Raw genomic sequence first — 126,387 nt, forward strand, 5'->3', positions numbered from 1 at the left:
CCTTTTGGCTCATCTTCCATTTCCTCCTCTAAACCTTTTGAAATTATATATACTGATGTTTGGGGTCCTGCTCCAATCTTATATTTTGATAAGTTCCGATTTTATGTTACTTTTGTAGATCACTTCTCTAAGTACACATGGATATATCCTCTTTCCCATAAATCTGACGTTTCTCGCATTTTTTTCACTTTCCAGAAGTTGGTTGAAAACTATTTTCAGCCTATCATTAAAATGGTCTACTCTGATGGTGGCAGTGAATATCAAGCCCTGGCATCCCATCTCTCAGCTTGTGGCATTCAACACCTCAAGTCTCTCCTACATACTCCTCAACTAGTTGGTTCTGCCGAACGCAAACATCGACATATAGTAGAAATTGGACTCACACTTCTACATCAGGCTTCCATGCCTTCAACTTTTTGGACAACAGCCTTTCAAACTACTGTCTACCTAATTAATCGAATGCCTATACCAGTTCTACAATACCAGTCCCCCTTTGACACACTATTTCACAAACCCCCTAACTTTCGTAAACTTCGAGTGTTCGGTTGTTTATGTTATCCTTGGTTACGTCCCTATGCCTCTCATAAGTTAACATCCCGATCTACTCCTTGCGTCTTTATTGGTTACTCACTTGAACATAATGCTTTCCGCTGCTATAATCTCCACACTCACAAAATCTTCATATCACGTCACGTTGTCTTTGTTGAGTCTAACTTTCCTTTCCAAACCCTTCCATATCCTGCCATACAGACCACTTCACTATCTCACTAGAGTATACCTTTGGACCAATCGGACGAGCCTCCCATGACTTCGTCTACTTCCTCCCCTCCTGATCCGCACTATATCACTCCAGTTCAACACTTGCTCGTTTCCTCTGTTCCTACTCCACTCCACTCTTCCCCAATTGATGGGGCAATATGTTCCAAAACACAACCATCCTCTTTACCTCCTTCTCGCCCAAGTGCCCCTAACGTGTCTCCACTTGATCCGGCTTGTGCCACAGATCCTCACCCAACATCACCTCCCAATCCTATCATCTCCAATCATCCTATGACCACTCGCTCTAAGCATGGTATTTTTAAACCTCGTCAGGTACTTAACCTACAAGCTATCATGAATTCCTCATCCCCCAACGTTGAACCCACCACCTTCACTCAAGCCCAAAAATCTTCGTATTGCCATGAGTGAGGAATATAATGCCCTCCTCCATAATTCAACGTGGGATCTCATTCCTTTCCATCCTTCACAAAACATCATCGGGTATAAGTGGGTCTTTAGAATTAAGCGGAACCCAAATGGCTCTGCTACCCGATATAAGGCACGCCTGGTCGCCAAAGGGTTTCATCAACGACCTGGAGTTGATTTCACTGAGACGTTTAGTCCTGTTGTTAAACCCACTACAATCCGGCTTATCTTGAGTCTGGCTACCACTAAAGGCTGGCAATTACAACAATTGGATGTTAATAATACATTTCTATAGGGATCTCTAACCGAAGATGTTTTTATGCAACAACCCCCCGATTTTACTCATCCTCAGTATCCACAGCATGTTTGCAAACTTCGGAAAGCCATTTATGGACTTCATCAGGCTCCGAGAGTTTGGTACACTGAACTTAGCTCATTTTTTACTTCTGTCGGCTTTCTTAACTCCAAATCTGACACTTCGTTGTTTCTGCGACATCATCATGGAAACACAATGTATATTCTGGTATATGTGGATGATATTATTGTCATAGGCAACAATCCCATCAGCATCCAAGCGTTCATCAAACAGCTGGCAGCTCGATTCTCGCTTAAGGATCTCGGACCCTTGAGCTACTTTCTGGGCGTCGAAGCTACCTTCACATCTTCCGGTCTCCTTTTATCACAACGCAAGTATATTCAAGATTTGTTATTAAAGACAAACATGCCGGATGCAAATGTAGTTACAACCCCCATCTCTACTAATGGCTCTCTCAAATTATCGGATGGAAGTCCTGCTACGGAACCCACTCAATACCGCCAAGTTGTTGGCTCTTTACAATACTTAGCTCTCACACGTCCAGACATCTCATTTGCTGTCAACAAATTATCACAGTTTATACAGCAACCATCTACTCTACACTTGTCTGCGGTCAAGAGACTTCTGCGATATCTTAAGGGGACCCTAAATCATGGACTCTTTTTTCGTAAACACTCTCCACTTCGTCTTCATGCCTTTGCCGATGCTGATTGGGTAGGTAACCTTGATGATAAAACATCTACATCGGGGTATATTATCTTCCTTGGTGCTCATCCAATCAGTTGGAGTTTTAAAAAGCAAAAGACAGTCGTCCGGTCTACAACTAAAGCTGAATACCGTGCCATTGCCACTACCACTGTAGAACTCAATTGGATCACGAATCTACTCCAGGAACTCAACATCGATTCCACCCCTACAATATATTGTGATAATATTGGAGCTACCTATCTGTGCGCTAATCCGGTATTTCACTCCCGCATGAAACATATTGCTATCAACTTCCACTTTGTACGCGATCAAGTTGTCCGCCGTCAACTTTATGTTTCTCATGTTCATACGGCTGATCAATTGGCCGACTCATTTACGAAGTCTCTAGCTCGTAAACTTTTTGCATTACATCAGTCCAAGATTGACCTCCTTAATAGGAGCACCATCTTGCGGGGGCATGATAGTAGATGAGATTTCCCTAACTATTTGAGGAAATCTCTCTACTCTGTTGAGGGAAATCCTCTAAAGGAAAATTCTCACTTCTAACCTGTATAAAAAGAAGGGGATATGTTAATAACAATCAACTTCTTCTGCAACTTGTTTATCTATTTATTTTCTAACAATTTCAAACTGGTCATATTTCAAACCGGTCCTATCATACCTAACTTCTATTACTATTGATAATATCTACTTAAAGATAATATCAGTATATTTCTACATAATTAACGATCAGCGGCACCCTCACTGAACTGACTTAGACCACTGCGCGCTTCAGAACCCCTACTTCTCTTCATTTAACCTCTGTTCAACTATGCTAATGTAATATCTATTATTGAGATGTCCTATCAATAGTTTCAATGCATTTGAGCTACATAAGATAGTCCTGTCCGTGAAAGTCGTGGTGCAGCACTAAATGAGCTTTCAAGCAAAAAGGAAATAAGCTATTTGAGTTAAGTGAGTCACGAAGCTATTAGGTTCCTCACTCATAGCATATGTAGTCAGCGGCGTTAGCACTCGACCAGAATAGGAACTCTACTTTACTACTTAGCACTGAAGACAGAAAGCCATAATCTTCATAAAGCCAATAACCTTTTTCTATGATGTCAAGCCAAGAAATAGCTGTTGGGACTTGTACTCTCTCACTAATGCGTATGGGAGAGTTTTCGAGGTGCCAACGTAAGCTTTGTTTTGCGTGAATCAACACAGACTATAGTTGTGATAGAATTAGAAAGTCAAGAACTCTCGTTAGGGGTGAGATTGCCAATTAATGTAATTTTCTTAAAAAAGGGCGCAAGCAAGAGAACAAGTCAAAGTGTGTAGTAGAGTTTTGTCACTCGATTGTATAGAATAAGTGCACTTCTCTTTATATTATAGCTAGTAAGGAGTAACACTTGACCTCAGCTAAAGTAGAAGAACACCATGCTTTTGGAACTCACATTCAATACTTAGGTTATTGGGTTGGGAAAGGTCAAAGAACTCCTATATAAGAGTTCTTTAACCTCTATTCAACATAGCTAATGCAACATCTATCATTGAGGTACCTAAAATATGTTGATCTTGATAAGAAGAAGGGATAGAGTTATCAAACAGAGGAAGAGTAGGACAAGTTTCAATCTTCTATATTTCTTTCAAGAAAACTCTTTATAATTTCAGAAACTCTATCTATTTTTTTTTACCGAGATTTATATAGTTCCTAAAGATACATTAATTAATTGTATTCAAGATGAATCATTCTCTTTTAAGAATCAATAATCAATTTGATTTATCTTTCTATAAACTTTTAATCTATTTTTTCTTCTTAATGTAATGAATCTCCCTCTTGATGTAATAAACATTTCTTTCGATGAAATGAATCTTGACACTTAGCCATATATATTAATCCTTACTTGTGAACTCCCAAACCAAAGACTGTTTCAATGCATTTAGCCATATATATTGATCCTTACTTGTGAACTCCCGAACTCAATAGTCTAGAACTCCCTAACAACGTCTTGCACCATATAATCTTTGTACTGTTCTCAGGTGTACTCTTTGAAATTATTTAGAGAACAAGGACAATAATATAGTACTTGAAGGTAAGGGCAATAATATAGGATTGGAGTTTAACGTTTTTAGTAGTGTTGTTACTTTATTCTATATTTTGCAAAATATATCCGATTCTTAAAGTAAACAAGCAAACTTCTTATTGTTTCGAGATGCTAATGCGAGTTGTACTCTCTTTTATTTCTTTCTTTATTACTAATTTCTATTATATGGGATCTAAATTCTATTCAAAGAACTCGCTAACGCCTATAATCTCTATTTATGTAAATATGTGCACTACTATCAAATTAATTGAAGGAAATTTACTTTATTCTCGCTTATGTCATATGTGAACTACTACTATGATTTTCTTAAAATTGCTTGTTGAATAGAATCGAGGCTTTATTTACTTGCTGATTGTGAATCTCGTACACATCTAATAGAATAATTGAAATGCATTAGTCTAATAACAATCGACTATACTCTCTTCTTTCATTAATCAACTTGATACTGCTATTGCATTCCTTTCCTTGTGAACTACTCGAACTTAATGTGAAGTAAAGGAACTCCTCATCTCAGGGTTAGGGACACATTATACAAGAAAGAGGGTAATAATACAGTTTATTGCCTTTTTCATGCAATAAATACTCCATTGGTGATGAGTGACTAGAGACTTTCTACTTGGCTTGATACTACAATCACCAAAGACTTGATACTTGATATCAAGAACACTTAAACAAGTAGCAAATGCAAAAGAATATATAGCCTTATTTACTGGGAACATGAGCTATACATAAAACATCTGTCCTACATTCAATAGGCTCTCATGGGGAACATTAAAGATCACACTATTTTCCCTGCACACCCTCCTAAGGAAAGCATAGATGTAATCAACAACAATCTTGTTCACGATCCCAGAGTTCCTACGTGCCCTCACAATTGTATTCCCAAGTATGTGCACCACCCCGGCTTCCTTACACCTGTTCAAGAACTCCAATTCATCACTCGTCGTGTTGCTAGTTTGCCCTGACGATCTCACTATACTGTTCCCTCGACATGGAGATTGAGCAGGTACGATAAGATGGTGACAATTTCCATTCTCCCTCGCTGCTGTTAAAGCTATGGATTTGTCTGTCACCTGTGTAGCTTGTAGGCTGTTCTCATCCGAATCCGAGGATCCTTCCATCATGCTCTCCAGTCGAACAAAGAGGGACAGACTGTCAAAGAGCATCTTCTCAAAGTCGTCGTCTTTCTTGTGGAGATCCTTGTATCCGTATCTGGTGACGCAACGGAACATGTGGAAGCTCTTTGGCCCTATCCGCTTCACCAAGAACCGCTCTTCGAGTGGCACGGTATAGACCGGGAGGTACTTGATGCAGATGAAGACGACGACGGAGTGGATAGCAGGAAGGTTGGTGATGAAGTGGGAGAAGATGTGGGGGACGCCACTGGCTAGCTCCGTGTACACAAAACCTATCCCGGGAACCCGGACTAAGCCCAGGCTGGGGCCGAGGCCTAACATCCATGCCATGGAGACTCTGCTGTGCACCTCAAGCTCGTATCGCTTGACCGTGCAATAATGCCAAACATACATGACGACGAGGAATGCTGCAGCAATGACGAGAGGTACCCAGCCACCTTGATCTATCTTAAACAGCACGGCGGACAAGTAGGGGAGCTCCACCGACAGGGATAGAGTGGTGAAGATGGAGACAAGGATCCAATGGCTTCGCCAGACCAACAGCATAATTGGGATCATCAGAAACGTAGTCACCACCATAACTATCACCACTGCAGTTCCTGTAATCAAAAGAAAGCAAACAGTCGTTCAGTAACTTTTGGCAGCAATCGGTTCCACATTCCAGGCAGTCATGAGAAATGAACATGCTCAGTGTGCTCGTATTGTGGCACCATTATCATTTGACAACATCCATCTCTGTTCTTTGAGATGCACATATGGCACAGGTTATCAAGATCAATCAAGCTTGCTTACCATATGCGTTTCCAATCTGACTTTGATTTTTGAATCCAACAGTTACTGCTATGCAAAGAATCATAAGGACCCAATTAATATCTGGAATATATATCTGACCAAGAAAATTCTTTGATGTGTGCACAACTTTGACCCTTGGAAAACAACCAAGTGCATGGGCTTGCTTGATTATGGAAAATGTGGCAGATATGGTGGCTTGGCTGGCGACAATTGCTGCTGCTGTCGCAACAATAAACATGGGCCAGTACACACCATCTAGAACAAGAGAAAAGAAATGTCATCACTAGGAAAAGTAATCGAAGAAATGCATACTAGAAGAGTCAGAAAGAACCTGGAATGGATCGATAGAATGCATCAGAGACATGCCCATTGTGATGAATTATGTACGCAGCTTGCCCAGTGTATGCCAAAAGAAGACAAGGGAACACAATCAGAGTGAAAGAAATCTGCTCGAAAAGATAACATTAGTGCAAGAGGAACTTAGATTGATCATGATCATGACATGGTATTACTGTTTACCTGAATAGCTAGGACAGGGAAATGACACAGGTCAGCAAATAATGCTTCTGTCCCTGAAAAACCAAGAACAGAGTGATTCTGTCTATTGTCAGAAAATATACATGATATAAAACCAATGTGTATCATAATTATTTGTCTGAAGATAGCCAACCTGTTATGCTAAGCAAAATTCCTCCAAGTGAAATCCAACTATCACGCTTCCGTCGTCTAAAATATCGGTATATGTAAATCGGATAAAAAGCCTTCAGGACCGAGCTATCATATTTCCATATGTTCAGAGCACCAATAGCTCCGATCAACAGAAACCAGAGGAGCACAATGGGAGCAAAAAGCCATCCAACTTTATCAGTACCACAGTGTTGCAAGCTAAACAAACCAATCAATATGACCACCGCAACGAGCACAACCACATCTGAAACATTGGGAATTAAGGGAGAAAAAAAGGCAATTATTCACAATGATCCAGGCCTTGACATCAACAAGGACAAAGACACTAAATCTAAAAGAACTTGTTAACTATTCATTAGGTCCCAGATAACGGAACATAATGATAACCTGCCATAATCTGTTTAGAATTGAGAGTAAAATGTTTCCTCATATGCATCTATGCAAATAAAAGCGCATAGAAACCAAAAAGAAAAGGACTCCAGTCTCAAGGTCGTAGACATACCATTACTCATCTTTGGATGGTTAACCTTTATGCCGCCTGATGCAGAAAGAACTGTAATGACATAAATTGCATAGGTTAGAAGATCAAATCCCGGATATGTAAGAGACAATCATGCTGGTAGGCCAGATAAGCATTTGCCAGACATATAATTATGCAGAGAAAATTTAAGATATAATAAGCTCTGGAGAACAATAATTTATGCATGAGCAGTGGACACTTTGATGAGATGTAGAGACACCTGATCAAATTGTGTCCCTGTCAATAAACTTCAGGAGAGCTTTTTCTTCCTTTTATATGAATTTAGAAGATGTGGATCTTGCATACTTTCATTAATAGAACAATATAAACCGAGGAAACCGCAACAAAACCTTGTTATCACACCAAAAAAGAAACATTTTATAACAACTAATGAAAAATGTTGTAAAAAAGATGGTAAAGTAATTATGTCTAGAAGTGAGAAAAATGCCACATGAGATGCATGCCTTGATAGGAGATGATGAACCACAAAAGCGATTAGCCACAAAGTTACCAATGGTCATTACTGTAAAGAATGCACATTTAGTGAATAGGAAGAGAAACTATGGAATGAAACATTGTTTGGAAAGAACCAAGATACTGCAGATGATTAGGGAAAAGAAGGAATATAGAAATATAAGAAAAGTTACCTTAACAAATAGAAATATAGAAAAAGAAAAGAGTTCACCTGAGATGACAGGGGTGAGAATACCATCACCAATTGCCATACAAGTGCCAATGAGTACAAGAATAAGAAGAGCATTCTTTTTATAGGCATGCGACTCTAACCATCTCTTGACTGTTGCTGCGAGTGAGCTCTCATCGTATGTATGACGACTATATGTTGTCAGTTGTTCATCAGTTCTATGTTGGTTAGGAATGGTGCTTACTCTTGCATGGCGGCAAAGCAGGGAATACAGAGCAAACGTGCCACCTGCATATAACAATGATGTATGTACTTCAAACTTCATTTTAATTGGAATATGTCAAAGGTCTCTGATGCAACTGTAGAGAGCAAAAACTTAGCTGGACTAAGATTTAATCATGGACACAATCAATTGACAGTACAATGGACACTCAGTAAAGAGAATACCTCGATGAGAACTCTTGCTCATCTATGTATGCAGCATCAATGTTATGTCTGAAATCAAAAACTGTTACCGGACAGTATTAACATGTTTGCTTCAATGTTCATTTACACACAGACTACAACCTGATTGGTATCCACATGAATACTACAAAGAATTTTCAATATTGTGCATGTAGCACTGAATGTAGCCATTTCAAGCATCTACTTTTTCAAGGAAGACCAATCCCATGTGCCTGAATTTTGCTTATTGCATGAAATTTTTCATCTTTTCATAGCTTTCCTTCAAACCAAAATGTCCATACTTTATGTGCATTATTTTTTTTATTAAACACATACTTCTGCTAGGAAGCCTGTTTTCACAGTTTCGAAAATAAAATGATTTTTGATATGCAATATACAGTAACAAGATTTTCCAAAGTAAAAATACATAGTGTGCATATGGTATTAGATCATTCAACTTCATAACTAAAATTTTCAGAATGATGGCTTACCCTGACCATTGTCATTTGCTCTCAGAACAACAAAAACATATTTAAGAAGTGGTATGAGTGTCAGCGAGTATATGATCAAAGAAAGAGCTCCGATTACATCTTCTGCATCTTCAACCCCATGAGGAAATGTATTATAGAACACATACAATGGTGATGTGCCCAAGTCTCCAAAGACAACACCAAGACTCTGAAAAGCAAGTCGCATAACCAAAATGGCTGAGGATTTCTGCAGAAAAGAAAAATCAGCACAATCGTTGATTTGCTTAGATGACTACATTATGAGCACGAACAGAAAGAGAAGTAGAGAGAAAGAATGCCAAAGAGAAGAGTGAGATTAGAAAGAAGAGTAAGAGATTAAAAGAGAGAAGATGGAATTCTTTTTTATTCAAATTCTGAACTGTTCCATCCGTTGACAAACTCCACTATTTATAAGGGTTTAAAAGTCTTTAGTATAATCAACGAAGACAATGATTTCCAGGAGTAACCAACCTCCTAGACTTCCTCCTTTGACTTATATGGAACTTGTATGCCTTTTGAAATCTAAAATATGACCTTTGAGAGACCTAAATAGCCTTAAAAATTTATCATATGAGAAGAAAAAAAGTGCAATTAATACAAAAATAGAGTCCAAAGATTAATACCTAGAAAGACCGAAAGGACTCGTTCATTTTTTCACACAACTCTCAAGAGTTTTTAAGCTAGCTAATTGATGCAATTTTGCTGATTTCTTTGCCTAGAATAAACTTTTCTAAAATCCTTCCTAAACATAGGTGGTTCTCCATCAATTAGCTTAAACAGATGGAGGAAAAGCTTAATCCAAAAGAAGTGCTCACTTTCTGCTGATTCCATGAATGTCAATATTTCTATTTTCTGTTGCATATACTGAAAGAACAAGCAGCTCTAAAATCCAAAGACCAGTTTTTCCCCAAACGAAAATGAAAATGAGAACCTTTTCTCAAAAAGATTGAAAAGGCAAACAGATCAGTAAATCCTCACAATGAAAAGTTGGTAGTTGCCAAATTACCCAGATCAGTTTAAAGTACCTGCGTTTTACTTCACATGAATTCGACATGAAGTATGAAGAAAAGATTAAGACTAAAACCTATCAGTTATTATAAACCTCGATCAAGATGTACTAAAATTTAATGCAAAAAGGTGGAAATGATTTCCTAGAAAATGCACATTATTTCGGAAGTGCAATATTCTACAAGGAAAACCAATGCAAAACGACGATAGATGATCGATATGATTGAAACTTTTATCTTTCTTATCCCGTTACAGAAAGTACAAAAGAAAGAACAACAAAGGAGTATAAAACCTTTGCATAAATCACAATTGAGTCCTCAGAGCAATCGAATCACACCTTTTCTCTATACATACTTCTCAATCTGCCAGCCTCTTCATCCATGGGTTGATCAAGATTCTGGTCCAGTTCCCACATACTTCCCCTGTTCGTCCCCTCATTTACGGGTCCGGACGCCATGAGACACCACCAAGTTCAGCAAACCTGTTCACTTTAACTGTGACCCCAACCAATATCGAGGATCTCAATCTTGGATCTGAGCGAAAAGAAGATGCCACAAACGAACATAAGAATCAAACCTAGATAACGAGACAGCTCAAACTCGAGATGCCCAGCACCCGGACCAACAGAGAGAGCTTCCAGTTGGACACCGAGATTGTAACCCTTGAGATGAAACCTCTAGAGCTCGAGGTCGTTCAACTTGACAGAGACAACGAAACCAGCGGCAGAGACACCTGTTGAGCGATCGACCGAGGGAAAGGCGGCGCCTTGCGGAACTCGACGACCCCAGGCGAGGGTTTGGGATCGGAGGGAGGACACGCAGGAGGGAATTCCCTTGCCGTTTCTCGGCCGTCGGGTTTACAGATTGCAAAGAGAGAGAGAGAGAGGTGCTTTTTGGGTTCCACAACCTCTACATGATGTCGGATTCCTATTCCCTTCGAAGAGATCAAGTCGCATTCTACTTCTTGCCGTTCCTACTCACCTGTGAAATAGTCTCGGTTCGCAAGTGAGACCTACGCGCGCGATTTACGTACACCGGTCCCGACGTACTTCTCTGTTCCACGGCGAATACGCTGGCCGACCAAGAACACGTGCCCGGGTCCCACCAGCTAACCGAAGTCGCAGTGTACGGAAACCACGTGCCGCGTGCGGACTGCAGCGGTTGGGAGTTCGCTGTCGGACAGTCCATACTTGCACTCTTCGCGCGTCTTGGCAATGGGGCAGTGCATCATCTATCATTAAGATCATCATTCGCAGCCGCCGCGTGTCCAAGAATCGTAAACGTGGCCTGCCATGGTCTCCATGACAGCTCACAGCAGTCGTCGAAAAGGACATATCGTTTAGGATACTTATCATCTGCGGGTGAGTCGAAGGATATCGAGATAAATCGCATTCGTCTTCTCTCACCCACCTACGTCATATTTTATTTGGTCATACATTTTGAAGTAAAAATAATAGATCTATTCACTTATCTTCAAAATAGCATACAAAAATTAATGAATTATACGTAGCATGCATGCAACGGGCTTCACAAATTTATTTGTGTGTCTTAATAAATATTCTCGATTGCAATCATTTCATAGGGTTTATTAGGTAGAGTCAATTTTGATGTTAATGTAATCAATAATATATATTCCTTAATATGTAGGAATGTGACGCCAAGCTGCAGCAGATGAGATATGATCTGATAAGACTGTCCAAGGATCACAAATTTCCCACTTTAAAATGGTGTTAGATCCCACCTAAATTCAGGACCACATGATTCAATGTTTTGGGTGAAACTATAACTTGTCTTGGGGAAAATATCACTAACGTCTTTTTCAACATGACGTGGTCATGATCCATATGTGCGGAGTTGTTCAAAGTAAAGATCGTCTTCTCCTAAGTTGTCACTTGCACAAAGATCAAAGTTGGGATAAACTTTCCGAACTGATTCCTTCGATGCTTAAATTGGTACAAAGGTCATTTCCTTTTTCTCTGAGTCCCCTTTATCTAGAGTTGATGGTGTATTTTTATACATGATCCTGAAGAGACGAAATATCCTATAAAAATTATGCAGAGAGGATGATTTATAATCCATCCGAGCTGTCCTGGATTCTCGAAAATATTTTCGTGAATATTCTATATAGGAGACAGTTTGTAACTGTCTTAAGTTTTCCTATGAATTTTCAAAAATATTTCTGTAGATATTCTGTAAATGAGGTAGTTTAGTAACTACTGTCCCCTAAAATTTTAAGGATATTCTTAGGAATATTCTATAAGGGAAATAGTTTGATAATCGTTTCGAGTTGTCCCTACATTCTCAAAAATATTTCTATAAACATTTCATAAAAAAAATAATTCGATAATTGATCCAAGCAATCTCTTCATTTTCAATGTATATTTCCTGTCAACTTGAAAACTATACTGTGACATGATATGCCACCAAAAATTTCTTCCGTTGACCGGGACATGAGATTGATGCCAAAAGTTTGATTGGGAAGGCCGATCCTTGTTGTAGTACCACGTATCTTAATTTGCGACGTACTACGAGGAGGTGGGTCAAAAGATCAAGTGGAAACACATGGATTTGTAATTAGCTTGTGGAGAGCCCCTAATTCTTACTATGTCTCGCTGATGATGATGCGATCCAGCAAAGAGTCCCGAGTACCTGTTTTAATCCCTGTCTCTTTTTCTTTGATTAATAGTTATATGGATGTTCTTAACATTTTATTTTATTCAACAAGTTTTACTTTTTACAGCCATCATTGCATATTCTTCTGCTAACTTTGTTCTGACAGTGAAATTTTTCCTGCCAATTTCTTCCTCAGGTCTTTGTTATTTCTGTTATTTTTTCTTTCTTTTTTTTTTTATTTCCTTTCAGTCTTTTTTTTTTTGTCTCTGAGACTTCGATTCGATAGTAAAAATGACAACGACAGAAAAAAAAAAAAAAAAAAAGATAGATGTTCATATCCTTGAAAAAATTAATTTAAATAGTTAAAATTAAATAAAATAAAAGATAAAAATTTAGATTAAAATAAACAGATGAGATGAGGGTGAGAAGATTTATGAGATATGGTAGATTTTTTTATTACTTTAAAAAACTTATACTCTGTCTTTTGAATAATATAAATAGGTACTTTCGATGAATCCAAAGCATCATAGATGGGAAGTGTCCCTCGTTCCTTTTACTATCTTCTTATCTTCTCTCTAAAGTTATAGGGAAAGTTAACAAATGTGATATTAAAGCCTCAACCCAACAAGAGTACATCGATTAAGATAGAAGAAAAGATTAGTAGATCCAGAAAAAAAAAAACAAATAAAAAGATGACAAACATTGGGGTAAGTGTTTCTGATCAATTTCTTTCTATTTTCAAAGGTGAAAATTAGAGTCGTTAAAATGAGAACTCTATTTATTTCATAAAGATTATGGAACCTAGTAAAAAATAATTTTATTGAATATGATCTACAAGATCATAATATTATTGAAGATAAAAAAGATCAAATAAATAAGAATATGCAGAAAGTTGTAAGTGCCCTCTATATGCAAAATAAGAATATGTAGTAATAGATGAGTCTATATTTTTCTGAATCATGATGGCATTAATATCAATAGAAGCTTGAAAAATATTAAAATATATGTATGGAGGCATAGACAAGGTGAAAATTTTAAAGTTTCAAATTCTTCGATGTGAATTTGAAACTCTTATGATGAAATATTCTGAATCTATCGCTAGTTTTTTTTCTCAAATATCTTTTGTATTGTGAACCAAATGAGATCTTATAGTGAAAATCAAAAAGATCAAATTGTAGTAGAGAAAGCTTTATGGAATTTATCTTCAAAATTTGATATAATTTCTAATGTTATATAAGAAGATAAAGATTCATGTATATTATATGTTAATGAATTAATGGTCTTGTTTTTAGTTCATGAAAAAAAAAATTGAATAGATCTTTAGATAAAACTTTATAATATGCTCATCAAATGAAAATAGATAGTACCAAAAAAAAATTTTAAAAGCCAAATCTCAAGGGAGGGATCAAAATAATAGAGGTCGTGGATAATCTAGTGCTTGAGGCAGATGATAAAGCCAATCAAATGAGGGTCAGAAGAACTCTAATGAAGATAACAAAAAAACCTATCAATATTTTTATTAAAAAAAGATAAATTGAAAAATATTATTGGTACAAAAATAAAAAATATAAATATTCCTCTCTACTCTCATTATAAAAAATATGGTCATCTTAAAAAAGATTGTTGGAATAAAAATAAATATTTTTTTATAAAAAAAATAATAGTAAAAAAAGGATGAAGAAAATATTTTCTTTATAGCATCTAATAAAGAATATTTTAGATCTATTTGGTTTTGGGATAATGGATGCAATAATCATATGACAGAAGATAAAGTTTATTTCAAAAACTTAATGATTTAATTAGATCTATAGTATAGATGAAAAATGATAGTAAGGTTCAAGTGAAAGAAAAAGAAACAGTTGTGAATATCAAATCTAGTAAAAAAATTTATTAATGATGTGATGTTATTCCTAGTTTAAAATAAAATTTCATTAGTATAGGGCAACTAATGAGAAAAGAATATTATATTATTTTTTATAATAAAAAATATTTAATTTATTATAAGAAAATAGAAGAATTGATAGCAACTATCGACAAAAAACAAAGTATTTCTCTTATTATTTTTGGATTTTTCCTTACATGCATTTATTGTTATTATTATTGATGAATTGACATTATGACATAAAAGCTATGATTATTTGATTTTTTATGGATCTATGCAAACTATCTCACATAACGACAATGAGATGAAATATCATGGAATAGGACATGGTAGTTGGGGAATTGTAGCTAATGAGACACATGTATAGAAAAGGGATGAGGCCCTAAACTCCGATGATAACAAGCTTGCAACTTAGAAGTCAGAAAAATAGAAAAAATCAATATTATTTGAAGAGACCAAGGATAATAAGGAAGGTGCAACTAATGATTCAGAAGAAAAGTAAGAGGATAAGGAGATAACTCTAAAAGAATATAAAAGGATTAAGGAAAAAAAAAAGAATGATCTTGCTTGCAATGAAGTCTTGAGAAGAGAAAGGTCAAAATTAACAAGGAGTTGTCGTCTCTGTAGTAACTATCTTTAAAAAAAAAATGACTATTTTTTTAAGTTGAGTTCTGACAAGGATTCAGGAAAAAAAAAAAGGAAAACATTGATCGTGATGAACGAAGCAAAAACTCATTGAGCATCAATGAGTTCCTAAAATCAACTAAAAAGTTCTTAGATACATCAAGGATTATGGCGTTTATTATAAGCGGGTAAAAGATTTTAAATTATATTATTATATTGATAGTGATTAGGCTAGTTGTGTAGATGATAAAAAAGATACTTCAGGATTTGTGCTTGGCTTAGGTATGATTTTATAGACAATAAAAAGACAAGAATATATTGTTCTCTTAAGATCTAAAATGGAGTATGTTGTGATTATAAGTATTACATGTTAAACAATTTGATCTTGAATAATTCTAATATATATTCAAGAAAAATAAGATGAACCAAATAAAATCTACTTGGAAGAATTTATCTTTCATGGGCATACCAAACATATCGAAGTTCTATATCATTTCATTCATGAACTGATTGACAAAGGAGAATTCAAATAGACTACTATAGTTTTGTTGAAAGAAAATTTTTATTTTTTCTAAAGACAATTTTAAGTTACAACTATTTTGAATTAAGAGGACATGATAAGGTTGATTCAAATAGTTAGAATCGGATGAAATAAAAGATAAAAATTAAGATTAAGATAAATAGATGAGAGTGAGAATATTTATTGGGATATGATGGATTTTTTTATTCTTTTAAAAACCTTATATTTTATCCTTTGACTAATATAAATAGTTATTCTTGAATGAATCCAAAACACACCAACACCTTGTTCCTTCTGTTATCTTCTTCCACTTCTTTATAAAGTTCAAGAGAAAGTCAACACTCCTTTCCTACTCAGCTCACCCAAACCACGCCTCTTTCTGCCCCTGTCTTAACTCCAATATGAACAAAAAATTAGAATTCAGCTGAAAACGGTGTTTGATGTTAGCCACCCAAACCATCCTCGCCAAGCTCCGCAAGCTGAAGATGGTGGAGGACGTCGTCTCTGGCAGCTACAAGCATGTGATGCAGAACTATAGGAAGAACATGATTCACTTTCTTGGAACATGAAGCTATCAAAATTTGCACTCTTCACTGGAGCACACACCCAATCACGCAACACATGCAAGAGGAAGAGAGATTCCTGTGTTTTCGGGAAGCCCCGGCCCTTGCGTTTTAAATGTGAGTGCTATTTATGCAGTGTGCATGGAACTGCATGCAGCTGGAAGGAGGAAGAAATGATGGCGTGGTTGTTGAGGTGTTTGGTGGGAGATGGCGAGGGTGGCTGCTGCATGATTCAATGAAATGGCCACCTTCTGGAGTGCAGAGCAGCAGAGGACATAAAACCCTAGGTTTAATTAACACCTTGGATGAAAACCTAACCCTAAGCTCTCTCTTCCACACCAAGGACACTCATCATCACATACATCACGACAAAGAGAATAGGAACTACTTTATGATTATATGAACTTTGTGAAAGTATCCGAACCCTAGAAGATGAGAGATGGTGAACAGACATGGATGAGGATTGGGTTGCTTGAGGATACTGAGACTGATCTGGTGATTACCTAACAAACGAGATAGTTTAAGAACATAACTTATGATGGACACTTACTTTTGTTACGGAACTTTAACATATGGTCTTGTAATTGGATGTAAGCATATCAAATAGACCCAAAGACAACAGGAAAACTCAACTGAGGTCAGTGAAAACACAGCAGAAAATATCTAGGATTAATTCTGCCATTAAAGACAACATCAAGTACCTTCTTTAACATCGATATCTCTCGACGCACATAATTCATGCTTTGGGTCAGTGAAATGGGGCAGTATATATGAGGAAACCTAGTGGGTCACTTGCTACTAAAGAAGGAAGAGTGTTGGAGTGCTGAAGCACCATCGTCCAAGACCGCTCCATGTGCTCATGCTCCTGAGAAACTAAGCCCGCCTACCTGCTTCCATCTCCTCCATTTTCCAATGTAGGCAAATCCTTGGTTTGCTAGCACTTGCAAGAGTTTCCATATACAAGCTGAACAGAAGAGGAAGAATTGCAAGGGGCAGCGCAGGTTGGGGCAGTTAGCTGTCCATATCACCAACCTTCTCTTTCATGCCCCCATTTGGAGGACAAGCGGAGAGGAGTTTGATTTTGATGAGGAATAACTATAAGCTCCGAAAACAATTGAGATGTTAGCATCCCTTCCTTCGATCTTAAGCAATGATCCAAAGTGGCAACTGCCTTGGAGAAAGTTGCATGCTTCATGCGTGTACTGGATAAGGATTTCTGACTCATCCTTTTCTCTCTCTTAAACACATGAATGCACTCACTGTCATCTAGCTGACCGGTTAGCATGCAGAACACTGTCTCAAAGATGTCTTAGTTTCATTACCAAAAGTTACCAAGAATAGGCAGCCATTATTCATGCCAGCATTCTCTCTCTCTCTCTCTCTCTCTCTCTCTCTCTCTCTCTGTCTGTGTCTCTAACTCACTCATGTGCAGATATATATTATAGTATTGTTCTTGTTGTGAGGTGTTAAGGGAAGGAAGAGAAAGTTATTAGGTAGAGCTTAGAGTCTTGTTTTTGTTAATATACAGCAAATTATAGGTTCTTTTGGAGTATTATTTATTGGGTTCTTTGTTAACTGCAAGAGGCTATGCATCATAATGGCCTGACATTGCTCACTCTTTGGCCTCAGACTGCAAGCCAATATTAACAGGTAGAAAAATCAGTCTATTCCTTCATCTCTCTGTCTCTCTCTATACCACCTTGGCTCCAGAAAAAAGAAAGAAGTATCATTTGGATGCCTTTCATTTCTACTTACTGATGACAGTAAGAGTGTCTCCTAATCCCTTAGATAACCTGATCCTGTTTGACGAGCCTATTCAATGCATCCAAGGCATATAAAAGGTCTTTCTAGTTCATTTAGTCACTTAACTCATTCAGACAAAAGCCGGTAGTTTCCCCTTTTCTCGCCAAGGGGAAGAAGAGTGGGAGAGAGAGAGAGAGAGTTCGACAGTACCGGTGGCGATGGGTCGTGGAAAGATAGAGATCAAGAAGATCGAGAACCCGACGAACCGCCAAGTAACCTTCTCCAAGAGGCGGGGAGGGCTGCTCAAGAAGGCCAATGAGCTTGCGGTCCTCTGTGATGCACAGGTGGGGGTCATCATCTTCTCCAGCAGTGGAAAGATGTTTGAGTACTGCAGTCCACATTCGAGGTTTGCCAGTTCATAGCTCCTTTGACTCTTTTAGCAGATTCACAACAATTTCTCGTTGTCATATCATGTTCTTTTGGTGTCCCTCCATCTACATTTCGTAATATAGCTGGTTTAATTCTGCTTTCATGCGGATTAGGTTTTGTTCTTCTTCTTTTTCGTTTCTTTTTTCCCTGCTAATGGATAATCTTATGAGCTTCCATTCTGCTCACCAAAATAAATGATCTATTCGATTATACAATGAATGTCCATTCCCTTCATAAGAAATTTGCAATGATCATTTATGGCATGGCAGATCTGATGAATACTATTCTGCCTTTGTTATTAGTTGTTGCCAGCTATACCACTGTGGTGAATTCTTCATGTTTGACTTGTCTTATTGCATTAAGATACACCTATGCATATGAATATGATCAGCAACCATGTGATGCGAGGTGCATTCTCTGTGGCTTATGATCATGAACCCTAATTTAAGATAAACCTATATGTGAGTAGAAGCTTAAGAGATTGATGTCGGGCGAAATAATCTACAAATTTATCCTGTAAATATTCACTTTTAACTCCAACACATCATATCTACTATCCATATTTACATCGGAGAACAACATCAGAAGAACTCTTTCTACAATTCATCAAAATGACCGTCTCCGCAAGGAGCTAAAGAGATCTAGCAGCTTAATATTTTCGCGGCTCAAGTTCTTTGAAGAACAGATTCTTTTTACTATCAGTTAATTTGTGCTGCAGTATGAGGCAAATCATGGATAGCTACCAGAGAGTCACAAACACTCACTTTGAGGAGATTAATACTCATCAGGTACATATGACATTTAATTAACACTTCACAGCCGTTCATAAATAAGTTGCGGCTAATCTGAAATTTTTGTACTGTGCTTTCCACTTCAGCAAATATTTTACGAGATAGCGAGGATAAAGGATGAGAAGGATAAGCTGCAGGAAAGCATGAAGCAGTATGTCGGCGAGAACTTGACTTGTTTAACTTTGAATGAGCTGAATCAACTCGAAGAACAGCTCGAATCCTCCGTAAACAAGGTCAGAGTAAGGAAGGTAATGAGACATGCTCGAATCATCAACGCCATTATAACTACATCTATTTTGAAGCTGCCTACTGATATAATAGAAATTGATGAAGCTGAAAAATAAAAAAAACGAAAACTCCTAACGAAGCTTACAGAATTAGAACTTAGCTGATGACAACTTTTCTACTCCAATTAGCTCCATGAACTGCCCGATTGATACTCATCACATTACTTTAAGATTCAACACTGATGACCAACTACAAATTTTTGATCCATATCATCTTCAGCACCAGCTGCTGCACCAGCAACTGGACAATCTACGTCGCAAGGTAACATGCAGCACCAGAAGGCTCGATCGTTCATATACGTGATGCATACATATAACGCTTGCTTGTGATATTGATCAGGAGCACATCTTAGAGGATCAGAACAGCTACCTATGCCGCATCGTAAGTTACCATATATACCACATCTTAGTCTCATGGCTTCATTTTTGCTTGGAGTTTATGCATGCCGTGGTTTTGTAGCTGTCGGAGCACCAGGCAGAGCTGGAACACACGCAGGCTGCCATGGAGCACAAGGTGGGTGATGTGCCGATGCTGGAACACTTGGAAAACTACTACTCCGGGGAGCCATCAGAGAGCTTGCTGCAGCTTTCACCTCAAACGCATGCTTTCCGGCTGCAGCCAACACAGCCCAACCTGCAGGAGGACAGCCTCCAGGGCCATAACCTGCAGCTCTGGTAAGACCACATCTCCTCTATCTCAACCCTAAGTTGATGGAGTTCCAGAACAAGCTCCAGTTGGCCGTAAATTGACCAACAGGATCGAATGTGAACCAAATAATATTGGTTTTCATGTCATAAACTGAGTAGTTGTCGGACCTTCGTGTTGCTTTCTACATCATCTTTTCTTTCCAGCTCTTTTTTGATGTAATTCTACTGATAGTTATAGCAATACAATCTTAACAATCATCAAAATCACTTAGGCATGTATGATGATGCTCTGGTGATCGAGTCTTTTGCCACATCAATCTATGTAAAGATTGGTTCCTGTGCAGTCAAGTTATGCGCTAATTTCTTATCTTTATAGGTCTTGACTTTCTACATGGACTTCAACAGATTCCAAACTCCAAGAGAAGAAACAAGCAGCAGGAAAAGAGAAAGGATACCGAGTCATCACACTACTGAAAACAACTCATTTTTAGATTAATATACTTCTTCTTTTCTATATATCTGTAGGAAATGATGTTTGCAAGCATGCTTCCATGGACAGTTTAGGCATCTTTGATGTTGTTGTGTCTGTGTGGCTATCTATCCATATATGTGAGATATCATCCAGTTAAATACAGTTGGGTCATATACGTGATGCCATCAAATATGATGGCATGTTGTATGGCGTTTAGTAGGCTAAATAGAGTTGTGCGTGCTAATCCAACTATTTTAATGGAACACCAGACCACCTGGCGTAGACTATGATTCAGATGATTCTGAGTTCTTGATATGATCTTCGGCAAATCATGTTCTTTGTTTTGTTCCTTTCTGCCTGACCTCTGTCGACCAGAGAAAACTTCCGCTGTGCCCTCTATGGGGTCTCCTCTCTATCTCTCTTCCATGCGATCGATCTGAGGGAGTCGTCCTCTCAATCATGGTGAGGCGCCATGGTTGGCAGCTTTTTCCACATGCCTTGCGGGCCTTCTTCTGAAGATTTCCTGTACACGCCTTATGTTTGCCTCCATATCTACACCGAGAAATGGCTTTCTTTCCAAAGGCCTTCTTGCTTTTGCTATTATCTGTTTTCGATACTAATGGATTTCTTGGATCTTGCAGTTTGTGTGACCATATAAGGCACATTTGACCTCATTTTTGTTGAGAGAAAGGGAAGTTTTTGATCGGGTAAGTGGTGCCACTCTGATTCCCGAAGCCTGGAGAAGCTCATTTGCTTTGACCACACAAGCTCACACCATAGAATTCTTTCCTAAGTTGCTTGACCCATTGATTGTAGGAACAATTAAGTCTTTCAAACAATGCCAAGCTTACTTGTATGATATTACTGAGTGCTCTGAAGGAAATCTGAAGTCCCATGATGTACAAGTGATTTCAAAGAAATGATAACGCAATGATGGGATAAAAATATAATTTTATATATGAATAAATATAAGTAAGTCGTAACATACAACGAAATTAAACGAAAATCATAATCAAATATGATACTAAGATTTACGTGAAAAATCCTTCCAATGTGAAGGATAAAAATAACAGGGAAACCTAGAGAAAATCCATTATAAAAATAATGAATATAGAAATCTCAGAATCTCTTGCCCAATACTCAAGCAAGAATTACAAGAGAATAACCGGAATACAATAATTACATCGTTGTGCATAATATCCAAAATCTCCCCAAGTAATTACAGCAAGAATCTATTATAAATCTGATCTAACTTTAGGTGATAACACTGCCTAGATGATTGAAAACGGTCTCTATTATTTTTGTCTTCTTATCTTTCCTTCTTCACTTGTTTTTAAGTTATTTTCTTCTTTTTTTCTGAACCACATTGCAGTAATTTTTCAGCCAAGTTCGCAACCATCACTGTCCACATTTTTCTTTCTTAGCCACCATACCTATGAGTTAGGGTTTAGGTTAGAGAAAAGTGGACTATAGGTTACTAAAGCTCACTATAAACTAAACTAATGAGCTGTCTGTCCAACATGCAGGAAGTAACAATGAACTTAAAGTACCATAAGAGGAAGAGGACTTGATTCTAGTATTTCGAACTCATTAGCTGCATCAGAGTAATTTTGATATGGTCGACACAACAAAATTGTTCTAAATAAGTTTGAGACTGAGAGATAATGATGTCAACTCATTCTATCAACAAAATATGTTGATAGCTATGTAAAAATATAGAAGACTACAATCAATAACGACTGAAAACTGATGTCAACTCATTCTATCGTTGATGTTTCAGGTCCAGCGTTCTTAAGTTCTCACGTATGAAGGAGTTCTTTGCGAGTCTCACCTATTAAAAGATACAAGCTTTAAGATACAGGCACTCCATCAACCTATGAGAATCATGGAAGCACAGGAGATCAGTCAATTGACTGGTAGAAACGACTAAAGGTTCCAAATTGAAGATCAACCATCAACAAGAACCAGAACGGATCACAAGAATGGACAGATGTAAGGGGTAGGGAATCACCAAATGGCTCGTGAGGATGATCCTGGCGCCGTGCTCGGTCAAGTACTTGATCGTCTGTACTGCAGCACGGATTCGAGAGTCGTCTGTGATCTTCTGGTCGTCGTCCGAGGGAACAACGAGACCTGCTCTTACGAACATCCTCTTGCCCTTGACATCGGCTTCCTTCGGACCGCCAACGCTCCTCTTCGTCGCCATTCTTCCACCCGATCGACAGAAGAAGCAGCAGATCGGTGAAGGCTTAAAAGCAGGACAAGGAAGAGTGATCGAGTCGAGCGACCGGCAAAGGCGGAGAGCGCGTCTGTTGACCGGATGACGCTAACGTTGGCTGGATTTGGACGGCTCAGATGATCTAAATGGAGGATCGGACGGTCATCATGCCATCGTTCGTGTTGGCCGCCGCGAAGCCTCGATGGAGGACGGGTGACTCATAGGCACGTGATGTACACGTGATCTTCATCGAGACCTTTTCCTGCTCTCTGACGAGATAGTTCCCCGTCGCTCCCTCCAAACCACGAAAGAATGGAAAGAGAGCGAGAGAGAGAGAGAGATCGACTGCGAGGAACCAATCACGAGAAAGGAATCCGTCATCGATCATTCGATTAGCCCAAGGCAAGCCTCTCTCTCTCCCCCCCTCTTATTGGATCCAGTTCCAGTGCTTAGTTTTTTGGGATTCACCATATACTCTGTGGTTCTTCGATCTTTTTGATCGTGATGACTAGTCGCGGTACCTCGATTCGGCCTCTCGTGGGCTCTTCTTTTATACTCTAAGATCTTTGTGAGGGATCCAATCGATAGTCAAATCGATCTTTCAGGCACAAGTTTTGGTTTTTATTGGATGAATGATTGTAAAGATCGGACCTTTCTTCTGGTTTTCCGTTTCTTCAAAGCGTTTCTTTTCGGATCTGTCACTGAAGTGATCTCTTTTAGTTCTTGATGCCAACTAGAATGCTTTGAGTGAGCAGGCGCACGCTTCTGATTGATGAAGCCTTTGCAATCGCAGGTGAGTTTGTTCGTGCGAATGTCGGATAGCTGTGTTCGGTTTAGTCTCCTTCCTCGTTACGATTGATCACCGAGAACCCTAATTTCGTTCTGTGGCCAGCGCATTGGAATGTCAGATTGACTGGTTCCAGTGGATGGTAGGCATAGTCTGGCTGACAATTTGTCTCGGCTGCTTAACCCGATAGTGAAAGTGGCAGAAACATCACTCACTGTCAATCTTGAATCAAAAAAATTCAGAAACAAATATCAGCTTTTGAATTTGAAGGAAAAGATCAAAGAAGTAGAGCTTCAACCTTGAACTGTCTTTGGAAATCCTGAAAGCTCAGAAGCTGAACAAACCTTGCTAAAAATCGAGTTTGTTCTACGAGTCAGAGAAGATGAACAAGCATTGAAGTCGACGAAAACCAGATCTTAGAAGCATTAAAAGCAAAGGGCATGAAGCATGAGGAGGTTACCGACGCAAGGGAGTCTCTTTACCGAGCTGGGGAGCTTGAAGAAAAGAGCAAAGGCACCTGAAGCAACCATCAAGCAGTCATACCCAGTGAGTTGGATTCTGTTTTCAGCTGGTTGAACTTCCATCATTTCATCCAAGCATCACAGAGATCTGATTTCATATTAATATTTCATGATTTCTATTCACTTCATACTTCAGCATGTTGCTTAGACTTGCAGGATACACCTGAAAGAAGAAGGATGTGGAACTCGATGAACTGAGACCGAGTCAAACCGTTGAAATGGAGAAGAAGAATTGCAGGACTCGAGAACGCAGCATTGCTTGTGGATCGTGCAAGAGTTTGTGGGGACGATGAAGACCAAGACAAGCAGGTATTAAGCGTATTGCTTAATACGCTTTATATAAACTTAATGCCAAAAGCTTTATATAAACTTTAATATTTCCTCTCACATGCAAATTAGTTTAGGCGACGTATAAACAGAATCAAAATTCATGATATTGATTAACACATCCTAAAAGCTGACGTTGACTTAATGTATTTATGATCCTTAAATAGAGTCCATAAGAATTATGGACAATAATTAGACACGTGACGAAATGGAGAGGAATGCTATCTATCCATGGGTGATGCTGAGTCAACATATCTCATCAGACATCACAATAAAATTACCTGAAGGTGCCTTCCGATCCGAGAGAGAGAGGATAAGAGGATCACCGGGACGGAGATTTAAGACGTAAAATATTACACTAGGCAAAGTAGCAGCCTACATAAGCTGTTGGCCAATGTCCACAATGCATGTGATCCATGGTTCAAGGTCCTAGGAACATGCATCGATGGTGGCCGTGCAATCTAAGGTACTCGCATTCCAACATCTCATGATTCACTCTCACATATTCTGAGCCAACAATTTCCACCTAATTTATTTTCTTCAATTACTTTGTCTTTATTTCAATTACTGATTTGTTTATACTATTATTATTATTATTATTATTATTATTATTCTTATTATTATTATTGCTAACCGTGGTGGTCTCCTCTTCTGCCTTCTTTCCCCCACCCCCGGAAACAAAGGTGTGGTGTTTTGGCCCATTACTGCTCTCTTTATAAGCCTCTGCGGGTGTGGGGTTAGGAGTCTCCCACCGTCTCCTCTCCGATTCCTCTCCTCTGCCACCGCCCCTGCAACCAGGGGGGGCCCTCTGCCGCGCGAAATGCACCAACGATGACGCCGCCCGCCTCCAATTCGGTGGGAAGCTATCCCCCGCAGTCACGGTCCCCGAAACCCCCTCCATTGCGCTGGATCCTAAGGTGAGTCCTCCCCCTTCTGTTTCTTCTGTGAAACCCTCTAGATGTTCCGCGTGAGGGAAAGAAATCATCTAGATATCGCTCGAGGCTTCCGCGGAAAAGATTTGGTTTTGGGGGGGGACTACCTGATACTTTTGTGTCCAGTATTATGCGCGATAGGGAGGGGAAAGGTTGGACTTGAGTTTGATCGCTTCTTCTGCTGTCCTCGGGGTGTTGTGAGAGAGGAATCCATTTAAAGATGCTTTCTTTTGGGCTTGGAATACTTTTATTCCGGGATTGTTGATCTAGGTTCCTTTGGTTTCTCTTTTGCCATCATGTACAAGGTTCCATTCTCTGAAGAAAAGGTCTCTCTTTCTCTCACACACTCTCTACTTTTAATTATTGTGTTTTTGTAGAGTTCCAACTGTAGATTCTAACTATTCAATTCCATTGATGTGTATCGGGGATTTTTCTACCATTTTCTAACCTGTTACTAGACACGATCTATAAATTATACAACTCCTTTTAGCTTAAAGTCAATGCTGTTTAGGCGAATTGTAGTCTGTCGATGTGCTTTTAGTGTGACTGTTGAGCAATGTTGTTGTAGTTCCTTTTCTGTCCACAGACTGTTTTCAGTTCTAATTTGAGTTCTTTCATCCAAGTGCAGATTAAGGAACTTACACTATGGAAACCAAGAAACATATTCTCTTTTTTCTCTTGCACTTTCTACATGAGGTTAAATTTTGCATATGTGCAGATTTTCTATTGTATGTTGCGTTTTGCTCCATTATTCTAAATTACTCACGTTTTGTTCCTTAGGGATGTCCATTTTCTTACCTGGTACTTAATTTCACGTTTTCATTTTATAATTCTGCTGAAGATAGAATGTCCTTGTCAGACATGTTTTTCTTCACTTAAATTTATTTGCCATGTCAAAATTTCATTCACCTGCTCAGTCCATAGTGTACTTGTTGTTTCTTCTAGACAAGAGATAAAGAGGGAATAGCAATTAGGAACCCATGGTGTCATATTTGTATTTTCATTAATGTTTTTGATGTCCAATATGATACTTATGAATCTATCATTCCTTATGCTTTAATCCATCAATTCCTTGCTGTTGTCGTTGGAACAAGGAGATTTTTATGTGACCTACATGCTTTCTTAGCTCACAATTGCGTTTTTAGTGCCCAACCTGTTTCTCATGTGTCCATATTAGATTTCACAATTTGATTTTTTGTAGACAAAAGCTTTTTTATATCTGATCCTTCTTATTTGTAAAATTCTTCTCTTAGCTCTGTTGATTCCCCATTCAGGATAATTTTTCTTTTTTTTAATCATTTATTACAACCGTGCCACTTTTTTTGAATTGGGCATTTTTAAAGGTTACAATGTGTTGTTTGAACATCCTGTCCAGAGATTACAATAATGGGGCCTTATTTTCCGGTTGTCAGGATTTGCTCTTTGCGACCATTAGCCTATTCATTCTCAATGGTTCAGAGATCAGTTTGATGTGGGCCTAGCAAACAGCTTTCCAAGAAACCATTTTGTGTGATGAGGCTTTCAGACAATCAGGGCAATCGCTTGGGATCAACACAATCAGAGGAGTCAGCCTTGGACACACACAGAAATTTATGCAGTCATTTGCCTTATAATCGATCTCCTCTCCAACTAATTGCATCAGCTGGTCAGCACCCTGAAAATAGTGCCGCATACTTTTTGTGGCCTACCTCTACCCTAATGCATGGTGCTTCTGAAGGACGATCTAAGTACTTCGAGAACCTTCAGAAAGGAGTACTGCCAGGACATCTTGGCCATCTGCCAACTGGACAGCAAGCAAAAACACTTCTTGATCTGATGACTATAAGAGCATTCCACAGCAAGATCCTGCGTCGTTTCAGTCTTGGTACAGCTATAGGCCATCGAATCAGAAGGGGAACATTGACTAACATTCCAGCAATTCTAGTTTTTGTTGCACGAAAAGTTCACAGGAAATGGCTTGGCCACAACCAGTGTCTCCCATCCGCCCTTGAGGTAAATAATGGTTTCTTTTCTAGCAGCTTGGTTTTATAATATCAAGGATATAGATTGTTACATGCAAGTTGGGCCCTGCAATGCTGCACTCTTAGGCTTAAATAATTTTGTCAAAAATATTAGTAAGCGTAAATTAGGTCCTAGAGAAAGAAGCTAAACCATAAGGTTGACAATCTTGGTTACTGCCTTTAAAAAAGATGCAATGGACTTGTCTAATTCACAATAAGATGTAATCAATAGGTCCAAGCTCTCTGAAAAGAAGAAGATTAGTTACAAGAGTATGGCTTATGCATAGTGCTGCATAAGCTCTATTGAATTAGAGAGATCTAAGCGATAAAAGATCTATGCCATCAAACTATTAGTCGTTAGCTTGCATGAGGCTTAGCTGTGAAATCAATCAATAAGAGCTTGACTCAAAAGGAAGCGAAAAGATAAAAGGTTGGCTCCTGAATTCGAAGCCAAACAATAAAAATTGCATCATGAATGAAAAGGCAGGCTATTTTTAGTAGAATGGGAGGTCAAACCATGAGTGGTTGGCTCATGAATAAGAAGTCAAGCCACTGAGCTGAGGCATGAAACTAGACCATGAGATTGAATTATGCATAAAAGCCAAGCAATATGAGGTTGCCTTATGAACTGTGCTTGTTCATCAAGCCAAATCCACAAGTGGGTGGCTTAAGCTAAGTCATAAGACGTTGGCATAAATAAAGCCATCAAACCAAGACCCAAGTGGTAGGCTTATGCATAAAAAAGCTATCAAACCAAGCCATGAGAATTTAGCTTATGAACATTACCCTCATGTTTCTCTATTAGTATTATGCAATTATTTAATTATTCTTCCAGACTATACTATGGTCATCTTTGAGGTTACTATGACACATTTGCTTAGCGCCTTAACGGTTTCGGAGGTATCCTTGTTTTAAAATGAGCAGGGACCAGGGGGCGTATGGTGTGATGTGGATGTGGTGGAATTCTCTTATTATGGTGCACCAGCACCGACTCCAAAGGAACAATTGTACAGTGAGCTTGCGGATGGGTTACGAGGAAGTGATCCATGCATAGGTTCAGGCTCTCAGGTACTTCTAACAGAAATAAGAATTTTTTTGTCTTTTTATGTACCAGAATGACGGTTGGCTAGTTGTTAGTTAATTGCATTCCTAGAGAGTTTTAAGCATTAAAACATATGCTTACCAATTTTCCATGTTCATGATATAATAACTTATCGATGTTGAATTAACCATGCAAATGTTAGAGGAGATGCACTCACAGAAGGTTTTTTGCTTCCGTAGAGAGTTACAAGCATTAAAGCAGATGCTTACCATAGTTTCATATGCATTGTATAACTTTGGGGTTGGATTTACGATGCAAATGATAGAAAGGATGCACTTATAGAAGTCTTGCAATGAGGAAATAACCTTCGCTGAGATACAGTGAAACTGTGATTGATTGAGGGGACACCAATTTAACTAGCTACATTGCTGAAGATCATGCAGTCGAAGATGGAGCAGCAATTTAGTTTGCCAAATCCAAATTGTCAATTTGCTGTTATCCTCTTTCTCTAGAACAGCATCCAGCCATCATGGCCTTGATAATCAGGGTCATTTAATCAAGTGACCATGACCCCATTCAAGAATGTGCTGCATAACCCAATCATACTTGGAGCAAAACAGACAAATTCTAGAATGAATCAAGTATAGTTGTATATCACTATGTTGCTGCCATCTTGTTCAAACATAACCCTTGAAATGAAGGGTTAGCCCCATTATATACCCAAATCTAGATTGTACCTTGCTTTACAACTACATACCTCTTTGTTCAACTTTAATTACTGGAATTGATGTTATTGCCACCCTATTACTTTTTCTTCTGTTTCCAAACATTACATCCACCCAGGATTTCTCCATAGCTGCAGTTTTCTGCCCCATGTCAGCATCAACATTCCAATTTATTTGCGAGATATCCTCTGGTATCCTCCCTACATCCCTACATTTTCAGAATTCAATCTTGTACCATGTTTTGGATACAGCTACTCAGAATTGTCAGAAAGAAATCCTCATGACATCATATCAAGAAGGATTGTCTTCCTCTCCTGGACACCATCAGAATCCCCTTGATGTGAATGCAAATCAAGTCTACAATCTTTCCATCAATTCTAGCAAACTGAACAGAGTGTTTTGAGAAATGGTATGATCAATCATTAGATCTGTGGTATCTTTTCCTCCTTGTGCCAAAACCTTTCTCTCCAAGATTTGAGTTTTCACAAAACTCCTTGTGCCAACACAGATGAATTATTCTATGCATGTGGAGATTTGCTTGTGCTTTCTATTGGTGTTAGATGAGCCTTTTTTTTTTCTTTTTTTCTTGAAATTCTTTGCTCTTACTACAGGTCGCGAGCCAAGGGACATACGGGACTTTAAGTGCCATTGTGAAAAGTCGAACAGGCAACAAACAGGTTGGTTTCCTGACAAACCGTCATGTTGCAGTTGATCTGGATTATCCTAACCAGAAGATGTTTCATCCATTGCCACCCAATCTTGGACCTGGTGTGTACCTGGGGGCTGTTGAGAGGGCAACATCATTCATCACTGATGATGTTTGGTATGGAATATATGCAGGAACAAACCCAGGTAATAAAGTTCAAGACCGTGCTGCTGTTATATTGAGGTAGCATGCATGTCATCATATGGGTACCAGAGCCATGTTGCTTAGTTCTGAAAAGCTACCTATTACTGAGAGATGCTTCCTATTCTTCCTCATTTATATCTAATCCTACTGACATAGGCATAATTGTGCGATAAAAATTTCTAAAAGCACAAAACTCATGTACTGACGTAGGATTAATTGGGAGTTACATTTTTGGTTATTTACTTTATTTTCCTTCTTTCAGGATTTAAATGTGTTCATTGTTTCTTATACCTGTTGCGATGTTCTGATTCCCAAAAGTACCTCTTATGATGCACCTGCAGAAACTTTTGTGCGAGCTGATGGTGCATTTATACCCTTTGCCAATGACTTTGATATGTCCTGCATTACCACTGCAGTGAAAGGACTGGGTGAGATTGGAGATGTTAAGGTTATAGACATGCAATCACCAATCAACAGCCTTATCGGGAGACAAGTGGTGAAGGTCGGAAGGAGCTCTGGTTTGACAACTGGAACTGTAATGGCTTATGCACTAGAGTACAATGATGAGAAAGGAATATGCTTCTTGACAGATTTTCTTGTTGTGGGTGAGGACCAACAAACCTTTGATCTGGAAGGTGATAGTGGGAGCCTGATTATTCTAACAGGACAAGATAGTGAGAAACCTAAACCTATAGGTATCATCTGGGGTGGGATTGCTAATAGAGGAAGGCTGAAGCTTAAAAATGTCCATGAACCAGAAAATTGGACTAGTGGAGTTGATCTGGGTCGCCTTCTCGATCTCTTGGAACTTGATCTTATAACAACAAGTGAAGGACTAAAAGGTTTGCTATCTCACTTTTTTTAGAGGCTGTAGAAGATTTCATATTGCAGTGCAATAATGTTTCCACTATCTTTCTCTCATTTATCTTTCGTCTTTCATTGTGGTTAAAGATGCACTACAGGAGCAAAGATTTGCCTTAACAGCTACTATCAATTCTGCAGTTGGTGAATCATCTCCAATAGTAGGGAGCCTTCCACCTAATGAGATATTTGAACCTCTAGGCATTAACCTTCAACAGTTCCCTCCTGAAGGTGGTTCTGGTTCAGGAGAGAATGTACCTTTCACAGATATGGCGTTTCATGTGGATACAGCTGAGGTTGCAAACAGTGTGGAAGAGCATCAGTTCATTCCGAATCTAATTAGCATGTTGCCAATGCATCGCAGAGAAGACAACCTAGAAAGGAAGAATCTATCTGCACCAACTAACCTATCTGACGAAGATCCTTGTGTTTCACTGCAACTGGGGGACCGAGAACCGAAGAGGCCGCGTTCTGGTCAAAATGAAGATTAGTTTCTACCAAAGTGAAGCAGCTATTCATCATGTCGGAGCTACTTCTCTAGTTACAGCTTCATGCAAGATATCCATGTGACATGGATATGACAAAAAAGGCTCGGGTAGTTTTGCATTTTCTGAAGAGAATTTTTGAAGGCTTTGAAAGGGAAGCCTCAGTCTTCTTTGAACCGAAGAATAGCCTCCGCTTGGAGAATCTTCTCTTTTTAGAAGTTATGATCTGGAACTACGCATAGTTGAAAGGTCGGACAGTCAAATTTTGATTGCTAGGACTTTTTACAAACAGATGTAGAAGAAAGACCATTTATTGGAAAGATTTCAGTCAATTTGCCCAGCTTAAGCTCATTCCGGGGTATTTAAATTTGAGAAAGCACTTTGGGGTTATTCAAGTTTTATCCCCACATCATGAAAATGTCAAACACAAATGTACTTTTGAAATGTGAAATTATCCCAATTGACTTTGGTAGTTTGAAGATTACAAAACAGTTTATCAACTATGTCAATTGATGGTGCATATACCATGAGGTGTTTTGTTGTAATTTCTTCTAGCTCAATGGTGTTCTTTGTTCATGAACAGACTTTGCACACCAAAAGCCAACCACATGTTACTCCCATACAGGAAAGGCTTGCGTAAGGTTATTTTATTTGGTAATGGATTTCCCAAGATAAGATGAATCATGTGAGAAGGAAAGGAACAGAATTTAATTGCAATGATATCACAGAATATGACTAATCTCATAGACGAATAAATCAATATGTCTCGTGCTAATATCTTAGCACACAATCAACATGAATACTGTCTCGTGAACACACGAGAGCCAACATTTTATGTAGAAGCTAAAAGAACAGAACACAGAAGAACGACAAGGCGATGGTGATAAGACGTCTCTCCATCTCCCTTTCCAGCTTCAGAAGCACATGTCCAGAACGCAGCAGCAACACAAGGCAGCACAGCTGCAAGACACAAAGAAGCAGAGCAGCACAAACAAACCATATAAGCACCAGCTGATCGAAAGAAGCTGCTAAAATCACGAGGAAAAAGGCTGCAGGCTCACCATCCCTTCCAAAAGCCATCACCGCGACTCTTCGTCTCCACGGGAACTTGTTGTGAATTCACAGCACCACCATCCCCGGTGGGATAGCCTGCAGGAGGAGGCGCGACGTAAGCTGGTGGGTAGGCCTGCCCGGGTGGAGGATAAGCTGAATCTGAACCAAGGCGAAGTCGATCATGAAGAACGTAAAATGCTAAAGGGGATAAACCTATAAGGAGAAGATAAAGAACATTACATTACCTTGAGAAGGAGCCTGCTGCTGAGCGTAGTAACTCATCTTGAAACCAAACCAAACGGACGAGAGCACCAAAGGAGGCAGAAGACGATCGATGTGGAGGTGAGAGGAAGACAGCCTGAGAAGCAGTACTTATAGTGACGGGATTGCTTCGGGCAAGGGGTTTTCTTGGATCGACGCGTTGTGATCAGAGAGGTCAAAAGAGACGTGTCCTTCGAAGATGCCAAATTAGAAGCCGCCAAACTCCGCTTGAGCGTTGCGACTGATGACGCGACAGGCGGCGAGGAAACGCGGTTTCTGGTTGAGCTAATGCCGCGTTGTTTTTATTTATTTGTTTATTTATTTATTTATTCGGCTGTGCCGCGTTGTCGGGCGTTGGAATGGGTGGAGAAGGAGCTGTCCGGTGCGAACACATGGCATCACGACAAGAGTTGGACGGCCAATCATGAGACGAGAGGAGAACGAGTCAACGCATTTGCCCAAAAAGGTCTGCATGCATACATACCTCTTTAAAGATGACACAGGGCAATTAATGCTGACTGGATAAGGATAAGGTGGGTAATTTATTTAAAAGAAAACTGCTAGCAATAAGTTTGTAATCAGATGATGCCAAAAGTATTTTTTTAATTCTAATAATATTCATGAATCGGATTTCTTTACACTTAGGTCACAATCCAATTATATTATTTATTCATGATACCTAATAAAAATATATTAATTTTTATATAAATTTATTTTAAATGCATGTGCATAAAAAGATCTACATACATACATCAGAGAATTAATTGTTGAATAGACCAGAGAAGATAAGGAAGGTGGGTAATTTATTAAATAAATAAAAGACTCCTAGTAATAAGTTTTAATTTTTATTAAAGATATTTAATTATATCTTTGAATCGGACAGTCTCAAGAAGCCCAATCGACCATGAATTGATTCGGTTCATATCTCTTTATTCAAGCTATAGTCATGTTACAATCGAATTACACTCGGCACATAATAAAAACATAATAATTTTTATGTAAATTTATTCTAAATTTATCATAAAATAAAAATTAGTATAATTTTTGTTAGAATCATATTCTAGTAAAATTCTTAAAGTATTGATATTAATTATCCTAAAAATATCTTAAAATAAAAATTATTAATTTTAAAATAGGTTAGGTAATTGATTTTAACTTATTTTAATTTAGAGTGCAACTAAGTCTATATAAGAAATAGGAAATATAAAATAAAAATTATAAATAGTTTTATGATGAATTTAAGATAATTTTATATAAAAAAATTAATATATTTTTTAGGATAACTTGAGTTTTTTAGTTTTATGAAGAATTTAGGATAATTTATATTAAAACTAATATATTTTAATATATTATGTGATTGAGTGTAACTCGAGCATAATAATTTTTTAGGTCATTTAGGATAATTTTATATAAAAATACTATATATTTTTAATATATTCTGTGAATAAATATAATTCATGTGTGCTATTTTTCTAGGTAAATTGTGAATAGAAGAAGGCGGAGGAGGGGAGGGAGAGGGCAGTGGAGGAGAAATCGAAGGGAAAAAAAAAAGGAAGCTAAAAGGGAGGGGTAAAAGGCGATGATGAAAGTGGAGTGGGAGGAGGAGGTGGAGTATGGCGAGAACACAGAAAGGCAGAGGAGGAAGCCAAGGGTGAGGGTGAAGAGAAGGAATTAATCGGGGAGGGAAAGGAGGTAAAAGAGTGGGAGCGAAGTGAAGGCGGAGGTGAGAGATAATTTGAAAAAATGAAGAGGTAATCTAGGGCTTAATTAAATTAAATTAAATAGTTAGGATTTAGTTGAATCAACCTAGTTTGATTTATCTCAAAAAAATCAATTCAATCCTAAAAAATCAAGTCAAACTTAGTTAGAGGATAATCATCATCTTTGTTATTAGTTTATTGAGAGTATTTTGATCAAGGCATAAGAAGAAAATTCCAAATAGGAGCTTACTCTTTTAGAGCCAACTTTTTTATTATTCATAATATTTTAAACACTAATAAAATAGTATTTTACTATTTATAGTCTCTATAATTCTGTTTTTATCTTCTCTTTTTTTTCCTTTCCTACGACCGTTGCTTACGTACCTCGACTATCCTGTCATTGTTACTAATCACTCTTAGCCTACCCCTCTATCACACCACCCAAAATATTACATTCAAGAAGTGTGACCTTGTCTTAAATAAATAATATTAAAATTTCATCAATAATTCAATCCAGGATCCAAACTAATATTTGAAGACACTAAAAAATATTCAAGTATCATTCACAGCCATAAAACCTGTACAATTTATAATCATACACCACATCACTTGATAATTTATATTTATAAAAAACTAAGCCAACTTAACAAAATATTAACAACACTTATAAATCTATAAGCATAAGAATTTATAAAATCAGAATTCTAAACATTTACTATAAGTTCATATCATCATAAACTAAACTTAACAATCTAAACTTTCAAACGTCAAAAGACTTTTAAAACTTTTACATGATATATTAATTTAAATCTATCGATAACATTTCATTACATGTAAAATATGCTTATACAACAATCATAATATATCAATCGATAAGACTTGCCTAAAATCTGAATAGCTTTCCATTACCTCAGCCTAATTCTAACATTTTAATGAGTAACAAGCTAACCTGAAAATTTTATATAACAACGGAGTAAGCTACAAAGCTCAGCAAGTAACAAACATATCAATAGCAAGAGAGAATAGTTTCATATAAACCTGGTATCAAAATGCAAGATAGGAATACAAGAGTTTATAGATATCATCTTATTAGATACAGAATCACAAATGTCATTTCAATTGAAATATATTTGGTTCGTAATGAATAGAGTAAAGAGTAATTAGAGCATATCAATGATATAAGGAGCATTTCAAAGCATATCAATGATATATAGAATATTTCAAAGTGTATTAATAGTGTATAAATATTTTAAAGGCATAAGAAGTATTTTGGAATATATCAATGATATATAAAATATTTCGGAGTATATCAAAAGAACAACTACAAAATAGAAGCTCAAATGTTATATTTGACGTTGCATTCATTTCATTATTATCTAAAACGTATATAGAAACACATAACCAAAGCTCTAGATATCATATTAAATATATAGAATGCGAAGTGGTATCTCAAAAATAATCTCTCACGTTTGGGAGCATCATCCATCCACGTTTGGATGAAGCCAAAGGGGGTTGGCAGAGCATCGTGGGCTCTAAGCATGCATCCTTTACCATTTCTAGCAAAGGTCTAAATAATTTTTTTATCATTTCTAATAAAGGTTTAAATAATTTTATAAACACCAGAGTATAAAAGGATATTGTAAATAATAAAATTAGTATATTTTGGAAGTATATGTGAAACAATAAAACGTACATGTACCTTTATGAGTCAATACGATACAAATATAATCTTTCATAAATATATTCAAATTTGAAAGGAATTAAGAGTAAGAGTATACCAGCATTCTAAGCAATCATATATAACTCAATTAAAGAAAGAATACTAGATGAATTCAATATCCAACGAGATGAAATTAGAATATGTACATTTGACAAAAGTTTTGTTCTGGCATATTATGTGAGGAGCATTATACAAATAATTCGAATCATCAATTATACTCCAATTTACTCAAGAAATATATTATTGGAAATATATTTTAATCTACATTTAGATAAAATATGTTTAATATAAATGAAACTTTTCATCAAAGAGTTACAAATAATTTAGTAACCAAAGGTCATAGAATAAAATATCTAGTTTGTAGGATCCGTATTGTTAATTGAAACAGAAGTCTAAATAGGAATTTAAACTTCAAATCTTTCAATCTAGGTATCAAAAGAAAGATCTATGAGTATAGTTTCTAATAGAGTAATTTTGTATAAATCAAAATTTTCAACAAAGAGTTATAAATAGGTAAATATCAAAAGATCAGAAATTTCACTCCCTTGTTTTGTAGAGTCGATAGGGTGAAGTCTAAGTGAATAATTAAAATCTAAATTTGTTAATCTTAATATCAAAAAGCTATGAGTCTATTTTTGAATGAATTTATTTTTACCCAAATCATTGGTGTAAAAAATTATGGCTAAAACAAAATAAAAAGGTTAAAATCTGAAAAATTTTTCAGATTCAAATCATTACATCTAAACAAGAGATATATCATATGCAAAAACTCTTCAAATTTTTTTATAATCAAGGCAAAAGTAGAGATAGAATTATTGTAGAAAAATATCAGAATACTTATCTTTCAAATATTTTGATCCAAAGAAATTGTAAGCCAAAATCTTTCTTCTACTCATCCTTGTCCTCTTCTCCCTATTTTTTTTTTTTTTCTTCTCCCATCTTTTTGTATAGTTGCAACTCATGCAAAATGTAGAGGGGCATAGTCACCTACTCTGCTCTCTCTCTCTCTCCCCCTCTTATTATGCTCCTTCTCTCTCTCATAGCTGCAGTCGCAGCCCCCTTCCTCTTCTTCCTTCCTTCCTCCCCTTCTCTTCTTTCTTCCTCTTCTTCTTCTCCCAACCACAGCCTCTTCTTCCCCCCCTGCTCTTTTTCCTCTCTTTCTTCTCTCTCAGCCATAGCTTTAGTCGCAGGCCCCTTCCACTTCTTCCTTCCTTTCTCTCCTTCTCCTTTTTTTTTTTCCCAACTGTAGCCACAGCTGCAGCCTCTTTTTCTTTACCTTCTCTTCTTCCTTCCTTTTCTTCTTTCCCAGCCACAGTTGCCACAACCGCAGCCCCTCCTTTCTCTTCTCTTCTTCCTCTCCTTCTCTTCTTTCTTCCTCTTCTTCTTTCCCAACCGCAACTGTCACAGCCACTGCCCCTTCTTTACCTTCTCTTCTTCCTCTCCTTCTCTTCTTCCTTCCTCTTCTTCTTTCCTAGTCGCAGCTAACACAGCTATAGCCCCTTCTTCTTTCCCTTCCCTTCTTCCTCTCCTTCTTCTCTCCTAGCCGCAACCTTCTTTCTCTCTTCTCTTCTTCCCTCTCTTCTCCATCTTCTTCTTCTTCTCTTCCCCGACACACCACACCTCCTTTGTTTCATCATGTGAGAAACAGTGGTGTGTGGGAGGCACCGCAACCTCCTTTGTTTCCTAGTGTGGGAAACAGAAGAAGCGCATGGGAGGCGATGAGATAAAAATCACTAATTTTTATATCGTTGCCCCTACCCACTTTTGCTCGTCGTCCCGAGCCCATGCTCCCTACCATCGATACGCCCCCCTCTATCATCACTAATTCTAATGGCTATGGATATCGTTGTCACTTGCCTCATCCCGACACAAAGGAGAAAAAAAGAAAGAAAAATAGATTGTCGGTAAGGAGTAAATTTTTTTTATTATAATTAAGTTATAAATTGAAGACATATATATTTATTTACAAATGGATAACTTAGGGATATTTAAAGTTTTTTAAAAAATTATTATTTTAAATAATAATCTCCAATTAAATATGAGAGTAACATCTATTAAAAACCTATTATCAAAGGATATTTCAAGTAAATTTCTCAGAAAAGATCTAAATTCATATGATTTTTCAATATTTTCCCAAAGTGCTAAAAAAATATACCAAGTAACGACAGATACATTCACATAAATGACTCCCATGGCATGCCAATCGTCTTCTCGAAATAGGAACTCAGTGTGAGAGCATCTTCATCGCTTCTTTTCAGGCCAATTATTATTCCAACATCGACTCCAGTTTTAATCAATCAACAACTATCAACGAAGTTTAGCAGTATATTAGAAGAAACAAGTCAAAGAGTGGGAGAATGTTAGTGACTAAACTTATCTCCTTTACCGAATATTATGCGAAAAATATACCTAAGAAATGAGAAATCAAATTTAAGTTTGGATCTCAAGAGAAGAAAAATTAACGAGTAAGAAAATAACTCAAATTAATTTAATATACTAGGTGGTGTCCAACATATTTCTAGGACATAAATGTATGTTACGTATATATGTTATGTGTTGCATACAGGAATAGGTAGGCAGACTGATCTGATCTGAGGCTTAACATGTCAGATGAAGATGACACTGATGACACTCAACATGGCGCCCACCAGCAGCGCGCCAACGAGACCAAAGATGATCTTTATGTTCAATCTTCCCCTGCCCACAGGCCTCAGCACCGCCATTAGCATCTGGCTCTGAATGCATAGGAAAGCCGAAACACATAGAAACATGAAGCTTTTAATGGCGAATGCTTCGCTGCCCAGATGCAGTAGGCGGACCACCATCAACAGCAAAAAGGCAAAGGTCCCTATGTTCTTCCATATATCCTCCAGCTGAACCTCCTCATCTTCTTGCGTGCCTGTTTCTCGCCTCCGTAGATGGTTGTACAGAACTCCACCGACGGCAAAGAGCATAGTGGACAAGACGTGGGGGAGAGCAAGCGACTCGGACGCGACCATCAGCGTCAACAGCGTTGACAGGACAAATGAAGCGTAGGTGGAGAAGCTTGCAATTGTGATCAGGCCTTCACGGCGGTCGGCGGAGTAACTAAGCATCAAAGTGAATAGCAAAAGCAGCATGGCGAAGAAGCCTATTATGTTGTTGATGAAGAGCAAAACCACGGATGATTCGAGGCGGAAGTGATAAGCTGACGAGGTGAAGTTCTTCATGTAAGCGATGACCGTGCTTATGATGCCCCCAGAAGTGATGGCGGTGACATAAGATGACAAGTTCAGTAGCTTCGATTCCTGTGCTTGGGAAAGTGCGTGGTCGTCGCCATGGACTTCATGTCGTAGAGTTCCTCCGCGAAGGAGCACGACGAGGGTGATCCCCAGAAGAAGGAGAAGAGGAACCATGGCCAGCATGTAGGGCTTTTTGAGGATGAGCATGAACAGGTAGTTTGTCAGCACCAGCAGGCCGACGGAGGAGATGAATATACTTGTGCCAACACGAAGCTGGAAGCGTGTGATCATGCGGCGTTGAGTGTAGCTGATGATGAAAGAGAAGAACATCAAGATGATGGAGGAAATTATGGTGAACATGTTGAAGAGGATACAGATCTTGAGGATGGCTGTATTTGCATGTGCTGCCAAATCCTTATCCCCGGGTAAGATCTGTAGCAATGATCCCGAAGAAACGGCGAAGGTGCAAAAGGAGAACCAGAGGGTACGTTTGAAGTAGGCAACAAAGCCGGATTCCGCATCTTCTCCTCGTCCACCTTCTGGCACCTGCTCACGAGTACATGTGTCGAGATATCATCATCCCAAGGTTGCAGACAGATGCAGAATTAAAAGCAAGCAAATCAAGGCACAGAGTTCAGATCAGCGAAATCCATAAGCTGCCCTCTTTTCCTAAGCTTCGATGCTCAGAGAACAGAAGCGATCGGAGTCTTTTGTTCTCATCTCTCAAAGCAGAACTGAGTACAAGCTCATAAGGGCCAACTGAATAGATAAGGCCTCAAGATAATTAGAACATCAAAATCGATGGAGAGAGAGAGAGATCTTGGGAATTATGAGCTGTGTCTGAGTTCTCTTTTTTTTCGTGAATTTTCTCCGGAATTAAATTCATAGAGATCGATCATCCATGCATGTGACAAAGATAACATGAAATAAAAAGGCCTAAGATGAGTTTAGCTTGTACCATGATGATCGTCGACGAGCTGAGACGCCGTATTAGATGAACGACCTCCTCCGGTGGGTGTGATCTCCCACAAGGAACGGTGAGCAACGCAGCAGTTGATCATAGCCTAATGTTCTTCGCATGGAAGACGTTGACTTTTCCAAGTAAACGGGGCGGTCATTGGAACAACCGTCGGCAGTTTTTGGCTTTGTTTCTGTTTTGGAGTGCGGATTAGTGTTCGGAGGAGAATAGCTGAGGATGGATTTCATTTATACGTACGTATAGCAATTGGATGAGTGAAGATTAAAACAAAACGTATCACTTAGTCACTACAAATATAAGTGATGAAGACGAAATATTTGGTTTTATTTTATAGGTTCGTTGGTAAGAGAAATTCCAATTATAAGTCTTCCAACCGTGTGTGTCGATGTATTAATGGATGTAGTAGATATGTTTGTCGTGGCCAACTCGAGCAAAATAATTGAGATGGTACTTTTCTTTTTTTGTTTTAATTATTTGGGGTAGGCGAGACTTGACTAATTCTGTCACCTTCTTATATTATAATCTACGAAGACTTGACTCTGTGTGCAATTGGGCGCCTAAATCTACAGCAGCCGAGGAAGATTCCTGGTTGCTTTCTAGTCTGCTACTTGATCTTTATCTTTAAGGCATCGCTATCAACTTGGATTTCTGGAATTAAAAAGAAGTTTTTTTTTTTTTTGGAGATTTAAAGAGGGAAAAGAAGGAAGAAAGGGAGGAGATGGCCATCCCAAGTGTAAAATATCATTCTCTAGATTTTATATAACGAGACTCGGAAGGCTCAATATAAAGTTTCAATTTTCTTTACCTTATATTGTCGGGTTATCAAGGGTTTAAATCCAATCCACATCCAGCATCATAGCCTATCGTAAATCTGAATTTGATCGATGAACTTTGAAGACCTTATCAAGGATGTACCTAATGAAAAGCTCTCCGATAGTTAAATTAGTGATGTGAGAGGATTCGAGATATGGGCATGTAGACTAGTCTTCTTATGACGTACCTAATTATTATTTTTTTATGATTAACCACCAAGATAATGTGAAATATTAATTTATGTATAAAATAATTGATCATTATTTAATGTTACGGTGCTCATAAAATAGATTAATGAGTTAGCATTCATGTTGGGGTCGAGTCCACATCGTTAAATAATTTATCATTATTTAACGCAACTTGACGTGTCATCAGCTTCTCGGCTTATCAATCTCCTTTCCCATTTATTCTCATGCATAAACAATACATTCTTTATAGTCTATCATTATTGTTGGGTCCAGCTTTCGACTAGATGATTTAAACAGTAAGCCCAGATCTACGTGAAACCAACAAAGAGTGAAAAGGAGAAAAGATTAAGGTTTTTGAGATTTTTACTAGATTATCGAGTAGCTAAATTTTATTAGTTTTGACTTATGTGAAGAATCCTTATAATATACTCTATAATCTTAACTGTAATTTATCCTCCTAAGATGCTTTCCTATGATACTCAATTTGTGAAAGTTAAAATTTTCTTTTCATGAAATTCATCCGATTGATATATTAATGTTGAGCCAAGATATCGTTGTTGATGTTATTGTGATCCTTTGATCAGAAAAGACTTATTGTAAATTTGTTATCAGTGATAGTAGAAGTTTAAAGTGGACTATGATCCCATAGTTTTTTTCACATTGAATTTTTCACGTAAAAATTCGATGTTTCACTGAATAATTTATTGTTCTGTTGTTTATACTGCTCTTTTGATAAGGAATTCATTTTGATATATATATATAAAAAATTATTTCGTTATAACAATTTTTTCCAACAATTATCAATCTCCTTTGCCATTTATTCTCATGCATAAGCAATACATTCTTTATGGTCTGTCTATCATTCACGTACCCAACCACAGATTTAGAATGAAGAGGCTTTCTATCTAACAGGTCACCTGTTTGTCCAATTCGGTACATTATTCTGCATGATAAGGTAAGGTGCCTAAACTTTGACTACGTTAATCTCACGACTCTATCGCACTGCGCTCCACATTAGGCCGACTGTTCTCTGTAAATACTTGAGTTAGTGTGTGGTGATGCAATCTGAAATCCGTTGTTCGATTAATTAATTATCTGAGACAAGTTTTTTTTTTTTTTTATCGAGGAGAAAGTTAATCGAGTCAACCTTTGGATTCGATCCAAAGAATGGCATCCGAAAAGACCAAACGGTTTTAGGTTGATGGCTTTGGAAGTTCGGTTCCGTAGATGTTTGAATTCTTCTACTGGCGATGCATAAATCTCTCCCACAGCTGCACCTCAAATACAACACGATTCATCTCGGTGGTTTCTCTTCTCTATGTACGTCGATTATGGAACAGAGATCCTCTGTTGAGAACAAGCCATCTTTATGCGATTGATCTCCTGGTGATAGTAACTCTAATTTTCTGGATGATTTCATTCTGCAATTTTTAGAATTTGGTTCTCTTTCAGTCTCTTCTCTTCTTTCGATTAAGCACTTCGCTTCCATCAGAAAAATAATCGTTTTGTTGGCGTACTCTACGAATCATTCGTGTTAGATTTATAGTCTTCTCCATCTCCACAGAGCACAGAGATATAACGCTCGAGGATGGAGACGATGTTCCTCAGCGATATCAAGAAGAAAGCCTCCTCTTATATTCAAGAGAAGTACAAAACAGCTCTTCTGGCTCTCACTGATATAACGGCAGCAGAACTGTAAGTGTTGCGCTGAAATATATGGCATTGCAGGTCACTTACTCATGTCTACGGTGTATCACTGTTTTAGATTGGCCGAAGAGGCTACGAACAATGACTCGACGGGTCCTGACGCCAAGACGATGACTCGGTTGTCGGAGGCAGCCCACGACGTGGATGACTACCGCAGAATAGTTGATGTCCTGCACAAGAGGTACGAGATCAAATGGTACTCTGCCATGGACGGCCCTGCTTCATCTGCAAGTTTCTTGTAGGTTCTGCACGATCGATTTCAAGGAATGGAGGCCATCGTACAAGGCATTAGCGCTCCTGGAATTCCTGTTAACGCATGGCCCCGAAGGCATGTCGGAAGAGTTCCACTGCGACGTCAACGTCATTCATCAGTTGGGCGACTTCCGCTACACCGACGACAAAGGGTAATCACGTCGACCGACCGACCGATCGATCGGAGCGGCTAAACGTGTAGAGTTCTTGATCCGTTACGTCTCCTTGATTTCTGGCAGCTTCGACTGGGGCGCATGCATGCGGAGCAAATCCAAGAGGATACTGCGGCTGCTAGGGGACGAAGAGCAACTCAAAGACGCGCGCGCGGAAGCCCTCCGGATATCGAGAGAGATCCAAGGCTTCGGGAACCTGGTCATGTCTCCCTCCGCCTCTTCCTCGCCGTCGTCGTCGTCCTCGTCGAGGGCATCGAGAACTTGGTCCTTCGGCTCTTCCTACTCCTGGGATTGTCCGAGCTGGAACGGACCGGATGAGCCAAACAAGCGAGACGAGGCTCATCATGTATCAGGTGATTCAGTCGATCTCAAGGAGGCGGAGATGCATCTCTTGGACGCGCCTGTGCAGGAGAGCAGCTGCCTGCTGATATCGAAGAAGGAAGGCCGAGAAGGAAGCCCGGATGGTTGGTCCTCTAGATTACGTCTGCGGCTTTTTGGGAAAGATGACAAGCGACTAGCATTTCGAAGCCTCTCCGACGTGGAGAAGGAGCCGAAGAAGAAGTTCGAGCGGCAGTCTTCGCTAGGGTTTTGATCGGCCACCACCGATCCATACTCACGATATGTTTCTGTAACAAAGAACATATTGTGGCGCCGTCATGCCTTTCCACATTCAATTTTTATTATCGACTCCAACACTTGCTTTCTTTAACGTTCATTATCAAATTTTGTTGCGACATGAGGATTCTGTGCTGCTTGTAATTTTTCTTGCATTCGTTTTGATCTCATTTGCCATCTTGCTTTGTCATTGTTCCTCGATGATGAAAGAAATATACGGAGAAGAAGTATTTTTTACTAAATTATTAAATGAATATTTATTTGCTCTCAAACTCTGCAAGATTTGGAGATCTAATTGATGTTTTAATGCAGTTCCAAGCAACACTACTTTGTTCCTTAATTAGGTTTATTTTGCAGCCACTTTTATGTCGGATAAAAGTAAACAGAGAAATCAACAAGCAGCTGTTGGTCAGTGATGAAGAACTACTCGAGAACTATGTTCTTCTTAGAATCGTTCATGGTGTTACATGTTCCTACATTTGACAGATACTGGAAAGCATATGGACACAAGAAATTATATGTAAGACATCTTCTATCTTTATCAGGACAACATCAAAATATCGCAACTGATAGCATCTCAATTTCAAAACTTATTAAAGTATATGAAGCTGGAGAGTGTATGTGTATGCGTCTACAAACATATATGCTTTATTCTGCTACTGCTGCTGCTGCAACTACTGCTGAAAGGAAGTAATAGAACAAGCGGAGTCATCTGCAGGGAGCTTTTGCTAATTTGTGACACCAACCCTCATGAGGCCCAGATAAGCAGCAAGCCTGTACAAGACGAGCATCAGCAGCAAGGCAAACACGGCCAAAGCTTTGTGGTCGAAACCCACTAGCTTGATGGAGGGGAAATCTGCAATCTGGCATCTCATACTGGGAGTGCACTGGTACGTGTCATTGGGAGAGTACTGTGAAGCTATCTGGAGCTTGAAGGTGTAGTAGCTGAGGGAGATGTACTTGATCCACTCAATAAAAGGTGGGATGTTCTGGACGTAGAATCCGCCGGCGAGCATGAAGGATAACATGAGAATGGAGCCGAGCGTGGTGGCAGTCTTGAGGTCCATGACGAGCGCCCCCAGTGCAAGTCCCATGCCCTGCGCCACCAGCACGCACAGGAGCAAGACGGCAAGGTTCATGAAGAAGTTTACAGCAACAGGTTTTAGGCCACCCATCCAGTACGTGATGGTGATGAAGATGATAGGAAGGATGAGTTCCATGGGCAGGTCGCCCACCAATCTAGCGGCGAAGTACGATGACAGCCTATACATTCCAGAGGATCTCTCCTTTGTCAGCATCGTGCGCTCTTGCGGGAAGGTAAATATGGCTTCGAACACTGGGTAGAATGACCAGAATGAAGCGACGAAGAAAAGAAGGCCGACCTGCATGAATTAAAGATCATGGAAACTACTAAATGGAGATTGGAGACGTATCGAGAGAGAGAGAGAGAGAGAGAGAGAACCTGATCCTGGACGTAGCCGCCTGAGTGAAGCCACAGGAACCCTGCAAGAAGAGCTACTACGAGCACTTGCGAGATCTTTAGCCCAGAGAAGGACTCATGCTTTCTTTCCTTGAGATCCCTCTGCAGCAGCACAGTGAACTGTTCCCACCAACTGGTGCACCACTGAGTTTCAATATTGTCGGGCTCACACTCCTTGAATTGTTTGCTCAAAGCTAAAACCTCCTCTGACACCTTATCATGTAAATGTAATCTATAAGCAGACACTAGAGCTTCTTTGGTGGATGCTCTATCTTCTGATGTTTCATCCGAAGATACACCTGCACTTTCACAACCAGCCCACCCTCAACTAGTGTCAAACAGAGATCTATCAGATATAAACACCTCATCATGCTTTTAAGCTTTTCCAAGAATGAGAATTATAGTCCATTGTTAGAAATATTCTTTGCACTGTAAAAGAAAGATTTGCAACCATTACACCACATCTTATATTGCGTTGGCATCTAAGATAGATAGATGTCTTGCGAGCCATTAATCTAAAGCTAAAACATGAGATGCTCTATTGTCCTTCAGGAGAAAATCTTCGGTGCCAGAATCAAGGATAGGAATAAAGAACAATTTATGTACAGGAAAGCAAAACAGAGAGCACAGAAGCATAAGATGTAAAATCTCTCTGAGGTCATTTGAGCTTGGAAATGATAGATACAGTTGCTATCAGAAATCTAGCATATAGAATTAGCTTCCTGTTCTTCATGTGGTGGGCTTGAATATTCTCAAGCATCAGATCCAAATCTCAAGTAGTTGGCCATGTCGCATTCTCAACCATCGCAGTGTAATCCGGACACCATGTTTAGGAATCAAGTAGAGAGAATACCAAGCGTAAAGGGCGCGTACCGTTGGCGAGGTCGAGCAGGAAGTCAGCAGGATTCATGGGCACAGTCGGAGCGTAGCCGACGCTGGCGAAGTAGTCCATGGCATCGGAGCCTTTGCCGAAGTAAATTGAGTTACCATCCGATAGGAGCAGGACCTTGTGGAACATATAGAAAAGACGACTCGAGGGCTGGTGGATGGTCATGATCACCGTCTTGCCTCCCTTGGTGAGATCCCACAGGGTGGACACAATTCGTCCGGCGATGGTGGAGTCGAGTCCGGAGGTTGGTTCGTCGAGGAACAGCAGGCTCGGGTCGATGAGCATCTCCTGGCCGATGCTGACTCGCTTGCGCTCCCCGCCGGACACCCCGCGCACGAGAGGGCCGCCAATGATGCTGCTGCGGCACGCGGTGAGGCCGAGCTGCGCCATGACGGCTTCCGCCTGCGCGACCTTCTCCTGCCGAGAGAGGGTGCTGGGAAGGCGGAGGAGCGCGGTGTAGACGAGGGTCTCCGTGACGGTGAGGTGCGGGTAGAGGACGTCGTCCTGCGTGACGAAGCCCGTTCTGCGCTTGAGCGAGTTGGTGAAGGGCTTTCCGTTGTAGGTGATGCTACCTGTGAGGAGGCGGGTGCGGCCAATGCGGCCGCCGAGCACGGTCAGCAAGGTCGTCTTCCCACTTCCCGAGGGGCCGAGCATGGCCAGCATCTCCCCCGGCGACACTGCACCCGAGACTCCCTTCAGGATCACCCTCTCGCCCTCCTTTGCTTTCCCCTTCCCCTTGGTCTTGATCTTGTACACCACATCTTCGAACTGCGTCCGACGCGACAAAGATTGGTTCGACATATCAAAGGGATGAAAGATCGCGGCAAAGATGTTGTGTACCTTGAGAGTAACAGGACGTCGGACTCTGCCAAGGGTTGAACCACGGCCATCGCCGGTTCCATGGTTTGGTTGCGCTTCTATCTCCGTCTCCATCCTCCTACCTTAAAGATCTTCACGCATGCGCGAGTATGGACTTAAAATCCTTCCCCTGATCCAATCTACACCAGAGACATCCTTTCCTCAATGGAGAAGGAATCGATGAAGCAGGAAGGAATTACAGGAGACGAGGGGACGGACGCCACCACACGCCTCCACAATAAAAGAGCGGTACATTCCACCCTTCCTCAACAGCGAAGGAGCCAATAAAGGCTAGGTTGTGATCGCGTCTGTCACCCTTTTTGCCTCCACATTTAATGCTGATCTGGTGCTGGAATGATATGTGGCAGTGGCTCAAACCATCCCTCTCTGCCGGTGGAGGAATCAATCGAAGATTGAATCGGCTCTTCCTACGCCCCTTTTGAATCGGAGTTCGATACGTTCTTGCTACCTGATCCCGACTCGGAACGGACTCGGAGTCGCCCCTGCGAACAACTCGGATTCCAAATATAGGGTTCGTTTGCAGGATTCGGAAGAAACTCTTGTCGTCATTCAATGCGTCAAACATACACTATGTGATTGATCCTCGAGATTGCATTATCTCAACAACAAAAATGAAGTATTCTTCTGATAAGAAACCAAAGAATAGTGTTAAATGCTTATGTGATTAATGATAAGACCATTTAGTTTTATATTGGTCGAGGGGTATTGGAACCAAGGGTTCATAAATCCGTCAGATCTCTCTTACTCTCGGAGGCGTCTTTTGGAACTCACATGCTCCGAAAGAATAAAATCGTACAGGTATACCTAGAAGAAGGGTTCGATGCCTACATCTCGATCGAGCAAACTAGTCGTGCACCTCAGCTATGAGCCTTTGATTCTCACACTCCCTCTTTCTTATCCTTCGAGACTTTTTAGAACTCACATGCTCTGAAAGAATCGACTAAATGATCCCTTATCAAATGATACAATATGAGACAAGATTTAAACCATAAGTTACGGTCTGAAATTGAAGTATAAAGTGATGCAATCTCGATTACTTACTTAGGTCAAGTATAGTAAACGCTCTAAAATACATTTGGTTGTGTGCCACCAATTAGGAGCAATAATCTTTTAAATTGGGTAATTAATCATGTTTATTTGACACAATAATATAGACCCTTTTGTGTTCTTCATTTGAACTTGCATCATACATTTAGGTCTATTTCATATCTCAAGACTTCGTGAGAGGGGATTTTGAATCTAATATTCATTGCATCATTTCCTAACGAGTTAAGGATTATTAGAAATTAAACCCAAAATCGTGATGACGAGCAAATCATGAATCCGAATAAAATATTTATGCAATACCCTTCTTTATTTGAGTTTGTATCTCGTTCATACGGTAAAATTATTCTAAACCAACTTACACATGAGAGCATGTTAAAATTTATAAATATATTAGGACATTTCATGACAACTTAAGTTTTTATGATTTGTATTAACAAAATCAAATTATTTATCAAATGAACGAATATTTAGATAGAATTTTTAAAGATTATGTAATTCATATTACAATCCCTAATTTTTTTTTTTTGCTTTTCATAGACTTGCGATAAAAATGTCACATTAGGTTTACTCAACTGTATAAATCATTATCAAACCATCCATTTCAACTAAAATTTGGTGTGAATTCTACTCATGTAATTAAATCTCCCAATTTAAGGATAATTTTTTTTCTTGCTAATAAAATTTAGGAAATAAATATTCAACATTACAAATTAAGTAATATTAATTTTATCAATAAATTAAATGAATATATAAATATAAAAAATTACCTTAGGTGTAGGACTCATAAGGGATTCCTCTCCTTTGTTCTTCACAAGCTCAAGTGGGAGGAACGAGGAGTTATGATGAGAGATTTTATTTTTCCTTTCTTAAAAAATAAATATTTTCTTCTATTCTTTCAAGTGTCTATAATTTTATTTTTAGATTGAAACATGTTATAATTATTCATGAGTTTTTAAGATTTTTTTCTATTCTTTCAAGTATTTAAAATTTTAATTTTGTTTTAATATATATTGTAATTATTCTTGTTATATGTAGTTTCTAAAATTTTTATCCTACATGTATAATTCTAGTTATAATACTTGATTTCTATTAAACTTATATAATAGTTTATTAAAAAATTATTTGTTCTCTTATGTAATTTTTTCTTTTAATCTATTTATTATGTTTTAATGACTCTCTATTAATGATTAGATATTTTGATTATAATTCTATGCTATAATTCAAAATTGAGGAAATTGAATAGGATTTCAATTGAAATTAATTAATAGGTCAGGCCAGACTCGTTGGCTAGGCCACAGCTCGTAAATTAGGCCTAGCAAGTATGTTAAGCTCTAACCTGTAGGTTAACTTGACTCAAGCAGTCATGTGTAGTGCATATAATAAGTCTATGAGCTATAGGTTGTCCCGACCTAATATGGTGCATGCATATGCAGTGCACATCACTAGTATATGAATTGTCCAACTTAGCTCGATGCTATATAGTCTAGATTATTGCCCTTATTTTATTTGATTAGTTCTAGAATGATTAAATAAGGACTAGAGATCGATTCAAAAAAGTTTTAATTAAATCGAGTTCAATTGAACTGAATGAGCTCAGGTTAAGTCAATTTAGTACTAATTGATATTATTTAATATTGATGACATGTGAAAGATGAATTGAGATATTTTAATATATTATTTCATTCTAATTTGAACATAATCAGTATGAAATGATTTTGTTTTGTTACTGACGAATGGTATGATAGTTTTCTTTAGAGATTAATGGGCCATTAGACATGTTGGTTGGACGATTCCTTCGTCTGCTATTAGGAGGAATATATTTTCGGTTTAGTGGATGAGGGACACTACTCTAAATACTATTGGGAGTGCAATATGGTTTTGTTTTCATCCACTGTTAGGAAAACATAAACTCATCCCATAGAAAAAAGTCTCTCCATCCGCTATTGAGATGTGCTCCTTTATGCATTTGATATATGTTAGTGGGATGATTAGCTTTTGAATATATATTTATTTTTAAAATAACTTATAAGGGTTCCTACTCAATGTTGTTGAATTTTTTTTATTTTATTTTTTGATTTGTAAAGTAGCTTTCAAACAACACCGATTGGATTTCAATCGAGAGCATATCTTTATATATCGTTACATAGAGCCAATTGAATTTTATTTTTTACTTGGCATTACTATATTTTTTTACTTCTTTTGACTTATATTTTGATGAATAAATAAATTATAATAAATATTTTTAATATTATTAATAAAGTGATGTTTATTTATTTTGCTCTTGATGTACCTATGAAAAGATATTATAATCCTATGAAAAAAATCTAGGATGTAACCTCTTTGTATAGTTTTAGAGCATGATTCAAGGCATGTATGTCGTATAATTAATTTTGATCGATAGTTGTCTTTTGACCTGTTATAGAAGTAATAAAGCCAATTCAAGAGCAGTAATTCTACCACTCGAGGTGCTCATGATCGTAATGTTACTAGTCTACCCACATGTTCGAGCAAATCCTAGTTTGGAAGTTTCATGCATTATAGAGCAAATATAGTCCTCACATCTATAGAATACACCTCATACCCCAACACATGTCAACACTCTATATGATATATATGGAATCCTTAATAATATTAGAGGCTTCTTTGAGCTTCAGGAGGAGCGACATAGAGCTCAGTAGAGTAAAAACAACACTTTGGATCATTTTAAGAAATTAACGAAGAAAACGTTTGAAACTATTAAATATAGAGAAAATTAAAAAATGTCATTTCTCTTCTTTTATTTTGAAATGAAAGATAAATACTTGGTGGACCTAAAAAAGAAGGATATTAGAGGTAGAAGATTATATGGTAACTTGGGATCAATTTAAAAATATATTATATGAGTAATTTTTTCTTGATTTAATTCATTTTGAGAAGTAATAAGAGTTCCTTTCCATTGGAGTAATTATTATTTCACTGAGCTAGTTTTAGTTCTCTCCACATTTTACCTTCAATAAATATCAAAAAGCTTATCACTATATATTCTGATAAATAAATAAATTATAATAAATATTTATAATTTATACATTAATAAAATAATATTTATTTATTTAACCATTAATGTACTTGTGAAAAAAATGTTATGATCATGTGAGAAATAATTCAATATATGATAACCCAAATCTTATCTAGTATCATAGACAAATTATCTTGAATTCCAAGATGTTACCTAATGATGTCGAGAAAGCATTGTATAAAAGGTAAAAATGTTGAAGTCTATTAAAGCCTAAGTGTATGCTTGGAACAAAAGTCTTTATGCTACAACTATGAAAGGAGATGAGGTGATGCTTATGCTACAACTATGAGGAGAATATACCATATCTTTATTTCTCATTTTTATTTAAATTATTTAAGTCATTTTGGTACTTATAAATGTGAATGGATATGAAATAGATATTTAAACTATATTTTGCATGAATCCCAAGATTTAGGTAGCTAATTGGATTTAGATTTACTATAGAATGATGCTAGATAAGTAAATTATTATATCAAAATTAGTTATTCAAAATGGATGCTTACATGGAGTCAACTCAACTGAAGCCTTATTTCGTGCAAGTCTGTTATCAATATTAAGAACAATTGAAGCCATAATTAGGGTATGACTGACAATGTTCCTTTGATACCTAAATTAATTTAAGAGTTGAGGTGTCCGTAATATATCAAGTGTGGCAAGACTGAAAGTACTATTTGACTAAAAAAAGATTATATAAGAATACACATGAGTAGAGTTTTTATAGTATAGCTTTAGAACCGTAACACTCATAATTATATGCATTGAAATTAGAATGATTTCATATATCTTTAGACTTTGATGAAGTGCAACAAATCTGTCGTACATACAATAGGCATAACATGATGATAACGTTGAGGTATTGATCATATAGGATCACATGAGATCGGGTTGCTGATCACATAACATTAATGTATTGATCATATAGGATCATAGCGTCAATCATATCATTATTCTTTTATTAAAAATAAAAATATAAAAAAATAATCCTTACACTATAACTTTGAAAAAAAAAAAGTTCATAATTTAAAAAGAAACGAGAAGAGAAAAATTGATGTGTAAGCTGAAATTATAAAAGGATCACACCACATGAAAATGGGAGAAGGGGGTAGTGCTCAAGCTATGCATGTAAAGTGAACCGACCATCTTGATTTAGTCCTACGTGCTAAGTGGGTTGAGGAGTCGATTAAGTTATAAGGATACGATGAATACAATAAATATTTTGAATAAGTAATTTTAATTTAATAAATTAATGGATGAATTATATCCAACATTATAATATCAATTAATGTTGTCGTCTTCCACCAGCCCACCCAGGCCCAAGTTTTTCCTCTAGTCGCAGGCCTACGTCCCTTGTGATCCGCCACACCGTATACTGTGACATCATTGTCCAACTCTTTCGTTTCCTTCCCGTCTTCAACCGCCCTCGCTTTCCTCTTCCTCAATCTCCAGATCTGAAAAATGGCGTCACACGAATCCACCAACGACGTCGACAGGAGAGAGGAGAAACGCGACTCCGACGGTGGATCCGTGGCGACCAACGTGGTGCCGTGGCCGATTCCGGGGGAGCGGCGCAAGGTGGCCCTGATCACCGGCATCACGGGGCAGGACGGATCGTACCTGACGGAGTTCCTGTTGGGGAACGGATACGAGGTGCACGGCCTCATCCGGCGCTCCTCCAATTTCAACACCGCCCGCCTCGACCACCTCTACGTCGACCCCCATAACGCTGCCAAGGCCCGCATGAAGCTCCACTACGCTGACCTCTCCGACGCCTCTTCCCTTCGCCGCTGGGTCGACGCCCTCCTTCCCGACGAGGTCTACAACCTCGCCGCCCAATCCCACGTCGCCGTCTCCTTCGAGATCCCGGACTACACCGCCGACGTCGTCGCCACCGGCGCTCTCCGCCTCCTCGAGGCCGTCCGCTGCGCCACCAAACCCGCCCGCTACTACCAGGCCGGCTCCTCCGAGATGTTCGGCTCCACGCCGCCGCCCCAGTCGGAGGCGTCCCCGTTCCATCCCCGCTCTCCATACGCTGCCGCCAAGGTCGCCGCGCACTGGTACACCGTCAACTACCGTGAGGCCTACGGCCTGTTCGCCTGCAACGGCATCCTGTTCAACCACGAGAGCCCCCGCCGTGGCGAGAACTTCGTCACCCGCAAGATCACCCGCGCCGTCGGCCGCATCCGCCTCGGCCTTCAAACCAAGGTCTTCCTGGGCAACCTGTCCGCCGCCCGCGACTGGGGCTTCGCCGGGGACTACGTCGAGGCCATGTGGATGATGCTGCACCAGGAGGAGCCCGGAGACTACGTGGTCGCCACCGAGGAGTCCCACACGGTGGAGGAGTTCCTCCAGGCCGCATTCAGCTATGTCGGACTAAACTGGAAGGACCATGTGGTCATCGACCCACGGTACTTCCGCCCCGCCGAGGTGGACAGCCTCAAGGGCGACTCCACCAAGGCGAGAAAGGCGCTTGGATGGAAGCCTAAGGTGGGATTCCAGGATCTGGTGAAGATGATGGTAGATCATGACATCGAGATCGCCAAGAGGGAGAAGGTGCTCGTGGATGCCGGATACATCGACGCCCAGCAGCAGCCGTAGAATAGAATTCTTCTTCTTCTCTTCTTCTATCTTCACACGCTATTCATATACCCAAAATTTTCCCACTACATGTCATCTTCTTCTACTTTTCCTCCTCTGTTGGTAATATATTACTGATTAAGTAATGTGCTACACTTTATTCTGCAACTTCATTTGTGTGCTACTGACTATGTGATTGTAGTATAATGTTATTATTAGTTTGCTTCATCTTATGTGTTATCACTCAGCCTGCTCAATCATTCTGGCTCTTATACAAACAAGAACCCAACTTTGTTGTTCTTCTTAACACATATAAGAAGTTGATGTACTGTGATGTTATTGAAAGGTTTCATATTGGATACAGTTTAATATAATACATATAAAACAAATTAAATTTGATGATTTCTTTGTTAGGTGTGACATTATAAAAATTGTAATTTTAGGATTATAAGTGTGTGCACTAATGCATCAGTTTGGAGGCATTAGTGGTACCCAAATAATAGAAGGTTAATAGCTTACCATTTAATATATCAAATTATATCATTCCATTGATAGATATAACAACTTAGTAACAGAATAGGAGTTTTGAAAAATTACATTGGACCCAAGTCCGAACAAGACACGACCTAACCTAAACGTGAAGGCCTCATGTCACCGGGTTCGCATGCATCACACCCCTTCCCGACCAGATGCAACCCCATCACCGCCTCAAATTCTTCCTCCTCCTCCTCCTCCAGGGGAGAACTTCCTAATCTTCGGGGCCGCCGCCGCCTCCTCGGATACCGCGCTACGGCTGTGGCCCGACGATTTGCCTCTCTACTGGTAAAAGTGGCCTTAAGCGTACCACCGTTTACCGCGCTTCTCCTGCTCGCTTCGCTTCGTTCGATATCTTCCTTACCTCTCCTGTTCAGCAGGAACAGGATGCTGAAGTTTCTGTCGAAGGTGCGGGTGGAGTACAACGCTCTGGACCCGCGGAAGGCGGCGTGCGTCGAGATCTTGGCGCAGTGCAATGCCCGTAAGGCTAAGGAATCCAACCCCTCCTGCCAGGTTGAGCTGCAGCGCCGCACCGACGACAGCCCCCCGCGGATCGCTGTGACCTACGTCAATGGCGTCGAGGAGATCATAGATGCCGCCGGTGTCCCCGCACAGGCCATCCGCCAGCGCATCTTCGACCGCGGTCAGCTCCTCGAGACCGAACAGATGTTCCGCGAAGCTGGCGAGCCGTGGCCCGTACTCATCCCCGAGGAGGAGATCCACCAATCCTTCCCCGGTACTAAGGTGCGTGTTTGCTTCGTTCTTTCTCTACTTTCTCGGCGAGGCATTTCTTCATGCAGATCCCGTGCGACTTATTGATGTTTCTGTTGTTTGTGCTGGTATGTTTCCCTTCTTGGATGCCGATCTCAGTATTAGTTTCCTTTTCTTTCAACTGATCAGGCGTCGGTATTATACATTTAGTACTGATAATTCCATGAGTAACAAAAGCTGGAGAATCCTTTCAGATTTGAAGTCCAGTATACAGACAATGTTCCCTTTATTAGAGGACTTCTTTCTAGAGAGTTTGACTTCTAACGGAGCCAAGTAATTTACATATCCAACTTTATTTGAGTTATTCATACCAGCATGCTCTGTCTAGTTAGCTGAAATAGCTTTAGTTATATTTAGATTCTTACAATTAAATTGCAGATCGTAGGTCCTGATCTATATGGAGATGTAGAATAATTCTATGACGATGGCCATTCACATCCTGTAAGTCCTTGTAGAATTGATAATTGCTTGTCAAAATCCCATGGTCTATCATTCTGAATGAATTATCAACCCCTTTATCAAGGAATTGGAAGACAAACAGATTTTTGGGTGCCTCCCTTATCTCTAACCATTTAAAAGGTTGTCAATCCTTCTCATGTTGTTTATTGTTGTTGTCATGTTGTACCTTCATCTTCAACATACCAATCAAATAAAGTACAATCTTATTTTTCAAGAACTCCTCATCTTCACCTGAGAGATTTACCACTTTGATTACTTCAGATGCTGGAAATCACCAAGTTTCATCATCTGTTGAGGGTGGAAAAGAACCCGTTGCCTATCATGATTTTTGTGTGGGTAGAGAATGATATAATATTTTTTTAAACATCATCTAGAATTGGGATAGGGACAGGGGTGAGTTGTATCGATCCCACCTCGCCTGACCTCGATGCCATTGTTAGTCAGGATTCTATGTTCTCAAATATTAAAAAAAGCGTTATAAAAATAGATTCTTGTAGTAACTCTAAAAGATTAACAAATTGCAATTAATTGACTCCCGGTTAGGCACATATTGTCCCTAGAAGACCCAAGTTATGTAAGAATTCTTTGCTCAATTGCATCCACTCAGACACAGTGTAGCCCGTTCTATTTGTCAGTTGAATCAAACTAAAGATGTAAACTTCAAATCAGTCTAAGTCATGGCTCAATGGACACTGTAACTCAAACAGACTTAAACGTCAGATTAATTTATTTCATTGGCTGAATCGAGCTGTATGAACTTGCTTCCTATCTGGTAAACTATGACTTGGTGATGATTAGTCGTCTTGTACTTAATCCCTTTATCTTATTCATGAGGATCTATAATTACAGGCATTTGAATAGTTAGGATGCTTGTAATGACTTTTACTAATGTAACTCGTTATGTATACATAATATATAGGGCACTTATTCCACTTATGCACTTCTGCTAAACATATTGAATATTGTGCAATATGTATATTGAATCATGTGAAATATGTCTGTATTTTTGTACTTCTCACTTACTGTGATATGAATAATCTCTTTAATGTTTTGCATGTGTTTGAAGTATATTTGTGAATGCTATTTAAAGTGAGATATCAATGATCATAGGTTATGTAAATCTTAGATGTCTTTAAGAGACAAAGTTTTATCAATATATAGGACATGTATACTTACTGATTTCAGTGTTCTCGCCATGTTGTCCTACTTCACAAAGATTTACTGTGTCACTATGTTGTTGTAGTTTGTGTCAATCCAAAGATTGCAATTTTGATTCTAGCTTATGTGAATGTATTGCAAATAGTAGATCAGTAATCCATTTTTGTTAGTGATGGTACATGGATAGAGGATTATGTGATACAAAGTAAAGGCAGACGAAATAGAAAGAGCTTAATGCAAACTAAAGATGAACACGATAGAAAGGGATCTTGGACCCATATGAGGTCTGGTTTGAGCATTTAATTGCTTTACCAAAAGGCCTCAGAGTTGGGATTGATTGATTTCTAAATATTGTAAATTAGGTTCATTGCTTTGAGTTAATTTCTATGAGTTATATAGATCCAGCTTGGATCAGTTTGCGAGTCATTTTTAGGTGATTTGAGTTCAGATTTAATCCAGTTTTGGAAGTCATCATACATTAATAGTCTAGATTAGCATGGCAACTTCCAGCCAATTAGTAGCTGATGTATGGTGAGAAAACACTTTACTGCATGCTTAAGAAGGCATTCTATAGATGTTTTTCCAATGTTCCAGGTCCCGTATCTGTTAGTTTAAGAAAGCATGGAAAGGTATGTTGCTCTGGATTTGAAAGGGGGCCCTACATGGCCTAAGATACCAGCCAAGAACATAATTAAATGGACTAAAGGCTGGTAGGTGGATTTCATAGAATGAAAATTATGATATTCTTCCAAAAAGCATTATTAACAGGACTTTTGTAATAAATAAAAGCAGTCCTTGAGAAGGAAACATAGTGCTTTTAATCAATTATGTTTATGAAGCGTAATCAGGTTTCAGTCTTACATTAGTGATAATGATGAGAAATCAGGTTTCTTCTCGCTAGTAGGTCCTACCAAGGTAGCAGTTCATCATCTCCATTCGTCTTGCATCAGATGTTATATGGTGTAACTGTGGTTTTGTTTCTGGCATTCGCTTACTTAGTAGGCCTAATTGTTACATACACTAGTCTTGTGAAGCTTTTTAATATTTTCTCTATTTAATGCTTTTATGCATTAATTTATAATGATACGGTACCTCAACACGTGCTGCAAACTTCTTTAAGATTGGACAACACATGGTGTTAGGAGGCATGTAACATAGAACCATTTGTATACATATAAACTATCGATTAAATTGGATACATGTTTATCTAATGAGTTATGTTATGAATTTATTTATTCAAATATTTCGAGTGAAGATTCGTTTTTGTTGCCCCAATTGCGGAGGAGTCATGTAAAAGATGGTTGCCTCGCACTTGGATGGTTGGTAGCATTCCTTTTGTCCTTCTTCAACTTTCAGTTATCTAATTCTTTGCAAAAGTTTAGATCGTGTACTCAAGATTCAGTCGAATATGATGTTTCTCTTGAGATTCAAAATTGTTTGTGTTATTCCATTAATATAACTGTGCTTGATTGGATGTTATCTGATACTGGAATTTAATTGAAGTTTTTATTCGTATGTTCTCTGATTATCCTGAGAATCAGTGTAAGATGTGCATTTACTTTTACAGCCAAAGAAAGCTGAAGAACAGAAGCAGTGACAAGGACACTGGATCCAGCTTTTTCTAGAGATCTTCATTTTCTTTAGATCTTTCATGTCAGACTAGACGTTTTATGTCTGTTTGAGTTTCTGACTTGATAGCATTTGTACGTGTGTGTGGTCCTAACTGGTGATTTCGACATTTGGGCTCAGTTTTTATGTGGTGTCCTTTATGTATGGTAAGACAGATGACTGGTCTGTGAATCTACTAAATAATCCACATAGGTGATAATTTCTTGGGCCAATTTTTTGGCTAATTATCAATAAACATGTCCATGGTTGTGAGTTTATAGTATTATGCTATATCATCTTCGTCCATATCATCTTTAATTCTAAGCTTCATTCATGTGATTCATTGGTCTAGTATAAGGATTTTGTTTACTCCATCTTATTTGATGTCAAATCATGTTTAAATTTAAGGTAGAAATCAATAGAAAGGGTATTCTATTCTAGCGAATACTCTTAGCCATCTGTGTACTAAAGTGAATTAGAATTTTTATTGTCGTTTTGTGAAAGCGTGGCTATCATCTGTAACATATATATATATATATATATATATATATATATATATATATATATATATATATATATATATATATATATATATATATATATATATATATATATATATATATATATATATATATATATATATATATAGTGTTCTTGGGAATGAAAGCAAAATGGTGTGACACCCTCGCCGTTGCTTGAAACTAATAGCTTAACCTGATCTTATAATTTGTTTCTTCTCCATTGTATATGTTCATCATTTCTGTTGTTGTGCATTTTAAAATGGTTATAATAGCTGCTATAGTGGGAATAGTATATATATGTGGAGCTATCAGTCGAACGAGAACTAAATCGTTACATATACTAGTCTTCCGCCAGAAATATGTGCAGAAAAGGTGGAACGTTTCCAGCCTTGGATCAAGTCCTGCTGCAGGCTCAGTTAAGAGTGATCGGATGAACACGGTATAGGATAAGCCACAGGCATTGAGATTACACTGCATGTAGGAAACGGATAGTGTTGGGTCTGGCAATCGAACATCTGAATGCAGAGGGAGAGAAACCAAGGGAAGGTGGCAAACTAAGAGTTTTGTATAATGTTTGCGGAATTATTAGAACAGAAAGATCCGGAATACATTATAGGGCAACAAATATCATCGAGAGACAGACAACAAAACTCTGGAGATTTTAGGCATTTCATCAAACACTCCATCTGGGTGAGTTAAACCAAGCAGAGAGGAGAGGGAACATTTTAGGATTCCCAGCGACCAAGCTCTATTCGATTCTATTTTATGGCTGCTGCTGGGCATCGATGTATCCGGCATCCACGAGCACTTTCTCCCTCTTGGCAGTCTCGATGTCATGATCCACCATCATCTTCACCAGATCCTGGAACCCCACCTTAGGCTTCCATCCGAGCGCCCTTCTCGCCTTCGTGGAGTCTCCCTTGAGGCTGTCGACCTCAGCGGGCCGGAAGTACCGGGGATCGATGACCACATGGTCCTTCCAGTCTAGTCCGACGTAGCTGAATGCGGCCTGGAGGAACTCCTCCACCGTGTGGGACTCCTCGGTGGCGACCACGTAGTCTCCGGGCTCCTCCTGCTGCAGCATCATCCACATGGCCTCGACGTAGTCCCCGGCGAAGCCCCAGTCGCGGGCGGCGGACAGGTTGCCCAGGAAGACCTTGGTTTGAAGGCCGAGGCGGATGCGGCCGACGGCGCGGGTGATCTTGCGGGTGACGAAGTTCTCGCCACGGCGGGGGCTCTCGTGGTTGAACAGGATGCCGTTGCAGGCGAACAGGCCGTAGGCCTCACGGTAGTTGACGGTGTACCAGTGCGCGGCGACCTTGGCGGCAGCGTATGGAGAGCGGGGATGGAACGGGGACGCCTCCGACTGGGGCGGCGGCGTGGAGCCGAACATCTCGGAGGAGCCGGCCTGGTAGTAGCGGGCGGGTTTGGTGGCGCAGCGGACGGCCTCGAGGAGGCGGAGAGCGCCGGTGGCGACGACGTCGGCGGTGTAGTCGGGGATCTCGAAGGAGACGGCGACGTGGGATTGGGCGGCGAGGTTGTAGACCTCATCGGGGAGGAGAGCGTCGACCCAGCGGCGGAGGGAGGATGCATCGGAGAGGTCGGCATAGTGGAGCTTCATGCGGGCCTTGACGGCGTTGTGGGGGTCGACGTAGAGGTGGTCTAGGCGGGCGGTGTTGAAATTGGAGGAGCGCCGGATGAGGCCGTGCACCTCGTAACCCTTCTCCAGCAGTAACTCCGTCAGGTACGATCCATCCTGCCCCGTGATGCCCGCGATCAGGGCCACCTTGCGCCGCTCCCCCGGCATCGGCCGCGGCACCTCCCCGCCACCGCTCCCCATCTGGATCTGGGACGACGCCGGCTGCGCCTCCCCGTCACCGGCTAAGGATCCGGCGGTGTCGACTTTGGCCTCGATCTTGCCGATGCCGTTGTTGGATTCATGAGTCGCCATCTTCAGATCTGGCAATGAAGCGGCAGAAGAGGGGAGGAAATAAAGCATTTGGTTTGGCCCCGTGATGGAGTCTAAAACTTGGACCCGTAACGGAATCGTGGTTTCGTGGGATGGGTGGAAGATTACTGATTACTTGTCTGAACCAAAACGGAATGATAGTGGTAAGATAAAAATAAATAGAAAAAAAACGAAGAGGTGTTCGAAACTTGAGCTCAGCTTAAGTACTAATAATTTGGGTCCGAAATATCTTACACGGTCAGTCCGGATAGCCAAACTTCTAAATATGATGTTTATTGTAATGCTTATGTATACCCGTGTCTTTTGATATGTTCATTCTTTGCCTAGTATGTAGAGGGACAGCCGAATGCTTAATAGTTTCATTTTAGTTGGGTTTGGTGGTCGCTTTAGCCTTGTAAATAAAGGTTGTGTCATGTGGACACTTGTGAGAGATTTTCGGTCTATAATGGACCATTTTACCTTTTATTGTGCAACTGTTCAGAGCTCGTAAAGTCTGTTTGTAATATGCATTATCTATGAAGTGTTTTCGGAAATGTTTGCTTGTGGATCCTGAATAAGGCGTTTTCTCTAACTCGTTCTCTTTTTTGTGGATCCTAAGGGACATGGGAGGCTTCGGGGAGGCTGACCTTTATGGACGGACACGCAAGGGTGCCGCACGACTTAGGCAAAACCAGCTAAGTCCGTGACAGATAGTATCAGAGTGGGACAAGCACTCATAGAAACACTTAGCATGCAAACGTGGGGGACCTAACGGGACTGCGTTGAGGGCAGTCAGCACACGCGCTTTGGGGGAAAACGGGCATGGAGATGTAGGGAAAAGGAGTCGCTCAGAGGAGTGAGCATATGAGATTGGCATTCAGAGGAATGGCCAACCCTTCGCGCAAGAGGCACTATGAGAACAAGCAAGCTTGGAAGAATGTGTAGCGCACAAAGGGTGGGATGACTGAGTTTGAGCTACGGCTCAACGTTGACAACTATACTTGATGGTGCTCAAGGCAAGCGAGGTGCTTGGTAAAGGATGAGACCATGCAAGGTGGAATGAGTTGCTCAGCGACCGAAAGAGTTGTGCAAAGCTCACAGAGGTGAGGGGAATTGCTAACTCAAAGAATTTGGTACTCATACATAGGCTTGTATGCGGACGATGGAATGTTCGCGGCCATCCCAAGGCGACCGAAACTCGGTGCCATGAAGCATTGAAACTTTCTCTTCGGCATGTGAAGGATACGTCCGTAGGAGGCTGAAGTGTGTAACAAGTTCAGTATGTTGCTAGGCCTTGAATGGTGCAGCGGGGCTGTATTGACGTGGAGTCACAATCTAGCAAGTGCGTTTGCAGGAGGCAAAACAATGCACAGTTTGTTTAGCAAATCGGAGTAGTCCAAGGGGATGGTGGTCTCTGAAACGAAGAGAGATGTTGCTCCAACGGGACAGTTATCCAGGAGGGATAAGTCCCGGCTCTCCAGAGGGAGAATCATGTGGGACAGGTCGCACATGTTGAGGAGGAGTACCTCAACAAACAACAACCCCACGAAGCTTAATGGACCGAGCAAACGGCGAGGAGTCATCGCATGATCTCGCTTGAGAGAATGCATTGGTGGATGCATTGCGAGATCAAGTGGGGGAGCGACCCAAAGCAACACAAATGAAGGCACACTTGGAGTCGATACGGAGATCAGACTCAAGGGAGGGCTGACCCGTGGAATGGTAGGCGTGAGGGCCACCATCAACTCAATGTAAAAACAAGAAGCAGAGTAACTTGGGTGTAACTTGGTGAAGTACCTAAGCCGCATGAAGGGAGACAGCATAGAAGATGAAACATGGAGCGGAGGCACATTGCTTTCCTTGGACAGAGGTCAAGGACATGAACTCTTACAAAGGCAAGAGCAGGATCATGTTGTTCCATGGGTCATTCATTCTGACGGAGCGGACTCATCTTGCATGGTGCCAAAGACGAAGGGAGCTTCTGGGCACATGCACTTTATCTCGGAGAAGCATTTGATGGAGGAACTAAGGCGACTCAATTTGCAGAGGCGAAGTTGGGTTCAGAAGGCCTTAGCACGGGGCAAGAGGACATAGAGGCGGGTTCAGAAGGCCTTGCCACAGTGTTGTCATTCAAGTTGCCACGAAGGAAACGGTGCGCAGCGAAAATTATGCTGGTAGGGGCAGAGGCCCAGGATCCATACAATGGTGCACTAATTGCAGCGAAGTCGGGGGACTCCGGGAGTTACTAGGCAACGGACTGTCCTAGAGCGGTGCTTCATCTAGGTGTGACCCAAGAGTGGGTGGATGAAGGTCGATTGCCAAAGAAGCGAACAAAATCGAAGGTGGAAGAGACCCTGTGATGTATTGGCAGAGGCCACACATGAAGGGTTCACAATTCAAGTTCATCCCACATGGATCAGAATGCAATAGAGATGTCACCAGGAGGCGACATGGTGCAGCAGATCGTGGTGGAACAGTTCATGGCAATGCGACACACACAACATTGTCCCGTGAGGGACTAGATCATACAGAGGTAAGATCGGGAGCTACTGGAAGCTCCACTTCGGTGAACAACACGATGGCAAGAAGGGCTATGGATTCAAGGAGTGAAGGCCATGGTACCGTAGAGGCGGGTCTTCCGTGCGTGCATCGAATTTTGCATCGGATGAAAGCCTTGGTCATCAGCATATGAGGGTTGTGTTCCACCAAGGGAAAAGTTTGAATTCAAGTACCAGTGAGTCCCATGGGAGGGACTTGATCATGCAGAGGTATGATCGAAGCAGCTGGAGAGTTGGACTGCTCTATAGCTCATATTCGCTTAAGGGAGCCCGGCAAGTCAGAGGACAAGGTCGAGTAAGCGAATGTTGCTACCAAGGAAGCTAAGGAGAACAGAATCGGTACAAACCCTATAATGTGATGGTAGAGGCCATGCATGGGAGTTGCAATCTGTCTTTCCATCGACCAAAGGGAGCTGTTTGGAGAACACAGAGGTGTTGAAGCAGGGGGTCGAAAGGGGCGAGGAAGCGTCGACGAGTCCAGAGGAACTTAGCTACCCAAAATCAAGCATCAGTTAGAATGGAGGTGGACTCAGAGGAGTGCCATGAAGACATATCTACTGATCATGAAGAAAAGGGATGCAGATGCGAGACGACGGATAGTAGGGCCATGGGCATGGCAGCGTCATGGTACCGCAGATGCGGGACTTCCGTGAAAGTCATTGATCCCTTGCTCTCATGGAGGGAGAGCGCTTGGTCATGAAAGGGGCCGAGGAGGTGGAGCATGCAGAGGCAAACTCTAAGTACTAAGACAAGGCTAAAGGGCAGATGCTAAGGAACTTCGTAAGACCGGTGTCAACGAGCTTCTCATCAAGATAACCGAAAGTGAAGGACTTCGGGTCATGCAAGAGTGCATGACCAAGGAACGAAGCAGGCTGTATGTGGTGCTGTACCTTTGCTACTCAGGGGAGTAGGTGGCAAGGTTGATGGAGAAGACGGTACAATCCCAGAGGTGACCAAACCTATTAGAGAATTACTCCAAGTTGGGGTGAAAACTTCCTACATTCCAGAAGTTCGATGGCATTGAAAAGGTGAATCATAGTAACTAACTCAACGCAAGGAGTACAAACACTTCAAGTGCTTTAAAAGTGTGAGCAAAGAGCAGGCGAAGGCCAGTAACTAGCTCGATGCATGAAGTACAACCTTGAGGAGGTGGGCGAAGTCAAGTAACCTTTGCCTTCTCAACCCTTAAGAGAATGGGCGAAACCGAGTACCCCAATTCTCTTCTTATCTATCCAGCAGAGGAGCTCTGCATAAGTTCAAAGACTCTTCGAAGATAATGGAAGATAATAGTTATCAAATCCTCACCAACGGTGATCAGTGCTACTAAGAGTAGATTGTCCGCTTCATTTCCCAACGAAATGCCAATCGAAAGCGGAAGTGATGCGAATCTACTTGGAAGTGACAACTAAGTGAAAGAAGAGTCAATGAGCAAATTTTGTGGAGGAAGGACCCAAAACTTCAGAAGTTTATGAGACGATGCTCGTTAAAGCTCCAACAAGCATCCATCCAATTCAAGCAGCCTGAGCATTTGAGAGACTGATGCATAGTAAGAATGGTCTTTTCCTTCATTTGGAGGATCCACAGGAATCAACAAGGATCAACACAACTCAGCCAACCCCACACCAAAGTCAAAGTCATTGGTGAGTTAAAGTAGCATGGCGGATCAAAGGTTCGACTACTCAAAAACAACAGCGGAGAGCAGTTGGGAGCCAGGAGGCTCATTGCAGATGGAGTAGAAGATTGAAGACTCAGCAAAGCAAGGAGTTGCAGTGTCGGCAAAGACTTCAACGAGGACATCGAAGGAATAAGTGGGGGAGAATGTCATGGACAAACTTCTAAACAAGATGTTTGATGTAATGCTTATGTATGTCCGTGTCTTTTGGTATGTTCATTCTTTGGCTAGTATGTAGAGGGACAGCCGAAGGCTTAATAGTCTCATTTTAGTTGTGTTTGGTGGCCACTTTAGCCTTGTAAATAAAGGTTGTGTCATGTGGACACTTGTAAGAGATTTTCGGTCTATAATGGACCATTTTACCTTTTGTTGTGCAACTGTTCAGAGCTTGTAAAGTCTGTTTGTAATTTGCATTGTCTATAAAGAGTTTTCGGAAATGTTTGCTTGTGGATCCCGAATGAGGCGTTTTCTTTAACCCGTTCTCTCTTTTGTGGGTCCTAAGGGACATGGGAGGCTTCGGGGAGGTTGACCTTTGTGGACGGACACGCAAGGGTGCCGCACGACTTAGGCAAAACCAGCTAAGTCCGTGAGAATACGTCAAGTCAGAATCCGTACCAAAATGCTGTTCGACCCACGTACCACCACGCCAACCCAAGAATCATCAAAGGGAACACCCCAACACATGAATCCATACCGAGTCATGCTGACTCACCAGCCACGACACATTTGTTCACCAACAGTTCCCTCCTGAGCTTGATAGTTTGTCTCCAAATTCAAGAACTAGAACCACCTCCAAGTGGGGATTAGAAAATATGAAGGGTTTGCAGAGTTCGCTGATAAATATGTTCTGACGCTTAAATTAAAAAAGTTTTTTTTTTTGTGATGGGAGAGTGAATTTTCCGAGTTTGATATATATATATATATATATATATATATATATATATATATATATATATATATATATATATATATATATATATATATATATATATATATATATATATATATATATATTCTTAGTGAAATACGAGGGAGAGGTTTTTCCATCTTCATCTCTTGCGAGTTTCTCTTTTGGTAGATAAAACTTTTAGCATATTTAGTTTCGATTTTCTTTCCTTGAGAAATGAGTATGAATTTTAAATACAACGATAAATATTATTAAAAAAAGAAGAATATATGATATAAAAAAAGAATGACTAACCTATTTTTGGCGTTAAGGATTAGCCAAAATGAGTGTGGTCTTGTTGTTGCTCTAAACATGAGTCAGGTGGATTAGGGGGTCACTTGCAAAGTCATAATGTTGGCTCTATCAAAATGACAGTGCGTATTATGCTTTGTGTGTGAGCACAGCGTCAAACCAGTGGGCATTCTCTCAGTTGTTGGCAGCCCGTTTAAAAGTTCAACGTTGAAAGGGACTTGACGTACTAGAAGAACTTTTGGTTGGATACATTGGCATATACCAATCTCTTCACATCAAGATTTAATGGGAGATGTTACCTAATATGAAATCGCCGGGAAGGCTGAGACAAGTGAGCACGTGCCTGTGTTGGACCAAAAAGATGGTTCGGTATGCGCGTGCCACTACGCCTTCCGTTCATCCTCCATCGTTGCCATCTTCTAGAACGCATTCGTTCCTGTGCACGCAGCGAACCTCTGCGGACTACTGCTAACGGAAGGACAGGAAAGCGATGGTGGTAGCTGACACGAGTGGTAGCTGGGAGCTGCCATTCATCCCCTCTCCCCCTCGTTAAAAGCACATGGAGATGCCTCACCATCCCAATCCAGCTTAAAGTGCAGGCAGCACCAGAGATCGAAGATGGCTCCCGGCACCGCAGTCCTTCCCACCAACGAGCAGACCTTGAGGGCGAGCTTCGTCCGGGACGAGGACGAGCGTCCCAAGGTGGCTTACAACCAGTTCAGCCTTGAGATCCCCGTGATCTCGCTCTCCGGGATTGATGACGACGCCGCGGGCGGGAAGAGGGCGGAGATCCGCCGTAAGGTCGTGGAGGCCTGCGAGGACTGGGGTATATTCCAGGTGGTGGACCACGGGGTGGACGCCGGCCTTATCTCCGACATGACTAGGCTGGCCAAAGAGTTCTTCGCGCTGTCCCCGGAGGAGAAGCTCTTGTTCGACATGTCCGGTGGGAAGAAGGGAGGGTTCATCGTCTCCAGCCACCTCCAGGTATACCAGTCACCGCTCTCGGATACTCGATCGCATGCATATGAATGAGGCCGTTTACTTGATGTGTTGCTCAGGGCGAGGCAGTTCAGGACTGGAGAGAGATCGTGACGTACTTCTCATACCCAATTCGGGCTCGGGACTACTCGCGATGGCCGGACAAGCCGGAAGGGTGGAGATCCGTGGTGGAGTCGTACAGCGAGAAGCTTATGGGCTTGGCGTGCAAGCTCTTGGAGGTGTTGTCTGAGGCTATGGGGCTCGACAAGGAGGCCCTCACCGAGGCCTGCATCGACATGGATCAGAAGGTGGTCGTCAACTACTACCCCAAGTGCCCCCAGCCGGACCTCACTCTTGGCCTCAAACGACACACCGATCCCGGCACCATCACCCTCCTCCTCCAAGACCAAGTCGGCGGCCTCCAAGCCACCAAGGATGGCGGCAAGACATGGATCACGGTTCAGCCTGTGGAGGGAGCTTTTGTGGTCAACCTCGGGGACCATGGCCATGTGAGTGCAGCTCCTCATCAAGTCAGCTGACTGTCTCTCTTTATGATCTCTTCAAAGAAGAGCCAGAATCTAAATCCCCTTTTTCTGAGGCAGTTTCTGAGCAATGGGAGGTTCAAGAATGCTGACCACCAGGCTGTGGTGAACTCAAACTACAGCAGGCTCTCCATCGCCACGTTTCAGAACCCCGCGCCGGAGGCAATCGTGTATCCGCTGGCAGTAAGGGAGGGAGAGAAGCCGATTCTGGAGGAGCCCATCACGTTTGCCGAGATGTACCGCAGGAAGATGAGCCGAGACCTCGAGCTCGCCAAGCTCAAGAAACTGGCCAAGACGGAGCAGAAGCAGCAGCCGGAGCTACCGGAGAAGACTAAGGACATCAACTTGGCCAAGGCTAAAGGCCTCGATGAGATACTGGCTTAATACATATGTGTAGGTCTTTGTCATCTTCCATGTCTGTCCTACTTTAGCTTCCTTGTCTGGTTTGTTGGTCGAAGCTGTCATAAGTTTTCCCGTGATATGGACTATGAATCTATCATCCTTTGTTATTTCACTTTGTTTGATAAGATCTGCTGTGCCTTTCTACATCTTCGTATATAAAGAACCTTCAAGGAAAACTGAAGGAATTCTTTCTGAATCAAGGATAGAAATCTATGGAATTCGAGCATATATCCTCCATGTGAGAAGGTGTTTCAATCTTTTAAGCAAACATTTTTTTGATGTCTTTACTATGTAATGATTTAGAAATCAAGTGAACAGAAAATAGATATTGAATTTTGATTCCTTTCAATGATGAAGCTCATCATGCTCTGTTTTTTAAGGCTTTTGCTAGTTATATTTATTATTATCATATTAATATAGCCTGTACCTGTCCTACTCAGGACTGCATCATGTTTGAAGTTTCTCAAGAGATCAATCATCTTATAATTAAATTGGGGAAAATCCCATCTGTTGGGTGGCATAAGGTCAATTGTAATATGTGTGATGGAGGTGTCACTATTCAGAATGATGGTGGTAGTTGTGCCTTGTAATTGCCACCATTAACAAAGGTTTAAGAGCTGCACTGAGGGAATAATTAAAGATACATGTGGAATTAGATTCAAAGTCCTATCTCCTTGGAATGTTATAAATATGCCTTGGAGGATATTTCTTCTTTCTTTTGTTTTGTTTTTTTTTTTTCTTTTGGAAGTTAGAATATCTAATATGTTTAGAAAATATAATAGGGTTTCTAATTGACTCAGTGAGATATAGTAAGAGTGATCCTTCCAGCTTTTGTGTTGTTATCCTATCATGTAAAAAAAGAGGATTTTGTAAGTGCTTATCAAGTAATATATTATTAAAAATAAAAAAAAATAAAAATTTAGACCAACCAATTTGAGAAGTTATTTTTTTATATTTCAGAAAATTGGTATTGACAATTATGGGGTTAAAAATCTAAAGGACATAAGTTTTATCAAATATATTTATGAAGCTTGATTTTTTTACTATGTTGCCCTTTGGCCTCTTATTATATGATTATGTATTTTTAGAGTTTAAAGTAAAATAAAAAATTATCTGATTTCCCACACACAACCAAGTTTTTTTTTTTTTACCAACCTTTTTTTTTGTATGGATAAAATAAAGGATAATAAAGTTGAGATCAACTTAGGACTTCATGAGTCCTATTTCCACATCAAACCATCTAATCATACAATTTTGGAGCATAAGATAAATTAATACAACTATTTATTATTTAATTAATTTAGTAATGACTAGATCATCGTATCGAACGAAATTTATTCTGATGGAAGAACCTCCTCTTAATACATTCTCATCGTTGTTGCATGATGAAAAACCTAGAGGTTATTCAAACATAATATTCTAACTTATATAAGAGTTTTACGAAGGTTGCTTAAATATTATTTGAATTTATAATATGATTACTATGAAGAGTACAAATATAACGTATCTTCACAAGTGGATTGCTAGTCATAGTTGTCCTGCAAGTCAATCACGTGAGTGATGACACGTGTGACTTGACATACAATTTATTTATTTATTATTATTATTTGATATTTTATCATTTTATATTACTTATTACTTGAATATATTGTAATATCCATTGATTTCTACAATGAGAATCGGATCGTGATGAAATCATGATAATAAGACTGATTCACTTTTAAACATAGACCCTAAATAATCTCGGTCATAGGTTACTCGAGAGGGACATCGAGATAACCGTATATACTAGTGTACTGTATACCCGTCCATATGATGGATGCATCTGGTCTCATGGCTGCTCATGTGGGGACACTAAGGATACAGCACAAGTGCTCATTGGAGAATGAGTTCACTGATTGATCCGCTTACGGAATGCTGGATGGTTGATGATGTCTTATTGTCAAACAACGATTCCGTAATCCTAGTAGTGTATCTGGTTTTGACTTGAGACACCAATGATGTCATATATGAGTACTCCACTCTTTGATACTAGACTTATAGATTTGGATATTCTAGATCTAGCATAACCAATCAACGGGAGTGGTAGCCAACCTTACGAGGACTATTGAGTGTCGATAGAGGATCATCCGCTCTCGGTGTTATAAGAGAAATATCTCATGTATTCTTGCTTAAACAAATCTCTAGTCAGGGTCATTCGAATTAAGAGAGAATGAGTTCTCAAGAAGAATCCGATTAGAGCGGGACTTGAGTAGAAATCGTATGGGTCTGATAGCACCATGCTCGGTATATGGTCTCTGGGATATTAGATGGATGAGGGGCTATAGGAATACGATAACTGAGGAGAGACAGGTCCAATGGATTGGATTCTTTTGTATCATATGGGGACTACGGCGTAGTGGCCTAGTACGTCTGTAATTGATAAGTCGAGTGAATTATTATGAAGATAATAATTTACTAAGCCAGAAAGAGTTCTTACAGGTACGACTCATTACCAATTCGATATTGGGCCTAGAGGGTCATACACTTATGGTAAGCGTTGCGATGAGTAGAGGTTTGAATATGAGATATCCGTCGGAGCCCTTATCTTATTGGATATCCAATAAGCTCCTGAATTATTGGATCATATAGATGAAATTCAATAAAAGCCAATGAGTGATTATTGGATAAAGATCCATTAATCTAAGAGGCTTAGGTAGTTGGATGGAGATCCAATACCCAATATGGTAGGATCCATTAGGGTTAAGTTGACATGAGATCTCTATAAATAGGAGGGAATCAATGGTTCATAGGCTAGAGTCTCTCTGGGTTGTCATCTTATATTCTCCTCCTCAGATAGCAAACTTGAAGTTTTGAGGAGCATCGCCATAGTCTTGTTGTGTGGATCACCACTAGAGAGGAGGAGGATATTTGAACTCCTTCACCATCTCCTATAAATCTACAATGATTCAGGGATATATGATCTCCTTAGGAAACATAATTTTTAGTTTTAAGTTTTACGGATTTTGTGCACCAATCTTCGCACGACGACGAACACATCGATGGAAAAATTTATGATTTTATTTTTTATGTTCTTCCGCTACGCATGTGATGTCGCACCTTAGATTTTCCAACATAGATTAATAAAACTAGGATGATATTAAGAGTCTATTGAGAGCAATTTTTCGTGTTAATAGAGTACCATCTAGTTGTTAGAGAAGATTTATTAGATTCAAAATATTCAACATCTTAATTAAAATAGATTAAATTATTTTAATTTAATGATTATATAGTCAAAATAAAGTAAATTATTTATTTTGATGGTGTTTATTAGGCTAATGTGGAATCCATCATGAATTAAAGATTAGGTTAGTTCAAGTTTGATCTTATTGAGGTACCTGTGTCTAAGCCAAGTTGGCTTGTCAATCTGTGTTCTATCGTTTTGAGTTATATCGATTTATCTAAGATATACTGGAATTCAAATAGAAGAGGATGGTGTTATCCATATGTCAACATTTATTTTCTAAGAATGAACGAGTAAAAATGTAAAAAATATACTTGATCGTTAATTTTTCTCACAAATATGTAAAATTAAATTTTTTTTCTATCTTAGACATTAGTTTAGGGTGCTTTTTTATTATAGTAAAATATTATTAAAATATATTACAAAACCCAATTTTATTTGGATATATTGTGATTAGGTTGAAGTGAGTTTAGATAGGGAAATTTGGAAGTGAGTTTTGATAGGGAAATAGTTGGATTAGAATAGCTCTGCAGCTTTCCAATTTGAGTTGGAAGCGGCCGTTAACCCCAACTTCAACGGCAAGTATGGATCGATCCTATTAGAAGCCCTCTTCTTAATCGCGTTCGACTCGATTAAAGTCGGTTGTTAGAGTCGGTTGAGTGAGAAGGAAAGGTAGGAGGGGGAAGAGAGGGCGTCGTGATGAGGCAGCGGAGGGCGATCCTGGTGGGCTTCGCCGTCGCCCTCTTTCTTGGTGTCGCCGTGTACTTCCGGCTGTGGGCCATCGACCGCCAAGACGACTCCACCGCCACGGCCGATGACCGCGAAGCCCTTCGGTTCGCAATCGTGTCCCTGGCTTTTCCTCTTTTTCTTGTGGCATATGCTCTCCATCTCGATGCATCGATCTACTGACATCATCTTGATGATTTAGTTCCTCGATCTGTTAGTTTTTATGTGATTGCTCCCAATCTGATGGCTCGATGTATGTTGTTGTTGTTTCGTGTCGATCTGTTCTCAACTATGCAGTTCTAGTAGGTTAATGAGTTGTGGAGTTATAGACATTATGAAGTCTACTGCATCCGGAGCACATTTGAGCCGCACCATACCTGCTTATAGAGGGCTAGTTGGTGGTGGTGATTGGCATCAGATCTGGATTCAGATAGACTTGATCATTAGCCTTGATCCGGTTGTTTGCTGCTATTTCTCAACTCAACTTGGAAAAGAGTGTTAATATCATTTGCCTCTGCCTCACTATAGGGGATGTTGGTGAAGATCTCTTCTCGCTTCAGTTCCACTTTCACTAGCCTTCCCATTGCTCTCCCACTTCAATCTTATAGGAATGTGTATGAAGTTTTGCTTCTTATCCGCATCACTTCACTTGTTATGCTGCATTTTGGTGTCATGTAATTGTGCATATATTATATTTGTTTTTAAAGATTTTAAAGATACTGGATGAGTTGGAATGATATTGCAGTTGGGAGACAAATCAAGTTTTGTTTTCGATACATGTGCTCTGGATGTACGCAGTTGCATGCTTCGTTGAATATTTGCTGCATTCACATATCAAATGTTTTTTACCAATAGGATCGTGTTATACTTTCCTTCGGAAGTTGTTGGGAACAAGAAATTTTGAAGGTTGTTAATTGCCTTATCTTCTGCACTTGTTAACCAATCTTACTTTAAAGTGGAATGGCAATAGATTTTCCCTGGTATGTGCTTTTTGTTAACACCTTTATTTTACAATACTATTACACGGGAATTCCTTCATCGAGTTCGCTGCTTGGGATTTTATTAACTAGAATTCTTCATCAGGTCGGAGTTGATTGGCGTTGTAAAGAAGACCAATGCTTCATTTACTAGTAAAGCTGAAACATTTTTCATATTTGGAAATTAATTAATTCATCTTCTTTACGATATTGTTATTACTGTCTGATTTTATGATGTAATGGATCTTTTCTGATTCCTTAAAGTTCCAAGAATGTTTATTAACTTGTATCTTTAGTACTCGTACATCATTTTTTTTGTTCACCACAGGAGACAATTTGAACGCGCCAATATGGAAGCAATGGATGAATCTGCTGAATGGAGGATGAAATATGATGGGGAGGTGGAGAGGAATAAACAGGTGCATGATGAGCTCCAAAAGGTGCATCCCTTGTTTGTTTTAACTCTTGTTACTTTGCTGCATTTACTCTTGATTGTCAACTCTGACATTTGAACTATTGCAGCATAATTTTGAGAATGCCCAATGAGTCATCATTAACAAACACTAAATGATATTGGATGAAAATATAGTCTTGAGATAGATGTATAAATTTATTTTGTTATTGAAATATGAACTAGTTTAATTATCATTTTGTTGGTTAAATACTCTATAAACAACTAGATGCATGTAGTTTGATGTTTCGGTAGTAATAATTTTGCACATGTAATTATATAATACTCATGTACTGATTGAATTTAAAATACTTATCTGGGTAATAATTTTGCATATGTAATTATATAATACTCATGTACTGATTGAACTTAAAATACTTATCTGGGTAATAATTTTGCATATGTAATTATATAATACTCATGTATTGATTGAACTTCAAATACTTATCTTCAATCTTAAATTTTTATATTTTTTCTAAGGTAAACATATGCCTTTGCTCGGATGAGACCTTGGCTCCTTATAGCGCCTAAAACTTTTGACAATATTGTGTGATATGACTTTTTGTGATTGAATTTCAATATCTTCTACTGTTGATAAGACTTTTCCATCATGAGTCTCCACTCCAATGATAAGGATCACAGATCATGCTATTTTTCTTAAAACTGGAAATATTGTATACAACATCCAAGTTTTGATGGGTATTTTGGAAAGAACCCACCTTCATGATTCCCTTAATTGCTCCAAAATCTTATTTCTGTCAGGAACGATAATGTTTTAAGCGATTATTAAATGCCCATGGGCCTTTTAGAGATGTTGTTCTTTGTTAACTCAAACAAAAGTTGAGACATACTTTATGCGTTCAACACCAGGAAATCTTCCTATATTAACTGCAAGAAGGATACTTCATCTGGATTTCAGTTTGTGCTATATTGTATGGTCTCTAATTAATAGGTTCAGATGTTGCTGGCATATTAAGACATTTTAAGTTTGATAGTCTTGCTTGTTACCATATACGGTCTTTGTACTTGAAGGTTAAGGATGTTATTTGGAAAGACAATGTGAGCTTGGATATATTTGAACTTTAAGAACTAATAAAGATTGCATTGATGATGCTTTGGTTGATGCATGGATATATTAAATTCACCCAAACAAGAATCAGAACTTGAAGATGAGATGTGAGATATGTTCTCCAATTTTCAATGTAATCTTGATGGATTGGCTTGCTCATGTATCTTTATACATTTGTTGGTTATGTACTCTACTGCACATCTGTTGCAGGCCAAGGCATCATTATCAAGTGCCACTAAGAGGTTTGACATACTGCAAAAGGTATCAACTTCAACATGCACCCTTGTCTTCTTTCTCCACCACTTTGTGCATTTTGCTTAAATTTATGTCTCTTTTCCAGGAAACTATGAATCTGCAGAAGCAGATTGAGTCATTGAAACAACAAATCGAAGAGAGGAGACAGCACTGCAATTGCAGTCAATCATCAAGCCAGCTATGATAAAGATGCATGCTGTTCGCCCAATCCTACATGCTGGATATCATACCATAACCTCTGGTGACTAATTTACACCATCCTTCTATGAAATCATCATTTTCATGTCTTTCTTCGATCCTCTTTTGGTTTTTGACAGTGAAGATTTCATTACCCACAAGTTGTTGTCTATAGGGAGGAATCTCCTTTTATGCGTGGGAGAAGAACTCAAACTGATATCTTTTATCTGAAATCCTTGCACATCTCAAACCAGCATCATTATAAGATACAAATTACAGCAACGGGAAATCAACCATCAACAACAAGAAAAGAAAAAGAACTTCGAGGCCACACCCAAATAGACAGTAATGAGTAGCCATTTCTTCTCATCTTTCACCTGCATGCCAATGACCACAAATTCAGGAGAAAAGATGGAGAGACTGCAAACCAACCGATGAAGGCCATCGCTGCAGCAGTCTCAAAGCTTGTACAGTGGTTCTCTGAGCATAAGTTGAGATCATTACTAATCAGTACCGTAATGCCAGCAGATGCACAAGCAGAAGCAAACGTCAATGTGGCTGTGATCTGCATGACAAGTCATATTATAATTTGTCGGAGGTAAAAAAAAAACAAAAAACAAAATAGAACAAATACTTTAAATTCTAAATCAAATAAACTGATTAACTTAATTTGACATGTCTTACGGCAAATAAATGGAAATTTCGAACTTGTCAATGCCATGCATGATGTAGTAGACGATAGATTCTCAGGATATAAGTTCACTCGGTGTGTGAATTTTATGGCCATATATGTCATTGCGTCCAAGTGGTTATTTCCATACTAAAAGCCACAAACTTATTTGAAATCGAAACATGACAGTGATGTGTTCTTAATTCGTTTGATCAGTTATTTACCCCATCCCCAATAGTAAACCAACAAAGAGCTCGGCGATTCCGCAAGCAGCGCCTCACTAGTAGAGCGTATACATCCAGAAAAGCTAATGAGATACTCCACAAGCTCTGTAAGATGGCTGCTGCAACCAGAGAGCTGCATGATACACAATAAATTAGTTAGAATGTTCAGAATTGCTGTGTTACGAAGTTACGGTTTCTCATTGCTTTGCGGATGGAAAAAAGCATTCATAACCTTCGAGAACGGCAGAGTTAGAATTACAAGAAGCGCCATCACACTATCTACAGAAGCATCAACAAGTCCAGTGGTGTAACAATCTTGTCTTCTCAAGGATGTAAGTATCAAAGCCAAAGGAACTCAAATCCATCAGGTTATTAAATTGAAAATGACTACTTTATATATATATATATATATATATATATATATATATATAAATCCCTCATTGCGCTTATGATCATTTTATAAAGCATATTCGCGTACATGTCATGAGGCAATTGTAATAAAATACTGGGATTTCAAATTATCATCAAGAGAAAACTTTCAAGTTATTAAAACTGATTTAGGTAATTTAACGAAGAACAGCCCCCTTTTGTTCATTGTGTACAAAGTGCACTTCAAAGCTTCATATCCATCAGACAATGGTTAGTTAGTAGTAACACTGATTATTGTTAGAGGTACTGATGAAGAGACATATCGAACCAAAACAATTTTTCTATTATCCGCAATTATGCATTCTGAGCATTGATGACATAAATCGAAGTGTTTCAGAAAAGCAAACCACTAACCATGAATTGAAGTTTCAAAATCATGGCGTCAGCACCACATGATAACACTGTAACGGCGACGAGGAGGATATGACACAAGTATTTAAACGAGTGCTGATATATATGATAACATGCTGAATATTGCCAATGTCCCCATAAATCATTTTATTGCTAATGCAGATACCCTGAAAGATTTATCTCTGTGAGGCCATAAAGCTACTACTAATGACTGATGAAGGGTTAAATGATTGATGCGTTTAATCACCTAGTTCGGCAAATGACAAGTTCTATAACAACAACAACAACAAAAAAGGCCAAAAGAAAACGACAGGACTGATGAAAACTTATCTAAGATCCTAAACTGAATAAAAATTAGATGTTTGACCAAAGAGAGAATCGAGTTAGTAGGACCTAGCACATAAAAAGAATACCAACTTCAATATTCCTTAGCAGTCTAACATTACAAAATTACCATCTAGATTTTGGTAGCCACCACCAAAAAAAAAAACACACACACACACAAATTGGTAAGTTGATTAAGATACTAGTGTAGGTATATGGTAATATGAAAACACACAAATCAACCTTATAATTTTGTAATATGAAAAACTTTAATATTAAAATCTAAACTTAAATAAAAATAAATCTAAATTTATGATACATATCTTTCAATGTCATTCATAAAGCTTTTATCTGATCTATGGGTATATCGTCATCGAATCCGAATGTTGTAGCAATGTCGATCTGTAAGAAGAACTAGACTCTTATTCTTTTCTCTTCCTATCTTTCACAAGAACGCTATGAGTGATATATTAGGAATAAAAAGGAGATGAAAGAAGACCTATAATCTCTTACTGAGTAATTCATGTGACTAAGGAGAAATAAGAGAAAATTTATAATCTCTCAATAATGTTACATATCCACACATCCGCACATTATATGTTTAGTTTCTAGGAGGTTCTATCTATTTATAAGCGAGAGAAAAAAGTCTACGATAAGTAATTAAGAGAGTCATTTCTATTAAGATCATTTTATTGGACTTCTTTTTTATTGATCGATAACCGTAATCAGAATCTAATCATATCAATAATATATCTTACCTAATTATACATCGTTATATAATCTAACATTCTTCCACTTGGTATATTAATTGGTAATATATAAAAATTTTAAATCAAAATAAATAAAATAAAAATTTATTTAAGAATAATTTTATTTAGTTAGATTCTAAAACTTTGAAAAAATATTTTACACATGCGTACAAATTTTATAAAATAACTAATAAGTCCAATAAATATAATACTATATTAAGTTTGACTATCAATACAAGTTATAGAGATTGTATGTCATCAATGTCATACTTCCTACCACAACACTATTAGTCATTCCTAATATCATAAACATAATATCATATTAAGTTTGATTATCAATATAAGTCATAGCGGTTAAGTTTGACTATCAATACAAGTTATAGCGACTGTATGTCATCAATGTCATACTTCCTACCACAACACTATTAGTCATTCCTAATATTATAAGCATAATATCATATTTAAGTTTGATTATCAATATAAGTCATAGCGGTTGTATGTCATCAATGTCATACTTCCTACCACAACACTATTAGTCATTCATAATATTATAAACATAATATCATATTAAGTTTGATTATCAATATAAGTCATAGCGGTTATATATCATCAATGGTATATTTTCTTTTATATACCACAACACTATTAGCCCTTCATAATATAATCCAAAATGATCTCCGTAATATATTTATTAGCCCTTCCTAATGTAATCCAAAATGATATTTGTAATTTATTTTGTCAAAACAATCATGCTAGCACATTCAACCATAATATGTACACATATAAATGTAAACAATGTAGCAGAAATAAATAACTTTAATTACATAAAATAAGAATATTAATTATAATGTATACTCAAATATATATTATCATACCGTTTATAAGTTGCTCACAAATCCAACTATAAGAATATGTTCTTTCAAACACTTTAGACTATAAGTCCTAAGTGAATGGATCAATAATCAATATAATATAACTTAAGTTTTTAACTAATATTAATTATTTTTTAACTTTTTTTCTCTAACCATCAAGTATTTTATAACATAATGCATAGAGCTACAATAGTATTTCTTATTCTTAGATAAGAAAACTATTATAATATGTCATAAAGTATCTTCAATGACTTGACAATTGAGGCTAACCACACCAAATCTCGAGATAAAAATTTGTAGTCATAAAACTTAATTAGTAGCCTCAAAGCATGTCACAATATTAGCTCATATTGTTAATAATATAATAATATATTACTTTATATTTTTTTCTATAAATTATCCCTCTAATTGATATAGATATAAACTATAAAGTAGACTTTAAGGAAATTTACAGAATCAACACTTGAAAAATAATATCATTTCAGATTTAATTTCATATATGTGAGCATGTAATCCTTCGTTTATTTTAGATATCTTATTATTTTCTTTGCAGTATTTTAGTATCTTTATTTCTAGGTAACTCTAATATTTACTCAGTATTTTAATTGTAAAACTTATATCTGATTTAGCATAAACTTAAGCATATAATAGACTTCCAACTATGCATACATAAAGAATTTTTTTTATCTAATTCTTTTTCAAGTCATTTTAAAAATACATATTTTGATTACAGTTTTTTTACTTTTATTATTTGTTGAATAAAGTTGTATGCTAAATCTCTATGAGTCTTAATCAATATATCTTTTTTAAGATAGTTCGAAGAATCCTTGAGTTCTATTCCTGAATATTTTAATACTAATAATATAAAATATCTTATTCATATCAATCATCTTAAAATTTTTAGTGAAAAATTTCTTGATTCAGTACAAAAAAACCAAGAATACTATTGGCAAGCAAAATATTATTCATATATAACATCGATATAATAAACTTACTCCCATTGATCTTCTGATATAAATAATAATCAACAGTATTTTTCTTAAATTTGAAGGAAATAATGATATTAAGAAATTTTATATACTATTATCTTATTTAAAGTCATAAATAGATTTTTTTAAATTTGCATATTAAATTTTGTATTTCTTTCATTTTTTATGCGAATCATTTAGGTTAACCCATATAAAACTAGATTCTCATTCAAAAAACTTATTTTTATATCCATATGATATAACTCAAAATCATAATAAGTTATTAATATTAAAATAATTCTTAATGAGTTCATTTAAAAAATTAAAAAAATATCTCATTATAGTTGATGCATTCTTTATGAGTAAAATCTTTAATCATTTTTATATCGTTCGATATTGCCCTTTCAGTCATGTTTATGTACTATACTGTTTTATAATTATTGGATAATTCAACTAGTTCTCAAACACCATTTTAATCATTAATCTCAACTCTTCTTTTATTGCATCAAAACATATTTTCGAATCGTTACGTTTCATAACTTATAAAAATAATAAAAGATTCTTTTGATTCCTATATTGTAATCTAATTCTTATATATATAATATATAATAATTAGAAATGACATGTTTTCTCTATCTAAGATATTCTTATAATTATCGAGTATGATTATTCTACAAGTTCATCAGTAGTAATATCAATATTATGTGAGGGTTCACTAATAATATTTCATTGTTTGCCTCTATTAAATCATTTAATGATTTGATGAACAATAATCTCTCGAATATAAAATAATAATAATATATATTTTCTAAATATCAAAATTAAATTTTAAGATCTTTTTTACCCTCATTGATTTACTATTTTTTTAGAATCTTACATTAGCATATTCAAGTATCTTCATACTATGATTAGAGCAATAAAATTTATATCCCTTTGAATTTTTCTTGGATAACTAATAAAATATCCAAAATAGTCTTTAAACCCAATTTTGTTTCTTATGATTTGAAGATTTTTATCTCTATAGGATAATCTCAAATATATAAATGTCTCAAGTTGGGTTTCTTGTTAATCCATAACTCAAAAGAGTTGATATCATCTATGTACTAAGAATCATGTTCAAGATATACATAACTATCCTTAAAGCTTATCTTCACATTGATTGGGACACGGAATACTCTACTTTTTTTATGAATTTAACAAAAGAAATATAATTATGATCGGTTCATCATAACTACCATAAAATTTATCACCATTGTCTGATATGATATTTTTTAATTTTTTTATCTAATTATCTCTTGTCTTTATTTATGTACACTTAAAGGTGTCAACAGCCAAAGACCTTAGATAGTCATATCTCAATATATAATCTATAAAATTGATAGAAATATATCTCTCCATAAAATAGAGAATATGAAATGGTCTATAGATATAAGCATATATAATCTCAAGGAGTTTATGAAAGTATATTTCATTCTATTATTTAATTATAAGATCATTGTAAACTAAATATTCATATTAATTCTATAAAGATTATCATACAAAATTCAAAAGTTAACTTTTATTGAATCGTAAATATATTGAGTTTACAACCATAAAAAAAATCCTAATAATTATATATAATAAACCCAAATTTCTATAATTATAAGAATATAATATGCATATGCATCATCAAGTTCTATCAAATAAATTGTCTCTAGGTGCAGGTGATAAGTACCGACTACTATTACTTTCATTTAAGATGATTCCTTGTAACGTTGAATATTTTATTCTCTTTTAGTTTTTATGATAGGTTAAATCTCTATTATTAGTAACATATATTAAAGTATTAGAATCAATCCACCAAGCATTAGAAAATGATATTTATAATATTTGATTTGAAACATACAAATGTCAAACTTATATCTTTCCCTTTCGAACCAAGCTTTATAGTCCTTTCTTCACATGACCTTTCTTGTCATAAAAGTAGCATTCTACTATAAAGATTTTCCTTTTATTAGTTTATATAGTATTGATAAACTCATATGATTTACGCTTTAACTTTCTTTTATTGTTACTCACTCCTTACGCAGTACTTAAAATATTATGAGTCTTTCTTACTTTAACTTTAATTATTTCCAAACACATATAATAGTTAGCTCATTTAAGTTTTACTTATCCTTAATCTTATTATAATATATTTTAAATGAGTCAAATTAAGAAAAAATAGTATTAAAAATAAATTATATGAGAAAGGACTCAACTATATTTATGTTCAATATTCTTTACCTTATAACCTTATCAATTATATTGAAAATATAATCTTGAATTTCTCAAATACTATCATACTGAATTTCAATTAATTCTTTTATTAATATGTTAGCTAATGACTTATCAATAAATTTAAATTAATCTTTAAATATTCTAGTGCGCTAGTTACTTATTGTAATGAGATCTAAATATTATTAATAATAATCATAAAATCGAGTCTTTTAAATCTTTTTCGATCATTTATCTCAATTATTATGATATAGAACTTTTATTAATTAAGTGTATGATCATTTTAACTAGTCTAATTAAAGTCTTAATACACCTAATGTAAATTACATGTGGTCAAGTCATTTATAATAATTTAATCTAAAAAATATAAAGATATTTATCAGAATTCAATCAAGTACCACTATAATAAAAATAAAATACTATTAATATCTTAAACTTTTTTTAATAAATGTTGATCTATTAATATCATCTCTATTTGATATATTTAGTGTTTATAAAAAAATATTTATGGAGAATCGATACTATCCTTATGAAATAGTATTGTTACCTTTGGGTATACAATCCTAAATTATAAAGATATCTAAAATATCATCATCCTATTCTATTATATAATTATTATAAGTATATTCTCCTGTGTAATTATCTAAATTTTCTAATTATATATGTCATTATAAATATTATTTTTTAATATCATTTATGATTAATTTCTTAATTTAATTTTATAAGTTATTGTTCTAAGCTATTTTAGTGACTACAAGACCAATATAATAATATAAAATATAATTTAAAATATCCTAAAATTTAAAGCATCTTATAAGCTTATTATTTTAAGCTACTTTGGTAGCTACTAATTAGATAAAACTTAAAGATATGAGTTACAAATAATATTTATAAAATTTATTCAATCTAATTTATGTCGAAATAGTTTAATAATAATAATCATCATAATAATTATCGAATATTAATTAGCATAAAGAAAAACTCATATGATAACTATAATCATGGTGAAACATAAATCATACCTCTATGTGAAAAATAAATATTATTTTTATAATTTTAAATATATGTATGTAAATAATCAAATAAATATCCAAGAATAATAATTAGATTTTCATTTATCGCATACAAAATTTTATCAATATGTCATACCAGAAAGATATAAAAAAAATCATAATTCATAATTTTTTTAATTCTGCATAGAACTCTTATACCAATCAATTCTATTTAATTTGGTAGACCTAGAATTGAGCTCATAAATTTGGGTCGACTATTCGTTAGCCCATTAAAATTCAACTTAATCGTAATAAAAAAGATCAAAATTTAACATTTTCTAAAATTCGATCGAGACTTGATTGATAAATATAGGCCCAGTAAGAGTTAAAATATAGATATAGTTAAGTTTGATTAAAATATTTAATCTGCGACCCAGAATTGGGCTATCCAAATTGGACTCAAAAATTTGGGTCGATTATTTACCCAATTAAGCTCGTTAAGATTAAAATTATTTACCCAATTAAACTATAATTTTATCTTAGGATATATAATAGAAATATTTAATTTATGAAAAGCATAATCGTTAAAGTTGAATTTAAGAACATTTCACAATCACCATCACGCCCATGCATGCGAGTCGACGGTGCAGCAACCGTCCATCGCTTGTGTCGCTACCGCCCGTCGCCTGCGATGGGACAACTAACCTCATATAGTTGACCGACAACCTCATCGATCGTTGTGCCCTACTGTCACATTCCTCGCAGGTGGAACGCCCTTGATGTTAGCCGACGACCTCCACGGTTGCCATATTGTGCAACTATGCCCGCATGTCCTACTGTGTAGCCACTAGGAACCGTGGCCTTAAACATCTAGTTGACCTTGATGGTGACCAACAAGTGCTGCCACTGTAACGATACTATCAAAGCTGCCATTGGTAGTGGTGCGACCATAGCTGCTGCATGTAGCGATGCCGCCATAGGTAGTGTCACTATGTAGTCACCACGGGCAATGGCGTTGTTACAACCGCTGCACGCAATGACGTTGTGCAGTTGTCGCAACCCACAGTGCTTGCACTAGGTTTGTAACAACTGCTTGTAACTAGACCGTCGCCCTTAATAATACTATCACCGACAATAAGCTGTCGACAATGGTCCATCAATCAAATACGAGGAATTTTACATCGCTTATAAGAAGGTGACAGGATGGACTAGATAGAAAGCCAAATTAGCAATATAGACGAATCATCCATGCATCATAAATAAAAATCAAATAACATCTTTTTGCGAGCAAAAGCTAGCAAATATATTTAAAGTATTTGATTTCACAAATATGACTCTGATGCTAATTGTAAACATAAAATACCATCCTTTTACTTATGTTATGTAAAATACTTTAATACCAAAATTTGAAATCAAATAATAATATATCTAAATTTATGATGCATACCTTTTGATACCATTCAGAAAGTTTTTATTTGATCTGTGAGTGCACCATCATCGGATCCAAAAGTTATAGCAACGTCGATCTACAAGGAGAACTAAACTCGCCTTTTCCTCTCTTCTTATTATTCATATGATTGTTATAAGCGATGGATTAAGGACAAAGAGGAGATAAGAGAAGATCTGTAATATCTCAATAACTAATTCATCTAACTAAGGGAAAATGAGAGAATATCTGTAGTCTCTTAATAATGTTACATATTCAGATATCCGTGTTTAGTCCCTATGAGATCATATCTAATTATAGGTAAGAGTAAGGGTTCTAGAATAAATAATTAAGAGAGACCCTTTCATCAAGACTATCTCCTGAAAAATCTATCGTAATTAGATTTTCTTTCTATTCCTAATAATCATAATCAGAATCTAATCATATTCATAATCTAACAACTAAGACATATTTATTAAATAAAATAAGTTGAAGCTGCTAATCTAACAAATCCCTGGACTAGTATATACGCAAAATATTTATTTTATAGAACTCTTCCAAAAAATAAAAAACATTGATAACGTCAAGGTGAATGATTTATTTAAATACAGACACATGATGAATCTTTGAAAAGTAGGACAAACCAATGTGAAACATTCGGTCACAGTCACAGATAAAACTTCAGTCAAGCACAAGATTTATCTCCTTCCTAATCATATTTAGCTTGGTTTCTTCAACTCCCTAGACAAATCTAAGCAATGTAAAACACAAAATGTTTCATGTGGCAACAACCTATGATACTTGCAAAAACTCCCCCTAAACTAATAAAATTTATTTTAAAAAATGGATCAAATGCTCTTGCTATTGTTTTTATCCCTTGACTAATATTGACAACTAAATAAGCCACATTTCCTTCATGGTAACTTCAGGAGCAAAATGCAAACACCTCTTCATATTTCTCCTCTCAGTGACCAATGTAATGAGTTTAATCAGCTAAACATCACACGGCCATATAACCTGCTCCGCTCTGTAGACACACCTATCATATCCACCACTTCGCTACCAGTAAGTAGCATCTTCTATTGAAATGAAATGTTGGCAATCTATAATGCAGCTTGTTTTCTTCATTTCCCTAAATGGTTACCAGTTATTTCAATTTATTTATTTATTTATTTTTATATAGAGGATAAGGGGTGAAGAGGGGATTGAGCTCAGGATAAGCTGTCAAAAAGTCATTATCAAGCATAACTTTACTGATGCAAATAAAAATTTTACTTTCTATCAATCTTTTGTCATTGGAGTATCTGTAATCCTTTCTCAGAGTAAGAAGCAATGCCATAGCCAGCAAACATAAGAGAGGAACTTCCAAGCCAAGTGATATATAACAAGTGGTGCAGTAGTAAGTAGGCAAGAATGGAGGTATCAAAAGTTCCCATAAAAATCATTCCGAAATCGGACCAAGCATAAATAAACAATCCATTTGCCTACTTTAAACAAGTCATGGCTTCATAAATGTTCAACGCAATAAAAGAAGAAAGCAATGGAAGGGAAGAAACGAAATGGCAAGAGCGAGTTACCAGAAGGCGGTGACGGAGGGGAAATCGCTGGTGGAGGTCATGACGCCGAGCGCGCCGACGGCAAATGCGAACTGGACGAGGCGCAGGGCAAGGCCGCCGGGCGTCCCCGGCATGCCCTGTACGTCCTTCATCCTCACACCGAGCGGGTTCTCGGCCGCATCCGCGAGGGGCGGAGCCTCCACGGGGTGTACCGCCGGCCGGCTCGCGAACATCTCCCTCGCAGCTTTTACTCGTCGATCATAAGCAGCTAGCTAAGCACTCTCCTCCGAAGCCTCAAGGACAAGACCCACCAAAACCACCGTCCCTCCCCATCATCAAGCGGCCGCCGAGCTGTCGAGCTTAGGAAAGGGATCTGATATTTCTGGCGAAGAGAACCCGATCGAAACAAGAATCCTAGTCCGGCCGCATCGTATATACACTCCCGCATCGCACCTCCTCTCAGCCAGGGTACGCGCGATCCGTGACCGCAGAGCAGGGTGGGGCCCGCTTGCAGGTTCATCTTCCCCAATCAGGTAGGGGCGTAGGTAACGCCGGAATATAATTTCTCGTGACCAAGAGGTGGGTTCGTGAGGCACATACGTAATGAAGCGTATCTTCGCCAGCGGCGGTTGTCTGCTGATCCACTGAGAACCTGCTGCTATCTCTGACGAAGATAGATCGCTTGGGCTAGGAGGAGCGGCGTTTTAGGTGGGACCCGATAAGCTCTTCCTGTCAACGTAGAGGTAAAAGATTGGTGAAAACGGGCGGACGCGTATAAGAAGCGCTGCCCGTGTCGTTTCTACTTGTCCGCCACTGACGGACAGCGAATCCAATGAGAAGGTCGGTCGCGTGTTCCGCTTCCTGCGGTTGGATTTTGGTAGCGAACAGATTTATGGGGATACTTTTTCTGGACCAGAAAATTACGTCAGTACCTACCAACGGTCATTAGTTGAACTGACAGGTTAAATCTTTTGCTCCACAATATATATATATATATATATATATATATATATATATATATATATATATATATATATATATATAAAGGCTTTAGATTGTAGTCGAAATTTATTTTAATTTCAGATTATTTAATATAAAATTTAATGTATTTATATCATATTTTAATAAAAAAATTATTATTAGAAAACCACTTGCACCATTTACAAGCCTTTTAAAGTGAGCATATTTATTTTGAGGTCGTAAAAGATAATTATCCTAGTTTCCAAAAATAGTGTAATGTGAAGCATCTTATGTTTGATCCGAATGTGATGGGAAAAATCTCTAACTTGTGATGCATTTTAGTAACATTTTGGCACTTGTCAAGTCTATATTTGGGATGAGTATGACATCTAACAAAGTTCACGTTCTAAGTCCTAAAAGTCACTGTAGATGTAGGAAAATAGAGCTAAGTGCCATTATAGAGGCATTTACAAATGACAACACACACACACAAGAAAAAAAAAATCAATCACAATTCATTCAGAGTGTATGGAATTTAGACGGAAGATATTTGGAAAAAATCTCTTGCTTTGATATATTTTGATATTATTCAATCTTGAACAATAGGGTTGAGTATCGAGATTTTTAATAATAAGTACGAAAGTGGTTCACATGAGCTGAAATTTCAAGAATAATCGTTACATGTCATCTAATATAAATTCAACCGACTCAGGTCCCAAAGGTTATTATGGGACCATCACATGAAAAAATCTCAGTTATAATACAAGAAACTTAATGAAAAATCAAAACAAGTAAGATTGTTTCAAAATAAATTTACAATCCAAAGACGAATTGCAATAAAAAATATAATAATCAAAACGGTAGTGTATTATGCCACTACTACCAAAGACGAATTGCAATTCTTTATGGTTGATGAATATTTTTAAGAGTCCAAATTATATTTAAATTTATTGATAAAGTTGTAATTAAATTAAAATTTCTTAGTAAATTAAGATTTATTCCTATAATTATATATTGAGTCTTAAGGTTTCGATAAAAAAAGAAGAGGTAAAGATATTTTGGATACTCCACCGTTTGTAAAGAGAGTTGATAAAGAAGTTTTTAAGATTTACATGAGATGTGCGTAAGGAAAACTCATGAGTCTTATAATTGATTATGTATATTAAAGAATTTAGTTTTTTCTGTGGATAACGATAAGATTTATCGAACCATATTAAATCTTTTATCAGTTTTTTTATTTTTTTTATAACTTGTTGATATGTATGTATTCTTTTGGTTTCAAAAATTTTCTCACCTTCAACAAATGGTATTAGAGCCCAAAAGATTCGATGATCAGAGATTCAATAAAGATATCATCAACTGTTTTCATTGGCTTTACTATAGAGAAATTTAATGAGAAAAAATGATGAAAGATCTTATTGTCCATCAAAGCTTAGTAAAAATATTGGAGGGATAAGTAGATAAACCAAAAAAGATGAGCGACAAAAATCAGGAGGCGCTTGAGGTGAGTACTATCTGTCTTTGTATCACTGATAATATTATCAATAATGTTATTGATAATGACTTCGTTGTGATTATTTATGATAAGCTAGAAAAATTTATCTAACAAAAATATTAACTAATTGAGTTGTATCTAAAGTGGAAGTTATATATGATGATGATGACAAAAAGGTTGAGATTTGGTAGAACATTTGAATATATTCAAAGAAATATTAGATAAACTAATGAAAGATGACATGAAGATTTATTAGGTAGAAAGGGTAGTTTTGCTTCTTGCATTGTTTGCCAACTTCCATGATAATTTTGTGGTGACAATTTTATGGAGATGATATAATGCGAAAAGAATATAATAATTTTGAAACAAGTTGAAAAAAATTTAGTATCTCATGCTACAAAGAAAAATGATAAATATGATAATATGAATGGTGAGGCGTTAGCTGCTTAGGGTAGAGGTCAACAAAGATGATTTTTATGATAAGGGTAAATCTTAGTGTGGTGGGTGGAGATCAAAGTGTCTAAGTCTTTAGATAATGTTTGTTATAGTTGCAAAGAGTATGAACATATCAAATGAAATTGTATAAGAAAAAAGAAATAAAAAGAAGATATTGATGAGTGCTCTCTTATCACGGATAGTAATGAAGATATCCTCTTAATCTCCAAGTATAATAATATATTTTTTCAAAAAAGATAGTTTTTATATTCTACTTATGTTAGAATGTTTGTTTTAGAAAGATTATTTTGATTCACTAAATGACTAAAAATATCATAAGTGTTATTATAATTAATACATGTTAATTATAAATTATTTATTGTGAGCATACATGTGTCATACAATACATATTCTTATTAATCTTTTAATATTCTTTGTTGATGTTCTATACATGCATATGATAGACACATGTATTTATTAATATAAGATCAATATTTTGTTGGACGTTTTTTTTCAACTTTACCTTATTATTTATTGGGCATTTATGTTTAAAAAAATATATTATTGAAGATAGTATGGTGTTAGAGGAGAGAGCAAACGATGTTCCAAGGCGAAGATGAATTTAATAATTATAGATATATTAATTTTTTTAAAAAAATATTATTTTGTAAAAAAAGATTTTGTTCATGCAGGAATCAATCTTTTGAAGAACACCCAATGCTTGTTTTGCAAGTTTACATTAAAAGAAATGGATGTTCTTCTTATTTTGAATCTAAAGGTAAAAGAAAATTCATGATATATATTGTATATGCAAATCCTAGATGTAAAAATAGGTATAATTCATCCTTTAAAGGTCCAATGGATAGATATAGAAGGTAGATAATCATTAGGTTTATATAAATTCCTCATGAGAAATAACACCTTTTTTTTTTTTTTTTTTTTGAGTTTTCTTGCCAACATGTATTCAGGTTTGAGTAGATTCTTTCCATGGTGTTGGATCAACGGATACCATAACATGTTTTGGCGCCTCACGAAGATTTCTCTCCTACATGGAAGATTATTTATTACTTTCTATGCCTAACGCATTTGAAAAAGAATCTATATTAAATTTACTTATTAAGATGTGTTTAAAAAGTTAATAAATTTTACTAAGTTAAATAAGAGGGCTAACTACATGTTATCACTGTATTTAGCTGTATTTAGTATTCTAATCCCTACATTTTAAAAATTTATATTAACATCCCCACATATATATATATATATATATATATATATATATATAAGTGAAACATCTAAGTTTATTTATCATAACATCATCAGTTTTATCAATCAAAATATAAAAATAAAAGGTAAAAAATAATTTTAATATTTCAATTGGTAAAGGAGGACAATGGAGCTGCTAGGAGTCGTAGGAGGGTGTTATACATTAAGAGAGTAACGGAGAGATGTGAGGGCTAATTTGTATCTACGTTATTGTTGACGTAATTGTTAAGCAACAAAAGGATTGTCGATACAAATGCCAATTATCATCGTTTGACAATTACGCCGACGCCGACATAAACACAAAGTGCTTTCACCTCTCATCGTCGTTCTTTTTATCCACAACACACACTATGGTCCTTAGCGATGTCGTCCTCCGTCATTAATATTTTCGTTGATATCGTCTACTATCACCAATTGAAATGTTAAAATTATTTTATTATTTTATATTTTCGTTGATAAAATCGATGATATTATGGTAAATAAATTTAGATGTTTCATTTTCGTAATTAAAGGGATGCCAATGTAATTTTTTAAATAGATATTTCATTTTCGTAATTAAAGGGATGCCAATATAATTTTTTAAAGGGTAAGAATCGAAATGCCAGAGATAACTAATTGAGATTTATGATTTTTCGAAGATAATAATTTTCAATGAATTATTTTATCTGATTGGCTCTAATTTTAGAGACGATGATTGTACTCATAATAAAAAGACATGTTTAAAAGAAAGAGAGATTTATTATCCATTTTGAAGGAACGTCCAAACCTAGCAACAATCGTAAATATACCTTATTATTATTCCACTCGAAATGTCACTACAACAGAAAAGCTTACTAATACAGAAATGCCATGATAACAGAAAACCGAACTAACTTTTTCGCTGTGACGGAGAGCTGACGTGGAAAGACAGGATTGGAGACATGGATATCTTGCGACACCCCAAAAGAACGAACGCGTCTCCTTCTCCTCAATCAGTTGCTTTGGTTGATTGGATTCGTAGTGGACGAGCCCGTTAGCAAAGCTCAATCCATCACGAAACTTTCATGCAAAGGGTTGCTTTCCACCCCTTTCTTTTCCACTCCGCCACACCTACCTGTCATGACAACGGAGGAGCCTAAAGATAGCACGGCCGCACCACAAGCCCAAAGCCATTTGAGTGGATTACGTATTATTAGAATTATATTTTGCTCCTTAATTTTTGTGAAACACTTGCGTGTTGGGATTTAATATCTTTTCCTGAACGGTTCGAGTTATCCGATCAACGTTTAGCCTGCTGCAGCAGGTAGTTCAAAGAGAGACTCTTACCGGCCTCACTTACCGTGCGTTGATTGGGAACGATAACAGGGCCCCAGACGTAGACCAATGCTGTTCCTCGGGGAAAGAGAGGAGACGAACCATGCCTGCGGGGAGAGTTATTTTTGTTTCTGATGCGGAGTGGATCCTGTGTCTCAGCTCAGGGATCACGCATAGAAGGACGTGGGGCCCTCACCTCTTTGCCAACGAGAGCGGGGAATTCTGTGTTTTGTCTTTCGGCTGAGACACATGACCTGTACCACCCAAATTCAAGAGATCCAAATATGGACCGCCTCGCGATCCGTTCGATGCTACCTCAATTCATTATAGTTCCTCCTCTTCAAAAGAGAGGTCTCCCTCTTTCTTTTTCTCCTCCCTTCCCCCAAATCTAGGGTTTCCTCTTCTCCGTCCCTGTCTTTCCTCCCGCCGTAGCCGCCGCTGCTCCTGGTGCCCTCCGTCCGACGCCCGGGGGCTTCGGTTCCTGGCGTTTGGTTGAGGAATCCCTACTCTGCCGTCGGATCGGTGGGCCTTTGGGCCGCTTGTAGCTATCATAGTAGCTAAATCCAAGAACCGAGTCGGAGATGTTCTGGCGGATACCCAATCTCCTCGGAGATTCTCCTGTGAGCAGCGACTTATTGCGCAATTTCTTTTCTCTGCTGCTTTGAGATGTCATTTTTTGTTTCCTTTGCGTGGTTCATTTCTGTCGCTTTGACTTTAAATCTGATGGCTTAAGCATTATTTCCTGTGCGGTTTGTTTAATTATCTGTCGTGCTACCTTGAACCATGTTCGTCTTCTTTGTTGAATCTCTTTTTTCTCTGGATTAATAATCTGATACTCGGTCTACTTCTGTCAACTTACCATTGTCTTGTGCAACATGTTCTAGTCACCTAAAGTGTTTTTTTCAAAGTGGTATTCGTATCGATTATATTTCTATGTGGATGCCATACTCTTTTATGTTTTTTTTCTTAAAAGGAAAAGTAAGCAAAGATTTCTCCTTTTTTTATTTCCTATCTTTGAACGGAACGTGAAATTGCATCCTCCTCTCCTGATATTGATTTGTGTGTTTCCATTATTTAGCATGGTAATAACTGCGAATTCAGCTTGTGTTTTCGTTTTTGAAATTTCACAAAACGATGATTGGTGGCATGCACACGGGAGGGTATTTGCAATGCTGCTGCTCATTGAGAGTAGATTGTACATTGATAATCCTTAAAAAACTTGGGCAACTCTTGAGAACTTGAGCTACTGGCATCGCTAAAGGGCAGTCTGCACGTTTGGTGTCTGTCATACCAACTTACTGGTTAAGATTTATTTTGTATTAATAGCTGTGTCAGAGACTTTTGCTCTCTAGCGATTTGAACATCCTTTTGTTAGTTGTACTTTTGAATGACTAATTATCATTTGAGATCTTTTCCAAGTCAGCTTGTGGACTTACTTTTATTTTTTGGCTTGTGGTCTTATTTTTAATTGTATAACCTTCTCTGCAGGTGGAGTTTATCTTGGATAAGGAAAGCTTCACCTTGGAAGAGCTTCTTGATGAAGAGGAAATAATTCAAGAATGCAAAGCTTTAAACACACGCCTTATAAATTTGTAATTTTTATCTTTGCATTCATTTGGATATTCTAGTGCTCTGTAGTTTAGGAAATGATTACAAAAGAACCGTCTTGTGTAATTAAGCTCATAAAACTAGTTAGATTGTCTATATTAACTTTATAAATTAGAAGGTTGGTAACTTAACTTGGAAGCTTCTCCTTCCATGTGGTATCTGATTGGAGATCTTAATTGCTTCTGAAATTTAATAAAATGCACTTGATCTAAGAGCTTAGAGGCATTCTAGACAATATCTGTTCTTACTTGTCTTGGGGAATACGTGTTCTTAGCAAAAGTTTTTTTTATTTGTTCATTTAGGAGAATGAAAATAGCTGCCATTAGGTGACTTCTTGTGATGATAACTCTCAGGATTTATTCACATAATGTTTCTTTCTCCAGAGAATGAAACCACAATTTGCTTCTACTAGAGTTTTGTGAATCTTACAATTAGAGTCCTCTTAACATCTAAATTTATTGCCTTATAATGTGCTATAATTTGTTTTCAGCCTTAGAGATCATGCTCAGTTAGAACAGTTACTCCAGTATATTATCGAAGATGCTCCTCAAGATGCTGACAGCAAACGGGCCTTCAAGTATGTTTTGTCATTAACAAAAATTGACTTTTGTTTTTAATTGTAACTCTGGAATCATTTTTAGTTCTTTTCCTTTTTTTTTTTGCTTATCTTTTGGAGCTATTTTATGGTTGAGGTTTCCCTTCGTGAATGTTGTAGGTTCCCTTTCATTGCCTGTGAGATACTTACTTGTGAAGTTGATGTCATACTGAAAAGCTTGGTGGAGGATGAAGATGTAGGTTATGGCACCAAAACCAGATCCATTCATTTTACTTGACATATGCAACTTTTGTTTGTTTATTCAGAGATCTGGATTTTCTTACATTTTTGGCCATTGCAGCTGATGAACAAGCTCTTCTCCTTCCTTGAACCAGATCGTGTACATAATTCAACACTAGCTGGTTACTTCAGCAAGGTTTATGACCATTACTACCAAGTTTTTATACTTTAGTTGGCCAATCATGGCCCAAAACATCTTGTATTTGGTTAAATTAAATAGCTGATTGAAGTTTCTTGCATTATTTATAAGGTTGTAGTGTGCCTGATGTTAAGGAAGACCACTTCACTTATGACCTATGTTCAAGTAAGTCTTTCTTTCACTGCTTTCTATGGAAATATCACTTGGGAAAAAATTGTGTTGATTTATGGTTACTGGGTGCATTGTGGATCTGTCAGGCATGCACTTGCAAACAAAAAGAATGTTTCTTGGAGGTTATTTTTGTGTCGGGATTTTCCAAGAACATGAATTGGTCTCAGTTATTCCTCCCATCTGATTTCTGAGTTTCTTTTTATCATGTTGTTTTTGGATTATGTTTCAAAAGTAGCCACCATTTTCTTTACAGCTTGTAAAAGACTGAAAGTAACAACAAACTTTCAAGGAATGATAAACATTGTTACATGAGATCTTTGTTTTTGGTATATTCCCATTCTAAATTATCTATAATGGATTAAGAGCTTAACTTCAATATATGGGGGACTAGTCAACTAGAATTTTATTGGATGCATCCGGATAAGTTTTACATCACATGTTTTGTTTCCATGCAGTATTAAATGTGACAGTTAGAATTTCCATGTATTTAAACTGTTACTGGTATATTTGAGGTCTTTAGGTTCGGATTAACACATTACAGTCATTACAAATTCTACAATTATGGTTGAAACTCCAACCTCTGCTGTCCAAAATTTGAACTCGAATAATATTACTATTTGAAAGGCATTCTGCATTATAATTACACTAGTTTTATACTTCATCTGGTTAAACCTTTTGCCATCTTTATTCTGTTTGCATTGACTTATGATTTGGATTATGTTTTTTGGATCAGACTCATGATGTCATTTTTCACCACTTGGTTGATTTGATAGGCGTAACATCGATCATGGAGGTTAGTTCTTAATTCTAAACATAACTTCCTTTGTTTTTTAATATTGATTTTCAACATGTGATATATATCTGTGCATTGAATTACTAAAGCTCATGCTTTTATCGTGAGATAACTATTGTTTTTTTTCTGCTCTATCACAAAATACATCTTTGTCTTTATTTATAAGTTGTTACCTGTATATCTTGACATCTTGTATATGCTAACGAGTGAATTACCTCCAATTTGATGCTTTTTTACTGTACCATCTTAGTCTTAACAAAATCCAATCTTGTTATTTGTTGACCTTTTGTTTTTGCATGTGTTTTTTGTATTTTGTTTTTGGTTTTATGGGGGGTGAAGTAGTTAATCCATTTTGTGCCTTGTTTGCTTTGGTCAGATCCTGCTTCGACTTGTTGGTGCTGATGATCATACATATCCAAACCATATGGATATCATGCAGTGGTTGGCAGATACTAAACTGCTTGAGATAATTGTGGATAAATTGAGTCCTGCTGTAAGTGCTATACTGTGTGTTCTTTTTCCTTCATAATTGAAGCATCTTTATAGTTAAATAGGTTCCTCAAGGCACATGTTTTTCGGCAATTTGTTCGGTTTACAACATCATCTAGATCATCAGCTATGTTAGTATGGGCACAGTATTATGAAGTGCCCGAACCTTTCAAGTTTCAACATTTTCCCTTTAGGCCCCATTTGGTTTTGTCAGCCTGTAACTGATAGACTTTGTTACCGAGTGATAATTTATTTACTAGATTCTTCATCTTCTGTTTTATTGGTATATTGTTTAGCATAATATATATTTAATTTAGTTATAGTTGAAAAGTTACATATTAAGTTTGTATTATGAAGTTAGCTATGCTATCATGAACTTGAGTGACTGTGCACTTTCTTCACCTTCATTCTTAACAATGGTTAGCTTATGTTATTGCGCATCGTCTGTTCAATGGCGATTCCTTTGACTGATTCTTGCAATCATGCTCAACAATGGGTTTTGGAATCCACTTTGTATTTGTGTATATTTCTTAGGTTTGTTATACATTTTAGACTCTAACCTTGAGTTAGATGGGCATGTTTCGACAGCCATACCACTCATCAGAATTCATTCTATTTACACCTTGGCGGCCCATTTTGAATCACTATATCTTTTCATCAATATTACTCATATATTTCAGTTAATTGACTGTTCCATATTTGAAAAGTTTTTTGTTTATGATCTAATGAGTTATTATTTATGAATTCACATCTTGCAAATTGAGCAGCATTCTGCTGAAGTTAATGCTAATGCGGCTGAGGTTCTAATGGCCATTATTCGAAATACTTCATCAGCTTTAGCAGCTAAGCTTTCTAGCCAAAGGTACTTGTCTTGTTATTCATGTTATAAAGATATGGTTGCTTTAATGGTGTTGTAGATAGTATTTTGGCAACTCTGACATTACATCTGTTGTTACTTTATGTTTTTGTGCAGCTTTGTTGCGAGGATATTTGGGCATGCACTGGAAAATTCTTCGTCTAAATCTGCCCTTGTTCACTCTCTATCTGTGTGTATTGCCTTGTTGGATCCTAAAAGATCTGCTTCACCTGCTTCAGTCCATTACGTTAGAAGTCAGCATCTGTATGAGTCATTCAGTCATGTGGATCCAGAGACTTTACATGCTATGTTGACACATTTGGGTATGTAGTTAAAGTATGCTTGTTTATATTTCTATCCTTGATGCTTGTGACCTTTCGTTTCTTAAGGTTAAAATGTTCTTTTGCTTGATGAAATTGAATATTGCAAGAATATCATCTAGCAAGCCTGGTATAGGATTTGTCAGGGCATGTATCTTGGGAAGGATCTATAAGAGCTATGATTGTCAAGGGATCATAATTTGGAGTGGGAATTTCTTGGATTTCCTGTTTAAGATCAATTTTCAAAATGAAGTATGCTCTATAGATTTATTCAAAAGCTATCTCTACAAATTGTTACCAAATTGTTCGAGTCTTTGAGAATGAAATCATGATCAAAAGAGAGCTTAATATAGAATTTTAGGCTTAAAGTAGTCTGTGAAGAGTCAAGCTGGCTGCTGAAAATTTCTGCAAAAACATTGCATTGCATTGGTAGCTTGTTGTACCTGTTTTTAAAGCAGTACTGTGACAATTGATTTTCTGTCAACTTAATAATAGAGGCTTTGTTCACCAACATATGAAGGAATTATTGGTTGCCAACTTCATGGATTTATTTAATTTGGCATGATCTGTAAAGAATTATTCATTCAGTGCTTTTTGGGGCAAACATTTCATTGTAGTGATCCAATCATACCTGTTGTTTTATTGAGTACTCCTATCTAACTTGAGGACCCAATGGAGATTCTAATCATATCTGTTGCTTTATACAAGTTTCCTATCTAATTTGTCGACTCATGTGGGGCTATGTATTTCTTTTGTGTATAGATAAAATCTTACTTTGATAAGATCCTATTCAGATGCTCTGTTACCTTTATACTTCTGAACATCCAGATATTTTGCACTGCATTCCTTTTTCATGCTTTGAATATTAGTCTTTATTACTTATGTTACACTATCATTGTGATTTTTGTAACAAAAATTATTTTCAGTAATAATGTATGACTGAAATGAAATTTTAAGAACTGGATCAGGATTTCCATTTGCTGGAATTATCAGGAGATTGGGCTTTCAACAATAACAATTAAAAATAGAAAAAAAATCAGAAAATAAAATAGAGAATATATAGAAATTAAGAAAAACATTCTGAACCTTTCTAATTAGGATGGAGTGTGGTGATTTTAAAACTTTATTAAAATTACCGATCATGGGAGTGTAGAAATGCATTTGATGATATTTTCTGTCTCACTCAATGTCTTATTTCATGATTTTGTTAATTCATTATGAGCTTGTCTTGCATTTATTCTCTTTTGTGAGAACATTTAACATTGTCTTGCTCGAACTTGTAATATGTCCTTTAATATACTCATGGTGGTTTTATGGGTCATTATAATACATTTCTGGAGTACCAATTCTGTATTGGCATAGAACTAAAAAAATTTAGTCTGCAGAAGAACTACTTGTAATCAGCTGTTTCTTCCCCTTGCATTAGAGATGTGAAAGTATTATCTGGGATTTTTGTTTTATTCCATGGCCTTGCTATAGTGACAGTATCAACTTATTATGAACTTGTTCAAGTTGTTATTAGTACTCAATAATCTTTTTGACTATTTTGTTTTGCAGATGACTTGCTTAAACTGTTGAATGTGTCATCTGATGCCAATACTCTTCCTACCACTTATGGTGAACTACATCCTCCATTTGGGAAGCATCGACTTAAGGTATGTACATTTTGGAGCAGATTTTTTGATAATTTAAAAAAAGGGGTAAAACTCGGAGGATCTAATTATTGAATGACCTGTATAAAATGGTTGGGATATGATGTCAGGGCTTGTCTTTCCCTCAACATCGAATAAGATGTTCTAAGTTATACTGTATTTGACTGAAGTGAATTTCATGTAGCGTAATGGGGAATATACTTTTTCTTTTTGTATGTTTCAATTACGATACGGATACTTGTAATTTTTTTTTTTGAAAATTCAGAAACTTTTGAACTTCTCTGGTTCCGTTAGCATTTAAAACTCTATGTTTGATTTTCAGGTAGTGGAGTTCATTGTAGTATTTCTAGAAGCTGGTGATGAAGTTGCTGAGAAGGAATTGATTCGATCTGGTGCCATCCGTATAATCCTAGACCACTTCTTTAAGTAAGCTTCATCTTTTGCTTTTTTGTCTATATTCTGCATATTGTTCATTCATTAATAATGTGGTTCATGCAGGTATCCCTTCAACAACTCACTACATCATCTTGTAGAGAAGTTGGTGATGTCATGCCTTGCAAGCAAGAATATTGCAATTGTTGATCATTTATTTTGTGACTGCGGTATAATTTCTAAGTTTCTGCAAGCAGATAGAAATCCTTTCCTCTCCCGTGATTCAAATGTGGTAAGAATCATGTTTGATGGGATTCATGATACTATATTTTGTTGTAAACAGATTAATTTATCTATTAACTTTTCCACTATAGGAAAGTGTCCCAGCCATTGGAAGACAGCCATTCCGGGCTGGAAACATTGGGCATATTACAAGAATTAGTAACAAACTTGTGCAACTTGCGAGCAGTAATGACCATATTCAGTCTTACCTACAGGTTGGTTGCTTATTGATTGATGTATTGGTGTATAAATGAACCTTTACATTTAAGCCTGATTATTAGTCCTGTAGGCTTGTAACTATATATGTGCATATTAGTGGTTATTGACTTCTGCAATGTGTTAAATTTATGGGCAAGAATCAAGGTATGCAATATCATACCGTACCGAAGTTTCGACGTTCGCTCGGTACGGTACGATATTGTATACCGAGCGGTATACCGCTCGGTATATATATGTATATATGTATATATATAATTTGGCGACGTCGCCTCTCTCTTCTCTCGGGCGGGGCAACGTTGCCTCGTATATATATATATATATATATATATATATATATATATATATATATATATATATATAAATATAAATTAATAAATATATATTTATTTATAAAAAGATTATATATATATATTTTAAAAGGCGACATTGCATCGTCTCGGCGACGTTGCCTAGTTTATATATATATATATATATATATATATTCTTATAAAAGGCAACGTTGCGTCGCCTTGGCGACATTGCCTTTTATAAATATATATATATATATATATATATATATATATATATATATATATATATATATATATATATATATATATATATATATATATATATATATATATTTTCGTTCCGTCCGGTAATGGGCGGTCCGTATACCGGTCAGCTGACGGACCGGTACGTACCGGGCGGTATTATTCGAAATTACATACCTTGGCAATAATAGCTTCTCTATCAAGAATCATAAGTCTGTATATTGGACTAAATTTTAATCAGAATGACTATATTTGAATCTCTCTTTTTCGTTTAAAAATTTTCGTACAGTTTTACATAGCTTCATATAATTTTTGGTTGTCACAATAAAGATGTTGAACATGTGATTTGGTTCCTTGAATTCACGTGATAAATTTCTTGGTTGGGTTTTCTGTATTGAATATTAAGTTCTGAATGAAATGACTAGAAACCTAACCATGGGATGAGGACCGTGGAACATTTTTTTAATCTATAAAAATGAATCAATTTCATATGTTACATCATAGTAATGACAATTATAACATCTATATGAGGCAAATCACTTGCGTTTCTATCTCATGCATTTTGTTTTAGCAAGAGGTCTAGACTTTGGAATCTTGTTAGTTACCAAATCCTTATCTATGGTGTTCTTAAGCTTTGAATCATCTCTAGGTTCTTGATAGTTAGTATTCCCTTTCAAAATGAAATGAAAGAACTTAGGCATCATTAGTTATCCATATTTTTATCTAGGTCAATATGCCTGCAAGTCTTGCATCTGTCACTGAATGATTCTTGTTTTTTCTTTATGACTCTAAAAATCACAATTCACATTGTTCACACTAATCAATTCAAGTGATCTGCTAGTAGAAGATACTTCCAATGCTTGTGATGACCTTGTCCTACATCTATCACTGAAAGAAAATACTTCCAATGCTTGTGAAGATTCTTCCATCTATCACTGAAAGAAAATACTTCCAATGCTCATGATGACCTTGTCCTACATAACACATTGGAAGTATTTTCTTTTATTTAGGAATAGAAGGGAATGAGAGAGAGGAAGGGAAATATAATAATAGTGAAAGATAATGGAAAAAAATGGATAATATCAAACTTACTTTTGGCTTATGGAGAAATTTCCAAGGATGGTTTCACACATCTGCACTTCTCCTTACGTGGATGATGAGATTATATACTATTGGGATAAAAATGTGGCCTCACACTGCTAATGCATAATGTGGGAAAAGAGGCTCAGTTCTATTCCATCATTTTGTTGTCTTTACTTATTAATCCCATTTTGCTCTTTTTATAAATATCAAGGTTAAGAAATAAAAGGTAATTTTATAATTAAATCAAAGTAAATGAAGCATCTGCTTTTTCCTACTTCTAAGAAACAGATTTCCAAATTTGATTTGGAGAATAATGTTATATTAATGGTATAACTAGTCAGTAGACTATTTTGCAGGATGATGAATCTTCCTTATACAGAATAATTATTAATCAAGATCTGTGATATTCAATCAAATTAAACTTTTATTTTATTTTATTTATCTTTTTTCTTCTCTTTTGATAATTTAGGAAACTAAAATAGAAACATGGAAGATGTTGTCATGTGACAATTTATGATTTTTACAAAGTAACATTTAAACTAATAAATTTTACTGAAATATGAAATAGGTTAAAATGGTTTTGCATCATTTCGCTAGATCTATTGCCTTCAGTAATAATATATTTATACAATTAATTTGGGGTTAGGCTTGATCCATGGGTGGATGAGATTGACTGGACACAGAGCAGTTTCAAACTTTCAATCTAATATTTCAGAACCTGCAATTTCCAGTGCACACAATTATGTAAAGGAGTAAGTTTTTGGTTATAACAAATAATTAATTTTGTTAATTTATTTGAATGATATGATCAATAAATATTTTATAATGAACATTATAGTAATTTCTAATGAATTAATCTCCATTATTTTGTTCATTATCTTTCATAAATTTTTTCGTCATATTCAAAATTTCGTATAATTCTTTAGAGTTTATAATACATCAAGGTAAAAGAATATTTCAACACAATATATTTATTTCATGACTTTTATAATTTTAAAAATATTTCATCCTTGTTATTTTTAATTATTTTCTGATTTGTCCAATTCAACCAATACTCTCTGTCACAGTTGTATTTTTCCTTGCCAACCCAAGTCTCGTTACAGATCTTATGAACCATGGTTGCAACTTCATATGAGAAAAGACATGGAGTAAGTGTGAAAAGTGTATGGAGGCTTTTGCGAGGAGAGAGTTAAAATTACACCTAATCTAGAATTTGCTTAGTGATGGCCTATGATCGGAGGAAGGATCATGAACAGTGATCTTAGGAGGAATCATAAGATCAAATCTTGGGGCTATGTGAACTGTACTTGGATAGTTTAGCCTCGGTTTATCAATTACCCTTTTTTAATTAAATCTAACTAGCTAAGTTACCATTATGACATATGCACCATTTTCTTTACTGTTATATGGTAGAAGAATCGTTGGTCATGTATCTGTTTCAGGACTTGTATTAAATCTGTATGTATTTTTTTGCTATTGTAGGAATCGGAGGAATGGATTGATTGGCAAACAAATGTTTTGCGTGAACGTAATGCAGTGGAAAATGTTTTTCACTGGGCCTGTGGGTAAGCATCATGCTGCAATGAACAAAGCTTTTCTGATGGTCAATGAAGTGAAAAATGGATAATAACTGTAAAGACAATATATCAGAAGAGGAACTTTTATCCTCGACATTTATGGCTGAAGCTGAACCATCCTTGCAGTTCATTATGTGATTTTAGCATTTTTACTAACTATTTGTTCATGAAAATCACAATTTTTAGACATCTCTTAACTGCTAAGTCATGGTTTAAGTTATTGCTGGACTTTTTATGCTTTTCTTCTTAAACATGTTTTTGTCTATGCAGTCGCCCAACAACATTACAGGAAAGGACAAGAGATAGTGATGAAGACGAGCTTCATGATAGAGATTATGATATTAGAGCCTTAGTGAACAATACAAACCATGCATTTCGGTACCATGTTTATGAGAATGATAATGTAGATGAGGTAATTAGTAGATCAGAACCAGTAACTATCATTAATATCTTAGGCAGCAATTTTTTTATTTCACTTGTGCAAATGATAAAAGACAGTTATTCTTTCAGGCCCATGTTTCTCTTGACCAAGATGATGAGGTAAATATCATGCTTATTTGTTCAGGATACAATTATTTTTAAATGTCTTTTAACTCTTTTACTCCACAAACGAGAAAAAGGAATGAGGGGGGCCTTCATTGCGGTAGTGGTTTCTTATGCTTTGAAAGTCCATAAGCATCTATTGTTTTATTTGCCTATTAAAGGCATTTAAAACATTCTTGACTTTGTCCTCATTAAGAAGCAGGTTTTATCTGAAGAAGGGTCTTCCGGTAATTGCAATGCAGATGGGCTATCTAAATATGCATTTTCAGATTAGCCCATCTGATAATGTTTTTGGTGCACACCACATGCTGATGTCAACTTTATCTCTTAGAAGGACCGGTCCCTATATCTTTTCAAAGCCAAATTACAAAATCATACTCTTTTACTTTCTTGGGGTTGCCAAAATTTATCATACTTGATTTAATAATGTTAAGAAACAGAACCCATTTTTTCAAAATTCCCAACTAATGTTCATATCTGAAGTCTCTCTTGGTTCTCTTTTCTTTTCGTATAAGATATTTATTGTTGTAAACTATTGTATTTGAAAAGTCGTACTTCAGTTTTGTGCCTTTCAAGTTTCTGTATTGATACTTGATCTAATGCTAAATAGAAGATTGTTGTAATTCCTATACCGTGTAATTTGTTTTTTTGAAGAAATTGTAGCTATGTTTGTACAATCGTGCAATGCAGTAAGTTATTAATGGGACATTGATTGTTATAATTATCTTGACTTGCTGGAAAAATTGCAGGATGTATACATCGATCAAGGATCATCTGGACTTGTGATTTCTACTTTGAAGCATGGTGTCGATAACCAGAGGTACATGTTTCATTTAAGCTCTGGGTGCAATAACCAGAGGCACAAGTTTCATTAGTTCTTTGTAGCATGATTCTCATTGGAACTTTTTCTCTCTGTATGCTGCAGTCTTTTCACAAATTGCGACTGGTTTGCTTTCGAAGATGAAAGTGCCTTGGAAACCCTGGATAGGATGGATGACATCAATCTAAATGAGACGTCCAGTGGTGGTAACAGCAGTGATGATGAGGTAGTGGTTGGAGTAGAGGAGCCTACCAAAATTGTGCTGCCTGAAGACAAGTGTACTGTTTCTGACTCAGATTTCAATGCCGACAATACAAGCACAGCTGATGAATCCCTCAATGAGCTATCAACAGACGTAATGAAACTAAATGTTGCAGATGTGAATCCTTTCGAGTTTGAAATTGCTGAGAATGTGGACCTTTTTAATGATCAACAGCAGCCTGAATGGGTGGGCTGGCGTGAAGCTTCCGATATTCAGGTGGATGAACCTACTGATTTTTCAACCCAGTTGAATTCCGGGGAAACTGCTGCAAGCACATCGGTTAGTACGATTGGTGTGCTTGCAGGTAGCAGTGCTTCTACTGTATCAGAATCTGGTGAGTTGGCAAAAGTAGACGAGACCACCCATTGTTCATTTGAAGAGGACGCAGAGTTTGTTGGTGCAGATATTGAAGTAGGCAGAGCCATGGAAGATGAGGTTACTGCACCCAAGAGAAACTTCCTTCTCAAGGATGAAACTGCGATTTTGGAGTTCAACAAGAGTCATTGGCGTATCGAACCTGAGGTAGGTGTAGTTCAGGAATAGAGAATTAAATGTAAGTAGTACAGTTCTTACAGCAGTGGGACGTGTACAGTGGCATTTATTCAGAAGTGCATCTGGCGACAGATGTACGTGTACTGTCCTATTATAATTTTGTCCGCTGAGATTTGCCATGTAGCTTTGCTTCTGTAATTTGTCTTTTCAATAAACACTTGAACAGTACTATGCTTGTGTGTCAAATTGGCTATTTGTCAAGGGAAATTAATTTGCTTATCATTCAGTTTAATGTGTTCAATGATCACCGAGGAGCCGCTGCCTTGAGTCGGGCAGTTGCTGGTCTACCATTCTGCTCACTATATATAACCGATCAGTTGCTTTATTCGGCATTACTAGACAACTAGTGACTTGCTGACATGCTAACCTTTAGCTATATTCATTTGCTGCAACCGTTACGGAGCGAAATCATTGAACATGTCATGCTGCAGTTATTGCTTGAGCATATATGGGCGTTACAAGGAATTCCCTTATCGTGCATTCACGTAGGGAAGCTTTGTGTGTCAGACTTGCAGCTGGATTCCGGTGGATTGCCCTGGCATTTAAACTTGGGGAAGATAGTGTTGCAAGGCTACTCGACCGGGCCGGGCCGAATGTGGAACCACATAACAATGGCAGTAATATAACGGTGTGGTGGTGGTTCGGTGGCCGAGGGACGGAGAGATCGGAAGAATGGCCTTAACATCTCTGGGCCTGTCTCACTCCTCTCCGTCCCCTTCTCTTCCCTCCTCCGCCCCTTCCTCTCCTATGAGCCACAAGACGCTTTCTCTGTTGCTTCCTAGGGTTTTGGTTTCTCCCTCCGGCAGCAGCAGCAGCCGCAGCGGTGGGGGTGAACAGCTCCTCCGTGGATCTCCCCATTTCGGAGCGTACACGACCGCAACAGGTATCTCGCTTACTGATCGCCCTTCTCCATAAGGAAAAGGATCAGAATTCTGTTTTTCTATTAGGAAAAAGATGGGCTTTCTCCTCGGATCGTGTTCTAGATGCCAAGATTATATGTAGCAATTGAGCAGTTGTTCCCTTTTTCTTTTCCTCCTCTAAATCGACTACTTTCTCATAAAGTTTCATAAATCTCGGTTCTATATCTTTCTCAAACAGACGCATTGACCTTGAAGCAATTATAACACGATAACTTGGGATGTTTATCCAACTAATTGATTTAATTATATGAAACTGGGTCTGGCTCTGGTGTTTACCTAACTCGGTGATAGCAGTCAAAGCTGTTCTGTTCCTTATGTTCCCTCTTTTGGTTCCTTTCTCAGTTAATTTTTACTTAAGGTGATTATTAATTTTATTTCTGTTTGTTAATAAGAACTCATGCTTGTATGTGCTTAAATTTGATTAATTAATCTTGTTAGCTATGAATTTCGTGCTTCATTGCAAATCATGTTTGTAAGAGGGATTTGTATGACTGGTTGTGGTTATTGCATTTTGAAACCCTTAAATAACGCTAGCTTAATTTGCCTGTAACTAGGGTTAGCTTAATTTGGTCTTTTTGCGTTTTGTATATCATTTGTCAACTTCGATGAATAAATACTCTACGATGGCCATTATTTACTGGATTATTTTTGTCCAAGGAAACTTTCCGGTGAGTATGACTTAATTCTTGAAGTGGATGACACAGGATAGAATTCTTTGGGGTCAAATTAGAAAAAGAACAGAATATGTTCAATTGGAAAAGTGTTTCTTGTCTCCCTTGCCAATGCCACTTTTAAAATATGGAGATTCTGTGTTATAATTAGTGGATTTAGCTGATGCCAATGTGATACAGCGGTTTTGAGGAAGGTGTATCTTTGTATGGAGTTAATATCATTTAGAGGCAATTCAATCTTGGCTTGGCTTTGTTGTTAGAATTTGGATTGGATTGGTATGAATCAATCAAACTCAATTGGAGCTGACTGATCTTGGCAATTTCTAGCCAAATTAACAACTATAGAAAGAATAAAGAGTGGAGCAGAAGTAGAAGAAGAGAAATTTGAGATGGATGAAAGCCCATAAAGAAACATGTCTCTGTGATTAAGAAATCGAAGAGAAGACACTGTCAATATTGTGTTTGTAATATATTGCGACCAACATACTTTCATTGTATGATACGACTTCTATCTATTTTTAATAAATATTTTGTTATTATTTTCTAATGGATTAATTTACAATATTTTCATTGTTAGTTTTTATGAATTTTTATTTTTTTACATTTTATATGTTAATTTCACTTTTTTGAAAGCTTGATATTTTATAATACGAAGGTAAAACAATTATGTTATAATATTTTTATTTTCACATGATTTTTATATATTTTATTTATTTTGAAATTTTGGTTTTTATTAGTGAGTCCGAACCGATAAATCTGGCCCAACTGAACTTGTCAATTCTACTTGTATTATCTTTAATGAATTCCAATCTTGAAACCAATATTTAATCATATGATACTTGTATTGGATATATGTTGCATATGATACTTGTTAGATATTGCTAACATACATGTCAAATACTTCCTTGAAATATTGATTTTTATCAATTATTAAAAACAACATATACTGTTAGGATGGCTAGTGAATGTTTCATCAATATATGGATGAATTTTGTCTTCCTTGAGTATTGATTTGACAAGGTGGATTTTCTATTAATACGTTTATTGGTTGTTTGTATCAAACAGTATATTGTAATTAATGAAATTATTTTTAAAAATTAATCTTTTTAAATGATGAATAGTATAATTGCTTGATCTTATTTGTGGTTGTATGCAACCATAAATTCTATTGCTATAAAAAATGTTAAGCTTTGACGTACTTAATACTGATATTTCTAACAAAAAATTACTGCTGTATATGTGTGTCATGTCAGCATTTATTGTATCCATGCTTCATTGGCTGCCACTTCTAGATGTGGCAATGGATGTGATTGCATATTAGTTGATGAGGCAACTTGGATAGGTTTTATTTATCTGATGTGAACTCCAATTCATTTTAGAAGTCCAATACGGATAATATCTGTCTAATTATTGTGTATGCTGAATAATAACCACACATCAACAATAATTAATTATTAGATAATATTGTTCTAATCATATACTTGTGTGCATGTGTATGTGTGTACACAGATTCATACCATATGTCGACCGAAGACATGTTTGCCACCCCTTATCTGCACATATTAATTTTTGTTGTTATGTGGCACAGGCTGTGTGTTGATACCTTCCTAGCAAAGTATAATTTCATGTCAGTCAGTTTGCCGTTGTGTTGCATGTGACAGGACTAAATCTTGGTTAGTCATATGTTGACATTCCTAGCATGGATCAGCATATGGCTTGAATTAACATTTCTAACATCACATGTTTAGCGATGCTAATTTCGTTGACAATCTTTGCCACATATAATCTTTATACCCTTGGGTGTAACTCTTTTTTCATTTGCTTTTTTTGAACTCATGGACCCCTTAATGAACCACTAATTTGGTCATTGGCCCTTCTTGCATGCAAACAAGCCCCTCTTTTGTGCAATAAGCCCATAATGATCTGATGGACTAACTTATACCAGTGAGTACATCTGTCTTCTAATACCAGTTTGCTTCATGCTTTTTCTTCAGATTAAAATTACATGTGATGTTTATTGACTGTACAAGCTTGCGAGGGAGCAAAAATATGGAATTAATCGTATCCAATAACAAATTTTGTTGCAGATCAATAAGTTCTGCTGTTCAGAAATAAGTTGAGCTGTCACCTAGTATCTCTTATTTCACACATGTTGCCATCTTGGTTCTAAACATGAAAGAAACTTCATCAGTTATCAAATTAGTGTCTTTAGTACGATAGGATTTTTTTTCTTTCGTTGCCCACTATGTTTCTTTTTGTAATTCCATGTGTACACTGTGTAGGTACTTGCAGGGCTAGTCAAGCTGTTGATTTGTTCCCATCTGTGTGGCCCGAAGTTACTGTTCGAGATGCACGGCTGGAGGACTGTTGGGAAGTGGCAGATACTCACTGTAGTTGCTTCTTTCCAGATTATACATTCCCAGTCGATCTTGTTTTGAGGATTGACCGGTTTGTAGGATTGCTCTCTGGGTTCTCAGTTCCTCCAGGTTGCATGAGGACATGTCTCGTTGCTGTCACCGATAGTCCATTCAATGATAAATTATATATTGGATGTGAGGATTTTAAACTCGGAGGTTTTGAAGGAAAATTCAGCATCAACAGAGGATCTGTAGCTGGAATTCTTACTGTTGACACAGTAGCTGATTTCCTTCCTAGGAAAGGTCTGCTTCGACAAAGAAGGTAATTTATAGTTCCCATGGTTAGTTGGGTTGCCAATCATCCAGCAGAAAAATCACCTTGTACCTTTTGCATCAGAGTTCCATCTAATCAAAATCTATTGTATGACAGTTTTGTCTATTCTTAGCTGCAAGAATATTGACATGGTTCTAGAATTTTCTGAGCTGCAAAAATAGTGACATGCTTCTTTTTTTGTCCATATAGAACTGGGATTGCATATATCTCAAATGTTGCAGTTCGGGAGGCAGACAGACGAAAGGGGATTGCCAAGATGCTTGTCGCCAAGGCAGAGGCCCGAGCCCGGAGTTGGGGATGCCGATCAATGGCATTGCACTGTGATGTAAACAACTTAGCTGCCATGAGATTATACAAAGGCCAGGGCTTCAAATGCATCAAAGTGCCAGAGAATGCAAAATGGCCAGAACCTAAGACCTCGCCGGGCATCCAATTCAACTTCATGATGAAACTCCTGGTCCCTTATGCAACTCCTTGATCAAAGTTTGTGATGGGTCATACACCTGTTCAGATTCTCCAAGGTTATTGGTGGGTGGTGTATATTGTGTGTGTAGAACAACAAAACAACACTCAAAACTGCTGTGGACATTGTATTTTCCTGGTGTCAACTGTAAAGCTACTGGGAGACTTGAGGTAATCATTGTACCATTAAGGATAATGCTAAAATGAAATGTTCTATGATTACTATATTATTCTTAGTCCGAAGCTGCTGCGAGGGAGAGAACAGTAGAGTCGAATATCGGTCATGGCTCCCATGTAATAATACAGTGCAAGTAATTAATGTGCAACAAATGTTTTATGTTCCATTTGATGTGACAGATTAAAATTCTCTTACTAAAATTATTTTTGGTTTTCGCCTTATTGTGTTCTGGATGGAATGTGACGGGATCACTGGTTTTAAGAGTTAGCATATGATATTGGGGCAACATAGCTGGATGAATTTGTGTCCAAGAATGTCATGGCCATCTTCATCTTGGATCACATAGCCTAGCAATCCATCCATGTTAACTTTGATCCATCTCGCAAGTTGTCTTTGTCATTTGTCTTAAAATTGGATTTGTATTGTTTCCTCCCTTTATGTTCAACATTTCTAGCATAAGAAGTAGTGACAACTGAGTCTTGGGCCCAAACACCCTTAAAACTAGAATTTCGCTAATAAAAAACCATTACCTTCATAGATTTCCAAAAAATCATAGTTAGTTGGCTTTTAATAGCTCTGAGGATCATCTCATTGTCTCCTTCCTTGATTCAATCATCATTCTCCTAGGTTAGTAATGCCAAGTGCCTACCGACGGGAAGGTTGGAATGCCATTTGGGCTTAACATTACCGCACCACAAAGCTACCTTTTTGTGATCTCATCTTGGAATCTATTGAGCACTTCTTTTACAACGTCAAATCTCTGTTTCTGTTTGGTCCTTCGCTTCTAACAACTTGGGTTTCCATTTTCGATTCTTCAATGATTAGTTGACTCGGTTTTGGATCAAAGAAAACAAAGTTTAGTCCACCGTGAGCTTCTTCATGCCTTGATTAACTACTCAATTTTGGGGACTTTGGGTTGCTCGAAATGACAAGATCTTTCAACATAGGGTGCCAAGGCCTATTGGAATGGAGGAAAGCTGTGGTTAATGCTAGCTCCCATCCTAAAAGACTACATTCTGATGGGACAAACCTACACAATGTCACCTTATTCATGCGAACTCTACCTCCCCAAGGCTGCCTTGAGATCAATACTGATGTGTCTACCTCTTTGCAGGAGGGATGAAGTGGGGCATTGTAGATTTGTTGTGCACAAGCCTACTCTACATCTTTCGCAATGGCTGCCAAGGAGAGCCATCTCCGTACTTGGCATGAGGGATTCTTAGTAGCGACTTAATGATTCTCAAGAACTGGATTGAAGGCAATACTACTGCTTCTTTAGATATCAGAAATCTGTTTGTTGAAATTCACTATATTACATCTCTAAACTTAAATCTTTTGTTATATGTACACTACTGCTATCGAGAGTGTAACAAAGCAGCTCATTGGGTTGCAACTAAAACGAGATGTTACCACTCACTATTATTATTATTATTATTATTATTATTATTATTATTATTATTATTATTTGAACAAAAAATAATCGTAAACCCCTTCTAAATCTAATCTTCCATCACAAGAGTACCATGCAATATCCATATTTTGTAGATACCAATAACTGAGGTAATGAGGTCTCATGATCCATCTTAACAAGAAATTCCTATCATCGCTGCATAAAATAGAATCATATATATATTTTTTATAAAATTAAATGATGAAGACGAGATACAAACTTATGATAAACTATCAAGACTTTTATTAACTAATTTTGCTGACACCACATCTAAGTTGATATATAGCAATAATAAATAATTCATTAAATTTCAGCTGATGTTCTTTATGTCCAATGTGCATGTGGTACTCATACCACGCAAAGGAACAGTGTAAGCACAGAGTTTATTAGGATTAGGTTTGTGATAGGTTATTAATTACTTTGCCATGCAAAATGCTTACCCTAAAAAAAATCTAAAAAATAAATCTGTCACGGAAGTTCATCAATCACGCAAAAATCAAACTGATAAATCTACCATAGAAGCTTCATCAAGCACGTTTCGATCCGTCGTAGATCGAGTTTTCTTTCCGCGATCTATGGCTTTCTTAAGTCTTCTTTAATGAATATTTGCGTCGTTAACGAACAAAGCTTGGGGTCAACGCATCCACATGACAGTCAACATCATGCAATTAGACCGGTCGGTCGTTCGTTAGATTCGAAATCACGATTCGTTCATGACCAGATTAAGTTGATGGGACTCGGATAGCGTGTGTGATGGTCGTCCACTGGTGGATCGAATTAGGCACGCATCACGGCGCAGTTTTCTCCATCATGGATAGCATGAGAAAGCACGATATAATTTCTAGAAACATGCATGATCTGCTTAATTGGCTCATGACGATGAGTTAGGCCTGCGCTAATTTCCAAAGAAATTAGGCGTATGCTCGTCTAATTTTGACCCAAGTTTCAGGCTGGTGTGGCGTCGATCGATTACGTGCTCATTCTTCTGATTACACTTGTCTATCAATCGTCATCGGGTTGAGTCTGCCAATCGTCTGGTTTTGACCTCTGTTTCCAATGGCAGTGGCAAAGCCGGTCGTATACGCAAGTATCCGTGGAGGCTACAGGAAGGCGCTTTGTCCTCCATCCGCAGTAGATGTTCCTATCGAATTCATGTGGCCGAAGAAATCCTAAGCTCAGCTTCTTTAATTTGTAGGGATTCAATAACAGATCTGTATCATGCTTCATAAATTAAATTATGATTTTAATAAATAGTAGTCCAAACCAATTCTTAAGATCATTAGAGGAACCTTAATTTTTATTTTTATTACATATATGAATCAATATACAAGAGATGAAGTATATTTAAACATATAGAATGCCAAATAATTGATGAGGAAAGAAAGTCTGATGATAATAATTGATAATGTCTTTTTTAAATGATATATTCAAATGATATATATAAATATATAAAAAAGAGCTATGATGTCTTGATAATATTGAGTATGTATCTCTTTGGTCAATATTAGGTGTAACAATAAAATCTAACCAACACGACTCATGAAACCAAGAATTTTAGTCCTCTAGCATAATGATGTTGTTGGGAATCTTGGCAAATTTTGTTGCTCAATTCTCTTAAGTACTTACGAAAGAGACCTCTAGTGTAAAAAAAAAATTGATTTGAGCTTGGCTCATTTATTCGTAGATTTTTTCGAACGAAGGACATCACCAACGAGAAAGAAGGGAAAATAAGTAAACGTTGACTTGTACTCTAATTGGGAATTCATATTTCTTCTTCTAACTTTATGTCATGCAGCTCCTCCTTCTCGACGCGATGTTCGACGTTTTGTATAGCGTGCTTCCAAGACGGAGCAACATGTCAGGTGGCCGTATACACACTTGCAACAAAGTTCGGCATACACCAAACTAAAAACGTGGGGGGATTAAGATTCTCCCCCTCTCTCCGTTTGTAACGTCGGAGGCAGTGGTGACGGGTGGCCCATCTCACCACATTCTCACATGCCCAATCATACACCGACACAGCTCCGCACCGACGCCTTCCTCCCGGACGCCGCTCTCGCGTGTGCTGGCGGAGCGACCCAACACGAGAACGACGTCTTTTATTGGTTGTCTCCTGTGGATCCCACGAGAAACAACTCAGTCGCCCACTAGTCACAGCTTGTTCTCTCGTGTTCGGTCGCTCACCAAGACATAGGATCCGTTCTCTGTTTCCGCGGTTGCTAATGACTCCTCCGTCCTCCCCTTGTCATCTTGTGCCACCGGCTGCCGTCGGTCACCGCTGTCGGCACTGCCCCAGTCGGCGACCGACGCTGCCCATGTATATAGAGCGTTTATTAATCTCCAAAGACGGATGCATGGGTAGATCGAGATAAATGTTGAGACGTCCGCAACGTCGAGTTACCTTCGGTTGCTTGCAGGGCTACGTTTCTCACAGTCACGTTAAGAATGGTGGGGCAAAGTGGACAACCAAACAAGTGTTTGCTCTGAGAGGAGGAACATAAAAGCTGGTGGATGGTGACAATTGTGAGACAGTGGTGCGTCTCCATCACTGTCGTTTTGATCACCGTCGCCGTCACCGAACCAGGGGGCGGCAATTATTTGTGGACTCTCGGAAGGAGGAGCGCTGCCGCCGGATTATATACATTCGAGTATAAAACAGACGCAGGTACGTAATAGTGTCAGAATTGATCATCCATCCATTTCACATAATCGAATGGGTTATCAAATGTTGAGAAAGAGTCACTCGAAATCAATTCAGCAAAAGATTCTCGACGTGAGAATAGAAAAATGTTTGATACGTGACAAGAGAATATATTCCTGAAATAAATAAATAAATATATATTTTGAGAAATACCCTAATCCCCAACTCATGTTGGCATGACAAATTTGGCTGACCTAATTCTTTATGTCATGTTTCGATTAATCCAAAATATTAATCGTGTCGATAGCCAACCGAGCCTTCTAATTTTCTTTTGTCATTTTGAGGTATGTGTGCATACAACAAAAGTATGACTTGCATGTTTGTAACGTGGTTTGACTTGCTGCGTTGAAATGCACGATTTCAACGAGTATGGGCGACTACTTTGTGAAGGAACTTCATTTATCAATTTGGCATTCACATTGGCATTTATCGTGGACACGTAGTAAATGATCATTCGGGGATATGGTTTGCATCATTGCATTATTTAGTCGGTCAAACAAAGGGTGAAACAGTCGCTTAAGAATTTGGTTAATGATGATCACAATACCGCCTGCAACCATCTCAGAACCAACGTAACACCTTCGAATTGACATAACACACGTATCTAAAAACAATGCAATCGATCGCATCTCGAAATGACATAATAGACTCAGGAAACAATAGTATCCACGTTGCTCAGGACCATACAAAGCAGCACCCAAAATCGAGCAAGACGCGACGTGGAATCGGAACAATTGGCTCATGCCATCTAGAGCGGACGAACTGACCGCTTGAAATGTCGGTGGTTGTTAACATCATGCGTACAACTAACCTTCGACGAGAGCCGAAACTACTAAACAAGAAAAGTCTAAAGCAAACAATTAGGTTTTCTAATGGTGCATCTGATTTCAAAGCCCAGACCCTTATTTATAGTTACAATAGGAGATAACAAGCTTAATTTTCTCGATGTGGGACTATGTAGAACTTGCCAAACTAACAAATCTCCACCTTGGCATGTTGACAATTAACAAAACTTGCTCCACCTTCTTCACAAAAGCCCCAATGGGCAATCACCAATAATGAACACCAAGTATCTGACTATAGCCCTTTGCAACCAATCGTGCTTTGTACCTTGCATCTTCAACCCCTGGAATACCTTCCTTCCTTTTGAAGACTCATTTGCATCCAACAATTTTCTTTTCCGAAGACGGCTTCACAAGATCCCAAGTTCTATTCTGATGGAGAGATTCAATTTCTTCATTCATCGCAATCAACCACTTAGCGGAATTATCACAAGAAACTGCATCTGAGTAGGTAGTAGTTTCACCAACTTCACTTGTTTCTTCGGCAACTGACAAAGCATATGCAACTAAATTTGCATATTTTTTTGGTGGTCGAATAACTCTCCGTGGTTATCCTTGGTATGGAATATTGCTTTTCCTCTGGATCATCCGCATCAGTAGACTCGGGACCATCTACTGGCATTCTTCGAGTAGAAGAGTTTGATTGAAAAGAATCATAATTACCAATCTCAAGCTTCACATGCTTCTGCGCACTATCATTTGTACAACTAGTAAATTCCTCTTTGGGAATAACATAGATAATTCATCAAAAGAAACTGATTACAAATTTTGGGGATTTGGGATTAGAACACCATAATCTGTATCCTTTCACTCTAGAAGTATACTTAAGAAAAATATACTTTTTAGCTCGAGGCTCTAATTTTTCTTCATTTACATGCATGTATACTGGACACCCAAAAATTTTTAAATCAGAGTAATCAGCAAGAGTACCTGACCAAACTTCCTCCGGAGTTTTAAAATCAAGTACTGTAGAAGGAGCGCGGTTGACAACGTAACATGCCATATTAATTGCCTCTGCCCAAAAGTCCTTTGTCAACCCTACATTTGAAATCATGCACCTTGCTCTCTCCAAGAGTATTTTGTTCATACGTTCGGCCACACTATTTTGTTGAGGCGTCATCCTAACAGTGCGATATCGAACAATTCATTCATTTTAGCAGAATTCATCAAAGTCACCTTCCCAAAATTCCATGCCATTATCTATTCGAAGTCGTTTAATCTGTTTATCTGTTTGCTTTTCAATCAAAATCTTTTATTATTTAAATATTAAAAAATATCATTTTTATGCTTCAAAAAATAAACCCAAACTTTCTTGGAATAATCATCAATGAAAGTCAATATATACCTGACACCACCCTTAGACTAAACACGAGCTAGACTCCAAATGTCTAAATGAATATAGTCAAGAGTACATTTCGTTTTGTGAACTGTCGAAGAATTGAAGCTGACTCTTTTTTGCTTTCCAAAAATATAATGTTCACAGAAATCTAGTGGCCCAATACTCTGTCCGCAAAGAAGACCTCTTTTGCTTAATATGCTCAAATCTTTTTTGCTCATATGACCCAAACGCATATGCCAAAATTTGGTGATGTCAGAATCAGACAATGATGATGACGAGACTGCAATCGAGCCTGTGATAGTAGTTCCCTACAAAATATACAAGCTACTAGACCTACAACTTTCATAACAATAAGGGCACTTCTAGAAACTTTTATAACTTTACCTTCAACTGTGTATTTACACCTAAGAGCCTCTAGGGTGCCTAAAGAGATGAGATTCTTTTTTAAATCAGGAACATGTCTAACATTAGTGAGCGTTCTCACAATACCATCATGCATTTTAATTCGGATTGTGCCTCTGCCTCTACCAACAACATCACACGCGACATTATTACCCATCAAAATAATTTCACCATTACAAGATTCATATGTTGAAAACAAATCTCTATTGGGACACATGTGATAAGAACAACCCGAATCTAAAATCCATTCATTTTTAGACCTCATCTGTCATCAGTAGTAAAGAAAATATTTCCATCATTCTCATCATCTGCTACACTAGCTTCACTGGTCTCAGTAGTTTTCTCAACAATTTTTCCCTTTTGCTTTAATTTATTTTTCAATTTAAAGCAATCAACCTTAGTGTGCCCCATTTTATGACAATATCTGCACTCCAAATTTCTGTATTTGGATTTAGATCTAGATTTAGATCTACTACTATCAAAAAAAATTTTATCCGTTCTACCCCTGACAACCAGACCCTCAGCCTGATTCCCTTTACTTTTCTCAGTGATATCCCTGTCTATCTGCTCCTTAGATTTTAGTGCAGATTTAATTTCCTGATACGAAATTATTTATTTTTCATAAATCATAGTATTACTGAAATACTTAAAGGATCGGGGAAGAGAACACAAAAGTAAAAAGGCTTTATTCTTGACATCAATTTTCACATCTATATTCTCCAAATCCATAACTAAGGAATCAAATTTATCAAGATGTGAGAGTATAGATGTACCTTCAGTTATCCGAAGCATATACAAACTCTGCTTCAAGTAGAGACGATTCTCCACTGTCCTCTTCATATACAAGGCTTTAACTTTGTCCCACATGCTCTTAGCCGTAGTTTCTCTAGCTACCTCCTGTAAAATCTCGTTAGAGAGATTTAGAATAATGTATGATCAGGCCTTCTTATCCATACCCGCAAGATCTTCTTTTGACATATCATCTGGAATGTTCTCAGCTCCCTATAGTGCCAAATCAACTCCGTCTTGAACCAGAATGACCTCCATCTTGAGCTGCCATATGTCGAAGTTGACATTTTTGTCGAATTTCTCGACAACGATCTTTGTTATTGTCGTCGTTGCCAAAAGATCCCGAAACCAAGCTATGATACCAGTTTGTTAAAGCTGAACCCAAGAAATTTATCAAAGGGTAATTTAGCAACCCAATAAAAACAATAAAGCATAAAAAAATAAAGGAGACAAGAACACCATATTTTCGTGGTTCGGTCAATTGACCTACATCCACGGACGAAGGAGGAGCAAAACACTACTATAAAAGGGACAATTACAAATGTCTTAGAAAGATGTTCCTAAGCAATAAAACACCTGGAACTATTAAACAAGAAAAGCCTAAAGCAAACAATTAAGTTTTCTTGTGGTGCATCTGACTTCAAAGCTCATGCCCTTATTTATAGTTGCAATAGGAGATAACAAGCTTGATTTTCCTGATATGAGACTGTGAGATTTGCCAAACTAATAGTAGGTAGTATATGGTACTATACTTTTTCTACTCAAAGAAGTAAGTAATAGAAATGATAGAGAAGACGATACAATCCTAGAGACGACCAAAATTATTAGTGACTTACTCCAAGTCGAGGAAAAATTTTATACTTTCTGGACAAAACTTCTTGCATTCCAAAAGTTCGATGATAATGAGAAGGCGAATTACAATAGTGTTAGAACCCTTGTAGATTCTAAACTTGGGGTTGATCTCTTTAGGGGATCGGCCTCCTTGGAACTCTATAGGGGTTCCTCCCTCCAAGTTGCTGCTCAAAGGTTGCAGAAAATATTCATCTATTGCTTAAGAAAAGAGAAGGAATACATGGCTATTTATAGGGCTTCTAAACCCTAACTCCTAATAGGACTCCTACTTAAGACTCTTACTTCTAACCAACTCCTAATATGACTCATACTCAAGACTCCTATTCCCTTACAACTCCTAATTCTTCTCTAAGAAAAAACCTCCTAACAGAATGTCTCTCTCAATTAGGACTCTCCTAGTTAGAGTCCTAATAGAGTGTCCCTCTCAATTAGGACTCTCCTAGCTAGAGTCCTAACAGAATGTCACTCTCAATTAGGACTCTCCTAGCTAGAGTCCTAACAGACCCGCCCTCTTCAAATCAGCCTTGTCCTCAAGGCTGAGATTCCATGAACTCAGGGAACCAGGTCTTCAGCTCCTCATATTGTTCCCATGTGGCGTCTTCAAGTGGTAGATTATTCCAATGCACTAATACTTCAGTAGAGGGATGTCGGCGACGCATCACGATCCTGCGATCGAGGATGGCCTGTGATTGGGCTTGAATAACTCCATCCTCAGTTGTGTTGGGCAGTTGGATCTGGGGTGACTCGTGTTCTCCTAACTTGGGCTTTAGGCATAATACGTGGAAGACAGGGTGAATTTTGGCATCCTCAGGTAATTTAAGTATGTATGCCACGGCTCCAATATGCTCTGTGATCTAATAGGGCCCATAAAAACGTGGGGATAGCTTCATGGAGGCTCGAGTGTTGATAGAGAGTTGCTTGTATGATTATAGGCGAAGATAAACCCAATCTCCCACTGAAAATTCTCTTTCACTTCATCGTGTGTCGGCTTGCTGCTTCATTCTGGCTTGAGCGGTAGAGAGATTATCTTTTAATAGTTGTAAGAGTTTGTCCCTATCAATCAATTCTTGGTCAACCTGATCGACCATACAATGCTTCATAAGGGGCACATTTTGTAGATGAATGATATGTAGTATTATACCACCATTCGGCCCAGGGAAGCCATTTCGCCCACTCTTTTGGTCGGTCGCTAGCAAAACACCGGAGGTACGTCTCTAAGCACCTATTTACCACCTCTGTTTGGCCGTCAGTTTGTGGATGATATGCTGTGCTCATCTTGAGTTTGGTCCCTTGTAACTGAAATAACTCTGTCCAAAATTTACTAGTGAATATCCTGTCACGATCACTTACGATGGACCTTGGTATCCCATGCAGTTTAACAATATTTTCTATGAAAATCTGAGCAATACTAGCAGCAGTGTAGGGATTTCTCACAGCACAAAAATGAGCATATTTCGTAAGTCGATCAACCACCACGAGAATCGTGCTTTTACCTTTGGAAGATGGCAACCCTTCAATGAAGTCCATGGAGATGTCAGTCCACACTAAGTCTGGTATGGGTAGTGGTTGTAGCTTCCCTGGATTTGCCACAGTTTCACCCTTGTGCTGTTGACATACATCACATTGTGCCACATATTCAGCAATAATTTTTTTCATCCCTCTCCAATAAAAATTTTGCTTCACTCTTTTGTAGGTTCTTAGGAATCCAGAGTGCCCTGCTGAAGGTATAGAGTACATTTCATGCAAGATGATTGCGATGCAAGGGGAGTCAAGTATAAGCACAATGCGACCTTTGTAGCGTAAATCCCTCGAATCCTAGGTGTAGTGGGCTATTGCACTTGGATCCTCCTCCAATTTTTTTATGATCTTGCTGATCTCTGGATCCTTCTTCCATTCTTCCCTAATGTCCTCGAAGAGACCGGTGGTAGGAAGGGAGATGGCTGAAACCTTAGCTTGTTCAGGTAGCCGTGAGAGTGCATCTGCAACAACATTTTCTTTCCCCTTTTTGTAAATAATTTCATAATCAAATCCAAGAAGTTTGGTTACCCATTTTTGCTGCTCAGGGGATGATATCTTTTGCTCCAAAAAGTACTTGAGGCTTTTATGGTCAGTTTTAATTTGAAATCGTCGGCCGATCAGGTAGGGTCTCCACCTCATTACTGCGTGTACAATGGCAAGCATCTCCTTATCATATACTGACATGTTTTGATGGGAGGGAGATAATGCCTTACTAGTGTATGCGAGTGTTCGACCATTTTGCATGAGAACGGCTCCAATTCCGACTCCAGATGCGTCGGCCTCAATGATGAAGGGTCTACTGAAATCTGGTAGCGCAAGCACCGGCGTCGTTGTCATGGATGCTTTAAGTTTATCGAAGGCAGCAGAGGCTTTGTCCGACCATTGGAAAGCATCTTTTTTCAGTAAAGAAGTGAGTGGTGCACTGATCTTCCCATAGTCCTTAACAAATTTTCGGTAGTAGCCCGTTAGTCCAAGGAACCCCCGCAGTAATTTCATGTTTGTAGGTTTCGGCCAGCCTTGCATTGCCTCAATTTTTGTTGGGTCTACCGCCACTCCTTCTTCTGATATTATATGCCCAAGGTACTCTACTTTTTGCTGGAGAAAGCTGCACTTTGGTTGCTTAACAAAAAGAGTATTCTCCCGAAGGATCGTCAAAATAATCCGTAAATGCTGAAAGTGAGTCTCAAGAGAAGGGCTGTAAACGAGAATATCATCGAAAAATACCAACACAAATTTACGAAGAAAGCTCCGAAATATATCATTCATGAGACTTTGAAAGGTTGAAGGAGCATTAGTGAGTCCAAAAGGCATTACCAAGAATTCATAATGGCCATCATGTGTGCGAAATGTAGTTTTTGGAATGTTATCGTCACATACCCGAATTTGGTGGTAACCGGATCGGAGGTCCAACTTCGTGAAGACTCGAGCTCCTTTCAATTCATCAAGAAGTTCATCCTTCTCCATAAAGGACTTAGGGGAAGCATCCTATATCTTGGGGATTAGAATCTATAGAGATAGATCCAAGAGGATGCTTGGCTTGTGACTACGGCGTATGTGCAGACACATAGGTGATTGGCTTTAGGTCAAGTGGGAGATTGCTAGTCATAGGTGCCCAGCAAGCCAATCACGTGAGTGATGGCACGTGTGACTTGATACAGAATCTTTTTGCTTATTATATTTTGGCGTATATCACTTTATAACTATTGCATAAATGCATATATATATTGTGATGTCCTTGGATTTGTGCAATGGGAATCAGATCGTGATGAGATCACGATAATGAGATCGATTCACCTTTAAACACATATCCTAAATAATCCCGGTCATAGGTTACTCGAGAGAGACATCGTGATAACCGGATAGACTGGTGTGCTGTATACCCGTCCATATGATGGATGCAGTTGGTCTCATAGCTGCTCGTGTAGGGACACTAGGGATACAGTACAGGTGCTCATTGGAGAATGAGTTCATTGATTGATCCGCTTACGGAATGCTGGATGGTTGATGATGCCTTATTGTCAAACAGCGATTCCGTAGTCCTAGTGGTGTATCTGGTCCTTAGACTTGAGACACCAAGGATGTCCTGTATGAGTGATCCACTCTTTGATACCAGACTTATAGGTTTGGCTGTCCCCAGATCTAGTACAGCTGGTCATTGGGAGTGGTAGTCGACCTTACGGGGGCTATTGAGTGTCAATAGAGGATCATCCACTCTCGGCGTCATGAGAGGAATATCCTATGTGTTCTTGCTCAAACAAATCCCTGGCCAGGGTCATTCGGGTTGAGAGAGAAAGAGTTCTCCGGGAGAATCCGATAAGAGCGAGATTTGAGTAGAAACCGTATGGGTCTGACAGCACCATGCTCAATATACGGTCTCTGGGATATTAGATGGATGATGGACTATAGGTACATGGTAACTGAGGACAAACAGGTCCAATGGATTGGATTCCCCTGTATCGTCTGGGGACTACGGCGTAGTGGCCTAGTACATCCGTAGTCGATGAGTCGAGTGAATTATTACAGAGATAATAATTCACTCAATTAGAAGGAGTTCTGACAGGTATGACTCACGGCCAACTCGATATTGGGCCTAGAGGGTCACACACATATGGTAGGCATTGCGATGAGTAGAGGTTCGGATATGAGATATCCGACAGAGCCCTTGTCTTATTGGATGCAGATCCAATACCCATTAGGGAAGGACCCATTAGGGTTTGACACGGGATCTCTATAAATAGGAGGGATTCACAGCCTCATAGCCTACTCTCCACCTCAGAGTAGGCGCCCTACTGTGTGGATCACCGCTAGAGAGGAGGACGCTTGACCTCCTTCACCCTCTCCTGAGGATCTGTAAGGAAACATGGATATACAATCTCCCTAGGTAACACAATCTCTATACGCAGTTTTGTGTTTTGCGGATTTTTGCGCACCAATCTTCGCACGACGACGAACATCTTTTCGGGAATCGGGGATTTTTGTTTTCTTGTTCTTCTGCTGCGCATATGATGTCGCCCCCCGAATGATTTCCCAACAGTGGTATCAGAGCCAGGTTGTTCGTGCGAATGATTGGTTTTGAACCGCGTGTGTCGTGTTTAGGAAGAATATTGACGTCAAAATCGTTGACGCAAAAGCGAGAAAGGGCAACAACAGTTGCTGCCCTCGATCTACGTGCGTGAAGCGCAGCCGAAGGCGGGCAGCACAGGGGCTGCGTCTGCAGCAGTCGGCCGGCGGCCTGCTTGCAGCAGGCTTGCTACCGGCGGGGCTGGCAGCCCACGGGCAGAGGCACCGCAGGGCAGCGGCGCCTGCCGCCGCTGCTCCCGCGGGCGAAACCACCCCCCCACAGGGGTGGCCGCCCGGCGGGACAGCACCCCCTGCGGAGGCAGCGGCGTCCGAAGGGGGCGCCCACCCGCAGCGGCAGCGCCGCCAGCGGGCGTGCCGCCTGCAGGCGAGGGTAGTGCCCTCATTCGCCGCACAGGCCGCCGCCGGCAGGGTGGCGGCGGCGGCACGGGGAAAGGGCATTAGGGTTTTCTGGGCAAAAGGCAGTTTTGCCCCTCGGAATTTGAGAAATTCCAGTTTCTGTCTTTTTCTAAATTACAAAAATACCCCTATAAATTCAGAAATTCCCTATATGTCCCGGATTTCAGAAAATATTAATTAATTAAAAGGTTTAGTTGATTATTATTTTTTTTATTATCTAGTAGTCCTACATGATGATGATTATTTATACATGTGATGTATGATGTGTGGACGGATGATCATGGACCGTGTGATGTGTGTACTTGTGATTATTATTATCGAGGTCTGCGAACCTCCATTATATTTCTCGTTTATTGTCGGGCCTACGTGCCTATGATGCGGGAGCGTGGATGCGATAGCGGGACCCACGAGACGGACGATCGTGATGCATGGAGATGCATCAAGATGTCGACGGAACCGACGAGGACGAGATGGACGATCACAGGGCATGGAGATGCACCGTTGCACACATAGATCTTGATGTGAGTGATTAGGCCTACTGGCTCGGGCTTAATCATATTAGGTTGTGGTCCATGATCATCTGGTGTGATTGCTTATACACATACTAAATATGTATATATATTTGCATGCGATGTAGATATATATTAAATATGTATATGTGTGACATGTCATATTAGGAGACCAAATCATATAAACATCTCTCGATAATATTAAGTCGGTAAACGTGAGGCAATTAGATTGGCCCACGTGGCCTTCCATCGTTATGAGTAGGAACCGATTCCCGGTGTAGGTTGAGTTGGTCGAGTCCCTCGAGACTCACCTATATCGCGATTCGCTATCTTGCTTACGACATAGAGATGTCACCGGTGACCTGAGGGTATGGTATACTTGGTCGAGTCCCTCGAGGGTATATCATCAAATCAGACTCATCTTGTAACGAAGGTGTTGACTTAACCGAGCATCATGGTTGGTCGAGTCCCTCGAGGCCATGGTGATTCGGAGGCCGAACAGGACGGGAATCACAAGGAGTTGTGATTGGTAAGAGTTGCTTACCTTTTAGGCTTAGTGTGATTGGTCGAGTCCCTCGAGGTTACACTAAGACGCTGATTGGATCCTGATCCCCACTAGAAGTCTGCCGGAGACTTCCGTTTCACGTGCTGAGGGTGTTGCGTGACTCGTTAGTAAAATAGTGGGAGCATATTAAGATAGAAGTTCATATCTTGATAGTTTATTTCTTACAAAATCTGCATGTTATTCATTTTTGCTACATCTTTATTTTCAGAAAATGTCGCTTTCAAATCCCTTACGTGGCATACTTGATGTCAACCGCCTCACTGGTCCAAATTATATGGATTGGCTCCGTAACTTGAGAATTGTTCTCACAGCGGAGAAAATTGTGTACGTCCTTGATACAGTGATGCCTACGCCCGAAGAAGGGGCAAGCGAGGATGAGATCGCTCGCTACGTGAAGTACATTGATGACTCCACTTTTGCTCAGTGCTATATGTTGGGCTCTATGACTCCAGAGTTACAGAGACAACATGAAAAGATGGATGCCAGATCCATTCTCCTACATGTCCGCAAATTGTTTGAGGAACAGGGAAGGACTCAACGATATGAGATATCCAAGAGCCTTTTCCGCGCTAGGATGACTGAGGGGACACCGGTTCAGAACCATGTCCTAAAGATGATTGAGTGGATAGAGAAACTCACAGGTCTAGGAATGGTCCTAGAGGATAACTTGTGTGTGGACATTGTGCTTCAGTCCCTACCAGATTCCTTTTCACAGTTCATAATGAATTTTAATATGAACAAGCTTAAGGTGACTCTCCCAGAGCTCCTCAATATGTTGAGGGAGGCAGAGAGTACTATTAAGAAAGAGAAGCCAGTTCTCTACACTAGTGAGACCAGAAAGAAAAGGAAAGCAGAAAGGTCCCTTAAGAAAGACCCAACAAAGGACAAAGGCCAGTGCTTCCACTGTGGTAAAGATGGGCACTGGAAGAGAAACTGCAAAGAGTACCTTACATTTACTGATGATTTCTCAAGGTATGGATATGTGTACTTAATGAAGTACAAGTCCGAGGCCTTTGAGAAATTCAGAGAGTATAAAAATGAGGTGGAGAACCAGACTGGAAAGAGTATCAAAACTCTTCGATCAGATCGAGGAGGTGAGTACTTAAGTACAGAGTTTACTCAGTTCCTCAAGGACCATGGGATATTATCCCAATGGACACCTCCTTACACACCTCAGCTCAATGGTGTCTCTGAAAGGAGAAATCATACGTTATTAGATATGGTACGGTCCATGATGAGTTTCGCTGACCTACCCATCTCATTCTGGGGATATGCCATAGAAACTGCAGCTTACCTTCTGAACAGAATTCCAACTAAGTCGGTAGTGTCTACACCATATGAGATATGGAAAGGGAAGAAGCCTGATCTTAAGGTTGTTAAGATTTGGGGCTGTCCTGCCCATGTTAAAAGACATAACCCCGATAAGTTAGAATCAAGGACAGAGCGATGCAAATTTGTGGGACACCCCAAGGAAACTTGTGGGTATTATTTCTATCATCTCGAGGATCAAAATGTCTTTATAGCTAAGAGAGTAGTGTTCCTTGAGAAGGAACACATTCTTGGCGGAGACAGTGGGAGAATGATAGAATTGAGCGAGGTTGGAGAACCAAGCTCAAGCACCACTCTACAGCCCAAGTCTGTTCAGGTACCTAATACACAATTTTTAACTTTACGTAGGTTTGATAGAGTATCTCATCCTCCTGAGAGATATGTGGGACATATTAGAGGAGAGGATGTTGAGGATATTGATCCTCAGACCTACGAGGAGACTATTATGAGTATAGACTCCGGGAAGTGGCAAGAAGCCATGAATTCTGAGATGGATTCTATGTACTCCAATAAGGTTTGGAACCTAGTTGATGCGCCCGAAGGTATTGTACCCATCGGTTGCAAGTGGATCTTTAAGAAAAAGATCGGAGTAGATGGAAAGGTAGAGACCTATAAAGCAAGGCTAGTGGCTAAGGGGTATCGTCAAAGGCAAGGTGTTGACTACTACGAAACCTTCTCACCTGTAGCAATGCTAAAATCTATCAGAATTCTATTGGCTATTGCAACACACTATGATTATGAGATCTGGCAGATGGATGTGAAAACCACATTCCTCAACGGGAACCTCGAGGAGGAGGTGTATATGATGCAACCTAAGGGATTCGTGTCCAAGAACTGCCCAGATAAGGTGTGTAGGTTGCTTAGATCCATTTATGGACTAAAGCAAGCTTCCCGAAGTTGGAACATAAGATTTGATGAGGCAATCAGACCTTATGACTTCGTTAAAAACGAAGATGAGCCTTGTGTGTACAGGAAGGTAAGTGGGAGTGCTATCACCTTTTTGGTGTTATATGTGGATGACATCCTCATCATTGGGAATGACGTAGGAATGCTATCCACAGTAAAGACTTGGTTATCTAGACACTTCTCCATAAAGGACTTAGGGGAAGCATCTTATATCTTGGGGATTAGAATCT

General features: G+C 38.0%; 15 protein-coding genes across 27 annotated transcripts; 9 read left to right on the forward strand and 6 right to left on the reverse strand.

Annotated features, from left to right (window-relative positions):
- Positions 1 to 4,979: 4,979 nt before the first annotated feature.
- Positions 4,980 to 10,992, reverse strand: LOC103970278 (probable potassium transporter 11). 2 transcript variants are annotated; one of them, XM_018822304.2, is made up of 10 exons: positions 10,612 to 10,992; positions 10,373 to 10,516; positions 9,010 to 9,235; positions 8,117 to 8,362; positions 7,414 to 7,464; positions 6,895 to 7,155; positions 6,744 to 6,796; positions 6,556 to 6,670; positions 6,225 to 6,479; positions 4,980 to 6,031 (listed from the first exon to the last, which is right to left on the reverse strand). In XM_018822304.2, the coding sequence occupies exons 2-10, from the start codon at positions 10,490 to 10,492 to the stop codon at positions 5,019 to 5,021; spliced, it is 2,340 nt and encodes a 779-aa protein (XP_018677849.2). In that variant the 5' UTR covers positions 10,493 to 10,516; positions 10,612 to 10,992; the 3' UTR covers positions 4,980 to 5,018. The 2 variants fall into 2 exon arrangements, with proteins under 2 accessions (XP_018677849.2, XP_018677848.2); XM_018822303.2 differs by having other exon boundaries at positions 10,373 to 10,529.
- Positions 10,993 to 17,958: 6,966 nt separating this feature from the next.
- LOC103970859 (MADS-box transcription factor 29-like) lies at positions 17,959 to 21,322 on the forward strand. Of its 2 annotated transcripts, none has more exons than XM_018822308.2 (7): positions 17,959 to 18,385; positions 19,127 to 19,196; positions 19,286 to 19,447; positions 19,707 to 19,748; positions 19,827 to 19,868; positions 19,947 to 20,161; positions 20,540 to 21,322. In XM_018822308.2, coding segments are annotated over exons 1-7 (720 nt in total). In that variant the 5' UTR covers positions 17,959 to 18,197; the 3' UTR covers positions 20,541 to 21,322. The 2 variants fall into 2 exon arrangements, with proteins under 2 accessions (XP_018677853.1, XP_009383060.2); XM_009384785.3 differs by having other exon boundaries at positions 17,961 to 18,385; positions 20,511 to 21,322.
- A 1,774-nt stretch (positions 21,323 to 23,096) lies between these two features.
- Positions 23,097 to 31,881, forward strand: LOC135597158 (protein NARROW LEAF 1-like). Of its 6 annotated transcripts, none has more exons than XM_065089743.1 (9): positions 23,097 to 23,226; positions 23,618 to 24,157; positions 24,269 to 24,441; positions 25,143 to 25,376; positions 26,804 to 27,383; positions 28,316 to 28,459; positions 29,770 to 30,010; positions 30,350 to 30,850; positions 30,960 to 31,881. In XM_065089743.1, exons 5-9 carry the CDS (start codon positions 26,904 to 26,906, stop codon positions 31,358 to 31,360), a joined length of 1,767 nt encoding a protein of 588 aa, XP_064945815.1. In that variant the 5' UTR covers positions 23,097 to 23,226; positions 23,618 to 24,157; positions 24,269 to 24,441; positions 25,143 to 25,376; positions 26,804 to 26,903; the 3' UTR covers positions 31,361 to 31,881. The 6 variants fall into 6 exon arrangements, with proteins under 6 accessions (XP_064945815.1, XP_064945808.1, XP_064945832.1 ...); XM_065089736.1 differs by having other exon boundaries at positions 24,281 to 24,441; XM_065089760.1 differs by having other exon boundaries at positions 24,281 to 24,441; positions 31,011 to 31,881.
- A 195-nt stretch (positions 31,882 to 32,076) lies between these two features.
- Positions 32,077 to 32,811, reverse strand: LOC103970319 (protein CYSTEINE-RICH TRANSMEMBRANE MODULE 6-like). Its single transcript, XM_009384054.3, has 3 exons — positions 32,653 to 32,811; positions 32,416 to 32,566; positions 32,077 to 32,314 (listed from the first exon to the last, which is right to left on the reverse strand). Exons 1-3 carry the CDS (start codon positions 32,687 to 32,689, stop codon positions 32,269 to 32,271), a joined length of 234 nt encoding a protein of 77 aa, XP_009382329.1. The 5' UTR covers positions 32,690 to 32,811; the 3' UTR covers positions 32,077 to 32,268.
- A 5,735-nt stretch (positions 32,812 to 38,546) lies between these two features.
- LOC135585343 (uncharacterized) lies at positions 38,547 to 40,507 on the reverse strand. 2 transcript variants are annotated; one of them, XM_065089779.1, is made up of 3 exons: positions 40,268 to 40,507; positions 39,684 to 39,855; positions 38,547 to 39,616 (listed from the first exon to the last, which is right to left on the reverse strand). In XM_065089779.1, the coding sequence occupies exon 3, from the start codon at positions 39,598 to 39,600 to the stop codon at positions 38,695 to 38,697; it is 906 nt and encodes a 301-aa protein (XP_064945851.1). In that variant the 5' UTR covers positions 39,601 to 39,616; positions 39,684 to 39,855; positions 40,268 to 40,507; the 3' UTR covers positions 38,547 to 38,694. The 2 variants fall into 2 exon arrangements, with proteins under 2 accessions (XP_064945851.1, XP_064945843.1); XM_065089771.1 differs by having other exon boundaries at positions 38,547 to 39,855; positions 40,268 to 40,505.
- Positions 40,508 to 42,361: 1,854 nt separating this feature from the next.
- LOC135612385 (uncharacterized) lies at positions 42,362 to 44,273 on the forward strand. The gene is made up of 5 exons (XM_065108645.1): positions 42,362 to 42,675; positions 42,854 to 42,984; positions 43,055 to 43,177; positions 43,239 to 43,400; positions 43,488 to 44,273. Exons 2-5 carry the CDS (start codon positions 42,878 to 42,880, stop codon positions 44,011 to 44,013), a joined length of 918 nt encoding a protein of 305 aa, XP_064964717.1. The 5' UTR covers positions 42,362 to 42,675; positions 42,854 to 42,877; the 3' UTR covers positions 44,014 to 44,273.
- Positions 44,274 to 44,460: 187 nt separating this feature from the next.
- LOC135612390 (ABC transporter G family member 9-like) lies at positions 44,461 to 47,704 on the reverse strand. Its single transcript, XM_065108656.1, has 4 exons — positions 47,246 to 47,704; positions 46,390 to 47,173; positions 45,499 to 45,815; positions 44,461 to 45,418 (listed from the first exon to the last, which is right to left on the reverse strand). Exons 1-4 carry the CDS (start codon positions 47,336 to 47,338, stop codon positions 44,765 to 44,767), a joined length of 1,848 nt encoding a protein of 615 aa, XP_064964728.1. The 5' UTR covers positions 47,339 to 47,704; the 3' UTR covers positions 44,461 to 44,764.
- A 5,058-nt stretch (positions 47,705 to 52,762) lies between these two features.
- LOC135597182 (GDP-mannose 4,6 dehydratase 1-like) lies at positions 52,763 to 54,188 on the forward strand. Its single transcript, XM_065089785.1, has one exon. It carries the CDS (start codon positions 52,842 to 52,844, stop codon positions 53,979 to 53,981), a length of 1,140 nt encoding a protein of 379 aa, XP_064945857.1. The 5' UTR covers positions 52,763 to 52,841; the 3' UTR covers positions 53,982 to 54,188.
- Positions 54,189 to 54,609: 421 nt separating this feature from the next.
- LOC135597184 (uncharacterized) lies at positions 54,610 to 58,768 on the forward strand. Of its 2 annotated transcripts, none has more exons than XM_065089790.1 (3): positions 54,610 to 54,782; positions 54,872 to 55,238; positions 58,450 to 58,768. In XM_065089790.1, exons 1-3 carry the CDS (start codon positions 54,625 to 54,627, stop codon positions 58,477 to 58,479), a joined length of 555 nt encoding a protein of 184 aa, XP_064945862.1. In that variant the 5' UTR covers positions 54,610 to 54,624; the 3' UTR covers positions 58,480 to 58,768. The 2 variants fall into 2 exon arrangements, with proteins under 2 accessions (XP_064945862.1, XP_064945872.1); XM_065089800.1 differs by having other exon boundaries at positions 54,875 to 55,238.
- Positions 58,769 to 59,558: 790 nt separating this feature from the next.
- Positions 59,559 to 61,077, reverse strand: LOC103970359 (GDP-mannose 4,6 dehydratase 1-like). Its single transcript, XM_009384112.3, has one exon. It carries the CDS (start codon positions 61,008 to 61,010, stop codon positions 59,775 to 59,777), a length of 1,236 nt encoding a protein of 411 aa, XP_009382387.2. The 5' UTR covers positions 61,011 to 61,077; the 3' UTR covers positions 59,559 to 59,774.
- Positions 61,078 to 66,812: 5,735 nt separating this feature from the next.
- LOC103970367 (flavanone 3-dioxygenase F3H2) lies at positions 66,813 to 68,421 on the forward strand. The gene is made up of 3 exons (XM_009384125.3): positions 66,813 to 67,371; positions 67,446 to 67,874; positions 67,968 to 68,421. Exons 1-3 carry the CDS (start codon positions 67,006 to 67,008, stop codon positions 68,289 to 68,291), a joined length of 1,119 nt encoding a protein of 372 aa, XP_009382400.2. The 5' UTR covers positions 66,813 to 67,005; the 3' UTR covers positions 68,292 to 68,421.
- A 3,611-nt stretch (positions 68,422 to 72,032) lies between these two features.
- On the forward strand, positions 72,033 to 75,469 carry LOC103970374 (uncharacterized). 2 transcript variants are annotated; one of them, XR_001976220.2, is made up of 5 exons: positions 72,033 to 72,365; positions 73,564 to 73,675; positions 74,966 to 75,016; positions 75,096 to 75,251; positions 75,363 to 75,469. XR_001976220.2 is itself a non-coding variant. In XM_009384138.3 (4 exons), exons 1-4 carry the CDS (start codon positions 72,232 to 72,234, stop codon positions 75,192 to 75,194), a joined length of 396 nt encoding a protein of 131 aa, XP_009382413.2. In that variant the 5' UTR covers positions 72,034 to 72,231; the 3' UTR covers positions 75,195 to 75,304. The 2 variants fall into 2 exon arrangements, 1 of the variants encoding a protein (XP_009382413.2); XM_009384138.3 differs by lacking the exon at positions 75,363 to 75,469 and having other exon boundaries at positions 72,034 to 72,365; positions 75,096 to 75,304.
- On the reverse strand, positions 75,384 to 86,660 carry LOC103970383 (CASP-like protein 5A1). Of its 2 annotated transcripts, XM_065089836.1 has the most exons (4): positions 86,026 to 86,660; positions 76,082 to 76,214; positions 75,702 to 75,752; positions 75,384 to 75,564 (listed from the first exon to the last, which is right to left on the reverse strand). In XM_065089836.1, the coding sequence occupies exons 1-4, from the start codon at positions 86,235 to 86,237 to the stop codon at positions 75,484 to 75,486; spliced, it is 477 nt and encodes a 158-aa protein (XP_064945908.1). In that variant the 5' UTR covers positions 86,238 to 86,660; the 3' UTR covers positions 75,384 to 75,483. The 2 variants fall into 2 exon arrangements, with proteins under 2 accessions (XP_064945908.1, XP_009382424.1); XM_009384149.3 differs by having other exon boundaries at positions 75,384 to 75,752.
- Positions 86,661 to 91,756: 5,096 nt separating this feature from the next.
- LOC103970401 (uncharacterized) lies at positions 91,757 to 104,727 on the forward strand. Of its 2 annotated transcripts, XM_009384169.3 has the most exons (19): positions 91,757 to 92,070; positions 92,939 to 93,042; positions 93,549 to 93,635; positions 93,774 to 93,849; positions 93,955 to 94,029; positions 94,144 to 94,197; positions 94,937 to 94,996; positions 95,373 to 95,489; positions 96,253 to 96,347; positions 96,459 to 96,664; positions 98,219 to 98,316; positions 98,636 to 98,739; positions 98,812 to 98,977; positions 99,060 to 99,182; positions 102,285 to 102,367; positions 102,650 to 102,791; positions 102,890 to 102,919; positions 103,672 to 103,742; positions 103,848 to 104,727. In XM_009384169.3, the coding sequence occupies exons 1-19, from the start codon at positions 92,032 to 92,034 to the stop codon at positions 104,545 to 104,547; spliced, it is 2,430 nt and encodes an 809-aa protein (XP_009382444.2). In that variant the 5' UTR covers positions 91,757 to 92,031; the 3' UTR covers positions 104,548 to 104,727. The 2 variants fall into 2 exon arrangements, with proteins under 2 accessions (XP_009382444.2, XP_064945935.1); XM_065089863.1 differs by lacking the exon at positions 102,890 to 102,919.
- A 411-nt stretch (positions 104,728 to 105,138) lies between these two features.
- Positions 105,139 to 109,644, forward strand: LOC135597215 (GCN5-related N-acetyltransferase 4, chloroplastic-like). Its single transcript, XM_065089871.1, has 3 exons — positions 105,139 to 105,439; positions 108,430 to 108,826; positions 109,028 to 109,644. The coding sequence occupies exons 1-3, from the start codon at positions 105,229 to 105,231 to the stop codon at positions 109,314 to 109,316; spliced, it is 897 nt and encodes a 298-aa protein (XP_064945943.1). The 5' UTR covers positions 105,139 to 105,228; the 3' UTR covers positions 109,317 to 109,644.
- The last annotated feature ends 16,743 nt before the right edge of the window (positions 109,645 to 126,387 follow it).

This window comes from Musa acuminata, chromosome BXJ1-2, assembly GCF_036884655.1.
Source record: "Musa acuminata AAA Group cultivar baxijiao chromosome BXJ1-2, Cavendish_Baxijiao_AAA, whole genome shotgun sequence".
Classification (NCBI taxonomy): Eukaryota; Viridiplantae; Streptophyta; class Magnoliopsida; order Zingiberales; family Musaceae; genus Musa; species Musa acuminata.

Coding starts and splice junctions, on each gene's coding strand:
- LOC103970278 (XM_018822304.2), bottom strand. CDS start 10,492: ATGGCGTCCGGACCCGTAAATGAGGGGACGAACAGGGGAAGTATGTGG. Junction 8,363..9,009: donor AGCAAATGACAATGGTCAGG/GTAAGCCATCAT, acceptor TGTTATATGCAG/GTGGCACGTTTGCTCTGTAT. Junction 6,671..6,743: donor TCCCTGTCCTAGCTATTCAG/GTAAACAGTAAT, acceptor CTTTTCGAGCAG/ATTTCTTTCACTCTGATTGT.
- LOC103970859 (XM_009384785.3), top strand. CDS start 18,198: ATGGGTCGTGGAAAGATAGAGATCAAGAAGATCGAGAACCCGACGAAC. Junction 19,749..19,826: donor TGGACAATCTACGTCGCAAG/GTAACATGCAGC, acceptor GATATTGATCAG/GAGCACATCTTAGAGGATCA. Junction 19,869..19,946: donor ACAGCTACCTATGCCGCATC/GTAAGTTACCAT, acceptor GTGGTTTTGTAG/CTGTCGGAGCACCAGGCAGA.
- LOC135597158 (XM_065089743.1), top strand. CDS start 26,904: ATGAGGCTTTCAGACAATCAGGGCAATCGCTTGGGATCAACACAATCA. Junction 30,011..30,349: donor ATATGCAGGAACAAACCCAG/GTAATAAAGTTC, acceptor ATGCACCTGCAG/AAACTTTTGTGCGAGCTGAT. Junction 30,851..30,959: donor AACAAGTGAAGGACTAAAAG/GTTTGCTATCTC, acceptor TTGTGGTTAAAG/ATGCACTACAGGAGCAAAGA.
- LOC103970319 (XM_009384054.3), bottom strand. CDS start 32,689: ATGAGTTACTACGCTCAGCAGCAGGCTCCTTCTCAAG. Junction 32,567..32,652: donor GCAGCAGGCTCCTTCTCAAG/GTAATGTAATGT, acceptor GCCTTGGTTCAG/ATTCAGCTTATCCTCCACCC. Junction 32,315..32,415: donor GATGGCTTTTGGAAGGGATG/GTGAGCCTGCAG, acceptor TGTGTCTTGCAG/CTGTGCTGCCTTGTGTTGCT.
- LOC135612385 (XM_065108645.1), top strand. CDS start 42,878: ATGGAGACGATGTTCCTCAGCGATATCAAGAAGAAAGCCTCCTCTTAT. Junction 42,985..43,054: donor GATATAACGGCAGCAGAACT/GTAAGTGTTGCG, acceptor TCACTGTTTTAG/ATTGGCCGAAGAGGCTACGA. Junction 43,401..43,487: donor CGCTACACCGACGACAAAGG/GTAATCACGTCG, acceptor GATTTCTGGCAG/CTTCGACTGGGGCGCATGCA.
- LOC135612390 (XM_065108656.1), bottom strand. CDS start 47,338: ATGGAGACGGAGATAGAAGCGCAACCAAACCATGGAACCGGCGATGGC. Junction 47,174..47,245: donor GACGTCCTGTTACTCTCAAG/GTACACAACATC, acceptor CGTCGGACGCAG/TTCGAAGATGTGGTGTACAA. Junction 45,419..45,498: donor GCGGCTACGTCCAGGATCAG/GTTCTCTCTCTC, acceptor TAATTCATGCAG/GTCGGCCTTCTTTTCTTCGT.
- LOC135597182 (XM_065089785.1), top strand. CDS start 52,842: ATGGCGTCACACGAATCCACCAACGACGTCGACAGGAGAGAGGAGAAA.
- LOC135597184 (XM_065089790.1), top strand. CDS start 54,625: ATGCATCACACCCCTTCCCGACCAGATGCAACCCCATCACCGCCTCAA. Junction 54,783..54,871: donor GACGATTTGCCTCTCTACTG/GTAAAAGTGGCC, acceptor TCTCCTGTTCAG/CAGGAACAGGATGCTGAAGT. Junction 55,239..58,449: donor AATCCTTCCCCGGTACTAAG/GTGCGTGTTTGC, acceptor TTACTTTTACAG/CCAAAGAAAGCTGAAGAACA.
- LOC103970359 (XM_009384112.3), bottom strand. CDS start 61,010: ATGCTTTATTTCCTCCCCTCTTCTGCCGCTTCATTGCCAGATCTGAAG.
- LOC103970367 (XM_009384125.3), top strand. CDS start 67,006: ATGGCTCCCGGCACCGCAGTCCTTCCCACCAACGAGCAGACCTTGAGG. Junction 67,372..67,445: donor TCGTCTCCAGCCACCTCCAG/GTATACCAGTCA, acceptor TGTGTTGCTCAG/GGCGAGGCAGTTCAGGACTG. Junction 67,875..67,967: donor ACCTCGGGGACCATGGCCAT/GTGAGTGCAGCT, acceptor TTTCTGAGGCAG/TTTCTGAGCAATGGGAGGTT.
- LOC103970374 (XM_009384138.3), top strand. CDS start 72,232: ATGAGGCAGCGGAGGGCGATCCTGGTGGGCTTCGCCGTCGCCCTCTTT. Junction 72,366..73,563: donor GATGACCGCGAAGCCCTTCG/GTTCGCAATCGT, acceptor TGTTCACCACAG/GAGACAATTTGAACGCGCCA. Junction 73,676..74,965: donor TGCATGATGAGCTCCAAAAG/GTGCATCCCTTG, acceptor CATCTGTTGCAG/GCCAAGGCATCATTATCAAG.
- LOC103970383 (XM_009384149.3), bottom strand. CDS start 86,237: ATGTTCGCGAGCCGGCCGGCGGTACACCCCGTGGAGGCTCCGCCCCTC. Junction 76,215..86,025: donor CCCTCCGTCACCGCCTTCTG/GTAACTCGCTCT, acceptor TGTATCATGCAG/CTCTCTGGTTGCAGCAGCCA. Junction 75,753..76,081: donor GGTTTACTATTGGGGATGGG/GTAAATAACTGA, acceptor CTTGTCATGCAG/ATCACAGCCACATTGACGTT.
- LOC103970401 (XM_009384169.3), top strand. CDS start 92,032: ATGTTCTGGCGGATACCCAATCTCCTCGGAGATTCTCCT. Junction 94,997..95,372: donor GCGTAACATCGATCATGGAG/GTTAGTTCTTAA, acceptor TGCTTTGGTCAG/ATCCTGCTTCGACTTGTTGG. Junction 102,368..102,649: donor GTTTTTCACTGGGCCTGTGG/GTAAGCATCATG, acceptor TTGTCTATGCAG/TCGCCCAACAACATTACAGG.
- LOC135597215 (XM_065089871.1), top strand. CDS start 105,229: ATGGCCTTAACATCTCTGGGCCTGTCTCACTCCTCTCCGTCCCCTTCT. Junction 105,440..108,429: donor AGCGTACACGACCGCAACAG/GTATCTCGCTTA, acceptor TACACTGTGTAG/GTACTTGCAGGGCTAGTCAA. Junction 108,827..109,027: donor GGTCTGCTTCGACAAAGAAG/GTAATTTATAGT, acceptor TTGTCCATATAG/AACTGGGATTGCATATATCT.